The sequence below is a fragment of the Balaenoptera ricei genome, chromosome 8, assembly GCF_028023285.1.
Source record: "Balaenoptera ricei isolate mBalRic1 chromosome 8, mBalRic1.hap2, whole genome shotgun sequence".
Taxonomy (NCBI): domain Eukaryota; kingdom Metazoa; phylum Chordata; class Mammalia; order Artiodactyla; family Balaenopteridae; genus Balaenoptera; species Balaenoptera ricei.
This window is the reverse complement of record NC_082646.1, coordinates 86,977,387-87,121,565: the sequence shown is the minus strand read 5'-3', so window position 1 is coordinate 87,121,565 and position 144,179 is coordinate 86,977,387. Positions and strand designations below refer to the sequence as shown.

The following is a 144,179-nucleotide window of genomic DNA, read 5'->3' as shown; positions in this document are numbered from 1 at the left end:
GAGTAAGAAGTATGTTGTGAGCTAAAAGAAATAAGAGTTTTTGAATACTGGAAGGATATTTCTTCAATTTTTGCATGATTCACACTACAGACATGATGCACTTTAAAATTTAATCTGTATTATTAACATGGTCTCAAGTCTTTAGTCTAGCCCAGGGATCAACAGATCATGGCCCTTGGGCTAAATCTGGCTTGCTACCTATTTTTATAAATCAAGTTTATAGGAACATTGCCATGCACCTTCATTTAGGTATTGTCCATGGCTACTTCCATGATGCAAGAGTGGAGTTGAGTGGTTGTAACAGGGGCCAAGAGGCCCACAAAGCCTAAAAGATCTACCACCCAGCCCTTCACAGAAAATGTTTGCTGACTTACCTTCCCTGTCTTGACAATCAATAAAACGATAAATTAATGAATAAATCAAAACAATAAATTTGTAGTGTTTGCTGATTTCTGTGGTGTAAATACTCCCACCATGGCCAATAAGTTCAAGTACTAACTTAACTTTATTGAAGACAGAGCTGGGAAGAGATGTCCAGCATCCCATTATATAGCATCCTCGCTATACAGGGACCGTAGATGTAAATAACCTCAAGGGCATACATAATAGTGAAATGTAGTAAAATAATTAAGCATGTTGAGTTTTGAATATTTATTACTCTGTTTTAGTAGCAAAGGAAGAGAGCAGGCCCCTTGAAAGAGAATTCTCCCTGAGGAGCAAGTGTCAGACTCAGTCCCAGAGCCTGAGAAGCAAAGGAGAGAAGTGGGAGGGGTCTTCAGGCAGCTGTTACTTTAATCCACTCCAGTCAATGCAGCTACTCTGGCAGAAGATGCATTTCCAGACTGCACCAACCTCAACCTGGGAGAAAGCCCCCAGGAGGAGAGTTTCAGTGGGATGCCCCTGGCACATTAGGAAACAGTGAGTGCTGAGCACATATGGGCAGGGCACTGAGGGCGTTTGCCACAGTCCCTTAAATGCAGGTTTTGTCCTCTGCTGCCTTCTCTCCTTATACTCAGTGCTCTCCACGTGCAATCTTATATCCTTCATGACTTCAGCACCCAGTGTTATACCAGGAATTCCCAAATTTCTATCCCCAACCACATACACCCTCGTTCTTGGGCTCCAGAACTCTATCTCCCATTGTCTACTGAGCTTCTCCACCTGGGTGTTCCACAGGCATCTTGAAGGAAACACTTCCGAAGCTAAACTCATCACCTTATTCTTCTCGGCCCACCCCAAACCAGACATTCCTTTTATAGTCTCATTCATGGTGGATGACATCACCATATTTTCATTCTCCCAAGCTAGAAATTTCAAAGTCATCTTTTTGCAATAGCCCTATGATTAGTCCTCCTGCAGTCAGATTCTCCTGCTCCCACCCATCCTACATTTAGCTGCCAGAACTGTTTTCATACAATCTGTTCACATCAGATTCCTGTAAAAATTGTCTGTTATTTGTTGTGAAAGACACATTTTGAGGTATCTGTCTTGTGCCTACTGATCCTTGTAATTTACCCCTGTACTCACAGAACTGGGCCTGTAGCAGCCATATTATCCCTAAGACTATTTCCATTCCCACCATAACAGTTAATTAGACAAATTGCATTAGTCAGATGCTCCCAGGGATTTTGCATTGGAGCTAAAAGTTCTTGAATAAGGAAGGTGTAACTTGAGCTGAGGGTGGCAATATTTCTCTTGCCATACTGATTGAAAAGACAGAAAACTGCTCTGCAGAGAAGGAAGGAAGACGTTGTGATGGACATGTTTTGACTACCCAGTATCTGCTTGGGAAATCACCTTTCTTTCATTCTCAGTCCATGTGGTTCAAGAGGAACTGGCTTTTGCCAGAGGACTCTGCTTCCCAGGCTACAGTGATTGATTCAAGTTTGGACACATGACCCAGGCTTGGCCAATCATAGTACTCTACTCCCTGGCTATAGTGATTGATTCAAGGTTGGACACATGACCCAGGCTTGGCCAGTCAGAGTACTCTACTCCCTGGCTACAGTGATTGGTTCAGGAATGGTTCTATGACACAACACCAGGCCAATCAGTCAACCCCTGAAGTTCAGCTGGAACTGTCAGGCAAGAGGCTCTCTTTTGACTGCGGTCCTTAGCTCTATAGATAATTTAAGATAAGAGTGACCATCTTTACCTCCACTAAACTTTCATGAAAATGAAGACGACACAGAAGAAAGTGGAGCAAAATAGAGAATGACAGAATTTCGATGATGTCCCTTGATACATGAATCTAGCAGTTCCTGAAGTTGTATTTACTCCTAGGTTTCCCACTTTCTAAAAAATTGTTAACATATACGTAACAGGGACTTCCCTGGTGGCGCAGTGGTTAAGAATCCACCTGCCAATGCAGGAGACACGGGTTTGATCCCTGGTCTGGGAAGACCCCACATGCCGCGAAGAAACTAAGCCCGTGCGCCACAACAAGTGAGCCTGCGCTCTAGAGCCCATGAGCCACAACTACTGAGCCTGTGTGCCACAACTTCTGAAGCCCACGTGCCTAGAGCCCGTGCTCCGCAACAAGAGAAGCCACCGCAATGAGAAGCCCGTGCACTGCAACGAAGAGTAGCCCCTGCTCGCCGCAACTAAAGAGAGCCTGCACACAACAATGAAGACCCAACGCAGCCATAAATAAATAAATTTATTTTAAAAAAATATACATAACATAAAATTATCATTTAAACCACTTTTAAGTATACAGCCCTGTGGCATTAAGTGTATTTACATTGTTGTGCAGCCATCACCACCATACATCTCCAGAACTTTTTTTTTTTTTTTTTTTAAAGATTTATTGATTGATTGATTACTATGTTGGGTCTTCGTTTCTGTGCTAGGGCTTTCTCTAGTTGCGGCAAGCGGGGGCCACTCTTCATCACGGTGCGCGGGCCCCTCACTATGGTGGCCTCTCTTGTTGCGGAGCACAGGCTCCAGACGCGCAGGCTCAGTAGTTGTGGCTCATGGGCCTAGTTGCTCCGCGGCATGTGGGATCCTCCCAGACCAGGGCTCGAACCCGTGTCCCCTGCACTGGCAGGCAGACTCTCAACCACTGCGCCACCAGGGAAGCCCCAGAACTTTTTATCTTCCCAAACTGAAGCTATTAAGAAATAACTCCCCATTTTTCTTTCCCCTAGCCCCTGGAAACCACCATTCTACTTTCTGTCTCTATAAATTTGACAACTCTATGTATCTCATGTAAATGGAATCATACAATATTTTTCATTTGTGAGTAGCTTATTTGACATAGCAAAATGTCTTCAAACCAGTAAGAGCTAGTTCTGTGAATAAACAAAATTAATAAACCTTTAGCTAGACTTACCATTAAAAAAAGAGGACTCAAATAAAATCAGAAATGAAAGAGGAGCTATTACAACTGATACCACAGAAGTACAAAGGACTACTATGTAGGAGACGACAACGAACAGTTATACATCAACAAATTAGAAAACCTAGAAGAAATGGATAAATTTTGAGAAACATACAACCTACCAAGACTGAATCATGAAGAAATAGAAATAGAAAAGCAATCTACAGATTCAATGCAATCCCTATCAAAATTCCAATGGCATTTTTCACTGAAATATTACAAACAATACTAAAGTTTGTATGGAACCACAGAAGACTCCGAATAGCCAAAGCATCTTGAGAAAGAAGAACAATGCTAGAGGCATCATGCTTTTTGTTTTCAAACCCTATTATAAAGCTATAGTAATCAAAACAGTATGATTCTGGCATAAAAACAGACACATAGATCAATGGAACAGAACTGAGCCCCAAAATAAACCCATGCATATATGGTCAATTAATTTATGACAGAGGAGCCAAGAATATACAATGGGGAAAGGACAGTCTCTTCAATAAATTATGTAAGGAAAATTGGACAGCCACATTTGAAAGGATGAGGCTGGACAACTATCTTACACCAAACAAAAAAATCAACTCAAAATAAAGACTTGAATATAAGACCTGAAACCATAAAACTCCTAAAAGAAAACATAAGTGGTGGGACTTCCTTGGTGGCACAGTGGTTAAGAATCCGCCTGCCAATGTGGGGGACACGGGTTCGAGACCTGGTCGGGGAAGATCCCACATGCCGTGGAGCAACTAAGCCTGTGTGCCACAACTACTGAGCCTGCACTCTAGAGCCCGTGTGCCACAACTACAGAAGCCTGCGCACCTAGAGCCCATGCTTCCCAACAAGAGAAGCCACCACAATGAGATGCCCGTGCACCACAACGAAGAGTAGCCCCCACTCACCACAACTAGAGAAAGCCCTCGTGCAACAACGAAGACCCAACACAGCCAAAAATTAAAAAAAAAAAACATAAGTGGTAAGCTCCTTGACATAGGTCTTTGTCATGATTTTTTAAAACCTGCCATCAAAAGTAAAAGCAACAAAAGCAAAAATAAACAAGTGGGACCACATCAAAGTGAAAAGCTTCTGCACAGCAAAGGAAACCATGAACAAAATAAAAAATCAACCTACTGAATGGGAGAAAGTGTTTGCAAATCATATATCTGATAAGGGGTTAATATCCAAGATATATAAAGAACTCATACAACTCAATAGAAGAAAAAAAAAACACAAACACTCTGATTATAAAACGGACAGAAGATCTGAATTGACATTTTTCCAAAGAAGATATACAGATGGCCAACAGGTACATGAAAATGTGTTCAACATTATTATCAGGGAAATGCGAATCAAAACCACAATGAGATATCACCTCACGCCTTTTAGAACAGCCATTATCAAAAAGATAAGAAATAACAAGTGTTGGTGAGGATGTGGAGAAAAGGGAACCCTTGTGCATTGTTGGTGGGAAGGTAAATTGGTGCAGCCACTGTGGAAAACAGTATGGAGGTTCCTCAAAAAATTAAAAATAGAACTACCACATGACCCAGCAATTCCACTTCCAGGTATTTATCTGAAAACAAAAACACTAACTCGAAAAGATATGTGCGCCCCCATGTTCATTGCAGCACTATTTGCAGTAGCCAAGATATGGAAACAACCTAAGTATCCATCAATGGATGAGTAGATAAAGAAGCTGTGATATATATATAAAATTTAGCCATAAAAAATGAAGGAAATCTTGCCATTTGCGACAACATGGATGGACCTCGAGGGCATTATGCTAAGTTAAATGAGTCAGACAGAGTAATACAAATACCATACGATTTCTCCTATATGTGGAATGCAAACAAACAACAAAAAGCCCAAGCTTCTAGATACAGTGAACAGATTGGCGGTTGCCAGAGGCAGGAGGTGGGGGGTAGGAGAAATGGGTGAAGGGGATAAAAGCTTAAAAAAAAAGATTCATCTATGTTGTAGCATGTGCCTAGACTTCTCACTTTACAGAGTAAATAAATTCCCTTTTTGGCTTGAACTATTTGGGTTATTTTTGTCACTTATGACCAAAAAAATCCTGGCTAATATAAAATAGATGTGGAGAGAAAAAAAAAGACAAAAGGTAGAGGAGAGTACTCTAACTTTCCAGTTCCCAAGTCCAGCCCCTTCTAGGCCTGACTGCAGGAAGCCCTAGAGGGCTCTAAAGACAGAGACACAGTGCTTGCATGCTCTCTCTCTCTTTAACAAATTCATTTCTTCTAAAATGAAAGAGTTGTAACCAACACACCTCCTCATTTCCTCTAGATGGGGTAAAGGGCCTCCATCCTCAGGGCCTCCCCTCCAAGTGAATCCTACTCTTAATCCTCACTGAAGCTCTCACCATTTACCAAACAGTCCAGCTTTCTCAGGCCTCTCTGTCTCATGCTATCCTCTGCCAAGGAAGTCCCTCTCTTCCTAAGCAGAGAACTCCTACATAGCCTTCAAAACCCTCCTCAAGTGTTACCTCCTCTCTGTAAGCTTCTCTAACTTTTTCACTCTCCCAAGCCATGGACACTTTGTATTGCAACTGTTTACAGATTTCTTAGTCCCTGGATTAAGAGCTCTAAGAGTGCATGGGTTGTTTTTGTTTCTTTATAACCTAAGACCTAGCACGGTTGCTGACAGTGACTTTTGTTGAATAAATGAACATAAAAAATTGCTTAATAAGCAGTCCTTGATATTCAAAGAATTAATGCACTGAGGGCTTTAAAAAATTATTTATCATCTAAGTAGGTTAGACATGTTCCCTGAAAGCTTTTAAAATTATTATTTTCACTATTAATAAAAATTCAGAGTGAATCCTTAGCCCAGTACAGACAGATTTAGCAAACATTTCCAAGAGTGGAAACCCAGATTAATGATTCTTTACCGTATTTGGTCAGAAGTGGAATAGCATTTTCCATGGCCTAACTTGTCCTTTGCAGTATGTATTCTTTTTAAGGATATACAATTCAGGTTACTTGTTAATTATGTTGGATTGTTCCTTAATCCTTATACTCCTGAGTGAACTCAAGAAATGATGGGTCATGACATCATGTAAAAATTCACCTTTCCTTGCTGTCTGGCATTCTCTCTTCCTTTTCCTGGTTCCCTGCGTCTGCCTCCTACTGATGTATTTGAAAGACATTTGAGCTGGACAGTCCAGCTAAATGATGCATTTTGTTAATATAGTACCTTTTCCATAGGTGGCTTTGGACTTAGATATTTTTGTTCTTGTGGAACATATAAACCTTCTCATGGTCCCCTCTGGCCTACCATAGCTTCTGAAAGAGTAGAGGATCTTTTCTCATTTGAAAAGTGTCATGTCTTTGATTTTTTTTCACCCAATAGTCTTAAAGTTCATAAGTACAGACTGTTTTCTCCAAATTTCTCTGTACACCTAACTTTTTCTTTTTCTGCAAAAGTAGCTTTTTTTAAAAAAAATTTTTGGCTTTGTTGGGTCTTCGTTGCTGTGCACGGGCTTTCTCTACTTGCAACAAGCGGGGGCTATTCTTTGCACGGTGCACGGCCTCCTCATTGTGGTGGCTTCTCTTGTTGCGGAGCATGGGCTCTAGGCACGCGAGCTTCAGTAGTTGTGGCACACGGCCTCAGTAGTTGTGGCTCGCGGGCTCTAGAGTGCAGGCTCAGTAGTTGTGGTGCACGGGCTTAGTTGCTCCGCGGCATGTGGGATCTTCCCAGTCCAGGGATTGAACCCATGTCCCCCGCATTGGCAGGTGGATTCTTAACCACTGCGCCACCAGGGAAGTCCCCAAAGTAGCTTTTTTGATTTAAGTAGTATAACCTGCTCATTTTGGACAATTTGGAAAATTCTGAAAAGGATAAGAAGAAAAGGATCATTGTTAATAAGCCCACCATCCCATAATCAGAGACTGATTTTATTTAGATATTTGTATATTTGCTATTGGTAAGATATTGGCATATTTCTCTCCATTATATGATTTTTTTCAAACAGCTTTACTGAGGTATAACTGACATAAAATAAGCTGCACATATTTAAAATAAGCTGCACATACACTTGTAAGTGTACTTTATATATTCTAGATCCAAGTCCTTTTTTGGATAGGTTTGTCTAATATTTTCTCCCAGTCTGTTGCTTGCCTTTTCATTTTTGCAATAGTGGATTTTCAAGTGCAAAAGGTATTAATTTTGGTGAAGTACAGTTCATTGATTTTTTTTCTTGATAGCTTGTACTTTTTGTGTCCTATTTAAGAAAATCTGCTAAACTGCAAACCAGTAAGATTTTCTCCTATGTTTTCTTCTGTTATGGTTTTTAAGTTTTAGCTCTTAAGTTTTGATTTATAATTAGTTTTTAGTTAATTTTTGTATATGATGTATGGATATGGATATGATATGGATATGAGGTATGGATCCGAGTTCATTTTTTGCATATGGTTCTCCACTTCCAGCATTATGAATAATTTTGTATCATCCATTAGTACATGCGCTAGGATGAACTTGGTATCTCTGCTGTGTCATTGCATAGTTGTGTCATTTTGACTTTCTATATCTCAGTTTACTAATCTGTACAATGGGAATAATAGTGATTGGCCCTATCTCTCTGACAGGGTTGTTAAAGAGATCAACTTGAGATAAGTAATATCGTTCATAATTTTTCCTTCTCTGAAAAGTTGAAAACTTGGAAGTCAACCTGAATCCCTCCTTCATCATCATCATCACACTCAGGCAACCTCTTAGGTATTTCTCGAATCTGTTGTCTCCTCACAACTCCCGACTCCCACTGTCCTGGTCAGGCCAGACTCTTCCTTTCTCATCAGGCTCATTGCAGTGATCCTACCAACTGATCTGCTGCCTCCAGGCTTGCTGCCCTCAGACCCAGCCTCTCTGCTGCCTCCCGGGTGATCCATCGAACCTTGTCAGTCATGTTATCTTCTGCTGACACTGTCTCATCTGCAGGGTCAAGTCCAAGCTTTAGGTCAGGCCCTCCATGCTCTGGCCCTGCCTCCCCTCTAGTCCGCCCACCTGCGCACACGCACACACACACGCACATGCACGTGTACACACACATCCTTGCCGTTGTTCACCTCCATGACTCTTGACTCCGGCTGTGAGATTTGCTCCTTCCCTGCGTTTCCATTGTACTCTGGGCCACCTTCATGCCCAGGGTGTCACGTTGCTTTTCCACATCGCATTGTAAGTACCATTTGCGTCTCCCCCACCTAAATGTAAGCAGTTCAAGAAAAGGCACTGTTGCTTTATCCATTTTTATGTCTTGACATCCAGCATAGAGCCTGGCCCAGAGCAGAACCAAGAGTTGTTTGAAGAACTAAACATGATACTAAGAAAGGGATGACTATTTTTGTAAAGAATTATAGCAGTTCAATGCAGAAATGGCTCTTGGAAATCATCCAGGTCAGCATTTCCCGATCCAGATCCAGAGCCAGTGACTATGAACACTTTGTACCTTTTTCTCTGGAATGAGGGGCAGGCAAAGGGGAAAGGGCTGGAGTTGATATAAGGTCTTAATCTTTTGTCTTAGCATGAATCATCAGCAAGTCCTAGATCGAGAAGTAGGAGGTGGGAGGAAAGGTTATTAAGGACAGTATCTGAAGATGAGACTAAGATCTTCTTAGTGTCTCTCCACAAATTACTTGTTAAAAGGAAAAATAAACACTATAGGGCAGATGCACAAGAATATGAATGTACTTACTGCCACTGAACTATACACTTTTAAAAATGGCTAAAATGGTAAATTTTGTGCTGTGTGTATTTTACCACAATTTAAAAAGTAGACAAAGGGGTAAACTATATAATAGAAAAACTAGGCAATAAATACTTTAATGAAGTGATCAAAATTAACATCACCAATAAGGACAAATGGACATCTTGTGCCTCTGGATGTGACGCCTGAAAAGCATTTATGCAGCATTCTAGCAAAAATGCACAACATCAATCCAACCATGAAGAGTCGTCAGACAGACCCAAATTAAGGGTCTTGATATACAATAACTGGCCTGTATTCATCAGAAAAATATCAATGTCATAAAAGATAAAAACAGACTGACGGACTGTTCCAGATTAGAAGGTGACTGAAAAGCTATGACAACTAAGTGTAATACATGATCCTGAATTAGATCCTGCACCAGGAAAAAGAAGTTTCTTCTTTTTTTTAAGTAAAGCACCTTATTAGAACAACTGGTAAAGTTGGAATATAAACCGTAGATTGCTAAGACTGTTGTTAAATTTCCTGAATTTGATAACTGTCCTGTGGTTATGGACGAGACTATCCTTGTTTTTAGGAAACACACACTGAAATATTTAGGGAAAAGTGGCATGATATGTACAACCTACCCTCAAATAGTTCAGAAGTAATAAACATTAATGGTAAAGCCCATGTGGCAAAATGTTAAGAATGGATGACTGTATGAAAGACATGAGGAGTCCTATGTACTGTTCTTGCAAACTCTTCTGTAAGTTTGAAAGTGTTTCAAAACAAAAAAAGTTTTTAAATTGCCTTGGGGTTGATTCAATAAATGTTGTTACATCCATACAAGGGTATATTTGACAGTCATTAAAAATATATATATTGGCATAGAAACAAATTCATAATATATAAGTGATTGAATATAAGTGATTGAATAAGTGATATATAAGTGATTGAAGCAAGCAAATTGCAGTATGATCTGTTTTATTCAGAACAAAACAAAAATCTCCTTTTCTGAAAAACAGTTTGAAAAGATGTACACCAAAATGTTAATTCTGGTTATCTCTGAGTTATGGAATAAGGGGAAATTAAAATTTTTAAATTTTTGTTTATCTATATTTTCTACTTTTTCTACAATGTGCATGCATTAATTATGTAATAAAAATTATTTAAAAATCATGAAGCCACCCAAGTGCGTGGACTGGTTGGGAACCCTCTGAGCTGGGTACCTGCATTCTTTTTTTTTTTTTTGATACATTTATCTTATTTATTTATTTATTTATTTATTTATTTATTTATTTATGGCTGTGTTGGGTCTTCGTTTCTGTGCGAGGGCTTTCTCTAGCTGTGGCAAGTGGGGGCCACTTTCATCGCGGTGCGCGGGCCTCTCACTATCGCGGCCTCACTTGTTGCAGAGCACAGGCTCCAGACGCACAGGCTCAGTAATTGTGGCTCACGGGCCTAGTTGCTCTGTGGCATGTGGGATCTTCCCAGACCAGGGCTCGAACCCGTGTCCCCTGCATTGGCAGGCAGACTCTCAACCACTGCGCCACCAGGGAAGCCCCCGGTACCTGCATTCTTTAGTAGCCTCTTCCTGCGGCAGAAGCTCCAAGTTATTTCAGCTTCCAAAATCACACTGTGGTGAATTAAAGAAAAAGAAAAACTCTTTATCTTCCATCCTCTGTCTTCTCCAACTTTGCTTTCTCTAGATGGAAAGCCCTCAGAGAGTTGTTGCTGGTGTATTTGGTATTCTAAACTGATCTCCACGTGTTTAAGTGTTTTCTGCTCCCTGGTCAATTTAAAATGGGTTTTTAACTGCTGCTCCTCACAGGCTCCTGGACTTTTCCATAACTAATTGGAAGATGTTGGATTTTAAGGACCTTATGGAATGAATAAGCGCCTTCCTTAACTTCCGTTCTCCCTTTTCCTCAGCAGGCCCAGGAACAATCACCGCATTCCTGGAGAGGAATTTCAGGCGAGGGCCTGAAAGATCTAATAGTCACTTTTCAAAAATGCTTTCTTTGAACTTTCTCACTCAGAGAGCAACTACAACAAAGACAAAAAGCACAGCAGTTGTGATATCATTAATGTGTCCCTCTAATCCACTCTCTCAGGGCCGTCGCTCATGGTTGACTCTACTTCTGGATGTCCAAAAAAATCAGATCATCATCTACCACATTTACCCTTTAAGATGGTGTTTTCCTGTGAATTGAGCATCATGTCATGGTCTTCTTAGTTTTATTCAAAATGTTTTAATGAATTTGTTTCATATCCTTCATTTCTGGGCCTTGAGTTCTTCATCAGACCCTTTAATATTCAGTCTCTGAGCACGGATTTAAAGATTTTTGCTTGTTATATATTGTGCCTCTTGAGATATGTTGGACTTTCTTGTCATCTTGACACTGATTTACCAGAATGAACTTCCTGGGAGAACAGTGTTATGAAGAAATTGTTGCACTCTGACAGCAGATGATTTTCATTAGTTTTGCTGAGTTTAGAGACCCAATGCGGGCACTTTGAAAATTGCAGTAGCGATGATCTGCAGGCAGCTGGGTCTGGGCATTTTCCTAATGTGACCTATTGCCAGCTCATTATATTAACTTCTTATGTTTGGAGATAGGCAACCGAGTTTATATATAGATTTCATTTTTTAAAAAAATATTGCCAAGTGGCAAGTAAACATAGCATGAGGTAAAGCCTTGTTTATTTATTCAATCTCATATCTTACTCAACTTTAGTTCTAAGAAATCTTTCTTGTTACTTATGACATCATTTGTCCTTTAAAATAAAGCCAAAACGTGCTTAAAAGCAACATGAAACTAACCAAAGGAAAAATTCAGTATTCTTCGGGTCATGGCTGTTCAAAATGTGAAGTGGTCAGAAAATATTTCTTCCTATTTTTATCTTAACTACCTCCGATCCCTTTCAGGAGCAAAACAGCTTAAAAGTTTGCAAATAAATTCATTTGTCTATGTAGTCATTTCCCTTGGGTTTGGAATAATCTTCCTTAACTACGTGAAAAACCTAGACCTAAGGTTATACTCAGAGAGAAAGTGAGACAAGACCACAGGTATAGCCATGCCAAGTGATAGATAACTGAGGATGCAGAGGTACCAGTTAGGAAACTACTGAGAACTGGGTTTGATGGCAGTAGTGGGATGAAAGCTCGTGGCTCCAGAGGTGTTTAAGGAGGGGCTCAAAGGACTGATACCTGTGCCTTTACTGGCTGACTGGCTCGGAATCTGGATAGGGAGATACTGACCTGGATGATTTCCAAGAGCCATTTCTGCACTGAACTGCTATAATTCTTTACAAAAATAGTCATCCCTTTCCTAGTATCATGTTTAGTTCTTCAAACAACTCTTGGTTCTACTCTGGGCCAGGCTCTATGCTGGATATCAAAAAATAAAAATGGATAAAGCAACAGTGCCTTTTCTTGAGCTGCTTACATTTAGGTGGGGGAGACGCAAATGGTACTTACAATAGCTAACTGATGTAGAAATCAACCTGGAGAGTGTGGTGTTACAGTGAGGAACCCATTTCATCATAGCCTCAAAGACTAGAAGGATGGTGGAGGCCCCTGTTTTTGCTATAGGTACTGTTACTGTCAAACACTGACCTTTGTGAGAGGTGGAAGCCAGTCAGCCAGTGAAGGCCCAGGTATCAGTCCTTTGAGCCCCTCCTTAAACATCTCTGGAGCCACAAGCTTTCATCCCACTACTGCCACCAAACCCAGTTCTCAGTAGTTTCCTAACTGGTACCTCTGCATCCACTCTTGCCTTCACCAGTCCATTCCCTACAGGGCTAATCTTGAAATGCAAACATGATCATGATGACTCTCTCTCCTCTTTAAACCTCCACAGCAGCTTCCCATTCTGTTAGGCTAGAATCCAATTTGTACAGGACTGGGTCCAGTCTTTCTATCCTGTCTCATCCACTACCATTCTCCCCTCCTGTTCTGTGGTCCAGCCATGGGGCCTCACTGGCCTCCCTTCAGTTCCTCAGAAGCTCTGTACTCGCACCTGCCTCCATCTGGGTCAGGCTCCTTTGTTATAGCGTCTCACACAACCATGTCCCTCTCCTGCAGAGCACTTCCCCTAAGTTTGTATTGATGTATTCCCCATGGTCTCTCTTTGATTAAGTGTAAGCTCTGCCAAGGAAGAGAATCCATCACTGCTGTATCACCGGCACCAAACCCAGTGATTGGCTAAGTCAGTAAAACTTAGGGTGAAGGCTAGGTTGATTTACCATTTTCTGTTGAGAAGGATTAGCTCCACAAATTGGTATGATTGCATCATTGCCACAAAGGGACCAAGCAACTTCCATTGTACCTCTTGAGTAAATTCCTGTCTGTTATGACAATGTGGCAATCATTAAATTCTGTAATAATTTACTGTGCAAATTACATTGGCTCAAACTTACTCTGGCTCAATTGCTGCACCCGTCCTCTCTCCCCTCCAAAGCAGCTCTCAGCTCTTCCTGGAAGTTCCTAGAGTGTAACAGTTGCCATGCCTCATCCATCCTGTCCCTTCCCTCTTGCTCTACTCACCTGATTCTCATGTCCCAGTGGACATGTTCTCGAAACCACTTGAAGGAACAACAGAGTGGCCTTGTCAGTAGTTCCCCTGTGAGATCACCATGTCCACACCCCGGTTAGCTACCAGGGTTTTGACACAGGGGTCTTCCCCAAATAATGGAAATGTTTGGCCCAAAGACAAATGTAAGTTTCTACCACTAGAGACCAACACTGTTCAAAAAGCTTAAAAAACAAAAATAACAACAATAATCTTTAAGTTGCCCTAATCAGCCAAGACGTATGAGATATGCATTGCCTTATTTAATTGTCACAAAAATCCTATCATGTCTGTGCTACTGTCTTCATTTTAGAGATGAGAAAAACTGAGGCTCTAGGATGTTGAGTGACTCACTGAAGTCCAACAGCATCAGGGCCATGATTCAAACCCAGGTCTAATGACTTTACTCTTAACCAGTATTTTATACTGCAGGCCAAGGTCAATAGAAATGGCTGACATGGGGACTTGCATACAATTAATTTCAATTAGCCCTTGTAGACCAAAATCATTCTGTAAAGGCAATATCCAAAGAGGCTTGACTGAAGATGAATTGTTTATATAAAGATACACAGAGTATATTCCTAAGTGTTAGTTTCATCTTAATCTTTTAACTTTATACATGCTCACATTTAAGGCATTTTCTCCCCAGGTCTGTATTTCTAAAGTTTATGTATTTCTCCTTGTAACCACATAACCTCCTAACAACACCCAGGCAGGGGCCTCCTGTGCAGACTCTCAAGGCCTGAGTTTCCCTTCAGCTGCTCATGTGATGCTCCTTGAGGACTCAGCACAGCCATGGGGGGTCATGCTGCCCAGCTTGTGCTTATTCTTAGTTTCAGGGAGTGTGGGGATGGATTTCCTGCCAGAATCCTGCCTTGGCATGCCATGTAACTGACCACAAGCCATGGCCCATCGTGTGCTATTTATAGCAAGTGACAAAAATAGCCTCACCCCTCTGAAAGGTGTATTTGTGCCATATGCCCCCTGGCCTCCTACCATCTGACAGGCACTTCTCTCCAGACCTCAGGATGCAACAGGATTGTTTCCTCACACTGACCCAGAGGCACCGTGTCCCTCTTGTGTGCACGCCTCCTGCTCCAGAGGCAGCCAGCGGGGGGAGGCACCAAGGCAGGGCCTCAGCCCTGGAGTCAAGGCAGAACATAGTAACAGACCCAAGGAAGGAGCTTGGGGAGGGAGAGTAAGATAAGACCAAACCCAATTGTTGGAGTTGGGTGCAAAATCAGGGTGAGATCATGAACACTGCAGATCTGATTCTGAGTTGTGAATGCCCCAGAGACCCACTGATCTCCAAGCCTGGGCTGGGCCTGAGTTTGGGGATGGGGAGGTTAATGGAAAGGGCTGGAGTGACTGGCAGAGTGTGGACAGACCCTGCCCTTCTCTAGCCGCATGCAGGTGAGCAACTTACTTCATCTCTCTGGGCTGTTTCCTTATCTGACAGGGTAGACCTAGAGGAACAACCCCTATGCTAGGTGTGTGCATCAGAATCACCTGGGACCTTGTTAAAATCAGGGTGCCTGGGGCCCTCCTTGTACATTGATTCAGAAGGTCTGGGAGGATCCTGGGGGTCTGGACATTTTGCAGGTTCCCCAGGAGATTCTGATCCGCACACCAGTGTTGGAGAGCCCCTGTACGAAGTGAGCCCCAAGGGGTCTTCCAGCTCAAACGTCCCTTTATGCTACAGTTGACTAAACCAGGTGTAAGAAAGCATAGAAGATAGGCATTCACCTCACTTAATTATTAGGCAGCATTAGAATCAGACACTTTATCAGTCGCTTGTTGCATCCTAAGAAATATCAGTTGGGAGCTTATTCAAAGCCAGCTTTTTGCGTGTTAGGCTGAAACTCTGGGCTTGATATCACCCTCTTCTATATCCTCTTTTAGGCCATCCCTCCCTGTCTCCTGGTTTAATTACCAGGGGTCACAAACTGGGGACCAGAAAGACAAATCCAGGCAGGCCACACATGAGTTTTACTTAGTCTGCCCAGTGTTAAAAAAACAAAATTCAACTGAGTAAATTTGAAGATCTAATTGGCTTTATTCATCCCATCTAGTTAAGTAGAAGGGTGCTCTGAGGAGTTGTACAAAGTGAAAGGTTTTTATAGGTGAAAGGAGGGTGGGTCAGGAAGGTATTAGCAGGAGAAAAGAAAGGATTGTTTCAGGCCAGACTGTCTTCTTTTGCGGGAGGGGAATGGCAGGGGTCTTTATCAGGCAGATAACCTTGTTCCCATAGATGGGGCTTTTCAGATTGACTGTTTCAAAGGTCCCATTTCTAGGAGGGATTGAAACTGCAATTAAGTCTTGGTTTGCTGTCTGAGGGGGCAAATGACTCCATTTGGGGCTTGAGCTTTCTTTTTCATGCCAGTATTTTTTTAAAAGTCTGAATTTGTGTGGGGTCAGACTGGGCATTTGCTTTCCAGCTCACCCTGGGCCTGCCACACTGAGTGTGTTACACCAGTGGCTTCAGCTCTTCGCCCTCCCTGCCTCGACCCTGACGTTAGATCTGAGCTCAACTCCTGTGTCTAGCCCGAACCTCTTTCTGAGCATTAGCCCCATAGATCCAGATGCCTCTTGATAGATAATCCAGTTTGTGTACTTAACAGAAGGCCTCGCATGTAGTACAGGGCTAAATAAATCTTAACTAGGGGTGTTATTATCCCTACTGTGTACCTCTTCTTAGAGTCTCACAGGCACCTCAGCTCAACCTGTTCAAAGCAGCACTCATCACTTTCCTCACCTTCACCCCAAGCCTCTTCTCCCTGTTTCCTCTTTCCACAAATGATCTCATCATTAAGTCATCTAGACTGGGAGTGGCCCTGGGCTCTTTTGTTTCCTTCATTCTGATTCATCATCACACCTTATGAAAAATCTCTCTTGATTTCATCTAGTTTTCTCCATCTCTGCTGTCACCATTCTAGTCCCAGACACCATCATTTTTGCCAGAACTTTGTAGTTACCTAACTATTCTCCTGAACGCATTATTGTTTCCATCTAATCCATTGTTCAATTCGAAGCCACAGTTCTGTTAGGGGAACCACTGACTGAAACTGCCTGCCCTGGCCAGGCACTATAGTAACCAGTTGCATGAGTTATCTTACAACAGGAGGTCAACAGCTACCACCAAATGGAAGAATTTGGGAAAGGTCAAAAGGAGAGAGGAGACTCCAGTCCATATGTCCTGCCAACCTCCCAGAATCCTGCTCGCTGGAATCCATCTTGGCTGAGTGATGTGCACGCCACCAGGAAGCACCCTGAGTCAGAGTGCTTGGCCGAGACAACCTGGAAACTAACCCCATCACCATAGAACCTGAGACTGCAAGCCACGTGGCAGAGCAGTTCTCCTGGGTTCCCTTATACTACTGCTCTCCACCTTGGGGGCCCCTTTCCAATAAAGTCTCTTGCTTTGTCAGCATGTGTGTCTCCTCGGACAATTCATTTGCAAGTGTTAGACAAGAGACCACTCTTGGGGCCTGGAAGGGGTCCCCTTTCCTGCAACAGTTTTACTAAATAAATTTGATCTTGCCTCTCCCCTGCCTGCAGTGGCTTCCCAGGGCCCCAGGATAAAACCCAAATTCCTTACCAAGACCCTCCCCAGTCTGGCTCCTGCTTCCTCCCCAGCCTCCCCGCAGTCTGCATTCCAGCCATCTGGGATTTGTGTTGTCTCTTGGATTGTCACAGGGAAGAGCTAAATCAGACTCCACCTTGGATCTGTTTCTTTGACTTTAACCTTTGCTTTTAAAAAAAAAAAATTATTTATTTATTTATTTATTGGCTGCGTTGGGTCTATGTTGCTGTGCACGGGCTTTCTCTGGTTGTGGCAAGCGGGGGCTAATCTTTGTTGCGGTGCGCAGGCTTCTCATTGTGGTGGCTTCTCTTGTGGCGGAGCACAGGCTCTAGGCACGCGGGTTCTAGGCGCACGGGCTTCAGTAATTGTGGCTCGCGGGCTCTAGAGCGCAGGCTCAGTAGCTGTGGCGCACTGGCTTAGTTGCTCCACGGCATGTGGGATCTTCCCGGGCCAGGGCTCGAACCCGTGTCCCCTGCATTGGCAGGTGGATTCTCAACCACTGCACCTCCAGGGAAGTCCAAGAAAATGTAATTCTTAAAGTCACAGGAACACTTAAAGAAAATGCAGTTCCTTCACTGGACTAAAATGTAGATTTTGGCTTTACCTAGTAAGCCAGAATGAAGGAGAAAATGTGAACTTTGTCTGTAGAGAGCCTGAGGTTTGGGCCTAGACCACCACTTACTGCGTGCATGCTTTTGGAAAATTTATTCACCCTCCCTGGTTTACTTTCTTTCTTGTAAAATGGGGAAAATGAGACCTACCTTGCAGGATGGTTTAGAAGACTGAATACAAAATGTAAAGGACCCAGCACAGCCCTGGTGACCAGGTGCTCATCGATGGCATTGTTTAAAAATCCTCCTGCATTTTAATTATTTAAAGGTCTCGTGGCCTGGCTCAGAGTTACAGGGAGCTCAGGACATACTGTACTCCCGGTGGGAAGAGGTGCTATGTTTTTACTGTCAGTGCCTTAAGAGAATGAGGAAAAGCTGACAGAGCACTAGGAAAGCAATTGCAGCAAAGAAGCATGGGAAATGAAAATGGGAGAATTTGGTTCTCACTGGATCTCGGAGTCACACTGAAGAGCAGGGATTTCTTTTCCTGTTCCCTTTTCCTTCTCACTTGCTCAGGAGGGAGGCTTCTCAGGGAGGGCAGCCAGAGGCAGAATCCCAATGGGCAGAAGAAGGAGCCTTGCTTCTCCAGTCTGCTTCTCTCTCCAGTGCTTTAATGAAATTCATATTCAGACATTTTTTTAAAAATAGCACTTTGTTTTTTTTAATTTCAAAGGTAAATCATGTTCATTCTGGAAAATTCATAGAGGCAAAAAGAAGAAAAAATTTATCCAAAATTCTACTGCTAGATAACTACTGAAACCATTTGGGAGGCTATCCTTTCAAAGTTTTTTCTAAGCAATAAGGACGTAAACCAGTATATTCTTATAATAACAAACGAGATCAAATGGTACATACTGTTCCGTAATGTGATCTTTTTCACTGAATAGATTTCCATGTCAGTAAATGAATGTATCTAATGTCATGATGGGTGACATCAGTGGATGCTCAGGTAGCCAGCCACAGGCACCCATGGTGCCCTCCCTGGACGGAGACTTGTAGCTTGTTTCTGTGAACCATGATTCAGTGAGCAGCTTTGTAGTCGAACTTAATACAACCCACAATTGTTTCCTTACAGTGAATTCTCACATTCAGTCTTAATTTTCTCAAAAAAAAAGAAGACAATGTGATTACAATTTTGAAATCATAAGGAGCCCTCTTTGGAGAGGAGGGAAGAAACTGTAACTCAGCATGATGCTTTTTATTTCCGATTCGGCTCAACCTCCACACTTATCTCAAGCACAGCCTTATTTCTCGTCAACAAACTTCAGAAACAAGACAAAGTCCTTGTCCTTAAAGAGATTACAATCTAGTAGCAGATGTAAGAGACACAATAATTCTCTTTCATTTACACAAAAGTACCTGATTTTTTACCATGAGAAGCGAGGACAAGATAGATGCAATAATAATAATAGCTAATGTTTAATGAGAACTTACCATATCTGTGAACTGTTAGTATGTTAAATGTTATACAGTGTATATACAATTGTATAACAAATGTTACACAATGTTATACAATGTATGACAACTGTTAGTATATTAAATGTATACAATATATACAATGTTATATACAGAATAAGCATTGTGATGTAACTTTCCAGGTATTGCGGCCTGAAAACGGGCTTGCTGATGTCCCCCATGGTGGGGTTCATAGTAACCAATCAGTGCACCTTCCACTCACTGGTCGGCTTTCCTCAGATCCCAGTGGCTGTGTTGGTCATGGAGAAAGTTGGTCATTCCAGCGTGCATTTCCGCCTTGCTCTGTTTCCCCCCAAGCCCACCAAGGAGCCGCCTTCCGTCGATCTCCGGGACCTCAGTGATGTCTTTTTCTTTGGCCACCCCAAGCTGGCGCAGTTTGCCGCTTTGGCCTGTACCCCTGGGTCTTCAGTCCATGTCTTTGTGAATCCAGCCATCAGCAAGCCGGTGGGCCTTCCTGAAGACTTCCGGCGGGGCCTCCTGTGGCTGATGAGCCCGGCTCCAGTGTGAAGGTTTGTATGGGAATCGCACCTGCCGGAAAATAAAGTGTAGATGATCCTCTAAACAATTTCTTTTTTTTTTAATTTAAGTATAGCTGATTTACAATGTTGTGTTAGTTTTAGGTGTACAGCAAAGTGATTCAGTTATACATATACATATTTTTTCAGATTATTTTCCATTTAGGTTAGTACAAGATATTGAATATAATTCCTGGTGCTATACAGTAAATCCTTGTTGCTTATCTATTTTACGTAGAGTAGTTTGTATCTGTTAATCCTATACTCCTAATTTATCCCTACCCGCTCCCTTTCCCCTTTGGTAACCGAAAGTTTGTCTTCTATGTCTGTGAGTCTGTTTCTGTTTTGTATACAGATTCATTTGTATTATTTTTTAGATTCCACTATTAAGTGATACCAAATAATATTTGTCTTTCTCTGTCTGCCTTACTTCGCTAAGTATAATATTCTCTAGGTCCAGCCATGTTGCTGCAAATGGCAATATTTCATTCTCCAGATGGTTTCTTTTTATTCCTTAGCATGTTTTTTCACCCTTAGGAGAGGGTATTCTTTACCCATTGTGGGAGTCACCCAGCTTCACCGATCAAGCACCTCCTTGCGTCAGGCGCGGGCAAAGTGCTTCACACTCAGGGCCTCACTGAGCCCCCCAACAATCACCCAGCCGGGCTGGTGCTACTCTTGCCTCCTTTTACAGAAGAGGAAAAGGAGGCTTGCAGAGTGGAGTAATTGGCCTAAAGTCGTTCAGCTAGTGAGTGGGTCTGACTCTCAAGTCACCTGGGCGTGCTCTCTACGGGCATCTTTCTTTATCTCAAGTATCTTAGCAGCAAGGCCACATACTTGCTGCGGTTTAGGACCACTAATCTGATGTGAGTCATTAAATGTCCTCAGCGTCTTATACTTAATAACCACGTGAACTCTTTTATTTTTAAGTTGTGAACTTTAAAAAAAAAACGAAAACTTTCATATATTTAAAACAACAAACACCTTTGACAATTTTCTGGTAAATCCACAACCTCCATCAGTCACTAATGCCACACGTGGAAATCTAAAATTAACCACAAATAAATAAAATCTTTGATGCTGAAATACGTAAGGACCTTATTTTGGTGTAATAATAAAAATGGTTACAATTTCCTGAGCACTGACCACACGAAATGCTTTATGGTCGTTACCTTAATTCATCCTATTTCTCTTCTACAAGGTAAGAGTTATTGTCGCCGTTTTTCAGATGAGAACGTTAAAGCTTTAAAGGGAACATCTGGAGTCGGGGAAGGTGTTCCAGTCCAACCTCTGCCTCGGTCCTGAGAAAGGGAGAAGCACAGGCTTAATTTCTCTGGGCCTCAGTTTCCTCCTCTGAAAATATAACCTTTCCCAGCTGGGTCTCTGAATGTTTTTGAATGTGCAGAGAGTCTTTGATCTGCTTTTGAATTACATTCCAAATCCCTACCACATATAACTAGCTTTGGAATACCCCGACCGTGACAAAAACAACATTAAAAGCTATTCCTGGGCTTCCCTGGTGGCGCAGTGGTTAAGAATCTGCCTGCCAATGCAGGGGACACGGGTTCGAGCCCTGGTCCAGGAAGATCCCACATGCCGCGGAGCAACTAAGCCAGTGTGCCACAACTACTGAGCCTGCGCTCTAGAGCCCGCGAGCCACAACTACTGAAGCCCGTGCGCCTAGAGCCTGTGCTCCACAACAAGAGAAGCCACCACAATGAGAAGCCTGCACACCACAACGAAGAGTAATCCCGTTCTCCGCAACTAGAGAAAAGCCCACACGTAGCAACGAAGACCCAACACAGCCAACAAATAAATAAATAAAATAAATTTATAAAAAATAAAAAGCTATTCCTTTGTCATTTAATCCATTCCATTTTACCCAGTAATAGATCAGTTTTCAGGTTTTAAAACACTTCACACAAGAATTCTAAATCTTGGCAAGACCACTAACCAGCAGCCTGCTGTTTGCAGGCATTGATCTATCTGACCTCTGGCATTTGACCACCTGATGAAGGTCATCAGGGAAAACTCAGTCCTTGGAGTTCTTGCATGTGCATTACTTACCTCATCTTTATAACTACCTCAAATCCAGTTTGAGTGTTTCCCCAGACCCAGACCCTGGAACTGACCAGAATTGAGAGTGCAGATGGATTCTTGGAAATAGCTCCAAGTTCATGTAAATCTCATGAGTTTCAGTGCTGATGACACAATCTTTCCACTGCTCAAAATTTTAAAACTTGAATGTGAGCCAAAGTGGTGGATGTTGACACTCATTGGTTTTTAGTGGGAAGTTCTAGCACTATGAACTTGTTTAAAGAATACAGAAAGAGGGACTTCCCTGACCGTCCAGCGGTTGAGACTTTGCCTTCCAATGTGGGAGGTGCGGGTTTGATCCCCGGTCCGGGAGCTAAGATCCCACATGCCTCGGGGCCCAAAAACCAAAACATAAAACAGAAGCAATATTGTAACAAATTCAATAAAGACTTTAAAAATTGTCTTCATCAAAAAAAATCTTAAAAAAAAGAATACAGAAAGAATAATAATAAAAAAAAATACAGAGAGAGCCAAATCTTTAGTTGCATGTACTTGGAGGAAGCTAGATTTTACTACAAAGGTGGCAAAATAAATCTAGACTTTTTAAAAATCCAGTCAGCCATTCACCACTTTACGCCACACGATGTTTTTGCTGAGCTGCTAACAAGTGGGCACGTAGCTATTGTTTGCTGGGCACTTCTGAGCAGATAGGACTCCTGCATTTGCTAACAAGTAACAAGTACAGTAGTAATCCAAGCGGGTAAAGAAAACCTTCAGGTGTGCAGATTTTCTAACTACATCTTTGTTACAGTCGAATTCATTCAAAAATCTACAGTAAGAGACAAGAGGTACAAAATATGTGTTCATGTTTTGCTTGGACAGATTTTGGCTCCTAGCAATTAATGCTTTCAGTCACATTAAGCATATAAATAATGCTTTGTGACATAACAGTATTTCCCATTACAGATCAATTTTGTAGCATTTGTTCATAATCAGACTTGAAATGTTACCTAGAAACAAAATATGTTTTCCTTGAAACAGTCAGACCCTATTAGAAATCTAAGGCTTTACAAATCACCATGTTAACAGCTATGTCCCCTAGCTAAGGTTTTCTTTCCTTAAATAGTGTTAAATTCAGCCCCAGAAGCACTAGTCTCTTTGAGGGTTCTCTTCTTATGTGCACTGACTTGAAAGGAAAAACTTAGTGCTCAAAATATATTTAATGTCTTACTATGTATAACTTAATAAACCAGTATTCCCTTTTGGGGGAAAAATAACGTTAGCATCTTTTAAAAGTGTTATGCTTATAATTGGGTTACACTATATTATTTTCTCATTTTTCAAAAGACAGGTTCTCATTGCTTGAAAAAAATGTGTCAGCCTATTTCTAGGTAAGAGGAGTTATTCTCATTTCCTGACCACATGTACTGTGGGTGAGCAAAGAAATAAAGGGTACATAGATTCAGAGATTTGGAGCAGTAAAATTTAGTGTTAAACTACAGAGATTTTGGAGCAAGGAACACCTGGATTTGAGTTCTGGTCCTGCCATATAATCACTCTGGAATCTTGGGCAAATTACTTTTCATTCAGCAAATGTTAGCCATTTTGTAAAATTTTTTTGTAGTATCCCCCCAATCCCCACCCCAGGAGTATTCTCTCTGATTAAAGCTACAACCTCTCATCCATTCAGCAAATAATTACAGAGTAGTTATTGTAGGCTAGGCTCTATAGTTCTACGTCCTGGGAAGCAGCAGTAAATTAGACAAATCAGGCTATTGTTGTCATAGAGCTTATGTTCTAGCTCAGGCAAGGTGGACAACATACAAACAAGATAATGTCAAATGGTACATTTGGTTGAATGGTGGCCCCCCCCCAAAAGATATGTCTACCTCCTAACTCCTGGAACCTGTGAATGTGAGCTTACTTGGAAAAATGGCTTTTTGCAGATGTAATTGAGGATCTAGGATTAGATCACCCTTGATTATCCAGGTGGGCCCTAAAGCCAATGACAAGTGTCCTTATAAGAGACACACAGAGGACAGACACAGAGAGAGGAAGAAAAGGCCATAAGATGGAGGCAGAGTGGAGTAATGCAGCCACAGCCAAGGAACGCCTGGAGCCAGCAGAAGCAGGAAGAAGCGAGGAAGGATTCTCCCCTAGAGCATTCAGGAGGCCAGTCCTGCCAGCACCTTGATTTCAGACTCCAGCCTGCACTGTGAGTTTCTGTTGTTGAAAGCCACCCTCTTTTGTGGTACTTTGTATGGCAGCCCTGGGAAACAAATATAAATGGCAATAGGTACATACCAAGGAGAAAATAAAACAGGGAAATGAGACGGGGACTCAAATGGGACTGCTACAAATAATGGAGTCGGGAAGGTCCTGCTGAGGAAGTATGTTTTGAGTTACCCCAGTATGTGTGAGATGGGGGTTCCAAATCAGGATAGCAAGTGCAAAGGGCCCAACCTGGAAATGAACTTGGTGTGTTTGAGGACCAGAAAGTCAGTGGGGCTGCTATGGGAGGTGAAAGGGAGTGGGGCTGATGAGTTGGGAAGGGACCAGTTGCTATAGGGCCTCCTAGGCCTTGATAAGAAGTCCAGATTTTCCTCCAACTGAAACCTGTCTCTGAACGGTCTTACCATTAAAATGACCTGCAGGTTCTCTAATTAGCATAGAGAAGTATATATGTATTAAATAAGTAAATATGAATGTTCTGAACATTCTAATAGTTGGATTTTTAAAATGCAAAACTTTTATAATCTTACTCATGTCATCTCATCCCACTGTTAAATTCTATATCAACAGTGAATAATGTCACGAATGGTTTAAATTCTATATCAACAGTGAATAATGTCACAAATAGTACATGTGAAGTCAAACACCACAGGACACAGTAGAAAATCCTCACAGGGATCCTTTATTTCATTCACTTTCTCCTTATAAGGTGGAAGTTCAACCTGTAAAAGTTATTTCTTCCAGTTCAGCCAGTGGCTTGGAACACTGCTTTGTCAATTACATGGTGTAAGTGGTCCCGGGGCAGGTCCAAGGGTTGTGGATTCACCGGGACTGGATAAGATGGGTTCCAGAGCTCCACTAAGCAGGCTTTCCTAGGACCCTACTCCCTATTCCTATCAGAGATCAGCAAGGAAATGGATTGGATTTCTATTCACTTTTTCAAAGATCAGATCTGCTTCATTTACATGTCAAGAAAAATTTCTCAAGTATGGTAAAGTGTCTACCATTTTCCTATAGTTCTTCAAATGCCTGACATTCATCTTTTCTCCCTACCTTTCAAATTCCTTTCTTTTTCACATAACCCTTCTTAACTGCTTCTTATTGTAAAAAAACAAAGACAAAAAACAAAAAACAAAGATGGGTGGATCTGTTGTGCACATTAGCAGGTCCATATAGAAGAATGCGCAGAGATTTGTATGCCATTTATAGTAACAGCTCAGAGTACAAAGTCAAGAAGAAGAATCTGAAATATCAGCCTTGCTCTGAAAGAAGCCTGTGTAGGATGAGATACCACTGAGGCTTAATCAGAATTTTCCCTCACCAATTATGTAACAGTGGCAAATGTAAAAACTCTGCAGTTAAAATACATAGCAGTCACTCCATATACTGCCCTCTCCCCGCTCACCCAACTTCTGAATAATAGGGCTTTTTCAAATTTTATTCCCCTTCAGTTCAAATTTCATGGAAAAAGCTAAAAAGTCATGTTTTAGCAATGTGCCCCCATAGAGCATTGCAATTTACCAAGATTTTAATGTGTTTGGACAGAAACCTTACTCAAAGATCAGTGATGACTATTTTCCAGCAAATATTGAGTAAAAAATAATTTTAACCCCAATCTGAGGTGATAAACTTGCTTTTTTGGGGGACACAACTGCTGTAAATGAGACAATTGTAGCAATTATCCAGGACAATAAAAGAAAGCCTATGACAGTCTGTCATATTCTGGGGAATGTGCATCAAAGCTCATCATGGTTTTTGGTGAGATCTTCCCCATAATTAGTAGCCTGACTTCCAACAAACATGTTCCAGTTGTCCAAGATCTCCTCTTTAGTAAGCTTTTCATCCTGTAGGAGAGAGAAAAGAGCTCTGTCACAGAAACTCTGGTCACTCTGAGTCATCACAGCATGAAGCTCATGTTATTTCATTGATCTGCAACATTTAAAATATTACATTTCATAATAAGCTACTAGGTACCACCTTCATCTACCATCACTGCCCTGCAAAACCCCAAACTGGAACAGCCTCCTGCTACAAAAGCTGTGCTAAAATACATAGAAAAGTCCTCAAGGAATTGAGAAGCCAGAGTCTAGTTATGTCTACACACAATGCTGGCATTCCCAAGACAGGCCCCGAAGAATTCTCCTTCCCTTTTATGGCTTGACTGCAAAACTTGACTGTCTCCCGAGAATTTGCAGCTGTGATCAAAATGGGAAGAGGCAGGACTTCTTTCTAAATCTTACTTATTTATTTATTTGGATACTGACCAATAGATATTGGCTCGGAGCCAGCACGGTGAGCTGGCCTGAGGATGCCTAGACTTTAATGTGATGGGCTTCCTTCTGCCTCACATGCTGCAGATGTCTGACGAGTGTCTGCTGACTGAATGAATGGATGAACAAGCTTGTCCTAGGGCAACACAGGGCACACCTCTTAAATCCATGCCTGCCCACAGCCAACAAAGTGACCGGTTCTGCGATCCTAGGAGATGGCAGTGAACGTAAGTGTGACCCACGGCAGACTCTCCAGGAACAGGAACATCTGGGCCTAATGAGCTCACTGTGGGTTATCACAGTGTTGGCTCAAGTTCATAGGTCTCTGATGTAGGGCAGGAATGAGAGAAGTCAATAAGGACACGGCCACATGAGCCAAGGCAAACATCAAAGAAGCAAACAGAACCAATCTTGTGTAAACTGTCTCCCTTCAAGGAATGATTCCAGAGGATGGTGAAATACCTTGTTTTTGTCCGACTCATACACCAGGTGCCTGGCCTCAGCCTGTGCGTGGTCATAGTCTTGTGGGAGGATCCAGTGGCGAATCTCATCTTTGTCCAGCTTCCCGTCCTTGTTCAGATCTCGGAATTCACTAAACTGCTCCCGTTCTGACAGCACCCAGTCTGGCTCAGGGCCATTCTCCTCGTGGGAAAACATATCAGCTGGAAGGAAAGGCTGTTCTTGGTTATAAAGACAAGTGGGAAGGTAAGTCCAAGAAAACCTGACCTCTAGCAATCAAGAGACCTAACCAGACACCTGGGGGCAGTCTCTTGGGTAAATAATGCAATGATTTATCCACTATGAAGGCCGCTTCGTGGGCGAGAAAGAACTGTGCTTGGGAGCCAGAAGATGAATCCTGGCTTTTGACTTAGTTCAGTGCCTCGTCTGTAAAGTGGAGACAATAACTTATTACTCAGAAGGTTATTATGAAGGTCAAATGTGAAAGCCCGCTACAACCCAGCCTGGAACTATACAGGTGAAAACTAATAACAATGACCAATATCAGCACTTTCTATGGTCCAGATGCTGTGTAAAGCACATACTTTTTTAAATTTGATTTTTCATTACAATCCTATGAAGTTAGGTGTCGTGATTCCCACTTTATAGATGAAAACACCAAGGCACAGCCTTAACCCAAGGACCCACAGCTAGTATGAGAATGTAGTAGGCTACACCGGAACATGGGCACTCTGCTTCCAACCCATAGTCTTAACCACTGTGTTTACTACTATTGTCGTTTATATCATTTCCAGGGGGCTTTCACATATATTTTATTTCATCCTTATAGCAATTTTATAAGATAGATAAATTTTAGAAAATGGCAGGGAAAGGAAAAAGAAGGCAAAGTTTATCCATTGTTTGCTAAGCCACTAGATCTTCCCGGAAAAGAGAGATACCCTGAGGGCAATTTCTCTTTTGATGGAAACGGCTTGGAAATGTCAGGTGGTAGAGACAGTAAGTAGCGAATGAAGGAAAAAGAGAGGCAAGACCCGGCGTTCAGCTACAAGTAGACCCACACTATCCTGGAAACATGGGCGCTGTGTCTTCCCGTTTTACAGATAAGGAAACTGAGGCTTATACTGAGTGATTACACGACTCCCACAGGGTCACACAGCTAGTAAGCGGAGAAGCCAGGACTCTTAATTCCAGTGTTCTTCCCACTACGCTACATCACCAGCGGTTTCCACTCGTCTCTGCCTGCCGAGAAGTCTCCTCCATAAATGAAGTCACTTGCTAGACAAGTCTGGACATCCGGTCTCTCTGACTGCAAGTCACCCAGAATTCAGTTTTCAAGAACAATGCGCCCACCTCCCTCTCTGCCAGTGTAAAGAATGGAATGTTTCTTTTAGGCAAAGCCACTCAAAGAGTTTGCCCCCGACTTTGCACCCTTTCAATGCAGATCAGGAGGAGGGTGGGGAGAGCACATATTTTTAATCAAAAGCGCTACATCGTTTTAATCAGTCAGCCTTCCCTGTCAGTCTAATTCCGCCACCACTGTCAAGGTGTCCGGGGCTCTGAACCTTCCCGCACACGCACGTGTACCAGGCCTGAGGCAGGCTCTGCTGCCTGCACTGATGACGGGGCTGTCAGCATTGGTTATTCTACAAAGAAAGGTAGTGCCACCGAGATGGCTTTAATTACTGTGGCGAGAGCTGCCCGTCTGTTACCACAGACAGAGGGGGACAGTGTTTGCTTCTTTGGACCAAATATAATTCCAAATGATTAGAAGAAACTTTGCTCTTCATTACAGAAGGCGCTTATTCTTCTGTATGGGGTGGCGAAGTAATACAACCACACACCAGAGACTGATGGCAACATGGGCTCTTCTTTTACATTGAAAGGTAATTAACTGCCTCTGTTAAATATCTGCACAAAAATTATATCCATCCCACCCTTCAAATGATTTTCCAGCATTTACTTTACTGAGACTTGGGAAAAGAAGAGCTATCACGAGAAGGTGGCCCGCAGCTGGGGCCACGTGCCAAAGCGCTGAAGTAGCCGCAGCTGAGGATCAAATGGAAATACCCATGCTGCCTGCTCTAGTCCTTCATGCTGGGAGCGCTCCTGGGCGGTGTCTGACCCGGGGCACTAACTGGAGCCTCATTCAGCCAGGGTTCAGTTACCTGCAAACACACTTCTTGATGTTGCTTAAGTGGAGCCCTTCAGAACAAAAAACTAGGAACAGTACTCCCAATGAAACACCAAAACCCAGAGGCGTAAGACGGCTATATCATGGGGCCATCGTGCACTTTGTAAAAGGATTTACCTAAGACGGGATGCCTTTCTGCAGAGAACTCGGGCACGTCAACAGTTCTGCTGACCACAGCTCCATCCACCCAGTTTCTAGGCCCCGCTGGCTAACAGCCTGTTGTAAAGTCTGTCCCCTGAGACTGTCCGCTCTAGCTTCACTGTACATCTCTGGGATCTCCAGTCCCATTTCGCAAAGGTAGAACGACACGGTGTGATGAAGGGCACCTCTCAGAGCCGTGGGATCAACTGCTGGCCAGCCCTGGGGTGCGGCCAGCCTTTTGGGCTCTTCTCCACTAGGAATGCCTCCCTGAATCTGCACCGCTAGGGCTGGTGTGACAAGCCCCTCTCGCTGGGAAGTCACAGGAGTGACACCTACAGACCTGCAGCTGCTGCTGAAAGAGTCATCTGAGGAAAGCAGCCAGCCATGTGGGCGGAGGGTGCTGCCCAGCTGGGACAGTGGAGCAGGCCTCCAGGCCAGCACTTACCAATATACTCATCCTGATCCACAAGGCCATCCCCGTTCTTGTCGATGTCCTCCAGCGTTTCCTAGGAAGCAAAGGGGGGAATCGTAAAAGCAGCACCCTCTCTGCAACTGAAAATGTACCGACAAGCCCAGAGGTACTCTAATTATATCAGGAAGCCCTGCCAGGTCAACCGTCTCCACCCTTCAGCCAGATCATCTCTGTGTACTGTGAGGAACCCAGCTTGAGAACCACTGGACTAAAATGATCACAAAGACAGATTCCAGTGCTAACTGGACCATGAACACCGAGTTGGTGTCAGAAAAATATGGAACTGTGGGCAATTAGAAAATAAAAGTATACCTGACTTTCGAATGTATTATGTTGTGTATTTAGTATCAATACATTTGACTTCTTAACTAGGATTTTTGCTAAGGTGAGTAATTAAATGAGTCTACTGTCCATTGTCACAGAAACTCAAAGGCATCCTGAAGAAAACGGCCAACCTGAGAACAGAGCCAATCCAGAAGCCCATAATCCACTTTCCCATCTTCTTTGTCTTCTGGCAGATTAGCTATCACTAAGTGGATGTTGGGTGGTAAAAAGGAATGATTCTTAGAGCCACTGCCCAGTCCTGGGGGGTCACTGTGGTCATAAGGATGAAGCATGAGGCAAGAGTGAACCCATCCACGACTGGGTAACTAAAATAGTCCAGAGCTGGTTGTCTCCCAGCATCAAAACAATTGGAACTGCCTTGGGATATCTGCCCTGAAAACAGGTGATGGCATTTATTTTACTGTCGTGGAAAATGAAGGCAGGTGGGACCCAACAAGACACTGGAAAGCAAATACACTCCAAGGGGAGCATCCTTTCCAAGCATGGTCCGACTTTAAGTTTCCATATGATTTAACAGTACAATGCATTCCATTTCTGAGTCTTTTTGTTGTTCCCTCAGAGCTGACAAATAGGACAGAGGCTAGCTAGTTGCTCACTAAACGCATTTGTTCTTTCTGGGCACACATCTAGACTGCATTCCCCTGCCTTGTCATATGTAGGAGGAGCCCTCGGAACAGTAAAGGCAGGCCATGCCTCCTCCTCAGTCCTTCTCTTCTTCTATCTACCAGCTGGTAGTGGCCAGGGTGACCTCAAAGCCACAGGATGGTGGAGGACAAGATGGAAGTAGACTGGGAGCCTGACAACACTTGGAGAAGAACTGCCCAGGAGATCCACCTGACCGGGACCGTCTGCCCGGGACTGGATATAACCTTCGATTGTGTTAAATGGCTGGGATTGGGGGCTACTTGCTACGGCAGCTACCCTGCCCTGACTAATCTCCTGGGTACACAGGTATTCCGGTGTATTCCACTTCAGGGTCCTTGTCCCATTCCCTTCAGGCTGAAGAACGTTCTCACTTTGCAAGAAGGGACAAGGTTTCCGTGCAGCTTTCGTCCTGGTCTTTTGCCAGCGCAGGCTCTTTCTATATCTTACCAAAACCACAATTTCCTTCATATGCTCAAACTCCTCAGGGTGCAGAAAGGCGGTGAACTCCTCCCGGGTGGCTGTCTGGTCACCATCGAGGTCTGCAGCCTTGAACCTTCTCTCATCACGTGGCAGCATTTTTTTAAAGGTGTGATGATCTGAAGTATCATGAAACTCTGTGGGGTTTCCTGCAGGATGTACACAGAAACATGAAAACCGGGCTCCTAAGGCGTTTTCTTCCAGATCACTCCTCCTTCACACCAAATGGTACATAGAAAACAAAAGGTCCTGACCTATCGAGTTCTTTGAAACATTTGATTTCAGAATGCCTCTAGTGTCCGTCCCTCCATACCACCATACAGTTCATGCCCTAAAGACTTGTTAGGGGCATTACAGCAAGCGGTGAAACGCATAGGCTTGAGACCATATTAATGCCATACTTCTCTCTGCAGAGCCCTACTTTCATCATATTATTTGATCCGGAACATACAGAGGCTCCCTAGTACCCAGGACATCTATTCTAAATGTTCCTTCCACTCTTTTCAAGACCTCTCTTAATCTGGTTGGGAGTGTATGTGTCTTTGGTTCTCCTCAGGCCTGTCCTCTCAGCTCTGCCAGGTACCCAGCGGGTCTGCACCCAGTGCTGGGCACACACCCCCTCCACCATTCCCCCCAAAAGAGCATGACATGTCCAAACCCTGCCCACTGCTGAATGCATTGCTGCACCTTTGCCCCTCCAGCTGACCCACCTTCCCCACCCGTCTCTATCTCTCCAGATACAAATCCATTCTTTAAGGCCCAGTTCCCAAACCACCCTCCACCAGGAAGCCTTCCTGGACTGTTCCAGCTTACTCGGTCCTTGCTACCTGAAACTCGGCAGCATTCTGAAACTGTAACACAAAACATGCTTCCTCTCTGCTTTGTTCTCTGGGTGTACCTCTGAGATTGTAAGCTCAGGTTAGGCAGCAGTTTATTATTTATTAGACCCTTGCCCCCTTCCACCTACAAGTTCACTCACAGTAAGCAACTTGGTGTATTCTTAGTAAGCAGAGCAGGATGTTACACAAGCAGTTTTTACTTAGGAGGTTGAGACGTCTCCCCAAAGCGAGTAGATATGATGAGACAGTAGAGTTTCCCACAAGAAGCTTGTTACACAGGCCCCAGCTGTGTAATCGCTCTTGCAGCGCCTCTTACCTAGGTAGTAACCGTAGGTGGCTTGTTTGTATTCTTCCCAGGAAATTTTATCGTCTTTGTCCCGATCATAATCTTTCCAGACTTTGGCGACATTATCGTAGATGTACCTTTTCTGCACCCGTTTGATCCAGGTTTTCAGCTCCTCGGTGGTGACAAAGCCATCCCCATCACTGTCAATTCGATCGACAATCTTCCTGTAGTTAAAAAAAACCCCACAAGGCTATTATCAAGGCTTGTGTGATCCTGTTCCAGAAAGAGATCAAACACCTGCAGAATCTAAGATGCATAAATGCTAAAATAAAATCAATGATTCGATGGTGCTGGAAAGGATCTTGAAGTTTACCTTTTCCAAGGATGATATGCCTTCCCCACAACCACCCAATGCCAATGGCAGACACTACTAGTGGATCAGGCCCTTCTGTCCTGATAAAAAACCTTGATGTGGCCTCAGAATCCTTCTCAACACAGCGCTCTGCAGAAACTGAGTGAGTTGATTTGTAAGATGAAACCTAGCAGTCTTCCCTGATATAGTCTAACTCCCTCATTTTAGAGTAATGAGGGAGTATTTGGTACCACTGGTGTAAGAATCCATGTCCTCTGGCTCTAAGCCCAATGAAAAAGATGGAAGATTCTAACTAAACCAACCACAAAATAAGTGGTTTTTTTTTTTTTTTTTTAAATCTCACCACTTTGGATTCAAAGACTTGAAACTTAAAGCAGGAGGAGACCAGATCTTGGACAAAGCAGAAAATGTCAGGGATGAGGGGCTTCCCTGATGGTGCAGTGGTTAAGAATTCACCTGCTAGGGCTTCCCTGGTGGCGCAGTGGTTGAGAATCTGCCTGCCAATGCAGGGCACACGGATTCAAGCCCTGGTCCGGGAAGATCCCACATGCCGTGGAGCAACTAAGCCCGTGAGCCACAACTACTAAGCCTGCGCTCTAGAGCCCGTGAGCCACAACTACTGAGCCCTCGCGCCTAGAGCCCGTGCTCTGCAACAAGAGAAGCCACTGCAATGAGAAGCCTATGCACCGCAATGAAGAGTAGCCCCCGCTCACCACAACTAGGGAAAGCCCGCGCGCAGCGATGAAGACCCAACACAGCCAAAAAAAAAAAAAAGAAGGGATGAAAGAGCCTTGACATTTTAGAACCTATTCAAGAAACTTAACCAGCTAAGCAGCTGCAGGAGCCTCAACCCCTTGCTCTTAGGGTGAAGACCCCTATGCCCACTGGGAACTCCTGCTCCACAGCTGGCCCAGGTTCCAGCAATTCCCCACTGGACTTCACTAAGGCACCCCAAACCCCTGTCCGGAGCAAACTTCAGGCTGGGAACTCAACAGTGTCCATCTCTAGGCCAAAAGGCCCCAAGCTAGGGATGCCATCCCTGAAGGGAACTTCAAAGACACCTGCAAGCTATTTCCAATGTTTAAGAAAGTTTTACCCTAGTAGTCCATTTACCTGGGATGATGTCATACAGGCTAATTAGGGATTTGTTTCTTTGCTTTGGGCTAGAATTTTATCTTTCTTACTGTGAACAGAAGTTCAAATCGGCAGTTACTCTTTGATCAATTAGAAATGGAAATGAATTCATTAGCACTTAAATCTCCATCTCCTACCTGAACCTGGGTAGCCCAAGCTCCTCTTTCTCAGGAAGGTGTAAACTTTACTAACAGCTTTGACTTGTCCCTTCATTTGCAATTTTAACAGGTCTCAAGACCAAAAGACTAAACCTCAAGTATCTTCGTTCCAGGAAATCACAGCTAGACACAGCAGAATTCTTTCAACACAGTGCAGTGTTCAGCCTACCTACTGTGCGCCAGACACTGCTCCAGTCCTGGGGACACAGTGGTGACATGCCCATCGGTTATCCAAAGCCAACTGAGAAGCAGAATCTCAAAGCAGCAAAGACCAAATGACGTCAGACAGTATACAACCTGTTTTTGTGGAAAGGACAGCATCTAATCTATGCCAAAGAAACACGTAGTGGGACCTCAATAAATATTTGTTGGAAGCATATATAATCTTAACCTCTCTCTTTAAAAATCTCAAACATGAGCTATAGAGAAAGGAGGCTATGACGTAAATAAAGCAAACGCTATAATCAGAACACCTGGACCCTAGTCCTGTGTGATCTTGGGCAAATGACTTGACTCTCTGAGTCTCAGTTTCCCCATCTGTAAACGGAACACCTACTTTACAAGGAATGTTGTGAGGAATAGAGGAGAGAATGTGTGCCTTTCCTCACTAAGGATGACAATCCCCACCACAGGCGGATGGAGAACTCAGCAAACAGGTAACAGGTAATGGAAGTAAGCAAAGCGTCCAGGGAGCCCGGGGATCCCCTGACAGCTGCCAACAAGGCCGCCCAGCTCTGCTCCAGACAATGACTGCCTCATGGAAAAATGGGCCATGGGTGTCAAGAGAAGCCGGAAATCGGGGGCTGAATGTGAAATCGCTTTGATGTTAAATCTTGGCAAGTAATTTACATTTTCTTCTTAGACTGTGCAGCACATTTGTGACTGCATGAAGCCTCTGGGTCCCCACGTTTTTTTTTTTGTCTTCAGGGGCCTTAGAGCTGTCATGTTTTCAGAATCTATGGGCAGATGGTGGTGACAAAGCTGCCTGGATCCAGTCGTGCTCCTGCCTCTGCAGTCCGGACTTGGAGGGGACTGTTGCACCAGGAGCTGTGGACAGACAAATGGCTTCTCACGCTCTGCCAGTCCCATACTGCACCCATCATTTCCAACGCTCCAGCCTCCTCTGCATTTAGCCCAGATTTACCTTACAGGTGAGCGGTGTGTCCACTACCCACCCAGCGGCTCAAGGCCAGAGAACGGATGCCACCCTCGATTGCCCCCTCCTCTCCCCCACCCCGACGTTGAGCCAAAAGCAAGCGCTGCCAGTTCCACCTCCACCGTGGCTCTGGGTTTACCCTCTCCCGCTGTGCCTGATTGAGGCGCTCACGGCCACCCTGTGTCCCTGGTCTTGCCATCCGTGCCTCAGTTATGTTCTCTGCCCTACTGCCAGTCCAACTTTCCTAATAAATTTTTGGGATGATGACATTTCTACCATGTACAGAATAACGTCTAATCTCCACCTCACAGAGGTCCTCCCTGCTCTGCCCTTGGCCTCCTCGCCACTCCCACCTCCCACTTTTCCTGCCCTGTCCCTTTACTGTCCCAACACCCCGAATCCACAAGAACAGATTTCAAAACCTGTATAAGCAGGCTGTTCTCTCTTCAGTATGCCTTCCCCTGCTCATACGCCAGGTAACCTTTGAGTCATACCACAAGCTCTGGTCAGGTGACATCCCAAACCCCCAAGTTACTTTCTCCAACCCAAAGCCTTAGGGAGCTCCTTCTCCTAGATGGGGTCATTGTGGCTTTTACATGCCACCATCACAGCAATTATGCGTAGCATCTGCTTGAATCTCTATCCTCCGCATATGATTATAAGTACTTTATGGCCTAGAACATAAGGTTTTATCTTTGTAGTTGTCAGGTATCTAACACGGTGCCTGGAACACAGTAGCCATTCAAATGTTTGTTGCATGAATAAATGAATGCAGGTTGACATATATACACTATTATGTATAAAATATATAACTTATAAGAACCTGCTGTATAAAAAAATAAATAAAATAAAATTCAAAAAAAAATGAATGAATGCAGCTAAGGTGTTCATACAAGGGTCAAATGCAGACCAACTCCATTACCACTTGCTCATCACCACTTGCTCTCTTACTCATCATGATGAAGGCATTAAACTGGAAGCCTTACGACTGAAAACTGGAGTTCCCTACTCCAATCCCTCAAACCTCTCCTCCTCCTTCTCCCTGGTGACAAATGGCTGCCACCCGGGGCCCCAGAATAAATCAGCTTCCAAGTGCCTCAAAGCAATACAATGGACTGAACTCATCAATGGCTCCCTTTGTTAAAGCCCAAACTAGAAGAGAAAGTACTTCTCTGCAAAAAAAAAAAGGTGATTGTTGGGAGGTGACTTTGAAGTTCAAAGCTCTTTTTATCAGAGCAGGCAGATGGTGCACCTACACAATAGGTATAATTTAGCCTCATATTCTAACCAACCACATTGGCCTTTGGTAGCCCCCATCAGCACAAGGATGGCTGTGTTCCTTTTTTGGGGAGCAGGCCAGAAAGACCCTCCACCCCCAGGAACCAGATTCCCGGAGGCCTGGTGCCCAGTAGGCAGGGCTCTTGGGACCCTCCCTAGATGGGTCTCCATCTGGGATCAGGCTGACTGCTGATTCCTCTGTGAAAGGGTTCCCAGATACCTTTGCACAAAGCTCAAGTGTCTCCCCAGGGGCTGCGGAGAGGGTGCACTGAGATGTACTCAGGTTTTGTTTCCCAGGTTTGGTTCCTGACTCAACTGCCTTCAACAGTAAAATTCACAACCTGTCACCACACCACCCTCCAGCTTTTTGCCCTCAGCTGCCAAAAGACTGGGTGCCTCTGCTGCCATCAGAAACTGCTGGAAACGGAAAGGAGGGGACCAGTTTCCATTTCCACCCCCCATCCCCAAATGCCCCTCCCTTCTTAACAACAGGATTTTTATACCCCTGACTTCGGATATTGGGGCGATTAAGCAGAAGGCAAGAACACCCCAGTCCGGGCCCAGGGACATAGGCCAGGAATCAACCCTCTCCTTCGGCTGCCCCTTCATCTTTTACCCTTTAATGATAATCCTTGAGACCTTAGCAGTGTCTCATGCCCTCCTCTCTTGGAATGCGGGGGTAAGAGAGGAACCGGGAGAGTGGGGAAGAACTCATGTCACTAAAAGGCCACCGTGGACAAATTTTTCTTTTGTACGCTCTCTCCCCTCCCTTCTGATGCAACCCAGGGGAGGGGGCGGGCCCTGGCCGTCCTGGCTCCCGCGACCGCTGCCACGTTCTCGCCTCCCCGCGGGAAGCCACCCCGGGCCCCGGCGGCGATCAGCACGCAGGGTCCCGGCGCCCGCGGGCAACTTTGCCCCAGCTCAGCCGCCGGGCCCGCCGGGCCCCGCCCTTGGGTCCCGGCGCCCGATTTCTCTTTCGCTTTGCAGCTGGCGGTCCGCGCGGTTCCCGCGCGAGTGGCCCCGCGGGCACCTGCGGAGCCCCCGAGCGCGGCCTCACCCCAGCCTCTCCTTGCTCTCCTCCGAGGTGAGCTGGTCGAAGGTCTTGGAGTCCTCCTTGCCCAGGAAGGCCTCGTGGTCGTACTGGAAGCTCTGGTTGTCCTCGGGAGGCCGCTCGCCCAGCTCCGAGTCGGGCCGCACCACGCGCTCCTTGCGCACCGTGGGCTTGGCCCGCAGCGCCGGGGGCGCCAGCAGCAGCGCCAGCAGCAGCCCCATGGCCAGCCCCAGGTGGCGACCGCGGCCGCCGCGCGCCATCGTCGGGAGCGGAGAGCGGCCCGCGGGGAGGGACCGAGCGAGCGATGAGAGCGGCGGCTCGGGAATGCTTGCGCGGAGCGAGCGCGGCGGCGGCGGCAGCGGCGGGGCTGGGGCCAGCGCGAGGAGGGAGGGGACGGGCCGGCCCCTCGGCCAGCGCCCGCCCCGTGCCAGAGCGGAGGGGCGCGCCCCAGGCGGCGGGCAGGGGAGCGCCGGGCGGCCCTGCTCACGCGCCCATTGGCCGCCGGGCTGCGGGGGGAAGCCGGGGCCGCGGAGCCACGTCGCCCGCCCGGGTGGTGGGCGCAGGGCTCGGGTTTCGCCTCGGCCCCTCCCCGCGATCTCGTCGCGAGGGGCGGGCCCAGGCGGACTGGGCTGGGGACTGGCGGGCTGGTAAGAAGACCGAGAAGTTCTTTGTCGAGCAACAGATGTTCGGGGTAAAATTCCCTCTCCCCTTTCGGTTCCAGAGAACTGAACGGAGGGAGGCGCTGGCTCTCCCCAACTTCCAGCTGGGAGCCCGAATCTCAGCCCCAGACGCCGCCCCAAGAAGTGCTCTTAAAACAAATTCAACCCCACTTACCCAAACTTGGAGTGTGGTTAGAAACGCAAAGAGACTGGAAGGAGACCCGGGTGGGCGAGGTCTCCTAGAAACAAGGGTCGCAAACTCAAATGTGGAGGAGGGCCAAGCAGATGACGTCAACATGACGAGGGACCATCTAAACAGAGCAGCCCTGTGCACTCCGGCTGCCAGGAGGAGTGCAGGCCCCGAGTTGGCAGATGGTCTCAAAAGAAGTCAGGATCTCGGCTGTCTGCTTTCACTTCTAAAGGATGGCAGCTCACTGTACAAAAGGACTACATGTCTTAAACAAATCTTGTCTGTACGTTGAATCCGGAGTAATGCTACCGCTATAGAGAAGCTCTGTAGAACTTTATGCAGGGATGAAAACGTTCTATATCTGGGCTGTCCAATAGGGAGTGGCTACTGAGCACACTTGACAGGTAGCTAGTGTAACTGAGGCATTGAAAATTTAACTTAGATTTAAACTTAAATAGCCACATGTGGCCAGTGGCTGTCATATTGGACAGTTCAGGTAGAGCAATGATTCTTTGTGTGTTACAGCCTTTTGAGGCTCACTGAAAGCCATGGACCCTCTTACGGAAAAATGTACATACAGCTACAGGCTTGGATGTTTGATTAAAGTGTCAGAGGATGCACGGATCTTCTGAAGCCCCACCGTGTGCCCCAGGTTATGAACCTCTAGTAATCTAAAATTGTGGTTGAAGAGGAGCCCACCCCTATAGCCCTGGGCAGCTGAACTCCCAGAGCTTTTCCTTCATCTTGCTCCATCCCCCATCCCTGATCATCTAGAAAAGGTCACTGGGCTGTGCTTCTTGCTCTTGCAATAAGGATATCAGGACACTATCAACAGCAGTATAGGTCCAAGTACCCGTCTTTTGAAGACTTCTTTCAGTCAATTAGTGAATAATGATTGTGTGCCTTCCATGGCCTAAGCACTGGGCTGGGTGTTGAGGGTACACTGGGGAACATGACAGTCATGGTTTTTAGAGAACTATAGTGTATGTGAACAAATATTCATTCATTCATTGACTCACTAATTCATTCATTCAATATACTGAGCACCTGCTAAATGTCAGAGCTACGCTGGGCACTGGTTTACTGAGTAGCCACAGATGGCAAATCAGCATGACAAGTTATTGGGGAGGTAGGCATTCAGTGTCATGGGTTATGTCAGAGGGGATCGATCTGGGAAGGCTTCCTGGAGGAAGGGACATCTAAACTGAGATGGAAGGTGAGAGGGATAAGCCAGACAGCAGGAGTTTGAATATATGAGAGGAGGATAAGTTCTGTGTGAATGGGCAGAGAGCATTAGAGTTTGAGGTAAAGTCCTTGTGATCCTGTACATCCCCACTGGTTGGCAGCGAGACCTGGATGTATTCCTTGGTGCCTCACCCCACCCATACTGCCTTTGCATGAGACAGGAAGTGCTATGCTTGAATGGCTTGTCCCCCAATGTCTGTCCAGAGGCTTGGATTTCAAGCAATATGAAGCATTTCTTTGGGTGTGTAAGAGCTCCCAATTGAAATGCAAGGGCCCCGAGGCAGGTGGCTTAGTACCTTCTGTGCTCTTCTGGCAAGCAGGATGTGATTTGTCGAGTGGGGGGGTGAGGGGGAGGAGTGGGAGGAGGTACAGAGAGAAGAAGATCAAAGCTAGAAAAAGAGGAGGAGGATAAGGAAGGGAATGAGAAAGTGGGTGGAGTTTGGAGACAGTCTTTGCTTATTTGCAATGTTGCTAGCGGCAGGCCTGGGCCCCCGGATTGATGCAGACTCTCAGGAATGAGAATGGCACATCCTTTGACCCTGTTCTAGTTGGTTTCCTGCCAGACACTAGTGGTTTCCAACAGTTAGATTGTTCCAGAGGTAGTCTTGGCTCCCATGGGAATTACCAGAGAATTCCAGCACTGCTGTGAATGTAGAAGTTTATATCATTTCCCCTGGGCTTGCCTACATTCTATTCTTTTATATTTTCATTCCTCTACTGTCCTATGAGAGTTAAACAAGTCCTCTCAACCAAAGGATCAGGAATAAGTGACGATATTAAATAGTCAAGGTATTTCACTGTGTAATTGCTTTCTTTCATTTTAAAAATTGCCTTTTATTTCTTCCTATGTGCATGTATGGCTAAGTATATTGTCATTTTTAATCTTTATTCTTGATGAGGCAAAGGAATCAGAGGCAAGAGGAGTGACATTTAGCAGCAGTTGGTACCAGTGGAAAAGAAAAGCAAATTTCAAAAAGGTGGGCTGGTCGGTTGGGGTATGTTGATCTACATTTCTGGCTGCAAGTAACATCATCAAAGACAACAATATCCAACCAGAAGTTACTAAAACAATAAGAAAACTTTGTCCTCTCAGGGAACAAGTCTCATGTTCGATCAATTTCAGAGTGGTTAATTCAAGTGGCGCTTTTTTTTTTTTCCAAGTGGGTTGATGACATCATCAAGAAACCAGGTTTTGTGTTTTGTGTTTTTTCTCTCAGAAGCACGGGGGAAAAAAGGAGTGTTTCCTCTCTTTATTAAGAAGAAAATTCTCCCAGCAGACATTCCTTCACATCTCACTGGCCAGAATTGTGTCACAGGCCTATGCCTGATCCAGGCAAGGGGAATGGAATTTCCAGTGCTGATTTAGGCAAATCAAGATTCACTTCCTGGAGCTGGAAGATATCTAGCTTCCTCTGAAGCACGTGATTAGTGTTCTGTTGGCAAGGAAGAGCAAGCCAGTGACTGTGTCTGCTAGGAGCAATCATGATTAACTGCTTTCAGGTTTAAAAGCACCTTGAGCATTCTACCTTTTTCTACTTCTCCATTCAAAATTGCACACAGTCTTCAAGGCTCAACTCAAATGTCACCTTCCCCATGAGGTTTTCCCTTATACCTCCAGTCAGAACTTATTACTTCTCCCTAAATATGCCCGGAGCTTTGTATCTCACACATAACACCTTTCACAGTTTGCTTTGGATTAACAAATCTTTCTCTGTCTCCCTTAATTCTGAATTCATTGAAAGGAAGGACCACATATGATTTGTGTTTATGTGCATAAGTCCAGGGACCAACACATTTATTGCCTTTCCACACAAGTTGATCCCCATAAGACAGATTCGCCTTGAGGCCAGGGACCATTATTGTTGATTCATCACTGTATACCCAGCACCAAGTGCAGTGCCTCATGCAAGCAGGTGCCCAACAGATATTCTGAATAAATAGTAGAATAATAATAACTACCAATTTCTGCTTCTGGTCAAGGTGGGTGAAGGAAGGGGTTGGATTTACCTTTCCATTTGAAACAAATAAACAAACAACAACAAAAAAACAGACAAAATATATAAAACAACAATTTTCAATGTGCTGGACACCAGCAATGAAGGACATTGGAAATAAGTAAGGTGAATTCTACAATTACCCCAGTTTACTTGCCTTCACGTATTTTCCAGGGCATGGTTCAGAGAGGGGAAACTAAGATGAAGCCTGGCAGATTCCCTGAGTTGAAAAGAGAAAGGTGAGGGTCCAGGGACCAAATCAGCCACATTTCTTAGGAGAGAGAACCAGAGAACACATAGCTGCACAAAGAGAGAACCCCAAAGTTCAGCAGAGGGTCCCCCTGAGTATTCAGTAGAGTGCTGATCAGTGCATCCACGAGCCTGAGGAATGAACCATCGGAAAGGGGGGTTAGAAGGAACACTGAGTACCAGGAACAACGCCTGTTCCCAGCAGCCAGACTGGAAATTTAGTTCATGGGGCACTGGGTAAAGTGTGTACTCAGTAGGGTCTTGCCTCAGTGATGGGGAATAATTAGCCCTAAACTGAGCACTACTCCAGAAAATGTCTAACGAGCACAAAAGCAAGACTTGAAAACAATCAAACCATTTCCAAGTAACTGAACTTCATCCCAGTAAAAAAGTTCAAGAAAAACTTACGGGAATGCAAAAACTATCCAGCACCCAACAAGGTAAAACTCACAATTACTAGCATCCAATCAGATACAACAAGACATGAAAGCATGACCCATAATGAAGAGAATAATCAGTCAATAAAAACTGGCCCAGAACTGACACAGATTGAAACCAAGTGGGGCCCTGTGGGGCTCCCAGGCATAGATGCCTTTTGTTCCCCATTTCTTGTAAGCAAGACTCCAGCCTCCATGACCTCTCCTGAGTTCCAAAGGGCAGATTGGAACAATTGCTAACCAAGGGAGGAGCAGCCAGAAACCACCTGAGGCAAGATTAAAGGGACGAGAGAAACTCATCAACCACCTGAGACACTGCACACACCTTAATATTGTCAGCAACCCCACCCTTGGAGATGACCAGACCCAGTGTTGTGTTGAAACTTTGCAGAAGAAAGAAGAATGCCAAGACTGTTACTGCCTTGATCCTTATCACATACTCCTGACCATGAGCCCTGACTATAAGACCTCTCCCTATTCCCCAGGGAGGGGGCCACAGTTCTTGGGGTGCTAGCCTACTGTGTTCCCTCTTTGCCTGGCAAAGAATAAAGCTATTCTTTGTCTTCCTCCAAAACTCTGTCTCTGTATTTTGGTTCGACATCGGTGCACAGAGATCCAAGATGTTGGCATCAAGATGTTAGAATGAACAGAGAAGAAGATGAAACAGTTATAACTGTATTCAGTATATCTAAAAGGTTCAGAGGGGACAAGGAAGACACAAAAAAGCCTCAAATTGAAAGTCCAGAGATTAAAAAATGTTACCTGAGATGAAAAATACACTGCATGGATATAAAGAAAAACTATTTTTTTCATTTACATCACATACAATATTCTCTGAATACCACTACAGTATTTCACTTTTGACACTTCTGACCACCAAATGTGTCTGGGATTTTCCCCACACCACCAAGCAATTCTGCAGCACCACCTGAGTCCTACAATTCAGCTCAATTCTGACATATCTACCTGGAGATCGTGTCAGATCCCACAGATTAAGGGTTCAGTCCCACAAGACTGTCTCACCCCCAACTTCAGATGACAATTACAAGTCCAGGTTGTTTCCTGTGCTTCTGACTGACCATCTATAGGTTGAGCAGTTCACAGAACTCAGGAGAACATTTTATTTACTGGATTATAAAAGGATGTAGCTCAGGGACAGCCAGATGGAAGAGACGCATAGAGCAAGGTATGTGGGAAGGGACTTGGAGTTTCCATGCTTTCCCTGGGCTTGTCATTCTCCCAGGACCTCCACGTCTTTACCAACGCAGAAGCTCACCAAACCCTGTCCTTTTGGGACTTATGGAGGCTTCACTACATAGGCATGCTTGATTAAATCATTGGCCATGAGTGATTAATTCAAGCTCCAGCCCCTCTCTCCTCCTTGGAGGCTAGAAGTTGGAGGATAGGCTGAAAGTTCCAATCCTATAATCGCATGGTTAGTTGCCCTGGCAATCAGCCCTCATCCTTAGGTGCTTTCCAAAGGTCACTTTATTAACATAAACTCAGAGGTAGTTGAAAGGGGCTTGTTATGAATAATAAAGGACACCTTTATCATTCTTATCATTTAGCTCTGTGTCAAGAAGGAGACAAAGGCCAAATATATATTTCATAAAATAAATCACAGTATCACAATGGCATTAGAAAATATTAATGAACTTGAAGGCATAGCAATAGAAACTATCCTAAAGGAAACATACAGAGAAAAATGAATTTAAGAAATAAAAAGAAGTGGATTTCCCTGGTGGTGCAGTGGTTAAGAATTTGCCTGCCAATGCAGAGGACACAGGTTTGAGCCCTCTGGGAAGATCCCACATGCTGCGGAGCAACTAAGCCTGTGCGCCACAACTACTGAGGCTGCTCTCTAGAACCCACGTGCCACAACTACTGTAGCCCGCGTGCCTAAAGCCTGGTGCTCCGCAACAAAAGAAGCCACCACAATGAGAAGTCCACACACCACAACAAAGAGTAACCTCCGCTCGCCACAACTAGAGAAAGCCGGTGCGCAGCAACGAAGACCCAACTCAGCCAAAAAATAAATTAATTAATTTTAAAAAATTAAAAAAATAAAAAGAGAATCAGTGATATTTGGGGCAACTTTAAGTGGCCTATGATATGAGTAATTTGAGTCTGTGAAGGGGAAACAGAAAAAAAAATTGGAAGAAATAATGGCCAAAATTTTCAAACTTGATGAAAACTATAACCTGCAGATCCAAGAAGCTCAACAAACCCCAAGTACAAGAAGCATGAAGAAAACTCCATCGAGGCACATCATAATCAAGTTGTTTAAAACCAGTGATGAAGAGAAAAATCTTAAAAGCAGCCAGAGAAAAAAAGTCATCTTAAACTTTTAAACTTAAACTTAAAAGTATGTGGTAAGGATCAAGGTAAAAACAGGGAGAGTCTGTAGCGTGTGAACCATGAACCACCCCCTCTCGCTCCTCTTCCAGCTCAGTATGGCAGAAACTCCACTCCAGGTAGGCACAGCCAAGAACACAGGCTCTCCCACAGCTCCCAGTTGAAGGGTATGGTATGTTTCAGGAGGAACAGGCCATCAGCATTTCTCATCTCTCCTAACTATACATTATGGAAGCTAAATCCAGGCAAGGGCAGCTGAAAGGTTGGGTCTCTTCTTTCGTGCACCCCTACTCATAAGGTAGAGCCTCTACTCAGCCGTAACATAGTATACCTTTATATCTTTAGTTAGTATATCTAAAGTAGATCCTGATGAATTAAAATGTATAATGTAAGCCCTAGGGCAAGGACTAAAGAAAAAACTAAAAAATGAATAGTGGAAAAAAATCATTAAAGGAATGAAAATGTTACACTAGAAAACATTCACTTAATGCAAAAGAAAGCTGTAAAGGAGGACTAGAGAAACAAAAAAGGCAGAAGGAAAACATTACCAGATAGAATTTGGCCTTAATGTAAAAATGAAAGTCACCAGAAATGGTAACTGAAAGGATGAATATATAAGATACTTTTCTTATATAATATTTTCTTTCTATTTAAAACCTTAGAAAATATAATTGACTGCTCAAACAAAATGAATAACAATATATTGTGGGGTTTATAACATATGCATAAGTAAAATGCATACTAACAATAGTATAAAGGCCATGGGGACAGAAATGGAAGACTGCTGTTTTAAGGTTCTTATATTATATATGAAGGGTGTAATATCACTTGACGACAAACTGGGATATATTAAAGATTGTGTGGTAAGGGTTAATTCCAGCAGGCTAGGCTGAGTGGTTTTGCTAAAGTTTCTGCATAGCACTGACTCCTAATGAAACCATGAAACATACCCATTCATTGTGTTGTCTTGAAACCAAGGGTCTGAGGAATCTGGGCAGGGGGTGTGGGTGGGAGGGGTGGATTTTTACCAGTTGTCAGCATTGTTTTTTGAGATTCCTGGAGGACTCTGCTGTTATGTAGCAAGAATATGCTTATAGGACCAGGCAGCATGCCCTTTGGGGCTCCTTAGTTCTGAGGTGTTCTGTATACACAACAATGGCTCCTGACCCAAAAGATTAAGTGCATTTGGCTATGGCTTTTACAGAAAGGGGGACAGCAGGAGATTCCTTCTGACTTTTCCAGACCCAGGACTGTGAGATAGCCTTAGTTTTGATACATGTCTTTACTTTAATGTTGTATATTGTATCCTTTTCCTGTAGGTTTGTAAACATTGTTATTTTGGGTCCTGTGAGTCTTTAGCAATCAACTCTTTAACTTCCATTAGTAGTGTGAAAAAGTGTGCTTTAAACCCTAAACCCGAAAGCAACACAAAAATATCAAAGCAAAGAGTTAGAGTTAATGAGCCAACAATGGTCACAGAATGGAATCATAAAAAGTATTCAATTAATCCCAAAGCAGGCAGACAAAAGAGAAACAGGGGAACCCAGAACAGATGAGACAAATAGAAAACAAATAGCAAGATGATAGACTCAAACCTAACCATGTTAATGATCACATTAAAGGTAATCATATAAACACCCCAGTTTAAAAGGCAGAGATTGTCAAGTTTTGTAAAAAAGCAATATACAGCTATATGCTGCCTACAGAAAATGTACCTTAAATATAAAGACACAAATGAGCTAAATAGTAAAAGGATGGCAAAAAATAACATGCCGACATTAATCAAAGGAAAGTTGCAATGACTATATTTGTATCAGACAAAGTACATTTCAGAACAAAGAATATTGCCAAGAAAAAGAAAGTCATTTCATAACCACATAAGGGTCAATTAATCAAGAGAGCACAACAGTCCTAAATGTTGATACACCTAATGGCAGAGCTGCAAAATAAATGAAGCAAAAAAAGCATTGCAAAGAAAAATAGACAAATACATAGAGTCAGAGATTTTTTTAAATGGTCCCTTAATAACTGATGGAACAAGTAGGCAGAAAATCAGCATATAGTAGACTTGAATAGCACTAACTATGCTTGAGCTGATTGACATTTTAGAAAATTCTACACAGTGACAGCAGAATACACATTATTCTCAAGTACACAAAATTTGCCAAGATAGAACATCTTCTGGCCTATAAAATGTGTCAATAAATTTAAATGGATTCAAGTAATATAAAGTATTGTTCTTGGAATGGATGGGCCTGTTACTACCGACTGTTGGATTTCACTGTCAAAGCAAAACTAGCCAGTCAAAAGACTAACTTCAGGCAATCAAAAACTAGCCTGCCTTGGGACTCCCAGTTTCAGCTCCAACAAGAGAAGAGCTTAGAGGTTGTCACTCCTGACCTCACAACGAGAAAAAAGCTGAAAAGCAGGGACTTTTCTTGGACCCACCAGAAAACTGAGGTTGCAGGGCAAACCACCACCATGAAATCTGGAGAGACAAGTAAATGCAGAGAATCAAGGGTCAAGATCAGCTGACCTGGAGGAGAAGCTGCTGGAACCAAAACCTTGATGAATTGCTGAGAATGTGTATGGACTAAAGGGAGACGGGGACTCCCCTGGGGGCTGTAGTCTTGAGAGCAGGGGGTCAGACGTTTTATGGTTTTTACCTCCAAGAATCCCACCAGGTTCTCATGGGAAGTGCCAAGAAAAAAATCACCTTATGTCTCTGGCAGGTAAACAAGGAAAGTAACCATTTTGAAATATGCCCAGAATGTTCTCATTACACAGGACTACTCTCTAGTGAAAAAGACTTTTCAGAGCCTTATCTCACCTGGGAGAAGAGCAGTTTCCTGTCTCCAGCCCCCTCTAACTTTCTTGTAACAACTAAGGGAGAAGGGGTAGCAAAGAAACATTTGTAAAGGGATGCAAACCCACAAGAAGACTGAAATTTAATCATAAATTTATACAACACTTCCCTTCCCCTACTCTTTACCACCATATTAACAGGGCTCCTGTATAATAAGTGGATTGTAGCTGAAAGAACTGTAAGACTCAGACTCTATTTAAGAAGGAGTTCTTAGGGAAACCCAAAGACAACAGAGGAGATAAAAACAAGGACCCTAGAGAAATTTGAGGCCCTTGGCACCTACAGTTACAGCAAACATGAGACACAACTCAACTGCTGGCCAGATTTACATAAAAGTTCACTAAATGTTTATTTACCTTAGTTATTATTACCTAATAGGTCATGTCTGCCTTTCAGCGAAAAAATTACAAGACATGACAAAAGGGAAGAACAAACACAGTCTGAAGAGGCAAAGCAAGGATGAGAACAGGGTTTAGATATGATGCAGGGCATTTAAAATAACTATGACTAATATGTTAAAGGCTCTAGTTGAAAAAGTAGACAACATGCAGGAAGAGTGGGTAATAATGGTAGAGAGATGGAAACCTCCAGAAGGAATCAAAAGGAAATGCTAAAATACTAGGGAGTTCCTATAAGACTCTGGGCACACAGGATCAGAGAAAAAAGGATACTCTATGTGGGCAGCTCATTCCCAAGAAGCAGGGGAGAGGAAGGTACTGGACCACTGATGTGGGGCTCCTTGGGCTGCAGTAGATAATGAGAGGCCCGGAGTGCTACCTAGTGGCTGCTTCTCCACATAGCAGAACACATCAGACTGAAGAAGTTTCTCCTAACATCGTGATTTTGAAAGGTATGATTGGCTACAGCGTGAAGGGTATTTTAAAAGGCAGGAAGATGAGTTAGGAAACTCTTGCCAGTGTAACAAAGATCACAACTTTGACATCTTAAATCAAATTATTTTATCCTTGGTGCTATGGACTGAACTGTGTGCCACCTCCTCAACATCCCTGAAATTCATATGTTGAAGTCCTAACTTCCAATGTGACTATATTTGAAGATAGGGTCTTTAGGAGGTCATTAAGATTAAATAAGGTTTTAAGGGTGGGGCCCTAATTCAATAGGATTGGTGGCATCATAATAAGAAGAGACCTCCTCCACCCCCACCCCTGCATGCACCTGCCCTGGAAAGGCCATACTAGGGTATAGTGAGAAAGTGGAGATCTGCAAGCCAAGAAGAGAGTTCTCACCAAAAACCAACCATCCTGGCCCTCTGATCCTGGACCTTCCTGTATCCAGAACCATGAGAAAATTAATTTCTGTTATTGAAGGCACCAAGCCTGTGGTAGTCTGCCATGGCAGCCAGAGCAGACTAATACATCTGGTAATTATATTTCATGGTACACCTAGGTTGTGTGTAGATGAAGAGGATACCAGTCGAAAAACAGAGAGCCTAAAAATGCAGGGAAGAGCAGGTAATTGATGAAGCAAAGTCTTAGATTGGCAGGGCCCTTTGGAAATTAGATGAAATCTAGAGACTCTCACTTAGAAACTGACAAAAAGACCAAATTTTGCATTAATTTCAAAAGATTCATGGATCACGTGGAGTGCCTCGTGGACTCCACATGATCCCCTGGACCCTCATTTACAGAACCTCTGTGCTGGGGAAGTCCTAGGGTGGGCTGAGACCAAGAGCTTTGAAGGGAGCTGCTATTGCTGGGCGGGGGTGGGGTGGGGGTGTGATAACAGGAAACCAGGAGGCTGGAGACATTTGGAGGAGGAGGAAGGGCAGTTGTTGGACCTCACATGTTAGGAGTCAGGGTCTCCATGGAGTGTGAGGTGCTGCGGAATGAAAAGGATGGAAAAGGTTAAGATCGAACTCACATTAGGGAAAAGGATGAGGACATAAGTAGGAATGAGGAAAGGAAATCCTGTGTCTTAAGCACAGCCAGCTGGGATCAGATTATATACGATTGCTGTAGAGTCCATCAGCCTGGTGTATAATTTTCACCAGCTTTATCTGGAGGATTTTAGCAACAGCAGTGGTAGTGGCAGAAAAAAAATGGATTTGTGGTTTACTGCAAATTGAGGATTGGCCGGGAAAGTACAGGGATAGATTTGCTATAAACTAGGAATTATTTAAAACGAAGGCCTACCTGCCAAATGTTAGATAAGGAAGGAAACAAAGAAAGAAAGAAGGAAAGAGAGAGAGAGAGGGCACTCTATGAGTGATCGGGAGGAAAAGGAGAGGGGGCGGGGGAGGGAGGAAGGAAGGAAAGAAGGAAGGAAGGAAGGAATGAAGGAAGGAAGGAAAGATGGAAGGAAGAAAAATAAAGAAACAAAGAAAGTCCTTTTAGCCTTTGGAAGAATTAGAACATTAGGTATCCTTGGCCTGCCCTGGGGCATTGAATTTCTTATTCTGAATGTATGAAATTTGACACCCTGTTAGTAGGAACTTAGAAAAAGATCTCTCTTCTTTGCCCACGGCATGTAATTAAGCCCCGTAGGCAGGAAGTTTCTGAAGGTGCTCTACTCTGCTCCCAGTTTCCCCAACTGGGAGGGACCTCTAAGGCTTCCCTGGCTCTAATGATGGTGGGCTGGGAAGACTGGGCTGGTGTGAAGCCACCTCCACCCACAGAGCTTTTCTTTTCAGGTTTGCTGGTAGGATTAGACAGGTGTGTTCTGCTACCTGCAGTCCTTCGTGAGTCTTGGAAGATGTGATGTTTCCATGTTGCCTGCACAGGATGCTGCAAGAATAACTACCGGTGCCCTTCTCTGCAAAGGGTACTTGAAAAACATTCAGGTGGTTACCGATAAGCCAAAGGATAATCAAACAAAATGTACTCTATGGCAAAGATTTTTTCTCCCTTTTGAACAATTATACTAGTGACATAAAATGAAAATTACCCCAAGTCCTATCACCCAGAGATAACCATGTCAGCATCTTGTTGTATATTAGAGCTGACACTTTCATATGCAAATGTAGAAATGTATGTTTTATGAAAATGGAGTCATATTATACACATTGTTTTTCAATCTTCTCTCCCTTTGCAATTTATCAGTTTATTGTGAACATTTCAGGTCAGTTTACAGTCAGCCCTTCGTATCTGTGTCTACGGATTCAACCAACTGGGGACTGAAAAATACTTAAAAACATTTTTTTCAGAAAATTCCAAAAAGCAAAACTTGAATTTGCCATGTGCCAGCAACTATTTACATAGCATTTACATTGTATAGTTATTATAAGTAACCTAGAGATGATTTAAAGTATACAGGAGGGCGTGTGTAGGTTATATGCAAATACTACTCTATACTATATAAAGGACTTGAGCATTATCGATTTTGATATCTCCGGGCGGGTTTGGGAACCAATCCCCTCACTGATACTGAGGGATGACTGTATATCTACACAGCGTTCTTAAAGGCTGCATGGCATTGCACCATTCTTCAATTGTTGAGTGTTTAAACTGCAGCATATCGGATATCCATTGACAAAATAATGCTATGTAGTGAGAAAACCACAAAATCTCAGTGGCATACAAAAATAAACATTTGTTTAGTTTACAAGTTTACAGGGGTTCAGCTGATCTGGGCCGGCTTGGCTGTTCTCTGCTGGGCTCGCTTCTGCCTCTGCAGTCAGCTGTGGTTGGCTGAGCCCATTCTGACTTGCTCATATGTCTGGGACTGACTGGTTATCAGCTCCTTTAAGACGGTCACAACTGGGAAAACTAGGGCAATTCCACTAAGTGCCAAGTGAGTTATCCTCCAGGAAGTTGGAGAATTCTGTAAGAGGCCCCAGTTGGGGGCGGGGGTCCATTTCGAGTTCAGATTAGACATGCTAAATTGGATAACTTTGGGATATTGAAGGGGAGGTTTTGAGAAGTTGGGGTATGCCGTTCAGAGGACAAGTTTGGGCTGGAGTTATTAATAGTTTAGTCTTATGCATTTTAGGTATTAATTGAAATTATAGATCTGAATGAAATGTCTGTGGGAGAGAAGAGATCTAGGAGAGAGGAGACTTAGAGCCAGGCCTGGAGGACTGGGGCAGAGGAAGAGGAGGCCTGCAGATACCACCGAGACACTCTTGTCAGAGAGGTAGAAAGAGAACAGAAAAATGACGTGTTATGGGAGCAAAAAAGTGGATAGTTGACAAGGCTCTGATAATTGTTGAAAAGTCAAAGAAGTATGACAGTTAGTCTCCAAAATGGCCCCCCAATGAATTATGCCTCCTGAAATTCACACTTTGTATAGTACCCTCCCACACTGAATGAGGGCCGGGCTTGTTCAACCAATAGAATTTGGTAGAAGGGACACTATGTGACTTTTGAGGCTAGGTCTTTTGAAGCTTGCAGTGTCAACCTTGGTCTCTTGAAATGCTTGCTCAGACGGATGGCAGCCACCATGTAAAAAGTCTATTTACCCTTAAACCATCATGCTGTGAAGAAGGCCAAACAGACCATGTGGATGCCATGTGGAGAGAAGGGGAGAGAGAGACAGAGAGAGAGAGAATGTTGATGATGATAATAATGATGATGATGTCTAGCCACCTCCAAGTTGTTGCAGCTATTCCAGCCTGGGTACCAGGCATGTAAGGAAAGAGTCATCATGGTGTCAAGATGATTCCAGCCCTTTGAGACACCCCAGTGAGAACTGCCCAGCTGATCCCAGTCAATCAACAGAACCACGAGAAAGAAAAATGAATTCTTGTTTCAAGCTCCTAAATTTTATACTGGAAGCAGATGAAATTGAGAAAAAAACGTCCATTTGATTTGGTGGTATGGAGGTCATTACTGTTTCTAGGAGCAACAGAGGCAGAAGCCAGACCAGATCTGAGTGGGTTGAACAGTGGGTAGAAGCTATTAAGAAGGCATAGACAGCTGGTTTCTGGAGAAGTTTGGTTATGGATGGGAGGAGGTAGAAAGCTTAGTAGTTGGAAGAGGATGTGAAGCAAGGGTGAGTTTTTCTAAAAGTAGTCTTTACCATTTTAGCATGTTTAAAAAGTACTGCCTGATATTTCACAGAACTAGAGGAAATAATTCTAAAATTTGTATGGAACCACAAAAGGTCCTGAATAGCCAAAACAATCTTGAGAAAGAAGAACAAATCTGGAGATATCATGCTTTCTTATTTCAAACTATACTACAAAGCTGTAGTAATCACAACAGTATGGTAACCTGCTGTATTAAAAAAAAATTTTTGCCTTTTTGATGAAATGTTTAAAATAAGTCATTAAAAAAACCACTTAATTCAAAAAGAAACACACACCCCCATGTTCATAGCAGCACTATTTGCAATAGCCAAGACATGGAAACAACCTAAATGTCCAATGACAGATGAATGGATAAAGAAGATGTGGTACATATATACAATGAAATACTACTCAGACATAAAGAAGAATGAAATAATGCCATTTGCAGCAACATGGTTGAACTTGGAGATTATCAGACTAAATGAAGTAAGTCAGAAAGAGAAAAACAAATACCATATGATGGCACTTACATGTGGAATCTAAAATATGACACAAATGAACTTATCTACGAAACAGAAACAGACTCACAGACATAGAGAACAGACTTGTGGTTGCCACAGGGTAGGGCTGGTAGGGGGAGGGATGCATTGGGAGTTCGGTATTAGCAGATGCAAACTATTACATAAAGAATGGATAAACAACAAGGTCCTACTGTATAGCACAGGGAACTATGTTCAATATCCTGTTATAAGCCATAATGGAAAAGAATATGAAAAAGAATATATATATGTATAACTGAATCATTTTGCTGCACACCAGAAACTAACACAAATTGTAAATCAATTATACTTCAATAAAAAAGAAATTTAAAAAGCAACATGTTCTTAAAAAAACAACAACAACAAACAGTATGGTACTAGCACAAAAACAGGCACATATATCAATGGAAGAGAATTGAGAGCCCAGAAATATACCTGCCTATATATGAACAATTAATTTACAACAAAGGAAAAACATACAATGGAGAAAGGATAGTCTCTTCAATAAATGGTGTTGGGAAAACTGGACAGCCACGTGGAAAAGAGTAAACTAGACCACTATCTTACACCATATAGAACAATTAACTCTAAATAGATTAAAAATTTGAATGTAAGACCTGAAACCATAAAATTCCTAAAAGAAAACATAGGTGGTGACCTCATTGACATTGGTCTTAGTGATGTTTTTGTGGATCTGACTCCAAAGTCAAGGGAAACAGAAGCAAAAGTAAACAAATGGGACTACGTCAAACTAAAAAGTTGCTGTACAGAGAAGGAAACCATCATCAAAATGAAAAGAGAAGCTACTTAAAGGGAGGAGATATTTGCAAATCATATATTTGATAAGGGGTTAATATCCAAAATATATTAAGAACTCAGGCAACTCAATAACAAAAACCCAAACAAACCAATTATAAAATGGGCAGAGGATTTGAATATACGTTTTTCCAAAGAAGACATATAGATGACCAACCAGCACATGAAAAGATATTCAGCATTATAATGATTAGGGAAATGCAAATCAAAACCATGAGATACCACCTGGAATGGCTATTACCGAAAAGGCAAGAAATAACAAATATTGGAGAGGATGTGGACAAAAGGGAACCTTCGTACACTGTTGGTGGGACTATAAATTGGTGCAGTCACTATGGAAAACAGTATGGGGATTCTTCAGAAAATTAAAAATATAACTACCACATGATTCAGCTATTCTGCTTCTGGGTATTTATCCAAAGAACATGAAAAACACTAATTCAAAAAGATATATGCACCCTTATGTTCATTGCAGCATTATTTATAATAGCCAAGATACGGAAACAATCTAAGTGTCCATTGATGGATGAATGGATAAAGAAGATGTGATATATATATATCAGCATGGATAGACCTCAAAGGCATTATGCTAAGTGAAATAAATCAGACAAAGACAAATACTGTATGTTTTCACTCAGATGTGTAAGCTAAAAAAAAAAAGAATAAACAAAATAAAAACAAACTCAGCCACAGAGAACAGATTAGTGGATACCAGAGGGGAAGGGGGTTGGGGGGGGGGTGAAATGGGTGAGGGGGGCCAATTGTATGGTGATAGATGGCAGCTAGACTTGCGGTGGTGATCACTTTGCAGTGTATACATGTCACACTTCCTGTGTATAGATGTCAAATTATAATGCTGTACACCTGAAACATATATATATATAAAGTACTGCCTATCAAGTACTCTTACTAAAAAAGAAGACTGAACCCATATCTAATCAAGCCTCGATGTAATTACCAGTTTACCAGAAATGCGGGGGATAGAGACACAAGTTATCAACCCTGTAACGATGTGATCAGCCAAATCAAGAATCTGGGATAGTGTCTGTAACAAATGCCCCAAGAAATAAATGACTTTAAAAAAAATGGCAAGGAGACTGTTATAGGATAAAAACAACTTAAGAGACATAACAGTGTGATACAATATGAGGATCTTATTTAAATCCTGATTTGAACAACACAACTATAAAAAGACCTCCTTGAGACAACTGGGGAAATGGAATGACTGGGTATTGGATGATATTAAGGAATCTCTATGAATTATTTAGCTATAATAATGGCATGGGGATTATGCTCTTTGAAAATATGTCTGGGGACTTTCCTGGTGGCACAGTGGTTAAGAATCCACCTGCTAATGTAGGGGACACGGGTTCAAGCCCTGGTCCGGGAAGATCCCACATGCCGCGGAGCAACTAAGCCCGCGAGCCACAACTACTGAAGCCCGCATACCTGGAGCTGGTGCCCCGCAACAAGAGAAGCCACCGCAATGAGAAGCCCGCGCACCGCAATGAAGAGTAGCCCCCGCTCTCCGCAACTAGAGAAAGCCCGCGTGCAGCCACGAAGACCCAATGCAGGCCCCCCCCCACCAAAAAAAAGTCTATATTGGTTAGAGATGCATATTGTGGTATATGAGATTTTCTTTAAAAAATACATCGGTAAAATGGTAATAATTGTTGAGACTGGGTGATGGGTAAGAGGGGTTCATTATACCAGTTTCTCTATTTTTGAATATATTTGAAATTTTCTATAATCAAAAAGTTTAAAAACTGTTCTGAAACATATTCTTCAATCTAGTAAGTATTTATAGATAACAATCAGGTTAACACTCAGTTGTGGTAGCTGAGTTTAGAATATGTCCTATTGATGTATGCTTCTCCTTCTAGGGCATTGGAGAGAATCCCCATTCTAATTTGTTACTCCAGTGATATCTACAATGGGAAAAATAAAAAAAAGAGCCAGAGGGAAGGATTGAGTTGAAAGGACAAGACTGAACACACAGGAGGGAGGAGGTATATTGATAGTGGAAAGTTCTGAGAAGGAGGGTGAGGTGGGATCCAGGTTGCGGGTCAAGGCGAGGGATGGGTCCGGTGGAGACAGATGTGTGTGGGTGGGCGGAGGGGGGTTGGAACCTAGACGAGCAGGGAATTCTCATTGGGCAGCCTCTAAATCTTCAGAGATTAGGAGCAAGGTCAAATGCTACAAGATGATGGGATTGTTAATCAGGAAATTGTAGTTGGAAGCGAACGGAAGAGGTTTGACAAAGTTATTCAGGTGGGTGGGGAGTGAATTTAGTGGGGGAACAGAGTGGAATTGCAAGGAAGTTTAGAATAAAACAATAGACCAGGGACCTTTAGCTGGATAAGGAGAACAATGGAAGGAAAATTCTAATGGGTTGGGAGGAAAGAGAAGTCTTGCTAATCTGGCTGTACTGGTGGTGCTGATGAATGAACCTACCTCCAAGGATGTGGTCTCAGGAAGTGCAGAATAGGGAGCCAGCACCTGCATGTTTAAAGAGTCCAGGTGATTCTGATGCAGGTGCAGGTGGGTCTAGGGCCACTGTTTGAGAAACGCTGCCCTGGGGGCTGGAAAGGGAGCGAAGCTGGCTTGGGGCAGGAAGCCTGTCATGTTCCAATGGGGAAGGCTGCTGGACTGGAGTGTCTTTGTTGTTCCAGGTGGCTCTGTAGCTTCCTTGGCCTGAGGGATTACAATTTGACGACCCAGTTTGTCCAGTGGGACACCCTACCCAGAGTCCTGGGAGGGGCTCAAACCCAAAGGTGGGTGGCCTTCGAAGTAACCCTGTCTGTGCTTGCCCCAGGGGCTTCTCATTCAGGGACTGTCAAGACTGGAGGTTTTGTTGTTTGTTTGTTTTTGCAACTTTTGATTCCAGAAATAAAAATGGGCTTTCAAAATCAACCGACCAACCAATCAACACTGTTGAAGTTGGCACATTTGGTCTAATTGTTTTCCTTTTCATTTAGACTTATTTCCTACCAAGTGTGAGATAGCGTTTTCAAGTAAATCTTTGGTAATTCCTAGGCATCAAGCAATTGCCTTCATTTCCCAGTGGGACATACTAAAGTGGGCTCATTTGGAGAGAGAACGGGAATAGCAGTTTTTATAGCTTAAGGCCTTGAAAGAAAATTGCTTTTTTTCCTGACAATCATAATCCACTTATGCTTTCAAAATGCATTTCAAAATCAAAAGGACTCTGAGAGTCTGGAATGTGCTAGAAGGATGTAATAAGACATATTTTATTAGCTGGTTTATCTATAATCTAGATAACCTTACCTCTTGTTTCTCTTCTCTCGAAACTTCCTCAGCCGCAGACTCTTATGTGTTGCCTGGATGTCAAAGAATTAAGCCTGTCTTGAATGAACAGAACAGGAGTACAGAGAGAAGTGCTTTCTTTTTTCCTGGTCTCCACTGTAACTCTCTGATTTGAATTTGCAGTGGCAGAACGAAGGAAAGGTGAATGCTCCCAGAGGGGAGCGTGGCATGAATAAAGGCCTGGAGGCCGGCAGATCACGGGTCGCAATCTGGACAGCGGATTGAAGCAGAGTGGAAAGAGGGCTGGCTTGGTATGGGGAGCTGGATTAGGGAAGCTGAGCAGGGTGGGGTTTGAGTGGTGCCTGGGGAAATCTTGAGCTATTTAAATGAGCCATTTAAATCTGACAGACAAATTGGTGTTTTAAGATTTACCAGGCAGTGATGTGCAGGACAAGGTAGAGTGGGTGGGGACAGAGTGTGTGTGCATTGGAGGTGGGTGGGGTGATGGAAGAGAGGGGAGAATGAAGCTAGGAGATGAAAGTTTCTGCTTTGAGTCAACACTTACTGAGCATCTACTGTGTACCTTGCCTGGTGCCAGGCATCTCCTTCAAGTGTGCTCTCTCTCTCGGTTCATAGAACTAACATCTGCCCTTTTGTCCAAGTAGGAACCTGGACAAAATGTGCCCTTGACACCTTCCTTGCCTTTTCTCCCCAGTCTGTCAAGTTGCCCCATCAACTCCACGCCTCTCACATCCTCCTCTTCTCCCTCATCCCCACTCCCTCTATCTCAATTCAGCTTCTGCCCTCTCTCCCTGATTAACGGCCTCCCTGTCTCCAGTCTCCCCTCTGACTCCTTCTCCACCTGGCCACTGCGGGCAGTGAGGATGGCCTTCCTGAAACACATTGAATCAGGCCATGTCCCCCAGCAGAAACCCTGCAGTGGGCTCCCCCATTACCTTCAAGGGAAAAGTCCAAACTCCTCAGTAGTGCCAGGAGGCCCTTGGTATGTTGGTCTTGCTTAGTTCACCCTCCTTCCCAGGGCTCTTGCCTCTCCCACCTTGAGGCTCGGGGTATGGCCAAGCAAAAATGCTGTCAGTAATCCTAAGAGGTCATGTTCTCTCTTCTCCCTTGTGGTGATAATATCCTCCATTCTACCCCTCCCCTCTGACTCACTCTTCAGAATACATTTAGTGATCCCTTTCTTCCAGCTCTTTCTGGCCCACAGGTACCTCCTGGGTGCTTTCAATGAACTGTTTCTATTGCTGTCCTAGAGCGTATCATAACACATTGTCACTGGCAGCTCTCTCCTTGGCATATGAGCTTCAAGAGGCGTCTTTCAGGGGCTGCATCTTCCTCTTCACCCAGCACCCTCTTGACACATAAAAGGTGCTTAGTAAGTATTCAACAAATGGGAATGGATGAATTTACGAGAACCTGGGTGGCAGGGGTGGGGAGGGAGTGTTGGTTACATTTTACAGATAAAGAAATTGAGGATCAGGGAGTGATTTAAGAATTTGGGGACTTCCCTGGTGGCACAGTGGTTAAGACTTCATACTCCCAATGCAGGGGGCCGGGTTTCGATCCCCAGTCAGGGAACTAGATCCCCTGCATGCTGCAACCAAGAGTTCGCAGGCCACAAGTAAGGACCCGGCAAGCTGCAACTAAGGAGCCTGCCTGCTGCAACTAAGACCCGGTGCAACCAAATAAATAAATAAATAAATAAATAAAAAAGAATTTGTCCAAGTCTTCTCAGCTTCGCAGCCCAGAATCCACTTCAGGGTTGCTGATTTATTGTTTAGAGGTTTTTCTTCTTCCTTGCAGTCACAAAATGGAAATCGTCAAGGAAAAGAGTTCTGTAGAGCGCCTACAGTTCTGGCTGATGGTTCAGAAAGCTACCAGTAGGGCCACTTCAGGAATGAGTGTAACAATAGATGAAAAGGCTTTGCTATATTAGTAAGGGATTTCATAAACTGCAGTATTATTAGGTTTGGAGATTACAAAAGGCTAGGAGTCCAAATGAACCATTTTCCAACATAATTTGAACATTTATTTCACTGGAAATTATTCAAAACACAAATCCTTCCTGTTTCTGAAAGCTGAAGGATCTGGTTGCATGTGTTCATTGCTGGTTTTTTTTTTTTTTTTCCCTCTCTTCACTCCAATAAATGTTCTTTGCCTACCGTTTTTGTTGTTGTTGTTGTTTTTGGTTTTTTTTGGATTGACTGGGAAAACCACATTGCAGAATGATAGATATTGTTCATTTAACTCCAGCATTTACTTTTCCCCTAAACCAGAGTTCTGTTCACGATTGATCAGACTTCTCCCCCATTTAGCACCCATGTAAAACATTGCAAAAGATTGGGTCTGCAGCTCGGATAACATGTTTGCAGCAATCTGTTCAAGCCGCAGCAGGCGTGCCGAGTGGCATGGAAGCTCTTAATGAAACGTCGGCGGATATTAGGGTTTTATGGACTGGAAAACAGTACAAATGAAAGTACTTTGCTTACTGTTTATCTGTTTAGAACATTTTTATTTTCTAAACCTAGCAATGTTCATCTTTTTCATCTGGCACTTTGGTTTGGTTCTTTACATATTGATTTTCCTGTTCACTGGCATTCTCTGATGAAGTTGGAGCACCCAGGTGTGCTGTCTGAATGAGTGCTGGCTGGGGGTGCAGTGTTGGGGGCATTCTCTGCCCTGAGACTTCTCAACTCAAGGGCTGGGAGAGAGCAAGTCTCACTGTATAAAAAGATTACTACACCTCTCTTTCCCCTGTGTGGTTTCCCCTTGAACCAGATGGGTTGACCTTTTATATTAATTTCCTCTCAAAATTTATGAACAAATCTTACAGCAAAAGTAGCATTCTCTTCTTAAATTTTATGAGGAAGTATAATAGACAGGGTCCCAGCAGGAAACAAAATCCATCAGAGATGGCTTGTCCAGGAGTCAGCAATTTTTTTTTGTGAAGGGCTGGAAAGTAAATATTTTTGGTTTTCAGGTCACATACTGTCTCTGTCACAACTGGCCACAGACAGCACCTAAATGATGGGCCATGGGTGGGGCTGTGGTCCAGTAAAACTGTCTTTACAAAAAGAGACTGGGAGGGGGTTTGGGAGGGGTTATTTGGCTTGTGGGCCAAAGTTTGTTGACTCCTGGTTTAGATAAAAAGACTTTAAGGTGGGCTTCCCTGGTGGCGCAGTGGTTAAGAATCCGCCTGCCAATGCAGCGGACACGGGTTCGAGCCCTGGCCCGGGAAGATCCCACATACCACGGAACAACTGGGTCGGTGCGCCACAACTACTGAGCCTGCGCTCTAGAGCCGGCGCTCCGCAACAAGGGAGGCCACCGCAATGAGAGGCCAGTGCACCGCAGCATAGAATAGCCCCGGCTCGCCTCAACTAGAGAAAAGTCCGGGTGCAGCAACAGAGACCCAGTGCAGCCAAAAATAAAAAGTAAATAAATTAAAAAACAAAAAAACAAAAAAGCCCAGAGCCTTTAAAAAAAAAAAAAAAAGACTTTAAGGGACAATGTGCAGATACGTGGGCAGGGTCAGGGGAACAAACAAGGGGCACTGAGGTATGAGACTATAGCAGCAGGAAGCTGTTACTCCCTCAAAGGCTGGAGGGGCAGGGGGAGGAGATGGTGTGAGTGCTGAGAATGGGGCTTTGGGAGGTACTAGAGCAGCGAGGGGGCAGAGAAGAAACACCCACCACTTTCTCCTCCCTCCCTCAGATCTGCTTATGCCTCCCCTTGTCTGATCCAATCAGTGGCCAGTGGCAAGGGGCCTGGTGAGGAAGCCCCCGGGGGACAGCATCTCAGAGCACAGAGCACAGAGCAGGTAGAGCAAGGGTATCGGGGAGAATAGATGGGCGGGCGGGGTTGGGAGAGGCAAAAGGAGAACAAGCAGCACAGGTGCTGTCTCTCTGGGGACTAACTTCTTAGAACTCACTCCTTCAGGGAGAGAAAATAAGCTTGGTTAGCTGCATGCCTTGACCCTGACTTTATTCTAGACAACTAACCCTTCCCCACAGCTCTGCTCCAGGTTTGGGCATGTCCCTGGTCACAGCGATAGGTCCAGGGATAGGCTCATGATCTACTTCAGGCTGAGACCCAGGTGCCGAACTTTTGTTTGTTTGAACAATTGGGAAGATAAGCTCTCTTTTTTTTTTTTGGTGGATCCAAGGCTAGAACTTTGGCAGCCATCTGACTGTGTGGTGAGGCCTTCATGGGGGAGTATACAGGGGAAAGCAGACTGCCTGGCGCTGGGGAGAAAGGCAAGTCCTGATACTGTCACTGAGACCCTGGATCAAGCTGTACCTGACACAGACACTCATTTCTCAGTGAGGTGAGCCAATACACTCTACTTTAACTGAGACCAGTTTTCTGTTTGGAGCAACTGAGAGAATCCTGGCTAAGAGAGAAAGTCCAGATTTATCACTGGAGCCAAGGCCTGCCTTCCTATAGCTGTGTGGACCTCATGTGAGGTCCAAAATCACCAAAGCATGCAAGAGACAATGATTCTGCCGTGTGCATGAGTATTTTTACATGTGCGTGCAGCTGCATTCAAGCAATGCTGTTTATTGACAACATGTACATTTCTCAGACACAAAATTCTTTCTTTTTTGAATACCTGCCTGGCATGGACCTCATATGTCACAAAGATAGCAACTTCCAAGGTAATTACATAGATATCGTGATAACCATAGCAACCCAGCGATTCTGAGATGTAATGTCATGCAGATCACTGCAGCTCAGGACACTGATGGCGGTATAGTACCTGCCCAGCTCTGTGTTTTTTACAGGGGCTTTTCTTTTGCTTGAACAGAGGGCTTCTTACCACACAACACCTCCCATCAGTAGGTGATTCCCAAAGTTTTTAATTTTATGGGCCAGAAAAATGTCCAAAGCAGAGTACTGACATAAAGCTGCCAACTTTATTTTGCTAAGAACAGTTCACAAAAGAGAGAAGACAAGCAACTGCCATCTACTATTACCAACATTTCATACAGGAAAGGACATTTTCACATGTCTGAAAGGAGAGAAGAAAAGAGAAGCCCTTGAACAGAGCACATTTATCTTTAAGAAAAATGCATGGCTGCGGGGACAGTGTGCTTGGTGGGACACTTGTGCGTGGTGAGGCTGCCTGGATGAGGGGCTCAAAGGGCCTAAGCCCAGTCTTCACTCTGCCTGCCAAGGCATGCGCCCTGCACGGGCTGTGCCCACTCTGATGAAGGGGCACTTTTTTCTTTACACAAAGGGGCTTCCTGCTTGCCAAGCTGTGTACTGATGGGGCTGTGTCTGCCCAGAAAGGGCAACCTTTTGTAATCTGCACAAAGCACTTTTGGAGCTGGCAGCAGCCCTGCACTACACTGTTCTACTGTAACACATTTCACTGGGGGCTGTGCTTTTACCGGTGCCTGGCACGTAGTAGGTGCTCAATAAATATGTATTCACTGACTATTGAAGGGCTGACAGGAGCTCTATCAAGGGCCGTTCCCGGACTGCAGGTTGACATGGGGGACCGTGAGGGCAGGCAGTCCTCCGCAGCAGAGCCACAGGAATCACGGTTCATGTCTTTTCTCCTCTCACTAGTGTCCAAGTGGATGCGAGCGGGGAGGAAGATCGGAACAGCCCCTCCTGCTTCTCGGTTCTCAGAGGGACCAGAAAGAAACCAGCTTTTAGTGCCTGCTCCGTGCCAGGTAGGGCTTTGTACTGTTACCTCTTCAGCATGTTTTAAGGCTCAGGTAATGGAGCCTTTGAAGGGTTAAATAATATGCTCCAGGTCACCCAGTGGCGGAGTGAGATTTTGACTGAAGAGTCCATATCGCTAGGATTTGTGGAGAGAGTTACACTGGGGTCTTGCCCTCAAAAAGTGCTAGATGAATACGTGGACCTCTGTCCTGTATCCTTGGGAAACTGCCCGGTCATGGAGTTCGTGGGCAGCCTCCCCATCTCACTTTTCGGCATATCTGTCACTGCCACCCCTCCTCCACATCAGCTCCCTGCCCCCGTCCATCCTGTGTCTGGTGGTCACAAATACCATGACTCCGAGAGGATGTATGTACCATATATGTATGTACCATGACTCCTAAGGCTGCTGTAACAAATTGCCATAAACTTGGTGTCTCAGAACAACAGAAATGTATTCTCTCACTCTTCTGGAGGCCAGAAGTCCAACATCAGTTTCAATGGGCTGAAATCATGGCGTAGGCAGGGCTGTGCTCTCTCCAGAGGCTGTCGAGGAAAATCCGTTTCTTCCCTCAACCAGCTTCTGGAACTACATTCTTTTTTTTTTTTTAATTTATTTTATTTAATTAATTTATTTATTTATGGCTGTGTTGGGTCTTCATTTCTGTGCGAGGGCTTTCTCCAGTTGCAGCGAGCGGGGGCCACTCTTCATCGTGGTGCGTGGGCCTCTCACTGTCGTGGCCTCTCTTGTTGCGGAGCACAGGCTCCAGACGCGCAGGCTCAGTAATTGTGGCTCACGGGCCCAGCCGCTCCGCGGCATGTGGGATCCTCTCAGAACAGGGCTCGAACCCGTGTCCCCTGCACTGGCAGGCAGACTCTCAACCACTGCGCCACCAGGGAAGCCCCCGGAACTACATTCTTTTGGCTCATGGCCCTTTCCTCCATCTTCAAAGCCATCTTCTCATCTCTCTCTTCTTCCATCATTGCTTCACCTTCCGTCTTCTACGTGAGGGCATAATCTCTGTTTCTCTCTTACAAGGATACTGGTGATGGCATTCAGGGCCCAAGGAGATAATCTAGGAAAACCTCCTCATCTCAAAACCTTTAATTTAATCATATCTGCAAAACTTTTACCATATGAGGTAACATTCACAAGTTCCAGGGATTCAGACCTGATATCACTGAGTGGTCACTATTCAGCCTATGACAGAGGGTCAGTGACTTGCCCAAGGTCAAGCAGCAAGTGCAGGGTTCAAATCCAGGCAGACTCTCTCCAGACCTCATCTGACCACCCAGCTCTCCTGCTGAAGGGCCAACAGCCCAAACCAGTGTTTCCATCAGAAAAAGGCCTTGACTTGGAAATCCCTGGTAGCGCAGTGGTTAAGAATCTGCTTACCAATGCAGTGCACACGGGTTCGAGTCGTGGTCTAGGAAGATCCCACATGCCATGGAGCAACTAAGCCCGTGCGCCACAACTACTGAGCCTGAGCTCTAGAGCCCGCAAGCCACAACTACTGGACCCATGTGCCACAACTACTGAACCCACGCACCTAGACCACGTGCTCCGCCATAAGAGAAGCTACCGCAGTGAGAAGGCCACGCAATGCAATGAAGAGTAGCCCCTGCTTGGTTCTGAAGAACCAAGGACACGAATAAAGACACAGACATAGAGAATGGACTTGAGGACATGGGGATGGGGAAGAGTAAGCTGGGACTAAGTGAGAGAGTAGCATGGACATATATACACTAGCAAATGTAAAATAGATAGCTAGTGAGAAGCAGCTGCATAGCACAGGGAGATCAGCTTGGTGCTTTGTGACCACCTAGAGGGGTGGGATAGGGAGGGTGGGAGGGAGACGCAAGAGGGAGGGGATATGGGGATATATGTATACGTATAGCTGATTCACTTTGTGATACAGCAGAAACTAACACACCATTGTAAAGCAATTATACTCCAATAAAGATGTTAAAAAAAAAAAAGAGTAGCCCCTGCTCACCACAACTAGAGAAAGCCCAAGCACAATGAAGACACAACGCAGCTAAAAATAAATTAATTCATTCATTAAAAAAAGAAAAAGAAAGAAAGAAAAAGCCATGACTTGAGATCCAGACATGGCTTTTCGCATGAAGCTATTAAATTGCCTTCAGTATTGTTGGAGGTGACACCAGAGGGAAGAGAGTCCCTCTTTTTGTAAAAACTAATTTAACCAGCTCAGCCCTCTGCAGCTAAGCCACGGTCTCTGCCATTTTATGAAGTAACCATGAGGAAATATCGGTTTGTTTTGCTATTTGTAGCTCATCGTTGGAGTTGGGACCTGTTAATAAATTTGAAATATCTGATTAAGCACTAGAGGGGGGGAAGGGAAGGAAGGCTCTTACGGAGGAATAACAATAAATACCCAAGGAACTGTGTTTTCTTCTCAGCCACGTCTTTACTCCCAGCTGAAGTCAGTGGAGTCTGGTCTCACGGGGGCCTTAGGGCTGCTGAGTGCAGATGCTACACAGAGGTACCTGGTGGTCTCTTCACTGCTTGGCCAGCCTGGAAACTGTCCTTTATCGGACACTTTTCTTACCTTGCTCTGTGTTTGCAAGCCAGAGAACAGAGTGGAGAGTGAAGAGATGGGGTGCAGTCTGAATGATATAAAGATTCTGGTTTTAGAAGAAGAGAAAATAGGAGAACAATTCACACCTAACACTTATCGCCAGTCTACAGTTGCCAGACACGTTATATATTAATCTCCCTTAACTTCATTTCACAGCTGAAGGAACTAGGCCTAGAAGGGTGAAGTAACTTGTCTAAAATAAAACCTCTAGTAGGCAGTAAAGCAAGAACTTGAACCCAGGTCTGTCTGGCTCAAGGCCATGCCCTCTGTGGTTGATTGCAGAAGGCCCTAGTTCTCCCCTTCTTGTCCCACCTGCTCTTTAGTGTAGAGGTCAAGCTCCTAGCCTCGGGAGGCAGAGTACAGAAGTTTACACCCTGGTTCTACCACCTCCAGGCTCTGTTACCTTAGCCAAGTAAGCCAACTTCTCTGTGACTGGGTTTTCTGATATCTAAGTTTCTGATCAGATGTGACTCTATTGACATTCATAGCACCTACCTCTTAGAGTTCTTGTAAAAACTTAATAGATTAATGCAAGTAATGTGCTTGGAACAGTAACTGGCTCAGAATAAGTCATTATTTGTACATCAAATAACTTCGGCAAGACAGTCAATTTACCATCAAGACTTCACCAAAAGGCCGGAATTCGGTGTAACTACTAGGTAATAGACAGTGTAAAATCCACCTCTTTACCTGTTAAAAAGGGTCCTGTAAAAGAACAAAAACAAAGCCCAGAAGACTGGAAGAACTGAATAATATAATAATTATAATAAGATGTGTATTTGCTTTCCTTTATCTCCTTACTGATTTCAGCTCCCTGTTAGAAGCTCTGACATGTTTTCCAGAAAGCAGGATCTCATCTCACCCCATAGCCCATGGACCTGCATGGGAACAGTGTCCTGGGTGGTCACCACGGCCAAGGTCCATGCTTCGAAGGCTGCTGCCCCTTCGCTCCATCACCCACTGCAGTGGAGCAGACCCTGCCAACCACACTGCAGAACGTGTGCATCAAGTTGTTTCAGGAACTATTTGTCACGAGGCTGCTCTGTGCCTTGCGTCAGGCTGGGTGTGGTCAGGGACGCAGGGGGCATAGAAGGCATTGCCCCCACCCTCCAAGAGCTTCAAGGTAACTCGTAGAACCAGGTCATCATACACGGAAGTCAGATGACAACTTGAGCTCCAAGTGGCAGCACAGGGATGTAGGCAGAGTATCGCTATGGGTCACCACTGGTTGTCAAGGTGGGAATGTGCCCAGGGGAGGTGGGACCTGAGCTTGACATTGGAAGAATTGTTGGAATTTGGATAAGGAAAGAGCTCAAAGGAAAGAGCATGCCATGAGGGGGGACTGGAATCGCAAAAGTGCTGAAGATGGGAAACTCACATTGAAGGAGCACCTACTATACCGGGCACTGGACGGTGTCTCTTCATTCATCCACTTGCTCAGTGTTTCCATAGGAAGCCTCTGGTGGCGAGTCATGGACAAACCTTTCTCAGACTGATCTAAACATCAAGTTTTTCTGTTCGTAACTCAGGCGTTGGATTATTGGTTCAGGTAGCTGGGCATCCAGCAGTAGAGTGGGATTCATGCTTCTTACTGGAGGAAGATGATGCAGGCTAGAACGATGGGAAAGCAAACAAAGAATAAAGTGGAGAACTTGAAGAAGAAAGAGCTCAAGAGTGAACTGAGAACTTGAAACTGAAAGACAATGAGTAAGTGGAAAACCCATTTTGCAGAAGTCGTATTGTGATTTGACTGTTTTTGCTTGGTCATCATCTGCCCTCTCACCTGACTGGGCAGTTAAGGAGTTTACCCCCATCATCCACTCTCTTCGGGATCTGCCTGTCTGCAGAGAGCATATGCGTGGCTTTGCTCTTTGCCGAAGGTTAAACCTGACAGTGGGATGAAAGCCTGTGGCTTTTCCAGTGATGCTTGTTCTTGGGGAACACGTCTGACTTGCTCTGGGGCTCAGGCTTAGGGGGCCTGTGGTAATGGAGCTCACATGTGGCCAATGAAACGTGAGCAGAAGTGATGTGGTCACCTCTGGGTGGAAGCTCTGAGAGTCGGTGTGAGGCTTGCCGTTCTCGCATTTTCCTCTCGGCCACCAGGATTGGCAATGGTCCAACTGCTGGGTTCCTGAGTGAAGACCACAGTGGGCATGTAACGGGGACCAGAAATAAACCTTTGTTTTTATCAGCCAGCAACATTCCTGAGCTGTTACTGCAGTATAAGCTGCCTGTCCTGACACAAAGCCTATTGTTACTGCACATCTAAGCCACTTTCTCCAACAGCCCTATCCGGAAGAGGCTGACAATGACACCTCCATCTGCCCTACTCTTTTTCCCTTTTCTAAAACTCTGATGGGATAGAGATGATTCTTTGGTCTCCCTTACACCCTGATAAGGATCCAGCCTGCAGAACTCCAGGTAATAATGAATCTTGCACCTCAGTCTACAAAAAGGAAGGTTGGAAGTATCTGCAGAAAATGTATTGGTGAGTTCTGATGTTGTGAAGTGAGTGGAAAATTATTTAGATAAACGGATTAATCTGATTGAAATGGTTCCCAGATGTAAATGTCAATGAACCAGACGTGGTAATTCCTTGCTCATGAAGTAGTGTTAGTATGCATGTGATGTGAAGTTTATGTTAAAACACAAGCACAAGATTGCCTCTTGGGCTGCGGATGGTGTAAATGGGATGGGGCCACCATGAATGGGAACTGTTTGTGTCAGATATGGTTAGCTCAAGCAGGATGATGGGCGAGATTGGAGGTTCCTAGAATGTGGTTGTGAATCATGAACAATAAGCCAAGCCCAGAAATATATCTTTTGTATAGAAATTAATATCAAGCTACCTGTAAACATCTGCTAAACAAATTCCAAGTGTGCTGGAGGTTTCGCTTCCGTGCTTCAGAATAACAAGTGTTGCCTTCAGAGGGAACAATTGTCCTCTTACAATGTGTGTGTGTGATCTTAGGAGAGAGATAGTCATGCAGTCACGTGTACGTTTCCAAAATTGGGTTGCTGTTAAAAATGTGTGCTCAAAGAAGGGTTCTGTGATTGAAAAACAAACAAACAAAAAATCAAGGAAATACTGAGTTAAAGGAGGTTCTTCTCTATAGAACTTCTCAAAGGCTCTAATACGTTAATGTTGATTGTGATTCTCCAGAAGTATGCAGTAATCACAGCTTCCCAGACTTTTCCGATCATGGAACTCATAGATAGACAGACAGATTAAGAGATGGACAGAGGGATGGAGGGATGGAAGGATGAAGGGTGAATATGGGTGCAGATATATAAATATATTTCTCATTTCACTGGGCTATTTGTAAATAAAGAAGCATACTAAATGAACCTATAAGTATACCTTTGACTGGATAAACAGACCTCCTTTGATGTGAGCTCTTACAGGAAAAATAAAATCAGCTAATTAGATTAGGATGCTTTTGGGTGCAGGAAACAGACTTCCCTTTAAAGAGGACTTAAACAATAAGAATGTCTATTATTTCACATAAGAAATCTGGAGGCAGGGTGATTTCTGGATGGTTAATTCAGCAGCTCTACGGTATTCTTATGAATTCTGACGTTTTGTTTCTTTCTGCTCTGTTTTGCTCAGCACAAAGGCAATGTCTCCCTCCTGATGGCAGGATGTTACTGCAGTTTCTGGCACTGGGCATATGCAACTCTCCACAGAGTTGGAGGAAAACATTTCCTCCTGGGTGGCTCCTTTTTCAGGAAAGAAATTCTTTCCCCGTAGCCACTGGCAAACTCTCCTTTAGGTTCACATGGCAGGGTTTGGGTTGCACACCTGTGCCTGAATATAATGGGAGCTGGGAAGGGGAGTGTTTGCCATTTTGAGTCTCCATTGTGATAGGTGGGTCCTACTAGCAAGGGGAAGTGGGGGGTCTCAGGAAACTTGGTAGGCAGGCAACCAGGGGTGTATATCATACAATTGTGTGATCTAAGTGCATAGTCTGGGTTCTTCAGAGAAACAGAATATGATAATATTGTACTCACACATAGGCACACATGCACATACACTCACAAATAAATATACATACACACGTTAAAAAATGTAGGAAATACTGAGTTAAAGTTACAGATGTGTGTGTATGTGTATATACGTGAGCCAATTTCTTATAATAAATCTCTATGTTTTATATATACGTTTTATATATATATGGAATTGGCTCACATGATTACAGAGGCTGAGAAGTCTCAAGCCCTGCAGTTGGCAATGTCACTGACTTTTTCTCTCATATGCTGCCAGAGCCTCCGTCCCCTACAAATGCCAAGGGTATGTCTCTACTGATCCCAGGTTGGCATCCTCAAGGAATCAAGAGCTGAGTTTTAAGCAGAGGTGGGCAAAAATCCCTCCAAATTGCATAGAATCTTCCATGAAAACCACTCCTTCAGCTTCTTCTGCAGCCTTTCTCTCCACAGCTCATTCATTTATTTAACAAATATTTAATGAGCATCTACTATGTTCCAGCAGTGTGCTAGACAGTGGCTCACAGATAATTGGCATTTGGGCTGAACCAAAGGTGTCTATTGCTTTGGTGTTGGAAAATTGAACAGTCGGGCAAATTCTGCCTCTTCCTCAGACCCAGGTGCCAAGAGGCCTCAGTGCTTGCTCTCCTGAAGCCTTGGCGGCTAAAGGGATGAGGACAGGAGGGATACATAAGGATTATGCAATGATGACCTTTGAGAGCAAGAACCATTGCTTCCATGTGTACTGCTCTCTTCACTGGAGCTTCTGCTGGCTTCTGGCTAGTGTGCTATTTTGGAACAGAGGTGGATTAAAACAGATAGAGCCTCTCCCTCTTTTCTTCTTTTATCTGCCTTCTTCTGAGACTGTCCTATCCATGCCTGGGCCTGAAAACACCAGAGGATGGGGAGCTGAATTTTCTTCCTCCTTCTACCCCAACAAGACTGTTAAAGGAAAAACAAGGTTCTAATATTGGTCAACATTGCCAGTGATGTCACAGCTTAAGTTGGTTGATTTCTAAATTCAGTGAGCATACTAAAGATTACCTGCCATTAAACTAACCCTTGAGAGTTCAAAACCCCATTGGTATGGTTTTGTGGATCCCAAACTATAACATAATATGTCCAACACAGCAGTTTTTATGTGAACATGGGAATAGGTTGCTATTTCTGTACGTGAGCACCAGACGAAATATTCGGCTTGTGTTTAGGACTCATAATAAATGCAAACTAGCTGTGTTTTCTGTTCTTTGTTTTATTTTAGCTAAGTGTGAACAGTTTGCTTGTATTTAAATACGTGTGTGAATAATGTGAACTCACTGTAGAGGACATTGCTGATGAATAATATGCCAGCCGTTTATACATCGTGGAACATTTAAAAAATAATTTGAAATCATTTCTATTTTCCCCCCAACTTTTTATTTTGGAAAATTTCAAACCTAGAGAAAAGGTAAAAAACAATATAATGAATAATGAATATTCATAGATCCTTCACCTAGATTCATCAGTTGGTGGTATTTTGCCACATTAATGTTATCTCTCTCCCTAATACACACACACACACACACACACACACACACACACACACACGCAGAGTGTACTCACTACAACAGGTTTTCACAAAGTGAATAAACGCCTGTAACAGGCACTGCGATAAGAAACAGAATATCATCAGCACCATGGAATTCTCTCTTGGGTGCCCTTCCTCACATCACGCCCCCGAGGGAAACCACTATCCTGACTCCCAATACCTAAATGGGTTTTGTCTGTCTTCCAACTGTATGTGATTAGAATCATGTTTTACATGCACATTTTGAACCTATAGCTTGTTTTGCACAACATTGTGAGATTCATCCAAGTTGCGTGCAGTGCTCTTTTCTGTTTAGCCCTGTGTTTCATGGTTGTTCAGGGCGTTGACTGTTTTTAAAGAGTGCCCTGTGATCTGGACTTATCTGGTCATTTCCTCTGCATTAGACTCAGCTTAAACATTTTGGCAAGAACACGACGAAGGTGAGGTTGTGCGTTTCCCGTTGCATCTCACGAGAAGGCACATAGTGTCATTGCGTCCCTTGGTTGCTGAGTGATGCTAAGCTTGATGGCTTCGTTAAGCAGCTCTCTGGCAGGTCTGTCCATTGTGAAGGTACCTTCCCTTTTGTAATTAACAAGGACTCTTTGGGAGGACACTCTGAGATCTTGTAAACCTCCTGACGGCCGACCAAAGTTTTACTCAATGATTTTAGCATGTGTGGATGATCACTGCTTGACTCAATTATTTCATTGAAGTTGAAATTCTTAGGAAATTCTCTTAAAACTAAAACACTCTTAAGTATGTTCACTTTTCCAATCCTCCAACTCCTGCAAAGGTACAAGATGAACATGCAAGTTATTCTCTCTTTGTCCCCTGAATTCCACTTTCTGCCTTAACTGTTCTATTTTGTCACCCTGGGAGGCTGACCCTGAGCCCTGCACCACCTGAATTCCCTTGCAGTTGGGTTTCTGGTTGGGTGCAGCCCATGGGAGCATGTTACTGGCAAGGCATTCAAGGGCAGGAGAAGAGAGAGGTCAGGGTGCCCCAACCCCCCTGCTTCAGCCGTCATTGCTGTCAGTAGCTGCATCCCTGATCACTTGAGTCCCCACCTGGTGACTCTCCATGGTGCAGCTCTCCTTGGCCCCAGCACCATGGTAATAGCTTCCTCCTCTTCCAGTCTGGGTGCTTCAATATTTCTTTTCTTTTCTTTTTTAACATCTTTATTAGGGTGTAATTGCTTTACAATGGTGTGTTAGTTTCTAATATTTCTTGTTTGTATACTGAATGCTGTCCACACCACTACAAAGAGTCCCTTTATTAAAAATCTCCTTAATTAAACCATCTGAGAAATTCTGCTTCCTGCCGGGACTCTGACTGATTCAGTGAATTTCACTCCAAATCACCAGTTCTGATCTGAATGGTAGGGTTTTAATTTTGTTTCTGTCAATCGCCATCACTGACAAGGCTGCATTTGTCAGAGGAGTAAAGACAGTGTTCAGGGAGATAAAAAAAAAGGAAGGGCGGATCCTCCTGGCGTTGGAGCTCCTGGATCCCGGCTTCCCTGAGCCCAGATCCACTCTATTTTTTCCTCAGTTTCAATCCATGAACCAGTAAGTTCACTTTTTTGGTTTAAGCCAATTTATTTATTTACTTATTGATTTATTTTAAATTTTTGGCTGTGTTGTGTCTTCGTTGCTGTGTGGCTTTCTCTAGTTGCAGCTAGCGGGGGCTACTCTTCGTTGCAGAGCACAGGCTCTAGCTGCGTGGTCTTCAGTGGTTGTGGCATGCGGGCTCAGTGGTTGTGGCTCGCGGGCTCTAGAGCTCAGGCTCAGTAGTTGTGGCACACGGGCTTAGTTGCTCCGCGGCATGTGGGATCTTCCCGGACCAGGGATTGAACTCACGTCCCCTGCATTTGCAGGTGGATTCTTAACCACTGTGCCACCAGGGAAGTCCTTAAGTCAATTTAAATTGAGTTTGTGTCATTGCATCCAAAGAGCCCTGATATTCGGGGATGGCACAAGGAGTCAGCAGTTTGCATGAGCAAAGAGATGAGAGGATCTAGAGACACGCCACCTACGCTTCTATTTGCTTGCAAGGTGTAACACGCCTATGGCTCTCTACTCCTGTCTTGACTTTCTCTGGGTGCTTAAATAAAATACTGAATGACTTCCTATCTTCCACCTCTCCTGTGTCCAGTTCCTTGAAAACAACCTCTGCCTGGTTGTACTGGGAGCAGGTCTTCTCTGCGTCGTTCATTGGTCACAGGGAGGGCAGGCTGCAGGGAAACTTCAAGAAAGGACAGGCAGTGCCCCGAGGCTGGTAAGAGTGGGCCATGACCACCTTGGGCCTGAAGGGGCAAGGAGAGGGGGCATTATTAAGCCTGGACACAAAGAGGGCGGTGTAGCCACTTGATGGGAGCCGTGACCTCTGGGTGAGGGACACAGCCAGCTCATGGAATCTCTGTACTGAGGAAACCAGAAGAATAAACACTCCGGCCCCATGCACCTCTCTCCCTCCTATCTCCTGCCATTGCTCCCACTGGCCAAACTCAGCAGATCCCCCCAGTTTCTTCTTCCTGGCACAGAGCAGGCTGGAGAAGGGGGAATAGGTGTGAAGCAGAGGGGCTCTGCTTCGTTTCTGCTCCAAAATGTGCCTTCACAACCAAACACACCAAAGCCCCGATGGTCTACAAGATCAAGACACATTAACCTGGCATTTAAGAGTCATCTTTGAGAGGAGCTATGTATTAGGGTAAAGAGCGAGGTGTTTTTTTTTTAATTTTGTTTATTTATTTATTATTTGAATTTTTGAATTTTATTTAATTTATTTTTTTTATACAGCAGGTTCTTATTAGATACTTATTTTATACACATTAGTGTATACATGTCAATCCCAATCGCCCAATTCATCACACCACCACCACCACCCCCCTGACACTTCCCCCCTTGGTGTCCATATGTTCATTCTCTACATCTGTGTCTCTATTTCAGTCCTGCGAACCAGTTCATCTGTACCATTTTTCTAGGTTCCATATGTATGCGTTAATATACGATATTTGTTTTTCTCTTTCTGACTTACTTCACTCTGTATGACAGTCTCTAGATCCATCCACGTCTCTACAAATGACCCAATTTCGTTCCTTTTTATGGCTGAGTAATATTCCATTGTATAGATGTACCACGACTTCTTTATCCATTCATCTGTTGATGGGTATTTAGGTTGCTTCCATGACCTGGCTATTGTAAATAGTGCTGCAATGAACATTGGGGTGCATGTGTCTTTTTGAATTATGGTTTTTCTCTGGGTATATGCCCAGTAGCGGGATTGCTAAGTCATATGGTAATTCTATTTTTAGTTTTTTAAGGAACCTCCATACTGTTCTCCATAGTGGTTGTATGAATTTACATTCCCACCGACAGCACAAGAGGGTTCCCTTTTCTCCACACCCTCTCCAGCAATTGTTGTTTGTAGATTTTCTGATGACGCCCATTCTAACTGGTGTGAGGTGATACCTCATTGTAGTTTTGATTTGCATTTCTCTCATTATTAGTGATGTTGAGCAGCTTTTCATGTGTTTCTTGGCCATCTGTATGTCTTCTTTGGAGAAATGTCTATTTAGGTCTTCTGCCCATTTTTTGATTGGGTTGTTTGTTTTTTTAATATTGAGCTACATGAGTTGTTTATATATTTTGGAAATTAATCCTTTGTCCGTTGAGTTGTTTGCAAATATTTTCTCCCATTCTGAGGGCTTTTTGTCCTGTTTGTAGCTTCCTTTGCTTTACAAAAGCTTTTAAGTTTCATTAGGTCCCATTTGTTTATTTTTGTTTTTATTTCCATTACTCTAGGAGGTGGATCAAAAAAGTTCTTGCTGTGATTTATGTCAAAGAGTGTTCTTCCTATGTTTTCCTCTAAGAGTTTTGTAGTGTCTGGTCTTACATCTAGGTCTCTAATCCATTTTGAGTTTATCTTTGTGTATGGTGTTAGGGAGTGTTCTAATTTCATTCTTTTACATGTAGCTGTCCAGTTTTCCCAGCACCACTTATTGAAGAGACTGTCTTTTCTCCATTGTATATCCTTGCCTCCTTTGTCATAGATTAGTTGACCATAGGTGCATGGGTTTATCTCTGGGCTTTCTATCCTGTTCCATTGATCTATATTTCTGTTTTTGTGCCAGTACCATATTGTCTTGATGACTGTAGCTTTGTAGTATAGTCTGAAGTCAGGGAGTCTGATTCCTCCAACTCAGTGAGGAAACAGTTTTTTTCCCTCAAGACTGCTTTGACTATTTGGGGTCTTTTGCGTCTCCATAAAAATTTTAAGATTTTTTTGTCCTAGTTCTGTAAGAAATGCCATTGGTAATTTGATAGGGATTGCATTCAAGCTGTAGATTGCTTTGGGTACTATAGTCATTTTCACAATTCCAGTCCAAGAACATGGTATATCTCTGCATCTGTTTGTGTCATCTTTGATTTCTTTCATCAGCATCTTATAGTTTTCTGAGTACAGGTCTTTTACCTCCTTAAGTAGGTTTATTCCTAGATATTTTATTCTTTTTGTTGCAGTGGTGAATGGAATGGGATTGTTTCCTTAATTTCTCTTTCTGATCTTTCATTGTTAGTGTATAGGAATGCAAGGGATTTCTGTGCATTAATTTTGTATCCTGCAACTTTACCAAATTCACTGATTAGCTCTAGTAGTTTTCTGGTGGAATCTTATCTATGTAATCCCAACTGCATCCCTGGACAAGAAACCTAACCCATCTGAGCCTCATCTGTAGATGGGGATATTAATGGTACCTCCCTTGAAGGTGTGTTTGAAGATTAACTGAGCTAATACCCATAAAGTGCTTAGCACAGAGCTGGATACACAATGAGAGTTTCGTCAAGGTTCACTTTTTAAAAAAAATAAATTTATTTATTTTATTTATTTATTTTTGGCTGCACTGGGTCTTCGTTGCTGCGCACGGGCTTTCTCTAGTTGCGGTGAGCGGGGGCTACTCTTCGTTGCGGTGCTCAGGCTTCTCATTGAGGTGGCTTCTCTTGTTGCGGAGCACGGGCTCTAGGCGTGTGGGCTTCAGTAGTTGTGGCACACAGGCTTAGGTGCTCCGCGGCATGTGGGATCCTCCCGGACCAGGGCCCGAACCCATGTCTTCTGCATTGGCAGGCAGATTCCCAACCACTGTGCCATCAGGGAAGCCCAAGGTTCACTTTTATTTAATACTGTTATTACCTTTGCACTTCCCTCTGGAGAATCTCGAGGTAGAGCAAATTTCCCCAGAAACTACTTTGCGGTAGAAAGAATATTGGCTTTGAAACTGGAGCACTTGGGTTCAATTCCTGCCACAATATATGTTCTTCCTCACTGTGACCTTAATTCTTCTGAGCCTCAGTTTCCTCACTGTACAATGGAGCACAAATACCCACTTCACAGACTTATGAAGACCAAAGCAAATGAGATAAATGTACAAGAAAATGCTTTCTAAAATGCAACCGCATTCTGCTAATGTATGAATTATAATTATTAACCCAGCAAATAGTGTTCTGTGGCAAGCACTTTTCTGGTGATTTTCCTTCCTGCTCTCTTGTTGACTCAGTACATGTCAACAGATGACTCCATTTTAACCTAAATGTCCCTTGCCCAAGCTAATTGCTAATTTAGACTTAAACTGTGCCCAACTCACCATTAGAATTCAAACCTTGGAACTCCATTAGGGATGCATAATGCTACATTTTCCTTCACTGAAATTAATCAGCTGCAAATGATTAAATTACTATATATAGTGTGAAACACAACAAAGCTGTAATTTTTATATAAATTCCAGAATGTTACATTATTTCCCTTCAGCACTGACATCGGAATAATTCCTCCACAATCATTGCTTTGTCTTCTGTAAAATAAAATTTAAAAAACCCATTGCTCTTCAAGCGTACCAGGGTCTGCGTTCAATATTTAATATGATTAATGTTTACTGTATTTGTTGTGGGGTTGTCTGCTAACTGTGGCGTTAAGCCGCACCCCCTTCATCATCTTTGGGGGCTGAGGGATGTTGGTTCAGAACCACTGTTTGAGAAAGTATCAATTAAAATTCAGCTCCGTTGAGCACATGAATCTTTCTTGTTGTTTGTTTGTGGTGCCCGGCATATCTGGTGGCAACACCTCTCCTCCTCTCCCCCTCTCCTCGCTGCAGGAACAGATTGAGATTCTAGGCAACTTCTCAGTGAGCATGTAGCCTGTGGGGAAGCCCCAGGCTTGCTCAGCAAGCGTGCGGGGCCAGGGAATCTAACTTGCAATCCGAACAGTGCGCTTCTCTGGCAAAACCCTCCACCGCTGGAACGAGACAGGTGGTTAAAGGAAGGTCTGGATGTACGTGAGATAAAGGCATCCCAGGGCTAAAGCTAAGAAGGCAGCCAGTGCGCGTACATGACCCGGGGAGCCGCTTCAGACTCCTTAAGTTTTGTGTCCCAGCCACCTCCCTCTTAAGGACCACGCCTCCTTACATATTGCACCCCAGGCACCTCACTCGCATCCCACTCCGATTGAGAGGACCTAGTTGAGAGTCAGGGAACCCGAATGGCGACGCAGTGTGCCCTGGCATCACCGTGACGGACCTCGGATCCGCCTCTTAACCTCTCTGGGGCTTTGCTTTCTTATCTGTAAAATAGGGATGATCATCTCTGCTGGGCAGATTTAGGATTGAGACAGCGCTTTGTCAACTGGAGGATGCCCTCCAAACGTCATGAGTAGCGGGCATTTCTCTGACTAGCCTCTCCACCGCCGCAGGTCCTCTGGTTTCCGCCTCAAATCCCCTACAGCTTTTGTGGGGGAAGCCCTAGGCAAAATCTTGAAAATGCTGCCAGCCAAGGACTCTCAGTCCCCAGATGGCTTCCAAAGCCCAGAGAAGGCGTCTCCACGGTTTCTGCTGCCCACAGCTCCCTCCGGATGGTGAGGTTCCATTCTCCTGCTGGCTCTGAGGCCCAGTTGTGTCACCTCTTCCCGGGCCACCGCAGTGGTGGAGTGATCTCTTCTCTTGCCCTCCCCCATCCTTGTCAATTCTGGAGGACAACTGCCTTGCTCTCCCAGGGTCTCTCAAAGAATATGTGGACAAACTTCTCTTGGTAGCCTTGTTCCCTCTGGAGACCATACACATGACCAGGAAGGCTGGTTTCAAAGTCTTCTCTCTCAGAGCTCTCGTTCCTTCCCCTCATCTCCCTCATCTCTGTTGAAACTTGCCCCCAGATACATGATCACTGCTTTCTACCCAAAGCCTGAGTTCCACGCTTACACTTGGCCTCACTGAGTACTGACTGGGTACCCTCTGTTTTGGGGGTACACAGAGCCTGTCATGCTCCTCACCCCAAGAGCTCACAACCCATGGGATATTCCCTCACCAAGACCACTTCAGAAATTCCTCTCCGCATTAACGGATTCTCCTTTCATCCTTACTGGGAATAGGCTTCCTCCCAGACTGCCAGCAGCTAGAAGGTGGGGATCCCAAATATTTTAGCCTCCATCAGCTATAGAAGAATAAGAACCAACCCTGTGCCATTTTGACATCGATTTGTCCTTTCAGAATTGGGAAGAGATTTCTTCTTAATTGGTTCATACATTCTCCACTGATTTCTTTTGCCAAAGGAGGCATATTTATAAACAGGCTGCCCAGTTTGGCCAATGGGCAAAGGGATGCTCAGATGAGGGTGGGATTGAACATTACACCTTGACCTAGAATTGATGCTCAGCCAGGGTGCACCAGCAGGTCCACACAGGTTATTAGCATGCTGAAATACTTCTGTAGCAGTTGGTCCATAGCCACCTCCACATGCCCCTCTGCATCCCTGCTGCCCAGGTCCTCTGGGTCCCCTGGATTTCCCTACAATCCAACAGAAGGGGCCTGGCCCCCCAGGGGTTCTTTAGACCTCTGCTCCAGCACTGGGGCCAGGGTTCTTTTCCATTGGCTGGTGCTCCTGACATGCTGGTTGTTAATTGGTCTGAAGATCATCGCAACCCTCGCAGCTAACTAATCACGTGGCTGTCCCCCAGATAGCCACTTCAAAACCTGTGACAAGAAAAGCATTGGGTTGTTTAGGACCTGTGCAGAAGAGGAGAGGCAGCACTTGTGGAGTGTGGAGTTCCGGAGTTTGGGGGTACCTTGAAGCCTAGGCCTGCTGTCTCAATCTTACTGCCCTCTTGCAGTTCCTCTGGCATCCTGGCTAAGACCAGAACATCCCACCAATGACAGCTGTTCTGAGACATGACTCAGTATTTGTGGGGCAACACTCAAGGAAATAGCCACTTCAAATCTATCTGATTTTACCATGCAGACTACTTGTGGGAAGAGAGAACATTTTTTGCCTCCTGCCAAAACAAAGTCCTTTGTGTGGGTCAAGAGGCCTTACCCTGACCCTGTAGCTTCAAGATAATACTGGCCTCTCTAAGCAATATATTTTCATTTTCGGCATTTGAGAAATCCATGCACAACACTAGCGGGAAAGAAGGTATCGTACGTATATACCATGGAATATTACCCAGCCATAAAAAAGAATGAAATAATGCCATTTGCAGCAACGTGGATGGACCTAGAGATTGTCATACTGAGTGAAGTTCTAATTAAAGTCCAAACATGTGGTATAAACCCAGTGGACACATATATTCGCTCTGGTACTTACAGTAGAAAACCACTTCTACCTTATACTCCTGGCTTAGATGTGGCTGGGATAATAAAATCTGTTGGAGAGAGTGTATCTGCTTTCAAGAAAAGCGACAGAGTTTTCACTACCGGCACGATCTCTGGGGGGCCACGCAGAGTATGCTCTGGCAGCCGATCACACTGTTTACACACTGCCAGAAAAACTGGACTTGAAACAAGGAGCTGCCGTCGGGATCCTGTATGTTACTGCTTATCGAGCTCTGCTCCCCAGTGCCCATGTGAAAGCTGGAGAAAGTGTTCTGGTTCATGGGGCTAGTAGAGGGATTGGAATAGCAGCATGCCAGATTGCTAGAGCTTATGGCTTAAAGGTTTGGGCACAGCTGGTACTGAGGAAGGACAAAAGATTGTTTTGCAAAATGGAGCCCACGAAGTGTTTAATCACAAAGGAGCTAATTCCATTGATAAAATTAAGAAATCTGTTGGTGAAAAAGGAGTTGATATGATTACTGAAATGTTAGCTAATGTAAATCTTAGCAATGATTGAATCTTTTGTCACATGGAGGACGAGTAATAGCTGTTGTCAGCAGAGGTCCTATTGAAATAAACCCACGGGACGCCATGGCAAAGGAATCTAGCATAGTAGGAGTTGCTCTCTATTCATCCACCAAGGAGGAATTTCAGCAGTTTGCAGCAGTCCTTCGAGCTGGAATGGAAGTTGGTTGGTTGAGACCAGTAATTGGTCCCCAGGATCCGTTGGAGAAGGTGGCCCAGGCTCATGAAGATATCATTCATAGCAGTGGGGCTGTTGGAAAAATGATTCTTCTCTTAAAATGGTTAATCCTTCCACAGATCTCCTGCGTAATTAAAGTTTCTTACCTCAGTTTTACGTATACTAAAAAAAAAAAGAAAAGAAGAAAGCATTGGGTTATACTTTGAAGCATACTAAACATCTTTAAAAAATTATTTCAGTGACAAAAGTCTTGTTACTGGACAAGATGAAATTTCTGCTGAGTGGACAAACTCTAGTTTAGCAATTTCAAACTGCCCCTTTATCCTCATGCTTTCAGAAAATAATCACAGCCAACAAGTACTGAGTACCACTCAATGCCAGGCACTGTTCTAAGTGCTCTACGTGTAGGATCTCACTGAATCCCCTCTGCAACACTGTGACTTGTAGGCATTTTTATTATCATTTAACAAGTGGACACTAAGATTCAAAGAGTTTAAGTAATTCGTTCAAAGTATCACACTAGAAAGTGGCAGGGCTGGGACCCAAACCCAGGCTGAGTGACTCCAAAGCTCTTAAACCTGAAGCTAAATTATTTGGTATATACTCTCATACGTGTTAGTTATCTTCTTCTTGCTGTTGTTACATAATCTTCACTATTCTAGCGCCCTTAGGAATGCCTCTGTGTGTGTGTGTGTGTGTGTGTGTGTGTGTGTGTGTGTGTGTGTGAGAGAGAGAGAGAGAGAGAGAGAGGACGAGAGAGAACAGGAATGGATATCTGTGTGGTGATGTTGCATATACACATACAGTTGTTGCCAGGTCCCTGCTCCCCATCATTTTATGTGGTTCCTTCTGACTGCCTGGGTTGTCTAAGATTGAAAGCTACTCTATGTCAAGGGCTTTGATTCACTTACTCAGAACCCATATGGGTGCCACATGAAAGCCAGTCCTCTGTTAAGGCCACAGTAGTAATAAGTCCTCTGTTAAGTACCACAATAGAGGAATAAGAATCAGTAAGTGAAAACTTCTGGGACCAGGCAGGAGGAGACTGCTAGCTCCGTCCCTAACTCTGTTCCTCCTTCCCTCCCTCCCTTCCTTCTTTTTCTCCAAGTCAACACCAAGAAGGGCACTGGAGGCTTATTGAAGAGCCTGTGAGAAAGAGCAGTGAGGACCCAGAACATTCCATGTCTCCAGACCTGTGTGCATCTTTGTGGGTCTGGGTGGAATGGGGACCATTCTGGTGGACTCTGATGGCTTTTTTAAACCCTGAATTCCATTCAGAGTAGTTTTCTTGGGGATAGACAATTTAAGATGTGAAACAAAAGTCAAAAAGATGAAGTGGATCTGTTTCCTCTAAGGACGGTTCCCCTTCCAGATCAGGCAAAGGCCGTGCCCCGGCTGTAACCCATTCATTCCCCTGGGGGTGTCCAGGCCTGGAGAGACTCTGTCCCCTTTAACCTCTGGAGGCTGGTTAGTCAGGGTGCCAGGCTCCCTGCCCTCCCACCCCCATGACGGACAGTGGTCCAAAATGTCCATCATCTTTTTGCACAAGGTTTGCTGTTCATTAAAAAGATCACCTTTCTTGTGGACAAGAAAATTACCTTTTTTTTTTTTCACCTTTGAGCTCAAAATCTCACTTATATTAGGGCTTGGACGAGCTGCAAATCCAGTCCAATCCGGAATGACCAATAAAAAGACTAATTTGAATTTTGCCCCAGACCAAATTATGGGGAGGAAGTAAGTGGAGGGAGGAACCTAGAGTCTGTCATTGCGTTTCTAATTACGTTGTTTCTCCTAGTGTGGGAATAATGGAACCCTGGCCCAGGGATCTGAGTGCAGGCAGCCCCTGTGTCTGGGTGGTTTCTTCCAAGTGCCCCTCCCCACCAGGCAATAATGCCCTCTGCTTCATGGACACCTGGGGCCAGGATCTAGCAGCAAAGCATCTGAGACTGTGTTAAACTGGAGAGAAACTCAGCCAGAGGTTGACATCGCCATTGCGCCACCTGCTGGAAGTTTGGGAAAAGACTCTGAAATTCATGGTTTGGCTGTAACTAGTAACTTCACAATCCTAATGATTATTTGTAATACTTCTCATTTCGTCTTATTACACAAGTTACACAGGTTTTTGGAGACAATTTAAGAGGTTCATAAAATTAAAACAAAACATAAAAATCACTCACAATCCTGTCACCCAGAGATTACCATCGTTTATATTTTGTTGGCTTTCCTTCCATCCTTCCAGTCTTTTTTCTACTTAGATATATGTAAATTCATACAAACTATTAGTCTCATTCAGTACACATTATTCTATAGCCTAATTTTTAGGATTAACAATATGTCTCCAAAATTTTTGCATGTCATTAATTATAATCTGCAACATAACTTTTGCTTAGCAGTTTTTTATATCCTTATATCATAATTCTAGGTCCTCTTCCTGTGTATTAATTACAATGTGGTCTATGCTTTGAGTTTTTACTAAATCTAATTTTCCCCCTCCCTTTTCTCCCCTTCTTTCTTTCTCCTTCATTCCTCCTTTCTTTCCTTCCAGGTTTTTGTCTTTACTTATTTCTTTATTTTCCCTGCAATAGAAGAGGTCCACAGCAGATGTTGTTTGGGGCAATTCTTTGCAGTATCTCTGGCGTCCCTCACCCCTTCATATAAGGGGATCTAGAGACTTCCTATTGAGCCCTGGATCTCTCCTCTGGGTGGGCTCTGCTGTCCCTGCCTTGGAAGACAGGACATTTTAAACTCTGAACTGAGGTGGGCAAGAAAGATGGGATCCCAACCTAGTGCCTCCTGCGGTGTCTAGAAAAAAGAACCCCAAAACTAACAATTACTGATCACTTACTCTGTGCCAGCCAGGCTCCATCATAAGAACATTACGTGAATTATCACAGGCAATCATCATAAAACCCTTCTGAGATAGAGTACCTCTCCTTCCTTCTTTCCATTCACTGGACAGCTGAGGACACCAAGCTTGAGAAAAGCAAATGAACTTGCCCAAGCTCACCAGCTATTAGTCCCAAACCTCAGTGTGCTGTGATTGTCTATTAAAAGGAAGCAAAACAAAAAAGATTTCCAAATTCTCTTTGAAAAATTGGAACATCAGGTAATGTGGGTTTTGTTTCCACACAGCAATAATCAGCTCAAGCAGAGTCATGGTGTCCAGACCAGATTAGCATGGACTGTTCAGTTGGACCATCTCCACCTTTTGTGTATTCTCCCTACAACAGAGGAGGGATGTCTACTGCTAAGAATACTGTGGGGTGGGCTGGCTTCATCTAACAGAACAAGGGAACTTACAAAAAGACAACCATAGGCTCAGGGTTTGTAATTCCTGGCTCTCTCTGTCTGAGAAGCAGGCTGTACCTCTGCCTTCCCTGAAACAACCTCTTATCTCTCCTATCCATGAGTATGCGGATGGATTTTGAGGGTGCTAGACCAGGAAAGGAGGAACCTAATTATAGACCAGAGTGAAATAGTTGCTATGGGTCCACTGGAATAAGTGCACCACATGGACACATGTGGGTGGTTGCATTAGATTGGTTGGTTGACTGAAACCAGAAATCAATAGTGACTTGTACTAAATGAAGTTGATATAATATAGAGCAGGCACTGGCAAACTTTTTCTGTAAAGGAACAGGCAAGTAAAAGTTTTAGACTTTGCAGGCCATACGGTCTCTGTTGTAATCACTCAACTCTGCTGTTGCAGTGCTATAGCAGCCATAGACTGCTGCACTGTGTAAATGAACAGGTGTTGGCTGTGTTCCAATACAACTTTATTTACCAAAAAAATGGTAGTTTTCTTTACAAAAGCAAACCATAGTTTTCTGACCCCAATAAAGAAGGGATACAAAGACTTAGGAACAGGAGCGTTAGAGTGGGTTTCTCCTTTGCAAGCCATGCACTGGTTAAACTAGGTGGATTCTATTTTCCAGAGAAGATTCACCTGTACATCATTTGTCTACTTTCAGTGACTTTTGAAAGTGGTCAACATAAGACTTCTCCCTGGAAATGACTTGGGATTGGGGATGCGAATGCAGATTTGGATTCTCTGACCTGGGTTATTTTCTAAGCTGTGTTAGTGATTGGATTCCCAGAGGATTAGAATCCTCGCTGGGTCTCCACATTTATTAGGCTCATTGAGCCAGTGGAAGCAGAATCACCCCCAGAAGGGTTGTGCCTGTTGGGTACCACTGTCCTCCAAATGCTTCCTACAAGGGCCTGGCTGAACAATTTCATTTTAACACAGCAATTTCCAGGCATTAAGTCAGGTGAGAGAGAGGTTAAAAAAAAAAAAAAAATGGGGGCTTCCCTGGTGGTGCAGTGGTTAAGAATCCACCTGCCAATGCAGGGGACACGGGTTTGAGCCCTGGTCTGGGAGGATCCTACATCCCGCAGAGCAACTAAGCCCGTGCACCACAACTACTGAGCCTGCGCTCTGGAACCCGCAAGCCACAACTATTGAAGCCTGTGCACCTAGAGCCTGTGCTCCGCAACAAGAGAAGCCACCGCAATGAGAAGCCCACGCACCGCAACGAAGAGTAGCCCGGGCTCACCGCCGCTGGAGAGAGCCCGCATGCAGCAACAAAGACCCAACGCAGCCAAAAATAAAATAAATAAATTTTTAAAAAATGGTTCAAGTGGAAAATTAAAAAAAAAAAAGACTTAAAAATGCAGAAGCCTGAGAAGCCGAGGCATCTCTCATAAGTCTGGAGACTCCAGATTCAGGGGTTAGGCTCAGAAGATGAGAGACTGGGTGAGAAGAAGGCCAGCCAGAGAGAGAAAGACATCAGGAGGGGACCCTGTGTTTGTGTTTTACTTGATATATACGGTGGTGTGTGTGGTGTAGAGAAGAGAGGGGAAAAGACTCTTACATGCTAGCTTAGTATAGGTAGACAAAATTCTGTGAAGTTAGAGAAGAAGAGGACTTAGGAATCCAGGAATCCCCTCCGTTACAGGGAACTCCTCCTCCTCTGCCTGTGGAAGACACAGCTAGATGATTATGGCGTTCATTTCCAGTGAGCACTGAAGTGGTCTCATATCCTTGTCAACACAGGACTCCAGGAAGCCTTCCGCAATCTGTCAGGGTCAGAACTTAATAATAATAACAATAATTATAGCTAATAGTTATAGAGCATCTGTTATGTCTCAGGCACTGGGCTAAGTGTAGTTTATGCATTATCTCTTCTAATCCTCACAACTCTACAAAGTAGCTGCTGTTATTCTCCCTCTTTTGCTCAAGATGAATTCCATTTTCATGTCTCAGATTCAGTCCAAATGCCTTATTTTATACAAGAGGAAATTGAAACTTAAGATCACATTGTAGCAAGTTGTAGAACTAATGAGAACCTAGGTCTGTAAATACCCAGTCCATTGTCCCACATGGATTCCTCGGTGGATATGGTACGTTAGCAAACAGGGTAAGCTGCTATAACAAAGAAACCCAAGAACACAATGGTTTAAATAAAAGAGCATTTTATTCATCTCTCAATACATGGTCCTAAGGTGAGAAGTTCAAGACTGATGGGGTATCACTGCTCCATCAGATAATTCAGGGACCCAGAATCTTTCCATGTTTTGGTCCACCATCTCCTCAGGTGTTGTCTTAGGAGGATTGAGGCTGGTTCAGTTCCACATCTGCCTTGCAGTCTAGGAGAAGACAGAAAAGTCCAGGGCATGTAGTTTCAACTTTAAGGAGATAACCAAAAAGTTGCACACACACTCCCCACATTCCACTAACCTGATATTAACGTGTGACTTCCAACCCCACACCCCTCCCAGCTGCAAGACAAGCTGAGAAATAGAATCTCTTGCTAGGAGGGCATGGGTCCAGCTAAAACTCAGGAGTTCTAATTACTAAGAAAAAGAGTCAAACAGGTAGTGAGTAGCCTAAAATTGTAGCCTGTCTATTGACCTTGGTAGAAGTCAGAGTGTCAGAGCTTTTGACTAGCTTTCTTTCCCAGAGTCTAAAGCTGCAGTGTCCAAGATAGTAGCCATGGGGACATGCAGCTGTTAAAATGAAAATTAAAGTTAAATAAAATGAACAATTTAGTTCCTCAGTCACAATAGCCACATTTCAGGTGCTCATTAGCCGTGTGCAGCTAATGGCTACACATTAGCCAGTGCAGATAAAGAATACTTATATCACTGCAGAAAGTTCTATTGCATAGCACTGGTCTACAGACCGTGGATCCAAACGTAAAACACCTTGAAGCTTCTAAGCCTCTCTTTGTAAGGAAACTGGAGTTTTACTTACCGGAGAGCATTTTAAAAGGAGATGGAAATTGTTGAGGGATAAGGCTTAAAGATTCTACTCTGGATAAATTCCTGAGACTGGAGAAGTTGAGTCAAACTTGAAATTGTGAGATATGGTCAGGCCTGATTTTTTTAGCTGCTGTGTCCCAGGTGCTACCCCTCCCTTTTTGGGATCAGTCAGTGTTGTCACAGATAATTCCGCAGGACACGGAGAGAAGGTGGAAACCTTGGCAGGAGTTTGTGGCTAATATAATCCTAGTCTTCCCAGAGGTAGCAAATTAAGGTCTCTTGTAAACATCTGTTGTTTTCACCTGCCCAGTGTCAACCCACCCTTCTTTTGGTAACAGCAGCCTTATTTTCTCATAGAAAATCATGCTCTCCTTTTCAGTGCATGTGGGTATGTTGGATTCCAGGGTTGGCCATGTAACCTAGGCCTGGCCGATCAGAGTCGTGCTAATCAGCCCGAGGGTGGGCATGTGCCCCAAGAAGGATCCAGGAGCCTTGGGTTTCTGTTGGAACCATGGGGAACCAGGCACTCTCCTTACACTGGAGTTGCTAAGCAGATAAAATATGGGCCTAGAGCGATTCCATGCATTTATACCACCACACAAGGAGACCCTGAGAGTAATGAAAACAACAGGGAAAACTAGAGCCAAGAAAACGAGAGAAACAGAATCCCAGTGACAAGGTTTGAGCCCAAGAATCTAGGTTGTGAATGAAACCAATCTACTCCTGGACTTTTAAATTTTGTAAGACAATGAATTTGCATTTTTGTTTAAAACTGTTTATGATGGCTTTCTCTTACTTGCAACTGAAAGAGTCCTAATAAATATTGAGTTATTTCCTCAAGACTCACATTTCCTGCTCTTCTTCCATTGGCATAGCTCAGCTGTGGATCACAGCGCTGGTTCTGGAAGAAGAAAGAAATTCCACTGAACTAAAAAAGTCCTGAAGCTCCTAACCATGTCTTCATCCTACCCTTCCCTCCCAAGCATACCCTTAGCACTGCTGATACCTCTTTTCCCAAACGCTATCTTCAGGCTGCTATTGTATGACTTCTTTTCTATTTAATATTTATTTTAACTTAATTTCATCAGGATATGAGTGTGAGTATGTGTGTGTGTGTGTGTGAGTGTGTGTACATACATATGATGGTGGATCTCAACCTTGAGTGTCCATCAGAATCACCTAGAAGCCTTGGTAAACACTGTTTTCTAGGCCCCACCCCTAGATTTTCTAATTCAGCAGGTCTGGGTGTGGCCTGAGTATTTGAATTTCTAACAAGTTCCCAGTGATGTTGGTGCTGCTGTCCAGAGATTATACTTTGTGAACTACTGGCATACGGGATGGGGGTAGAGTGGGGAGTAACACCTGCCATTTCTAGAGTGTTTTACAGTTTGTAAAGACCTTTGCAGTTTATTTTGGTCATCAACTAAGATAGATAAGGCAACTATTATTGACATAACTATTATTCTGACAAAGAAACTGGGGCTCAGAGGGATAAGATGATTTACCAAGTTTATGCAGCTAGGACTTGCAAAAGCTGAAACCGTAACTCAGATCTCCTGACTGAAGTATTTATTGCATTATAACATGCCATCTTGCATGAAAATGGAATCAATATTAAGAAAGGGAGGAAAGAGGGAGAGGAAGAAGGGGGGGGCGGATCAAGGGCAGATGGGACAGGAAAGGAGAGAGAAGGAGAGAAGAATCTGCAACTGAAACCCTAGGGGCATGAGGCGTACCAAAACCATCATGCATTTGTTAGACCTGAATTTGTTCCATTTCTATCACTTTCTAGTCTTTGAACCTTAAGAACATTTCTTAATCTCTTTGATCTCCAATTATAAAATGGAGATGAAGAAAACTACCTTGAAAGATTATTTTGATTATTTAATGAAATCATGTATGTAAGTGTTTAGCATGGAGCCCGGTGTACAGCAAGCTCTGCATAAATGTTAGCCATTGGAATTGTTCTTAATCCTCATAACCCTTCTGAGTTACATGCTGTATTAGTGAAGGGTAGGCTGGGTCATCCTAACAAATTAACTCTTTAGATGGCTTACAGAGTAAAAAGTTTATTTCTTTCTCACATGACAATTTGAGGTAAGTGTTCTAAGTTGATGGGCAACTCTGCTGCACACAGTCATTCAGGGACTCAGGCTGATGGCAGCTCTACTTCCTTCAGTACTTGGTTTCTGGGATCTCTATTAACATTGCCATTCCAACCACCCAGCCAACAGGAAGGGGAAAGAAGGAGTAGTAGATGCGGCATGGCCTGGTCTTAAGGTGTCACCCCAGAAGGCACACACCTCTTCCCCTCTTATACTCTATTGCAGAGAACTAAGTCACATGGTCACACCTAATCTCAAAAGAGCTGATAGGAGAATACAGCTTGGGTCTCTTGCATTCTTACATGTCTTGCTGGGTGCACCAAGACTGTAAGGCTCTGACTGCTCTTTTATCCAGGTCATTTCTCAGGGTTGTTTATGCAGACAATAACCTTAAGAAATGAAAGAACATCTACCCATTCCACACATACACTGCGAAGGACAATGAGAACGCTTGCTTATTCCTTACTATAAAAATGGTGGTTTCCCCAAGCTCAGTGTTCCTCAGTTGTAACACAAACCCACTGGGTGCATAACATCCATCTGGGTCAGTCGCATCATACTGATGAGACCTGGGAGCAAGAGGAACTGATGCAAATATGCTCATGCACTTGCTGTATAGTGAGTAATAAAATCCTTTGTCTCTGACCTAGGAGCCTAATGTCTTCTATCAGCATCAATTAAACAGTATCAAGTTAATGTATTGATATTAGTTTGTAAGAGGGTAAAATCAAATTCCACAGGAAGCTGGGAAATGTGGCCCCTAGTTGGGTAGCAGTGTCCCAGCTACAATTCCAGAACTATAGAGGAAAGGCAAAGGGGACTTTGGTGATTAGCTAGCAGTCCCTTCCATAGATGGTCTTATCTCCAATAGGAAATAGAAACTCAAAGAGGTGAAGTAACTTGCCCAATGTCTGGCAAGCTGCAGAGCTGGGATTTGAACACATGTCTGATAAATTCCTTCTACTAAAAACGAGAAGACACACACAGGGATTCTATTACTGCAGCCATGCAAACATGTACAGAGGCCTGTTTGCTGTGAAGCTAATGATAACCCTATGTCCACATTAATCCTTACCCCAACACTTCCAAAGCTCTGGGAGGGACCCTAGCAATATGGTCACATGACACTGGATGCCGTGCTAAGGAGGCTGGACTTTATCATATAGGCAATAAGAATCCACTTGAAGTTCTTAAGCAGGAATACAACACTGTGACTGCAATGTGGGAGATTAAATGGTTGGAGGGAGACATTGGAGGCAAGGATACCGTTGTTATGGTGCCTGGCACCATAGTAGGTACTCAGGGTGTGCTGAATGAATGCTTTGGTTAAAAATGATAATGGCCTGATCAAGTAGAAGGACAGGATATGTGGGATTGGTGGCAGATTATACATTCATGTGATAACCCATGCTTGAGAATGATACACATTATATTCAATATGGTAGTTACTTCTAGGGGCCAGGAATAGGTTGTGATTGGGGAAAGGGTCAAAGGGGCCTCAGCTCCATTGGTAATATTTTATATATTAAGCTGGGTGATGGGTGATTCTTTACCTTTTGTAAATCTTAAATATTTTATAATAAATTTTATTTTTTTGGCTGTGGTGTGTCTTCATTGCTGCGCACGGGCTTTTCTCTAGTTGCGGCAAGCCAGGGCTACTCTTCGTTGTGGTGCGTGGGCTTCTCACTGCGGTGGCTTCTCTTGTTTCAGAGCACCGGCTCTAGGTGCACTGGCTTCAGTAGTTTGGGCATGTGAGCCCTAGAGCACGCGGGCTTCAGTAGCTGTGGTGCGTGGGCTCAGTAGTGGCAGCACACGGGTTTAGTTGCTCCGCGGCATGTAGGATCTTCCCAGACTAGGGATTGAACCCGTGTCCTCTGCACTGGCAGGCGGATTCTTAACCCCTGAGCCACCAGGGAAGTTCCTATAATAAAATTTGCAAAAGACATTTTAGAGGCAGAATAGAAAGGGAAATATTTTGGAACAACATGCGTGTGCAATTCCTCCCAGAGATCTTTGCATATTCAGGAGATAATGAATTAATATAAAGAAGAGAATGTCTGCTGGAGGAATGTCTATTTCCAGCAACCTGTAGGTGGGAAAGAGATCTCAGGGCAAAGAAGAGTCTTTGGGGCCTGCCTGCAGTCACATAGGCATGACTGGCCCTGACAATTCTACCCAATGGCATACAGGGCTGGACCTGGGGGACCCCTAAGAGGGAAAGCTGTGCCTGCCCTCTGGAGGAAATCTCCTTGGCAAGCTGGCTGGTGTTTGCTCTGAGCACCCCCCGCTCCAAGGATCATGTCATCAGTGACCATTTTCATAGCACACCCATCACCCCAAAATGCCTGAGTTCTCTCTGTGAATTTTTCTTAATTTTTTAAAAAAGCCAAGATGAACATGCTAATCTTTCTCCTCTCTGTGCTTCACATCAAGCCCTGGTGCACAGCCTTGCATTATTCATGATGGTTTACATTAATCAAATGCTTCAAAGTTTCATAAAGTTTCTATTTTGGAGCACACATTCTTTGTAGAGTTGGCACTTAGTGGACAATGGGATCATATTTTGGAGACTCTCCAGCATTCTTAATTCCCATCTGCTTTATTTGCTGCAGCTGTTTTATTTCTTCCCCGGAGACCGTATCTCGGAATTCTGCAGCATGTAGACTATTTTCAAATAAACGCAAGCACCAGGGAATGCTTTCTGGGTTGAATGAATGTAAAAGATGTTGAAAGAGTTACACTTGATTTGTGTTCTCTGCTTAGTGATATCCTGTGATGTCCACACGTATGGCTTTTTTGGAGAGGCTACTACTCCTCCAGGATCCATTTTCTCTTTTTTTCCTTAAAAAATTAACCTCTAACTTTTAGTTGAGCCAGGTAGAATGAAGACTGCATTTCTCAGATTCCTATAACACTCCCTTGCAGTGGCTGTGTGACCAAATTCTGCCAATGGGGTGTAACAGGAGTCTTGACTGTGACTTTTAGAGTCTGGGCGTGCCCCTCCTCAATTCCTCTTCTGCCTGCCTACCCACTGGAATGTTCAGTCATGGCTGGAGCTTAGACTATGAGGAGGAATCAATGTGCTGAGGATAGAAAGCCACAAGATAGAAGTCACTGAAATCCCTAACCCTCAGAATGCCTTAACAGCCCCGGACTTCCTAAAAGTGAGGAAATGACCATTGTGTTTTCTGGGGGAGGGTGGAGGTGGGGATGTAGAGGAGGGTTGTGAGACACAGGCTGAGCTAATCCTTAATAATTCACTCTTTAAAAAGATAAGGTCTTCTAAAAGTTTTGTAAGAGGCACTTTAACAATTACTATTTATCTGGTTTAATATTGGAGGTCACAGGTGGGAAGGGCTATACCAAGGAGCTGAGTCCTGGAAGCATAAAGAACTTCCTGTACCGATATCTGACCAACTCCCTCCATGTCTCCTTTAGCCAATACCCACAGCACTAGCATTAATGCACTGAATCACCCAGGGATGTTCCTTATTGTACTCGAAGAAAACAGGACCTGATCCAGCTAAGCAAGAATAATGATGCCTCCAACACGACTAAGTTGCAAATGGTTGAATAATACTGGATTACTCGTATTTTTCTCATTATAAAAGCACAAGAAAGAAAATCACCAATAATCCCACTATCAAGTTATTGTTTTGATCTATTTCTTTTCAGTTTTTTTCATTGCAAATATAGATGTTTATCTTTTCATAAATGGTATCATAGGATATATATTCTTTTTTTTTTTTGGCTGCATTGAGTCTTTGTTGCTGCACGCGGGCTTTCTCTAGTTGCGGTGAGCAGGGGCTACTCTTCGTTGTGGTGTGTGGTCTTCTCATTGCGGTGGCTTCTCTTGTTGCAGAGCATGGCGCTAGGCATGCAGACTTCAGTAGCTGCAGCATGCGGGCTCAGTAGTTGTGGCTTGTGGGTTCTAGAGCGCAGGCTCAGTAGCTGTGGGGCACCGGCTTAGTTGCTCCGTGGCATGTGGGAATCTTTCCAGACCAGGGATCGAACCCGTGTCCCCTGCAGTGGCAGGCGGATTCTTAACCACTGCACCACCAGGGTAGTCCAGGATATATATTCTTTGTAGTTTCCCTTTACATCTTTTTATATAGTGAACATTTTCACATGTCATTATGAATTATTCTTACAATAACATTTTTAATCATTTTTGCTCCAGACCATCATATGACTGTACTCTAATATATAGTCTTGGATACACTTTCCTTCCTTCCTTTCTTTCCAACTATATATAACACTGGGATGAACATCCCTGTAGATAAATATTTGCACACATCCTGATTTTTTATTTGGGTGAATTCCTAGAACTGAAATTCAGGAGGATATAACCACAGTTTCTACTACCCCCTTTTTTAAGACCCATTTTGATGTCACTGTCTCATCTGGTTTCCAGAACAATAACCCATTGTCTGATTCATGTTAAATAGTAAGAGAATTTGAACAGTTCTTGTTCTGAAATATTCATAGGTTTTTGTTTTCATCTTCCACCATTGCAAGCAGTTAAAAACACAGCCTGGAGAAGTGGCATTTTTCTTTCAGAAAATGAATTGGTAATTTATTCAAATGCGTATGGGTAGTTGTTTTAAATTATTACCTTATACAAAGCTCTAATGAAATGAAGTCAGTTTACATCTTTAAATAACCTTTAATATTTATACAAGTAAATATCTCCACTTGATGATAATGGAAATTGTCAGAAATGTTCATTTTCTCACAGTTTAGCTCACTCACAAAGGCTGTCAGACAGCCAACTGATGGGACTCAGAGCATCGCTAGTTATTTCAGCAGAAGACAGTATTTCAAAGGTAAGGGAAAGGAGGTGCAGACACTAATGAAGTTTTATTATCAGAACATAGAATTAAGATTGTGACAAGAGACAATGGTGCCAATGACATGTAGTTAGAATGTTCAAGCTTGTGAAGTCTCTAGCAGAATCTCAGGGACAGAAATGTTGCAAAGGGTAGACTGATAAATTCCACTAAATGGAAATAGACCAGGTCTCAGTGTATGTGGCTGAGAAAAAAGCAAAAAACAAAGCAAAACCAAAAAATCCAGGGAACAAAACACAGATCCAAACCAATCTATGATCTGTAAAATAAACAGGGTGCAGAGTTGTATAATATCCAAAGGATGAAGGGTATTCATATCCCAAAGATGAAGTTAGTGTGTTTGGGTGTGTTTGTTCTCATGAAAAATGAGGTAGTGAAAGCTGGCTCCAATGGATCACAATTCTACTAAGGACTCCAGGTTGGAAATACTGTATTAGCAGGGATTTGTAACTGTTTTTGTAGGGGAAGAGGGAGGGAGGTGAAGAGAAAAGAGTAGAAAAAGGAAGAAGAAGAGGGTCCATCTTCATTCAAAATGGAACCCAGAAATATCAATCTTGATGAGATGTCTACTTCAGAATAGTCCTTATCATTGATCTTTCATTCATTCATTTAATACGTATTTATTGTCTACGAAGTGCCAGGCACTGCTCTACTCAACACAGGGGATACAGTGGTGAATAAGACACATGAGGCCGCTATTCTCAAAATTTGCATTCTTCTGGGGGTTAGAGAAATAACAAACCAATTGGAAAAGATATCAGCTGGCACTACATACTATGCAAAGACTTATAGGTGGGGTGATGGAGGGCTTGGGAGGCTATTGCATCTGTGGTATGAGGCAGTTTTTAAACAAGTCCATACATTCTTTGACACTCCTCCTGTTAAGAGGGGGAGTCTAGGTCCCTTCTCCTTACACCTGGGTGGTCTCTGTGACTGCCTGGATGGGTAAAGGGCAGAGGAGGGGCACTCCATGTAGAGGGGCTTCTGATGGGTTTTCTTAGAACACCTACTCTGGGCATTTTCAGTTAAATGTAAGAAGTCCAGCTTCCACGAGGCCACAATGTGGAGAGGCCCCTCGGGGGGACCACACAGAGAAAGAGGGAGATGCCTGAGCAGCCAGATGTGCCAGCTCCTGGCTAGTGGAGTCTTCTCAGCCCAGACCCCAGAAGAAGGAGGAGAATGCTTTAGAGACGCCCGCTGGACGGCACCCACCTGAGAGACCAGAGTGAGAACTGCCAAGCCGAGCCCCCAGCCCCTCAGATCCTGAGCCAACCTGTTTAGGCAGGTGAGAGAGGTTGGGCAGATAAAAATCTTAACGTCGTCCTCCCAAAGAGAAAGCATTAGGCGTTGTCTGAGATCACAGGTCTGGCAGCTCCACCGTACCTGTCTCTGCTGTCCTAGATAGAAGAGTTAGGGCTTACCTGCTGGTGACATGGAAAAGGCACAGTTTCTACCGTTCAGCTCATTCAGGGTATGGATTTCCCCTTCTAAAGAGCTTACATGTCAAGAACACGGATTTCATAGAATCATTGGCTTCTCAGATGGAAGAGCTGGCTTAGCCCAACACCATTATTTTAGGATTCAAGACATTCACTTATAAGAATTCAGAGATTTGTGGGAAGGTGCAGAGGAAGCATACAGGGAGCAGCTGACATGCTGAGTCGGTTCTGCTGAGAAAGATGAGTGGAGAGAATCATTTGCACCCTGGCTGGAGGTCATGCTATGCAGGTCTCCCCCTTGGTAGTCCTTGCATTGTATTTTTTCAAGGTATTTTTTCAGAATTGGATTTGTGTTTAGATACATCCCAATGTTAACAGTGACTGGAAACAGCCTAATTATAGTATCTGCAGTGCTTTTGGCTCACTTGCCATCCCCCACCTCTCTCTGCCCCCCAGAAGCAGCACCCCTCCCCCCCAACACATGCACATCCACATGTGTGCATTGTTGAGCAACCACCAGCCCCAGCTTTGTGCTATGTTAATGCAGATAAAGGAAAGTGGTAGGAAAAACGTAGAAGCCAGCAAGGCAGCAATATTTAAATTGGAAAGACAGAGGACTACAGGCCAGAGGAAGAGAACAGATAAGGAAAAGTGACTAGAATAGATAAGATAACGTGAAGGGGAATAAAGAGTCTCTTCGAGCTGTGAGTTTTAGGCAGAGTTTTCCGGGATGCTTAGCGTGAGGGAAGGGGAAACCTTTGCCGGTAAGTAGGAGGTAGAAAGAAAGAGGGAGGGAGCTACAGAAAAATGATTTCAAGACATTTTCTTGTGTATTTTTAATGTAATCCCTTTCATTCCTAGGTATATACTCAAGAGAATTGAAAACATATGTTCATATAAAATCTTGCACACGAATGTTCCCAGCAGTACTATTTATAATAGCCGAAAAGTAGAAACAACCCAAATGTCCACTGACTGATGAATGGATAAATAAAGTGTGGTATGTTCATACAGTGGGATACTATTCAGCCATAAAAAGAAATGAAGAGCTGATACATGCTACAACAGGGATGTAGCTTGAGAGCCTTATGCGGTGTGAAGCCCGTCATAAAAGAGCACATATTATATGATTACACTTGTATGAAATGTCCAGCACAGGCAAATCTTTAGAGACAGAAAGTAAATTTGTGGTTGCCTAGGATTAGGGGAGCTGGAAGATTACTGCTAAGGGGTGCAAGGCTACTTTTCAGGGGGTGAAAATGTTCTAAAATGGATTGTGCTGTTGGTTGCATAATTCCGTGAATATACTAAAAGTGATTGAATTTTAAGTGGGTGAATTTGTCTGTGAATAATATCTCAATAAAGTTACAACAACAGCAACAGCAACAACACACACACACACACACACACACACACAAACCAGACTGACATGTGGGGGGAAAACGTCCAGAATCAGAATAGTTGTCTAAGTGCAGCAGGTTTGACTGAGCAGACAATCTTGCAATTGCAGGATCTACACAGAAATGACCTCCATGTGTGAGGCTTGGTTTGTGGCTTGCAGTGGTTGTGGTTCCTGCTATAAAGCCATAATGTGATGGCCCAAAGGTACCTATGAAAAACAAAAACCAAAAAAAAACAGTAGCTCCCACGTCCAGGAATTGTCTTCCCTCGCTTCTTTGTATATCGCATAGTCCGTCGTGGATGATGTTTTATAATAAGCAGTCATTTCGTAAAATGTAGGACAGTGTTTCTTCAACATCGCCTGCCTCATTTCTGGTGCTGGTGGTGATGGTGGGAAGGGGGTTTGAGTCTGTTCCTCTGCCCAGAGTCAAAGTAAGTCATCTGGGGCACTTTTGGATTCCATCCACGATAGAACCAGATTTTCAGACCAAAATACAAGGCTGCCACATAAAGCAATCACGGCAAGAATGAAATGAGCTCTGCCTCTGTTGTGCATTTTGTGTGTTAAAAAATGTAGTGTTCCACTTCCAAATGAAAATCTTGAATGTGTATTAGTCATTGTTACTTCCCCCACCAACTTTCTGAATAAGTGATATTAATAGTCAATAGATTGGCTAATAAGGTACAAAGGAGAGCTTTAGTTGTTTAAAAGAAATAATTATTTCCTCACTTTAAAAAGACAGAATTTCTCCTTTAACTAGAAGATTTGTACTCTTGACAACTGTTGGGGGAAAATGTTAGTGTTAATTGCTAAAATGAAACATAACAAATAAAAAACCCCCTATATTTGTATATATATATATATATATGCATGATAGTAATCTGTTATTTAAATGAGTTCACTAGTTTTAGCCCCTGGAAGAGGCACTGACGGGGAGAGAATACAGATGTGACTGTCGCCTAAATGCTGTGTGAAACTTGGCAGGTTGCTTAACCTCTCTGAGGTTTAGTTTCCTTAGCTCTCAAATAAAGATAATAATTTTTGAGCTTCTATTCTATATATATGTATCATTGCTTTTCCTATCCAAAGGCCCAGCTAGCCAGTGAGTCATGATTTGCCGTATTTTAAATGGGTCAACATTCAGACAAGCAGGTTATCTCTTCCAGAAATTTGAACTGAGAGAGGCAGATATTGGCAATTGGTGGTAAGTAGCAGAGCTGAGGAGTCATGATGGTTGCCGTGTTGGATCACGTATGAAACGAGGAAGGAGGGGAACTGGTCGAGGGAGAAAAGTTGGAGCAGAAACCCATAGAGAAACAGAGAAAAATGGAGATCACGTGGGCTCTAGAGGCAAAGTAGCCTTGGATCTCAGCTTTCCCAGACCAGTTCATTTGAAACCTGCTTATACTTTGATTGCTCTGTCCTTGGATTCCTTGAGGTTTCTAAATGTCTGTGCTGAGCTTCACTTTTACTCACTTTGATCAAGTTTGAGTGCGTTCCTGTTTCTTGCAAAAAAAAAGTATGTGGTGGGGGGAGGTGCGGTGTAGCCTTGTTTAAAGCACCTTCCTGGCTACGTTACAAAATTAGATTAAAAAAAAAAAAAGGTCATGAAGAACCTAGTGGCAAGACGGGAATAAAGACATAGACCTACTAGAGAATGGACTTGAGGATATGGGGAGGGGGAGGGGTAAGATGTGACAGGGTGAGAGAGTGGCATGGACATATATACACTACCGAACGTAAAATAGATAGCTAGTGGGAAGCAGCCGCATAGCACAGGGAGATCAGCTCGGTGCTTTGTGACCACCTAGAGGGGTGGGATAGGGAGGGTGGGAGGGAGGGAGACGCAAGAGGGAAGAGATATGGGAACATATGTATATGTATAACTGATTCACTTTGTTATAAAGCAGAAACTAATACATGATTGTAAAGCAATTATACTCCAATAAAGATGTTTAAAAAAAAAAAAATTAGATTAAGGATCAAATGACTTCCCCCAACTGAATGTGGGCAGGAGCCATGCCTTTAAAATATAGGTGTTACTAAAATATTTGCTTAATTGAACTGAAATTGGTAAAGTGTATGAAGATACTTTGAAAACTGCAAAGCACAATGCTGATGGAGAACATAAGGGATTATTAATAATCTGATTAAGATTTTATGAAATCCTCATTAGTCAGTTTTGTGTATCTGCCACAATGAATAAAGCCAAAAGAAGCAGCTAAAATATATAGAAATGGGATGAAATTTTACTACTTTGTCAGAGCAATTTTAACTTTAACCCTCTTCTAAAGTGAAAGTAAAATTTAAGGGAATTCTCAGCCGATAAACAAGACATTCAGGTCCCTTTGTGCAGAAAGCATGTTTGTTTTGTAAACTTTCTAGCATGGAGCTGTCAGAGTCGAGGGAAAAAACCAGATTTGCCATCTCAGCTAAATTCCTGGTACCTCTGCTGGGGATGAACCACAATAGGAAGTGAAGGGTTGAGTTTATCGGCTTCACAAGTCTCCATTTATTGTACATGAGCATTAAGACGATAACTAAATCCCCTGTTCTTGAAGAAGTGCTTTGGGGATGCGCAATTGTCCAGGTTACCTGGGTTGGCCAACTTCACCTGTCACTCCTCTTTACCTGCGTAACCCCGAGGCTACACATTAAAACGTGGAGTAAAAGAGAAGACGCGACCATTAAGATGAAGGAAAACGTGGACTCTTCTCTTCATTGCGTGGCTGGCTACCTACCACATCTAAACTTTTGGTTCTCATTCTGCAGCGGCAGCAGTCCTAGCTGCTGGGATGCTACAGAGAGCATGTACACATTCAGATCAGCGCCTAGTAGCTGCCTGATCCCCAGTGCTGTCTTTGGTCCCCTTGAGGCTCCCACTGTGCCTTGCTGTCCTCGGCACGGTCCAGCCCACCTCCCTACCACCGCCACTTTCATGAGGCAAAGACACGCATCAGCTAGGATGGAAGGGAGGGACCACCTTTCAAATGTCCACAAACAACCTCGCCTCATTTCTGATACAACCTTCTAGGTTTTAATTACTCTCTGAAAGTGAGAGCCATCCCAGGATCCTTCGGTGACATTTTCCAGTATCCTGTCGGCTCCACTTATGAGAAACAAATGGGCTGGCTGGCCTCCCTCTAGATTGAGTTTTTCATGAAGTCATTACTTCTGTCATGGGGAGTATTTTCAAATTGAAAAATCTGAAACAATAAATGATGGTGAAGCAGTTAATAACTGTTAAGAAATCACATTTGGAAAATTGCATTTAAGCAATAACCTTTCTCCCTGTAATTAAATGACAGAAAGGTCCTGGTTTTAATTAAGTCAGCAATTTATAGTTATGAAGCTATACTTCACTATGCAGATTAGCAAATGATAGGTCACAGAACACCCTGAGTGCATTTTGAGTGGGCCTGATATGGTAATTACTCCACTGTTCAGTGGTGACCACATTGAACCGTATCTCTAGATGAAACAATTTTCTTTTCCTTGCTCCATGATGTATAACTAGGATGACTAAATGTACCACGAGCACTGCCTTGCGCATCTTTAAATTAAAATGGATTTTAAATGAGGGGGCAGGAGCGCAGGGAGCATGTTTGAAGAACGGCACCAGCAGTGAATGGCCCACTAGTCGATGCCTGCAAGCCGAGAATATATCATTGTTTTACAGGGCTTTCTATCTTGTGCCTGAGTGTTTGCTGCAGATTTATGAGCAAGTAAAATGCTAATGTTAGTGTATTTATAAACATATGATGGGGGTTTCATCTATAATTTATTTGCCGGCCCTACTCTCTGCCTCCTTGGAAGGGAAAATGAAATGCTATGTTGGACGACCACAAGGGTCATTAATACGGCTTTCACATTTTATTTAACTAACCCCCAGCTCATATTACACATTGATGATCACATTGTGAGATGGTTTTTGAAATGCTTATTGTGTCTCGTCTCTAGTCTGCCCCAACCTCAGCCATGCAGAGTTCCAGCAGTCACCAAAGGGCTTCAAATAGCCTAGTGGGAATCTGCTAGTGGACGATTGTGTGTGTGTGTGTGTGTGTGTGTGTGTGTGTTCAGGGGCCTTGGAGGGAAAGGAAGGCCCAGCTCCTGAAAATCATGTATTTTTTCATTTATCTTAAAGTTTCACAAACAACTGAACTCTAAGAAATGACTTCAGGTGTTTGCTTTCTTCTTCAAACCCCATATTTCCTGGCCTCTCTTCATTAAAGCTCATCTCCACCCAAAAACATGGAGAACATAGCTGCAGAAGAAGAAACTAGAGCATCAAAACAAGCATCAAAAGACAAGCACATCCCACATGGCAGAGGGGGCTGAGGACGGAAAGACCCCTCACCCAGAACACTTATGTGGTGGCAGTATTTCTCCTGGATAGGAACACTGGCTGCTCTGTTTATCAACACTGGTTTTATGCCCTCTGTTCCCCCCACTGCACACACAAGTAAAGAGGTGAAATGAATCAGAATTGATTTAAGCTGACTGGTAAATCACTGAATGCGTCATAGCTTACAGTGATTCACTAATAGTGAATCCCTGTTCCAAATAATTGGAACCAAACCAAGATTTTCCTAAGAGTTTCTTATATAAAAATATTGAATCTTCTTTTAGAGGAAAAAAAAAAAAAGGTACAAATGCACTTCCCACCCATCCTCCCTTGGGCTTTTTGGAATTCTAAAGAAGGGTCAAAATTATTGTATTCCCAGAAAAATTATATGATATTTAAAAGGAAAAATATTACCATAGCATTTTAAAGAATCATAACATGCATGTTGAATTCAAATGTCAGCTACACGGATATTCCCAAATCATCCAGCCAGGCAGGGACATGCTGGCCTTTGAGATTTTTTTGTCTTGATCCCTCCTTCAACTTATGGAGGGAAACACGAGGCGGGGAGTGATGCTTGGGATGACTCAGATTTTCCAGTCACCTCTGATCTGAATTCCTGATTTTGCTAAATTCTACAGTCCCTCTCTGTTTTGCTTTTCACATAAACCACCTTTTTTCTGCTCTGGGTCACCACATTGGGTATCATCCCCATTTCTTTCTTCCCCAGAGAGCTTCTGGTCCAAGGTTTGAGAGGTAGCAAGTGCCTCCTGAAGGTCTGAGGCACTGAAGGGAATGACTTCACACTCCGCAAATAATTTAGGATGGAATTTTGGGCAATGTTCTTAAAAGCACTTTGCGTGTTCCCGCTATAGGGAAGTTCTAGAAGGAGAACCCATTTCTATTGCTGTGTTGATCTCCATCTCCCTCCCCTCATCCGACTTGCTCCTCCCTCCCAACTTCCTGTTTATCACTTAGACCACACTCTGTGGTTCTCTCTTTAGCCCTGCTTCCCAATGCAATCCCTATGCACTCCCACCCTGCCCAGAGGACCTCATCCTTGAGACCTAACCACCCCTCTCTTCCTGAGCGAAGTCCTGCTCTGATCTTTGAAATGATCACATAGTTTCCTGCTAACTATATAGAAACAAAAAAGCCCCCACTGCAGGAGTGACACGTCTGCAAGGAAATTGCCTGGGCATCCTGGAGAGAGGCAGGGGGGTCGAGACTCTGCCCAGCTCCCTTGGGTCTGACTGCACTTCTGAGACGCTCAGTGTCATTAGCCGTCTTCTTTTTTTTTTAAAGGAATTCCTTTATTTTTATTATTTATTTATTTTTAGCTGTGTTGGGTCTTCGTTTCTGTGTGAGGGTTTTCTCTAGTTGTGGCAAGCGGGGGCCACTCTTCATTGCGGTGCGCGGGTCTCTCACTGTCGCGGCCTCTCTTGTTGCAGAGCACAGACTCCAGACGCGCAGGCTCAGTAGTTGTGGTTCACGGGCCCAGTTGCTCCGCGGCATGTGGGATCTTCCCAGACCAGGGCTCGAACCCGTGTCCCCTGCATTGGCAGGCAGATTCTCAACCACTGCGCCACCAGGGAAGCCCCTAGCCGTCTTCTTTAGAAGACAATTTGTTCTGCAGTTGTTGTCTTTCCTGTATCTCAGATCCAAGAAGCCAGTTGCCTTCTGAACTCAGATGTTTCCTTAAAGCCTCAGCCTGTGTCAAAGCCTCAATACATGTGTCAAAATTATGTCTGGTCCCTGGCACCAGCTTAGGGTGCAACTGATGAGAATCTCCAGGCAAAACAGGAAGAAAGTGCTGGCCAGAGTTTCCTTTGGATTCATGCATGTGAGTGGGCCTGATCCCAAGCCCGTGCCCCTGCTGGCTGGGTGGAGAGCCGTGCAGGGCAATGGAGGAGGAGAAAAGGAGTCATCCTTGCTTGTGTAGACTTGAACACATGGTTTCAGAAATGGGTCCCCTTTATTTACAAAATAAAGTAAAACTGTACATGTCCAATCTGACTGCAGATATGTTTCTTTGGGAGAAAGCTTAGAGAAATATTCCTTTTTCAACTTCTCTTTGCAATCTTCTCTTGGAAATTGTCCCACAGTTGGGTCAGCTGATGTATGTCAGTGATGTCTGTGGCTGAATCTCTGAGTTAATAGAGATACATACAAGGGACTCCTCTTCTTCCTCCCTTGAAGATGTAATGTGTCTTCAACCAGAATTAAAATATAGATTTTATGCAAACCGGTGAGTCTGGCAGGAAGAGTTACCCCAAGGAGTTACTTTTCATTGGTTGAGCACATGCCATTTGCTATATGCTGTGCTACATGCTGGACAATAGGGGTATGAGAGTGGATAAAACCAACTCACGCCGGGGAACGCATCCCCCCACCCACCAGGAGTGGGGTCAGGGGGGAAAGAGAAGGGCAGCAGACACAGAAACAGATCATGATAACATTCTATCAAAGAACGTAAGAGCAAGGCTTGGAGTCAGACCATCTGAGGTCAAACTCTACTTCCAGTACTTACTGGCTGTATGATCTTGGCCAAGTCACTTAACCATGCTTTGCTTAATCTTCCTCATCATTAAAGTGGGGATAATAATAGTATGTACCTCATAGGGTCATTAGGAAGACTGAATAAGATAAAATATCTAAAATTCGTGATGCACAATAAGTCCTCAAATGCTTCATACGGCGTGTGAGCCGTATGGCAAGGAGAAGCACAAGCTGTTATATGAGAGCACAGAGGAAGGGCAGGCCTCTAACTCAACCTGCAGGAATCAGAGAAGGCTTTTTAGAGGCTCTTATCTAACTTTAAATCTGATGGCTGTTCAAGTAGTGCATTCAGTTAAGGAGTAGCAGGCTAAGTATTCATGGAAAAAGTGGGAAAACTTGAGCTTTACCCTATGATTCTAATTCTGAGTGATGGATCAACAAATTTCAATTCACTTATTCCTTATTGGAAATTGAAGTTAAGGTTAACGTTTTGGGGAAGGGAAAGCAATATTTTTGGTTCTGATTGCTGTAAAGAAACGCTTATCAGTGCTTCTTCCTTCACTATATCCCAACAAATGGTCACTAAAGCCTCCTCTAATGCTGAATTCCATGGTTCCATTAGGTGGATAAATTCTGAGACTTCAAGGACATAAAGCATGTCTCTTGCTTCTGGAAAGGCAGTGTGAGACATCTTCCTGTCCTGTGCACCGATATAGGAACTCTCCCCAAAGAGGTGCCAAGGCAAACAGAAGTGTAACTTCCCGATCTTCTTGAATACTCCAGTGAATTATTATCAAGTGGAAATGCATGTAATTAAGGTGGGCGGAAGGCAGGAATTGAATTATGATAAAACTCATGCCTGCTGATGTGTTTGATGACAAAGGAGAAAATCATAAAGGGAAAGATGATGAATTTCTGTTTTTCTCTGGGAATAACTGACTTAGAATCGATGTAATGAAAAATTGTCAAGTGAACACAGAATGGCACTGGGGAAGGATAAGTTTCTGATGGAAATATACTAGCTCACAGCAGACCCACACTTTCAATTTTGATCTCTGGGGGAAAAATATGACCAAAAATGTATTACTTGGAGAACAACTATGATCATGTCACTTTCCTTTTGTACTAAAACTCTCAGTGACTTTTCCTCATTTCCTACAGAATAAAGTTCAAAGTCCTGAGCACAGTATTCAAGGACTGTTAGGACTGACCATAATCTCCCTCTCCAACTTTATCTACTGCTCTACCTAGTGGACACATATGGACATGTGTGTGCACGTGTGCGCAAACACACACACACGAACGCATGCATCCTAGTACACTCTAAACCAAGTACATTACTTATCTTTTCTTAAATATGATGTATTCAGGTGCCTCACTCATGCCATAATGCCCTTCCACCAATCTCTGATGATCAGATCCCAACCCCACCTAAAGTCCAGTTTAAATATCCTTTCTTCCATCAGTTCTTTTCCCAGAGCTAGACTTAATCTCTCTGCTTTCACTGTTATCATGAATTTTCTCTAGATGGTAATTAATAATGCTTGTATTATTTAATAACACCTCATATTACTACTATTATTGATGGATTTTCCCCCCTTATTATCTTGTAAAATCTTTGAGGGCAGGAGCCATGTGTCATTCATGTTTGTAGCTTTCACAGTGCCTGGTATAATGCGTTGTATGATATTGGTTTTAAAAACAAGTTCCACTTTTTGCTTTGGCTCTCAGGAAGCTCAGAACTAAATTTTGGGGCTCAGTTACAGTAGCTCTTTGTTCAGATTTTCTCCACCTTCCTTACTTGACTCTTATCCTTGCACTCTTATTTAATTGTTCTAGTGTATTTGGCCTTTTATTATAAGCTACCCCAAATCCATTTGGAAGTAGACTGGTAGAAATAATAGATATAACATTTAAATTGGAGTCAATACTGTATGATGAAGTTAGATGTAGACTTAAGTTATCAGATATTAATGTTGTCCAGGGGACAGACTAGAGAGATAAGAAATAAAAAACTGATCAGATAAAGATAATAATAACATCTCTATTGAGATTTGCAGCCCTTCAAAATTACTTTACATTTGATCTTCCCACAAGTTCTGTGAAAAAATTGTATGAGATAGGAATCTTCATTTAATCCATTTGGCATGGATTGAGGCAGATTGAGGCTCAGAGAGGTTAAGTGTCTTGCTCAAGGTCACACAGTCAATTAGAAGCCATGCCAAGTATAGCTCTTGGAAGAACTTCTTTTTTTCAAGTCTCTTGATGTGAGTAGCAATCACAAAAGGTGAAGTTTGGCCAGTGAAAATCCATCACAGGGCCTGGTGTGCTTGCAGCGGTGGGCTTGGGGTGGGAGAGGCTGTTCACTGCTAACACGGTTGTAATTTCCAGCTTCCTCCATTTCTTCCCTTCCTGACTTCAAGCCTGCATTAGAGAAGAGATTGCTCCTTGGCTTGCTTCAAAGAGCAATCATCATTAAGGGCAAATGAATTAGGATACTTTTGGCTGCAGGTAACCAAAAATGCAGCTCAAAGTGGTCAGAAAGACAAGGTTGTTGACTGACTCTCAAACTTGAAGTCTAGGAATCAGATGGGCTTCAAGGGATGTTTCACCCAGTGGCATCTACCTCAGGTTACTCTCTTGATCACACTATCTCCCATGTGTTGGCCTCATCCTCAGGCCAGTAGCAGCATAGTAGCAATCTTTCTGGGCCTCAAAAGAAGAAAGAAAATCACTTTGGAGAGCTCTCCCAGGACAGGAAAACTCCCAGAAATCCCTGGCAAACTTTCTTTGCACCCCACTGACCCCAATGACTCATACGATCATTCCTGAACCAATCACTTGCAAGAGGATGGAATTACCCTCAGCCAACCAGACCCACCTGGGGGTGGAGTCAGTTTCTCCTGAGTAAGGGACGGGGGCGGGGGGGGGGGGCGACTGTGGGAGGTGGGAGAGGAGTAGGGGATGGGAAGAAGAATGACTTGGATTAAAATAGGAGTCCTGAGCTTCTGTTAGTGCTGTCTTCTAAACAAACACATCCGATCCTTTCCGCTCTCTCATTGGGCTATGCCTGTGACACTTTGTCTAGCTATAGCCCTTCTTAGTCGATTTATTTTCTTTCCTTCCTTCTCTCTGTCCCTTCTTCCCACTCTTCCTTCCTTCCTTTCATTCATTCTTCAAATATCCTTTGCACCAGGCCCTGTGCCAGACGCTGGAGGCACCTAGATGGTCAAGACACCTCTATCCTTCACGCGGAGAGTTCCCTCCTGTCACATGTGGCCCGTGTCCTGCAGCTCCAGTGAGCAGCCCCCCTCAGGTGTCCCACAGAGGTTAGCAGCAGCTAGGAGGACACGGGCAGTCCTGAGAGTTATGACGCTAATCAGGAAGTTTGTTTCATTTAAAGGAGAGAGCAGCGAGGCAAGGAAGACAGATTTTTGTCCACCCAGAACCGAAATACCACATTAAACTGCCTCTTAGCATGGAGAGGTTTGTCCATTAAATTTAATTAAGCTTTCTTTAGAATCACATGTCTCGGGAGATCTATTACGCCCAGGGGACAAAGCATTTGCTTTTGCCAGCCTTTGCCTTGCTCTTTGCATTATTCTTTCTGACCAGAAAACCCTTGCGCCTCTATTGTGTAGCAGAGTGTTCATATTTAGTGGCCAAATTCAGGCGTGTGAGCTGTGGAAATTCTTCCCGCACAATCCACCTGCCGTTTCTGGCTTCAACAGCCTCTTCAGTGAGAGCCCTGAGGTTCAGGAGCTTTATTTTCTCTCTTAAAATGGAGTGCCTTCAACAGAGATTTGCATTGTTTCAAAGACAGCTTCTCTGGGTCTCTGAGATTCTTGTATCTCTCAAGCAGCTCAGACACTCTGGAAGCTGAGATTCCTTCATAGGGACCAGCTGGGAGAGGCATGTACCGGAGCCAGCCTCAGAGTGGCAGTGAATTCCTCAGTTCCCAAAAGGAGCAATTCTATCCGCTGGACTGTCCGTGCCAACGCTTACCCTGGCAACATTCTTGGTAGTGGAAGCCCGGCATGTTACAGGGGAAATATCTGTGTTTCCTGCCCTTCTCCACTTGGAGGAATAAGCCACTCAGAGCTGCCACATTAATGCTGCTACTGAAAGCAGCCACTGACACCCCAAGTGACAGCATAACACACGCTGGTACACACACCCCTCTCTCTCATCCCCAAAGTCCTATTATAGAAAGTTGAAGGGGGTGAGGGCTCCAGCTTTCAACTGCCACTTTCCCAAGGGTGTTCCCAGAACGACAATGGGTATTGCAGGGGCTTGGAGTGGGGAGGAGGCTCTCGGATCAAATGTGCCTGAGACATAGTGGATTAAACAAAAACAAACAGGTTTATTGTAGGGCTTATGGAAACTTTAATGTGCTAATGTGCTAAAGGGCTAGTAGGTGTGGGAGAGGAGGAATTACAGTATTTGTGTTTTCCAAAGTAATTTGACCACAGAACTTTTTTCTTGGAACTTCACCTGGGAGGGGTATTCGAGGGAACATCCTTTTTTATTATGCAAACCCTCCTTGATTCTTGCTCGTTCTTCCTTATACAAGGAAATCACTCTATCTTCCGTGTTTCTTTGTTGCTTTAGAGGCAGGGGTTCTGGGTATGCCTAGTAAACTGGGCTGGGCCCTGCTGAAGATTTCTGTGCAAAAGAAATGAGTGGCCTTCTGGGGAGAGAATGCATCTTAGGGAAGAAGGAATGCGCTGGACAAGCTTGACCCAGTGGCAAAGCCTGAGTCAGCATAGGGAAGGTGCAAAGTAGAGCTTGGAGGGAATGTCTCAGCTGGCTTTGTCCTCTGTGCACCATTGAATATAAGACTTAGAACCAAGGAGGACAGCTAGGCTGGAAGTAAGCATTCTGGTGTGCGTTGGGGCTCGAGCAGCACTGCTGTGGGGCCGCCCCATAGAATTTAACACATAGGAGGGAAGGGGGCTTTCTCTCCTATTTTGCAAAAGAACCCTGTATAACTCTGGTCTGTGCCTCCGCTGGGCTGGAGGGAGCCGTATCCAGTGGAAGGAGCCGGGAGCAGGGGGACCAGTAAGAAATAGCAGATGACATGTGGTTACTGACAGATGACAGATGACATAGGTTACTGACCTATCTTGTTTGTACACATGTGATCCTTCTGGGGAATCTCGGGTATCACTGTTGGCCACAATCCTGTGGCAGCAAATGGGGGCAAAAGCTATTTGTACATTATTCGCAGTGAAATTCCATTTGTGCTCCTAGGTTGGTGAGGCTTGGAGAATGATTAGTTAGAATATTCATCTTTCAAGTTTAATAGAGACCCAAGTAACAATGGCTTTTAAACATAGAAAATATTTTGGAAATTTTTGTCTCTTCTGCAGAATTTCAAGCCAATTGTTGATCCAGGAAGTGGCTCTGCCCTCAAGATGTCCTAAGGGCCCTGGTCCCTTCTTTCCGGTTGTTTCACCATCCCCTAGGGTCTCTCCCTGGGCCGAATGATCAAAGCTAGCTCAGTACCACCTCTCCATCCCAGTTGACAGGACGGAGAAAGAAGTGGAATATAAGCAATTTCTTTTTAAAGAATTAATTTTGAAAAATTTCAAATGTACATAAAGTAGAAAAAATTAACTGTATATAACTTCACTCAGATGGAACAGTTATGAAGATTTTAGCAGCATCCTTTTAAAGATGTGATCTGGGGACTTCTCTGGTGGTGCAAAGGTTAAGAATCCGCCTGCCAATGCAGGAGACACGAGTTCAAGCCCTGATCCGGGAAGATCCCACATGCTGCGGAGCAACTAAGACTGTGCACCACAACTACTGAGCCCACATGCCACAACTACTGAAGCCCGCGTGCCTAGAGCCCATGCTCCACAACAAGAGAAGCCACTGCAATGAGAAGCCTGCACACCGCAACAAAGAGTTGCCTCCGCTCACCGCAACTAGAGAAAGCCTGCGCGCAGCAACAAAGACCCAATGCAACCAAAAATAAATATAAAATAATAAATAAATTTATTTTTTAAAAAATAAATAAAGATGTGATCTGAAAGTTGCACCTATAAACAAAATTGAGAAACATTTAGCCAGACTCATCAAGAAAAAGAAGGAGAGGACTCAATCAATAAAAGTAGAAATGAAAAAGGAGATGTTACAACGGACACCACAGAAATACAAAGCATCATAAGAGACTACTACAAGCAACTCTATGCCATTAAAATGGACAACCTGGAAGAAATGGGCAAATTCTTAGAAAGGTATAACCTTCCAAGACTGAACCACGAAGAAATAGAAAATATGAACAGACCAATCATAAGTAATGAAACTGAAACTGTGATTAAAAATCTTCCAACAAACAAAGTCCAGGACCAGATGGCTTCACAGGTGAATTCTATCAAACATTTAGAGAATAACTTACACCCATCCTTCTCAAACTCTTCCAAAAATCGCAGAGGAAGGAACACTCCCAAACTCATTCTACAAGGCCACCATCACCCTGATACCAAAACCAGAGAAAGATACTACAAAAAAAGAAAATTACAGACCAATATCACTGATGAATATAGATGCAAAAATCCTCAACAAAATACTAGCAAACAGAATCCAACAACACATTAAAAAGATCATACACCATGATCAAGTGAGATATATCCCAGAGTTGCAAGGATTCTTCAATATACACAAATCAATCAATGTGATACACCATATTAACAAACTGAAGAATAAAAACCATATGATCATCTCAGTAGATGCAGAAAAAGCTTTTGACAAAATTCAACACCCATTTAGGATAAAGACTCTCCAGAAAGTGGGCATAGAGGGAAACTACCTCAACATAATGAAGGCCATATACAACAAACCCACAGCAAACATCATTCTCAATGGTGAAAAACTGAAAGCATTTCCTCTAAGATCCAGAACAAGACAAGGATGTTCACTCTCGCCACTATTATTCAACATAGTTTTGGGAGTCCTAGCCACAGCAATCAGAGAAGAAAAAGAAACAAAAGGAATGCAAATTGGAAAAGAAGAAGTAAAACTGTCACTGTTTGCAGATGACATGATACTATACATAGAGAATCCTAAAGATGCCACCAGAAAACTACTAGGGCTAATCAATGAATCTGGTAAAGTTGCAGGATACAAAATTAATGCACAGAAATCTCTTGCATTCCTACACACTAACAACAAAAGATCAGAAAGAGAAATTGAGGAAACAATCTCATTCAATGAGATTGCAATGTTCCATTGCAATGAGATTGCAATGTTCTCATTGCAATGTTCCATTGCAACAAAAAGAATAAAATACCAAGGAATAAACCTACCTAAGGAGCTAAAAGACCTGTACTCAGAAAACTATAAGACACTGATGAAAGAAATCAAAGATGGCACAAACAGATGGAGAGATATACCATGTTCTTGGATTGGAAGAATCAATATTGTGAAAATGACTATTCTACCCAAAGCCATCTACAGATTCAATGTAATCCCTATAAAATAACCAATGACATTTTTTACAGAACTAGAACAAAAAATCTTAAAATGTGTATGGAGACACAGAAGACCCCGAATAGCCAAAGCAATCTTGAGGGAAAAAAATGGAGCTGGATGAATCAGACTCCCTGACTTCAGATTATACTACAAAGCTACAGTCATCAAGACAATATGGTACTGGCACAAAAACAGAAATATAGATCAATGGAACAGGATAGAAAGCCCAGAGATAAACCCATGCACCTATGGTCTACTAATCTATGACAAAGGAGGCAAGGATATACAATGGAGAAAAGACAGTCTCTTCAATAAGTGGTGCTGGGACAGCTGCATGGAAAAGAATGAAATTAGAACACTCCCTAACACCATACACAAAAATAAACTCACAATGGATTAAAGACCTTAAATGTAAGACTGGACAAAAAAAAAAAAAAAAGACCACACACTATAAAACTCTTAGAGGAGAACATAGGAAGAACAGTCTTTGACATAAATCACAGCAAGATCTTTTTTGACCCACCTTCTAGAGTAATGGAAATAAAAACAAAAATAAACAAATGGGACCTAATGAAACTTAAAAGCTTTTGACAGCAAAGGAACCTATAAACAAGACGAAAAGACAACCTTCAGAATGGGAGAAAATATTTGCAAACGAATCAGCAGACAAAGGATTAATCTTCAAAATACATAAACAGCTCATGCAGCTCAATATTAAAAAAACAAACAACCCAATCAAAAAATGGGCAGAAGACCTAAACAGACATTCTTCCAAAGTAGACATACAGATGGCCAAGAGGCACATGAAATCTGCTCAATATCACTAATTATTAGAGAAATGAAAATCAAAACTACAATGAAGTATCACCTTACACTGGTTAGAATGGGCACCATCAGAAAATCTACAAATAACAAATGCAGGAGAGGGTGTGGAGAAAAGGGAACCCTCTTGCACTGTTGGTAGGAATGTAAATTGATTCAGCCACTATGGAGAACAGTATGAAGGTTCCTTAAGAACTAAAAATAGAACTACCATACGACCCAGCAATCCCACTACTGGGCATATACCCTGAGAAAACCATAATTCAAAAAGAGTCATGTACCAAAATGTTCATTGCAGCTCTATTTACAATAGCCAGGACATGGAAGCAACCTAAGTGTCCATCATCAGATGAATGGATAAAGAAGATGTGGCACATATATACAATGGAATATTACTCAGCCATAAAAAGAAACGAAATGGGGCTTCCCTGGTGGCGCAGTGGTTGAGAGTCTGCCTGACAATGCAGGGGACACGGGTTCAAGCCCTGGTCTGGGAGGATCCCACATGCCGCGGAGCAACTAGGCCCGTGAGCCACAATTACTGAGCCTGCGCGTCTGGAGCCTGTGCTCCGCAACAAGAGAGGCCGCGATAGTGAGAGGCCCGCGCACCGTGATGAAGAGTGGCCCCCACTTGCCACAACTAGAGAAAGTCCTCGCACAGAAACGAAGACCCAACACAGCCATAAAATAATTAATTAATTAATTAAAAAATGGTACACATCAAAAAAAAAAAAAAAAAAAGAAACGAAATGGAGTTATTTGTAGTGAGGTGGATGGAGTTAGAGTCTGTCATACAGAGTGAAGTAAGTCAGAAAGAGAAAAACAAATACAGTATGCTAACACATATATATGGAATCTAAGGGAAAAAAAAGTCATGAAGAACCTAGTGGCAAGACGGGAATAAAGACACAGATCTACTAGAGAATGGACTTGAGGACACGGGGAGGGGGAAGGGTAAGATGTGACAAAGAGAGAGAGTGGCATGGACATATATACACTACCAAATGTAAAATAGATAGCCAGTAGGAAGCAACCGCATAGCACAGGGAAATCAGCTCTGTGCTTTGTGACCACCTAGAGGGGTGGGATAGGGAGGGAGGGAGGGAGGGAGATGCAAGGGGGAAGAGATATGGGAACATATGTATATGTATAACTGATTCACTTTGTTATAAAGCAGAAACTAACACACCATTGTAAAGCAATTATACTCCAATAAAGATGTTAAAAAAAAAAAAGAACTGAAAATAGAATTACCCTATGACCTAGCAATCCCACTACTGGGCATATACCCAGAGAAAACCATAATTCTAAAAGACACATGCACCCCAATGTTCACTGCAGCACTATTTACAATAGCCAGGTCATGGAAGCAACCTAAATGCTCATCGACAGACATATGGATAAAGAAGATGTGGTACATATATACAATGGAATATTATTCAGCCTCGAAAAGGAATGAAATTGGGTCATTTGTAGAGACATTGATGGACCTAGAGACTATCATACAGAGTGAAGTAAGTCAGAAAGAGAAAAACAAATATCATATATGAATGCATATATGTGGAATCTAGAAAAATGGTACAGATGAACCAGTTTGCAAAGTAAAAATAGAGAGACAGATGTAGAGAACAAATGTATGGACACCAAGGGGGGAAAGCGGGTGAGGGGGTGGTGCTGGGATGAATTGGGAGATTGGGGTTGACATGTATACACTAATATGTATAAAATAGATAACTAATAAGAACCTGCTGTATAAAAAAAAATTAATTAAATAAAATTTAAATAAAAAAAGAAAATGTGTTGGTTGGTGTGTCGAGGTGGCTGCAGTCATTCCAGGCCTTGCATTCCAGGCGGGGCGGCATCCACAGACAGAGACTGGCTTTCCTGTGGTTCTCTCCTAAGCACAAGGCCACTTTTCCCAGAAGCCCCCATCACCTTCCCTACATAACGTATTGGCCCAAAAGAGACCACATTTATCGGCGTACCAATTCAGGGCTAGGGGAATGCCATGATCTGACTGGGTTAGAGGAGAGTTCCTAAACCAGAGGGCAAAGTCCTCCCCTGGCAGTTGGCTTGGACTGTTCAGAATCCAACCCTGGAGATAGAATCAGCTCCCCAGCCACTAGACTGCACACAGTGGGGAGGGGAATAATGGGTGTTCAAGAAATAACTGAAGTGCTTACTTCATAATCCTTTAATTTTACTTTATTAAAAGGATTTAGGGGGCTTCCCTGGTGGTGCAGTGGTTGAGAATCCGCCTGCCAATGCAGGGGACATGGGTTCGAGCCCTGGTCTGGGAAGATCCCACATGCCGCGGAGCAACTAGGCCCGTGAGCCACAACTACTGAGCCTGCGCGTCTGGAGCCTGTGCTCCGCAACAAGAGAGGCCGCGATAGTGAGAGGCCCGCGCACCGCGATGAAGAGTGGCCCCCGCTTGCCGCAACTAGAGAAAGCCCTCGCACAGAAACGAAGACCCAACACAGCCAAAAATAAATAAATTAATTAATTTTTTTAAAAAAAGAAAAAGGATCTAAGAATCTAACCCAGAAAAAACTTAAGCCAATATCCTATAAGCACCATCATTAAAATTCTCATCCCCAGATCTCTAAATTATTCTTTATTGTGAAGAGGATATTATATCATAATGATATTGCTAGTGAGCCACCAAAATGAATGTTACAAAAAGCTTTATGCTCATCTATTGGTTGACAAGGGGAAGCATGAATTTAGCAAAAAATAATATGCATGCCTTTGACAAGTTATGGTTTGTTCCTTGCCAACAAATTTTTCCCCCTGAAATGAACTCATTTGTGCAAGGATTTTGCTGCCTTGGTTAAAAACTATCCAAAGTTTGTAATATCTAAATGTCAGAGAACAATGGGATGCATGCATCTTGATTGCTACAGTAATTTGTACAAACCAAGGGGAAAAATTACTGATGGGCCAGATACTGCAGGTGAATAAGTAAGTCTTTGGGTACACTGAAGACTTTCAGAGGGATATTAGCTTTCCACGGTCATTAAGTAGATAGTATTTCACTTCCTGCATCAAATAACTTAGAAATTAGAAAATGGAGACAGGCAGGTAGAAATAGAGGTACAGGCTTTGCCATTTGCTAGCCCGTGACTTTAGGCAAGTTACTTAAGCACCATGGGTCTCAGTCTCTTCCTCTGTAAAATGGGAATGATAATCTCTACCTCTGAAGGTTTTGTGAAGATAATAGGTGATGCACATAGCTTAGCACACTATTTTGGACTTAGTGTTAACAAGTGACAGCTCTTATTAAAATGCCCAGGGCATTCCAGAGGCCTCTAGATGCCCCAGGAAGTGAGCTTTTAGGCGAACCTTGGCTTGCTTGGATCAATTAGCTCTTCGTGGACTCCATCAAGCCAGAGACCGAGTTAATGGTCTCTCTGCTGCCACCCACAGTGACCGTAAATTAGGAAGTGTTTCGAGCCTGAGTTTCTCATGTAGATTCATGAGATGGACCGAAGTTTTATGTTAAACAAAGCAGCACTTGATAGATAGGGAGAACTAAGGCTAAAACAGAAAAGTCTCTGGTCTGATATGATCTTGCTGGGTTTGTTTTTTTCAGTCTCCTTCATGGTTCTCCAGTTGATGGAATGGAAGACAGCACATGAAAAATTCCTTTTCATTTTGTTCTTTTTAAAAAAATTCAGCTATCTAAAAATTATTTTTGAAAAGGCACAGTACTCTGTAAAAAAAATTAAGCAATATGAAGAAAATGAAATTCCCTCCATGATCCAAATTCCTTTCAAGATTGGTTCATATCATTCTTCTAGAACTTTTAAGGATATGTGGATATACTGAAACTATATATATTTCAGTATAAATGGGAAAATATTCTATATATTAAGTTAGAGAGAGAGAGAGAACTACACTATTCTGTGAAGTATTCCTTTTCTATTTGAGGAACACCTTTCTTTTTGAAAATTAATTAATTAATTAATTAATTTTTGGCTGCGTTGGGTCTTCGTTGCTGTGCACGGGCTTTCTCTAGTTGTGGCGAGCAGGGGCTACTCTTTGTTGCGGTGCACAGGCTTCTCATGGCGGTGGCTTCTCTTGTTGCCGAGCATGGGCTCTAGAGCGCAGGCTCAGTAGCTATGGCACACGGGCTTAGTTGCTCCGCGTTATGTGGGATTTTCCCTGACCAGGGATTGAACCTGTGTCCCCTGCGTTGGCAGGCAGATTCTTAGCCACTGTGCCACCAGGAAGTCCCAGGAACACCTTTCAATATTAATGCATAAAGACCCATCTTTTTTAACAGCAATCTCAGATTTTGGTTGTTTCCAACACTTCATTATTAAGAAAAAGAAAGGAATGAACATCTCTTGCATACAACTTTGCTTTTACGTAGTTTGTCAAGGTTTTAAAAATACAAAATAAATCTTTGAAGAAAGTCTCCATTTGTCTATATCACATAGCTAATGTGTCCAACAGATTGTGGACAAATGACCAAACTGATGTGAGAAAAGCAAGCCAAACTGCTTGAGCTTAGCAGAAATCTCATCAGCCTCTGGCCTTGCTGGTCAAGAAGTCGTCTTTATGGACAAGAAAGATCCTGTCCAGTGTACTGGGGTTCCCATAGGTTCTAGAAATAACTGTCACCTGGATCATTTCCAGAACCACCTGGTCAATTCTTCTTCATTGGGCTCAGTCCAGCAGGTGCATCCAAGTGGACTTGAACAGGCCAAACTTTCTTCTGTCTCCCAGAGGTTTTATACAGCTATACAACAGAAGGCTGCTATGGTGAGTTTTGGAGCAATTTATTCTGTCTGATGTCAACACATTAATTAATTAATTTTTGATATGGATATCTGTTTATCAATTTTATCTATCTATCTATCTCTATCTATCTATCATCTGTCTATCTCTATCATCTCTCTCTCTACACACACACACACACACACACACACACATACAGGGACATATAGTATCGCCCCAATTTTCTTTTTGCTTTCTGCCATTTCAGAAATATCATTGATCAAAGAAAAACCTATTACCCCAAGTCAAAAAATACTCCCAAATGCACTATTCCTCTATATTGATAAAGGAATTTCCATGGTATTTCCTCTAAGAGCAAAGCCTCAGCTGTCACAATGTACTATACAAACATATTATTTCCTTCTGGTACATTAATTTTTGGATTACTTTGGGGGACAAAACACCACGAAAGTAGTGGTTTGGCTATAAACTCCCTTGACATCTGGCCAAACCTCTAAATAACAAGGATGTAATTGCTTTCAAGCTCTCACCACAGAGATTTTCTGGCTACTTCTTGCATAAATGAAAAAGTTAGCACTGATATTTTTGTGGTAATGAAACCACAACTTTCATAATATTTACCAAGTTGTGATCAGATAACAGCTCACTTTGGGGGCATCAGGAATAATATTTAGCATAGTCAATTAGGGAGCCGTGAGCATTGCCAGAAGTGACTGTTTTTAGAGAACTCATGGGATTTCAGCTTCTCTTGTGTTGCTAGGAAAGGCACGGAGACAGCTTCTAGGTCCTTCCACTTGCAGCTTTCATAAGTTAGTGCCTGAGACATTGCTTAAGGTGTGCAGAAAGTTCAGGGTGAGTTTGTGGTGACTAATTTGGGTTTCTCTTGGCTCTTCCTTTCTGTGTCTTCAGAAACGCGACCACTGTCCCATGGAGTGTTCTTCTCAAAGACTGTGTTTTTTCAGACACACACCTCTAGTGGCAGTAACTGTAACAGTCATGGTTACTATTGGCTGAATCCCTACAATATGTCAGGCACCATGCAAAGCACTTTACCAAAATTTTCTTATTTAAGCATTCTCAAGCCCAATCAAGTATCATTATCCCCACTGACAGATGAAGAAACAGGCTCATAAAGATTAAATGCCTTGTCCAGAGTGACATGTTAGTCTGTGAAAGAGCTGAGAGTTACCTGCAACTGTCTGAGGTAAAGGCAATGACCTTGACCCCTACACCCCTCTCTCATCTTCCCATCCTGTTTGCGATTGCTTTGTAGCAGTCCAGGAAGGTATATTCCACAGTACAGGTTCTCAGCACTAGCTGTGGAGTGGAATCAACTGGGGAACTTTAAATAAAATATGGTTGCTGGGGCCCCATGTCCAGATCTTCCCACTGGGGCTGAATCACTGGTGTTTTCAAGGCTTCTCAAGTGACCATATGTGTAGCCAGGGCTGAAATGCAGTACTTCTTAGTTGACCTGATCCGTGATTTCTCTCCTGTTGGAAGTGCAGTGCTTGAAAACTGCACTGACGTTCCAACCCATCTGCTAATATTCAAAACAAAGCAGCGCCTGGCCCTTGTGCAAAGGACGATTTCCACATTCATAAACTTTTCACTGGCACTCAACTGACAGCAAACATCAATCCCTTTACATATGACCTCTGGTGAGGGTAAGGTGGGCCAGTAGATGCGTGGAAGCTGGTATTCAGGGTCCCAAATGTGAGCACCCCAAACCTTGCCCGTGCACAGAATATTTCAGGTCACTGGTCCGTGTGTGCCTGAGTGAGTACTTAATTTCCTTTTTCAGACCTCAGTAATTTCTAGCAGAGTGTATAGAGTTCATGACACAAGCACATCTGGATTTGGGGGTGTGGATCTGAAATATTCTCAGGCCAATATGTTGGGAGCAGATGTTGCATTGACAGCCGGGGATGCTGGGGGTGATCTCATTGGAGGCCCCATCTGGGGCTCCACTTGGTGCAACACAACTCTTTCCCTGCTGAGTTCAGCTGTGCTTCAAAGCTGGGTGCTTCCTTCCCTGCCCAAAGGCATCTTGTAGCCTTCTCCCTTGTGATGACGGGTACCCAGAACCTTGGCACTGCTGCATCTCATGCAGAAAATGGCAAGAGGGTGGAAAACCGTCGCTTCTTAAAGAAGACAAGTGTCACCAATCAAGGCAGGTCTGAGCCAGACTCTGTGTCAGCCTGGAAGGGAGGTCCTGAAGGCCAGAAGTGGGAGGCAGGTCCTACCTCCTCAGCGTGGCGCGCAGGGTGAACAGAGAGCTGTGAAGCCAGGCAGAGCTGGGCCTGAACACAGATTCTACCACTTTCTAGCCTTTTGACCCTCCTTAGACAAGCCACTTCTCTGAAGCTCTGTTTTCTTGCCTATAAAGTAGAGACGGGAAAGCTACTTCACTGGATTGTTCAGAAAATTAGATGAGTGACTGGCACGTATAGCAGGGGCTTTTGCCCCTTCCTTCCCCTCATGTAACTGCTTCTATATTGCATACTGTCATCCGAGCCCCACTTGCTGAGGTCAAACTAGCAATTCAACAAGCATTTCTAGGACCTCCTATATGCCAGGCACTGTTGTACTCACTGCTGTATGTACTTTTCTGTCTCTGAGCCATCTCTCATGCTGTTCCCTCTGCCTAGGAAGTTTTTCTCCCATATTTCTCTCTCTTCTCCTCCAACCAGTTCATTTCTCACCTTCTCACTTTGATTCTCCCGGCTGCATGTCATCTCTCCCCTTCTAGATCAACAAAGTGCTTTAGGCCAGAGGTTCTCAAACATTAATGCATACAGGGGCAGCCAGAATGGTTAATGCTCTGAGTTTTCTGTCCACATCCACAAAATAGAGATAACCATACTATTACCCTTCTCCAAATTGTTTGTGACGCTTAAATAAGATGTAGTGTGTAAAATATTTAGAACAGTGTTGGGCACATAATAGATGCACAATAAACGTTAGCTAACAGAAATATAATGGCAATATGTTACAATAAATAATCATAGTATTACATAATGCAGCAAATTTTGACAGTAAGAAGAGGAAGAGGAAACATTCTGGCAATTGAAAGAGCAAGATTGTAAAAATCCAAATGGATTCCCCATACCCAGCTTTTTCCGGAAATGTGACTACACTGCTCAGAGTTAATGAGTTTCTAGAATAAGTTCTATGTGGAGGGAAGAGGTTTCAAGTGCCAAGTTCTATCCACTCCAATTCTCATGCCTTGTAACCCTTGGCAAATCTTCTTCACCCAAGAGTTCTAATTCTGGCTCAGCTTTCTAGCATGGTACCAGTTAATTATAGTAATCGGATAAGGCATTCTTGGGCAGCAGAGAGATGCTGGACAAATGTGGGACAGCAAGGTTTGCGGCAAGGGGTTTATTATAAGCCAAATAAATGCCATCAGAGGATCTATGAGGAAGCTCGTGTCCACTGCAGGGAAGCTAAGGCCTGGCAGGGTGGGTGGGGTGGGAGCAGCTCCTGAGGAAGATTGGGGAGGATACTGGAACCATTGTGTCATGGAGATCAAGGACTATCCCAACATGTGAACATGGGGAAGAGAATTGGGTGGGTTTGGAGAGTGCCCTGGCTGAAGACAGAACCAGTGCTGACAAATGAGGTGATGTGGGTTTCTGTCTCGGCCACAAGTCCCCCACAGGCCTGGAGCAGTCCGCCAGGTGCCAACACCAGGTGCCAGCACAGCTGCCTTGAACTGCAGCCGAATGCAGTGGCCCACCTGCCCTGGGAAGGGCACTCCCCACCCCCTCCACCAAAACTGCGCAGTCACAGCCCATCCTGAGGCCTCTCTCTGGTGACCCTGGAGCATGCATGCATAAGGGTCCTGGGATCTGGAGTTCCCTGATTCTGAGATGTCAAACATTAGTAATTCTTTCGTCTTTGACATCAGCCCGGTTTACTCACATTCCTGCAGTCAGCACATGATTTGGGATAGGCAGACTTGAGCAGAAACCTTAGCCTTGCTGCTCCCTTGTTCTCTCACTGTGGACAAATGACCTCATCTCTCCGACTTCCAGGTTCCTCGACTGTCATGTGGGGATCATTACACTTACCTTACACTGTTGTTTTTCAGAGTGAATGAGAGAATGGGGAAGCTGTATGATAGAACGGGGCTGGGGAGGCTACGTTGGAGACATAAAGTCTGTATTAGCAATTAACAAGCTGAGAGCTGCTTAGTTCATTTCATTTAATCCTCCCAACCATGCGGTACCTCTATCCCCATTTTACAGATGAAGAAACAATGGCCCAGAGAGGCTAAGTAACTCATCCCAGGTCACAGGACAAGAAAGTGGCCGAGCTGAGATTTGAACCCAGGGGTCTCAGACTCCACTGCGCCTCTCACATCAAGCACATAACGCATCTGTGGCTTATCTTGTTTCTGAGCACAGCCAGTGTTGGCTGCTCTGCTGGGCACAGAGCAACCTTCCTGACTTGCTCAAACTCACTCTAAGAGCCCTGCTTCTTGCCCTTTCTTCTCATTTATCCACAGACCCCCAGATAGCCATGGAGGCCAAGAATGGCCAGGTGGCCAAGAATTTCAGTTAGAGGAAACTCCATTTGCTTTCCATCCAAGATGACCATGCATTTTCCAGGTAAAGTCAGGAATCCCTAATGCACAAGAGCAGTTGAGTGTGGCCTGGGCGGCCCCTTCATTTCTGAGTCAGTCCCAGCAGAGAGCTCGCTCGTGTTGTTACGTGTCCTTATTCGTTAAGGATTCTCTGTATTGAGATGCAACCTAATTAGGGTTGAGCTCAAAGCCTGTTCGTTTGGGGGCTTAGCTCATAAAAGATTAATGTTCATTTTCCTTGGGTTTTGTTGCAGAATTCAGCTGGAAAAAATCCAGGGTGCACTTCTTCCAAGAGAAGTAGCACTTTGGTGGTTTGTGAAAATCCCTTTTCCCTCATGTTAAAACCTTGTTTTTTTATGGCCCACTCCCCACTGCCTGAGCATTTTAGTTTCTGAGGATGTATAAGAGAAAAAAATGAATTCTGTAAACAGAGAAATCTACTGGAGATATTATTCAAAAGGAACATATTTACTTATAGATAATTTAAAAAAACAGGTGGCAAATAAGTGCACAATGGAAAAAAGCTCTGCATTCATTCACTTATTTATTTCATCATTCAGCAAACATTTATTGAGCACCAGTTTGTTATATGTCAGACAGTGAGCATTTACATTATGTATTTCATCTGATGTTTCTTTTTGTGATTTGCTTGAGCAATTTAATTCCATCATTAGAGAGTTAATAGGAAGTGCTTCCTACATATGAATGGGTAGCTTCTGACAGTATTCTGCTGAAAGGAAAACAAACCTATCTAGTTTTAAAAACGGACTGTATTTTCTGATAACAAAAGTAACATATGTCAAGGGTAGAAATGCACAACCATATGGGTTAAATTTAAGAAGTAACAACCGTTTATAATCCCAACCCCTAGAGATTTTTTTTTTTTGGCTGCGTTGGGTCTTCATTGTTGCGCCCAGGCTTTCTCTAGTTGTGGCGAGTGGGGGCTACTCTTCATTGTGGTGCGCGGGCTTCTCATTGCGGTGGCTTCTCTAGGCACGCGGGCTTCAATAGTTGTGGCTTGCGGGCTCTAGAGCGCAGGCTCAGTAGTTGTGGTGCACGGGCTTAGTTGCTCCGCGGCATGTGGTATCCTCCCGGACCAGGGCTTGAACTCGTGTCCCCTGCATTGGCAGGCACATTCTTAACCACTGTGCCACCAGGGAAGTCCCCAACCCCTAGAGATTTTCATTGTTAATGGGCTGGTGTACATTCTTCCAGGTTTATTTTTAAGAGTAAACTATAATAACAATATAATTTTATTTACAGAAATGGAAAACAGGCAGTAGTTCTGTTCTTCAACTTGTGTTATTCACAAGGTTAAGTTAATAACTTACCCTATCATGGTGAGCTTTCCACATCAGCCCAGAGAGAACTTCCTTGCTGTTTTAGTGGCTGCATAGTATTCCACTGTGTAAATTCCATGTAATCTACCAGCTCTCTGTTCAAGATATTTTGGTGTTTCTCATTTGCTTTCATCACAAGCAATGCTTCAGTGGACCTCCTTGTAGCTAAGTTCAGGCATTTCTGTGAGTCTTTCTGTGGGTAGATTCTTAGAATTGGAAGGTACTGAGTCAGAGTGATGAATTACCTTTTTTTTTTTTGCTCAGTTTCCAATTTTATGAAATGTCAAGATCCTTCACACACTGAAAAATTTCTTTTCTGTAATCCTTCCCCTCACCCACCCTTTTTAATATAATTCCATTTCTCTCAAAATATTTTTAAAGCAAGACCCCAACGGTAACAAGTGTTTGGGGAAATGGTGCTCTAATTTTGAAAAGAAGGAAAAGTAGAACATAGCTGAATCTGTATTGCTCTGAGCAGCTCTGGCTGCCTGTGAGTGAACAAAAATAGCCTCTTCTCTTCCCTTGAGTCAAAATATCAAAAATTCTCAATGAGCTGATTGTTCCTTCAGGAGAGACAAAGCCCAGGTTTGCTTTTCTTTATGTTCCATAGGTGACCTGGACAGTAGAAAACAATAATAGCCGTGGATATTTGTAGGGGAGAGCATCATTTAAGTGTAGTAAGTGGCCATATTGCTGAAGGAGATAGTGGCAATATGACTGATTCTCTAAAACTCTGCAAAGTAATATCATCACAGGACACAGCATCTTAGTGAGGTCAGTTGAGTCATTTCTGTGTTGGGTACGCTTAGGAAAAAAATAGTTCTATTCCCAGTTCTCCAATTTAACATATTTATTAACTCACATCTTTCCCCCAAACCTGCATTTTACAATTTCTGACATTTTTCTCTTTGTCAAAACTGAAAACTGGAAACCCTGAAACTGGATAGAGTGTAGAAATGCAAATCTTTTTTTGTGAGCGTGTCTAACGTTTTAACTTCTGCTTTTCTTGGACTACACTTAAATGGGAGACCTGTGTCACCTCAGTTAAAAGACCCCTGAAGGAGTCTTTCTCCTGAAGGCTCCTGGCTGACTTTGCTAACTCCGTCCAACAGAGGGCAGTACATTTCTCTCATTGGCCTGCTCGAGTTTGAAAAATATTTGGTTAAAACGGAGAATTCTCAGTATCTTAGAATCCAAGCACTTTTCTCTTTATTAAAATCACTCCCAGCGCACTTCTGAGAACAATACACTTGTGAATATTCCAAACATAGGATGGACACGAGAGATTTAAGTATTGCGCATGTGAGAAATAGAGGAATCACTTAGGTTCAAATCTATGAATGGAATAAAAGTATTTCCTAAATGTCCTGAAGTTGTTCCTTTTCACTGTTTTGATTTTTTTTTTTTTTTGCTTTAGTTTTTTTAAATTTTTTTTTTTTTAAGTCTCACTATCCTGGAAGATCAGCAGAGTTGGTTTTGAAGAATTTGTAATTATAAACAGTCAATCTCTTCCCAACACTATTCATTATCAAGTTTTTTTTCTATTGTCAATTTGGATATTTTTTATGGAGGGAAAAAAAAAAGCTTAGAGACCTATGAGCCCTGGAGAGAAAGGGGGGCCAGGAGCAAGCACACCTTGTGCTGATGGAAGGGTCTGCCACTCTTGGCAAAAAGAATTTGCCATCAATTACAAACAATCCCGCATAGTTTCCCTTAGATTGGCACAATGATTTTCAACATAATGAAGAGCTGGGTCCCATGCCAATCACTGTCTGATTGCCAGTTAGAGTTGCCATCATTCAAACTCCACCACAAGGGAGAGAAGAAGTACATCCCAGAGAAGTCTGAGAGGAGAGGAGGAGAAAAGCCAGAGGAAGGAAACAGTCATTGCTTGGGCTTGAGCTTTGTCCCCTCTGGATCACTCTCCAGAGATGGAAGCCAGCATCCTGAAGGGCCTGGGTTGGGTGGCCTGCTCCCCGGTAGAGCAACTGAGACCCGGGCTGAATTTCCGTTGTTTTCATTCTGGTGGTACCTTGTCTCCCAAGCTGGCCCCCGTGACCAGGAGACTTGGTGTTCATACCCTCGTGAGATCCTCTCCCACGCTCCCAGGAACCTGGATTGTACCTGTGACTTGCTTTCACCAATAGGATGTGATGGGAATGGCACTGTGCCAATTTCTGACCTTAAGAAAGCCTCGCAGCTCCCACTTGTGTGGTCTTACCATGTGAGAAGTCCAGCTACCCTGCTGGGGAGGGTCCACCTGGAGAGGTCCTAGAGGATGACTCCTCATGGAGAGAGAACACACATGAGGGGGCATCAAGGTGCCAGACATATGAGTGAGGAAGCCATTTGCACATTCCAACCCAGCTGAATCTCCACAGAACTCCAGCCCCACTTGCCATCTGATGGCAACTGTGTGAGCGATCCTCAAGCCAGAGGAGCAGAGGAACCGCCAGGCTGAGTTCAGTCAGCTCACAGAATCAGGACAATAATGAATGATTTTAAGCCATTACGTTTGGGGTTCTTTGTTACACAGCATGAGATAACTGAAGCACTCCCCCTATTACTTTAGTACTTTCTGGGTGAATGGTGTTGCTACCCTACAAGGCATGGAGTCTGGTTGTCATGGGAAACAGGCTTCCTGCTTTGCAGGCACAAAGGAAGAGTGTGAAGGTGGTACTTGTGAGACAGAGAACGGGTTCCCTGCTCTAACTAGGAGACCTGAGGTCTAGGCCTAGCTCTGGTACCAACTAACTGTTGTAACCTTGTGCAGATCAGTTTCCTCATTTGAAAAAATGATGGTTGTGCTATTAGGGAGGCAAATAAGAAGACACCACTTCTCCTTTCTTTGTCAATGGCACACATCATGAATCAATCATGGCTTTACTGAGCCTGGACTTGGCCTCAGAATCCTTTTCAACACAGACAGCTGCTACCTTCTGATCAGAATTAACTCATCAGATGAATCCTGTTTGCTAACCTCTGATGCGATGGTTTCTAAGTCCCCTTCTAGTGCTTTTGAAAAGTAATTCACTGGCTACAGAAGGACGATGAATTTGGAGTTGATGAGTCATTTCCTATTCAGACCCTTCAGTGGTGTCTCTCTGCCTCAGGAGAAAGTTGTATTCCTTAGTAGGGTCAATGAGACCTCGTGTGGTCTGAATCTTGTCTATCTCTTTAGCCTCATCTCCTGTAGTTCTCCATCTGCGCCCTATACCCAGACTCTGTTTTACATTATGTTGCAGTGATATCTTACCAGCTTGCATCTCTGCTCAACCATGAACTCTTTGAGGTCAGGGACAAAGTTTGATCCATCAAAACACATTCCCAGCACCTTGCATGTGCCTAGAATCTATCACAGTTAGATAAATGTTAGACAGGTGACTTATGAATAAATTAATGAAATAGCTAATGACAACCAGTTCATTTATTAGTCTTTTGGGACAACCTTGGGTTTGTTCTTTTGGGGTCTAGGCATCCTCAGCAAAGAATAAATATAAACTTTGTTGGTTTTGAGCTTTGCAACTAAAACCTCTCCAAAAATCAGGCCCAACCAGGGGTAACCCAACAGTGTCTGCAGAGTCATTGAAAATTCTTGATTGATGTCACCTTAGATGAGAGTCATAAACTCAAATGCTGGTAGGAAGTAGACAGGTAAAGGGAAGAGCAAAGCAGACCTGCCTCATCCAAAGGTGGCAGCACCTGGGGCCTTCTCACTGGTGGTTTCCATGTGGGGCTGTGAGTCTCTAGGAGGGCCTGTGTTGGTTGTGCCAAACTCTGTCCCTTTCATCCAGAAGAATGCTTGGCACTGAGAAGTTTGTTGAAGAAATGAATGAGCCTTCTTCTCTGTTCAAAACCATCAGCAGAATCAGCAAAGAAGAATGAGAGGTGAGGAGAAAGAGGTAAAAGAAAAGGAGACCAAAAAGAGCTACAACTCATTGAGCATCTACTAAGTGCTCAGTGTGATACTAGAATTTTACTCGCATTATCCCATCAAACTATTACAGCAATTATGTGAGCCAGATTTTACAATCCTTCTATAACAAATGAGAGCTTTGAAGCTCAGAGAGGTTAAGTTTATTGCCCAAGGTCACAGAGCTAGGAAGTGGCTGAGCTGAGGTTTGAACTCAGCTCTGTTCGCCTTTTTGCCTGTTTCACATTTAGACACCTCAAAGCTCCTGTTCCATCTTCTCAGGACTGGCTGTGTAACCTTGTTATTCAGTTTCTTCATCTGTAAAATGGGGATAATAATAGTGCCTACATCATAGGATTGTGGTAAAGATGAAAAGAGTTGAAACATGTAAAGTGTTTAGAATAGTGCATAGCATATAGTGGGCGTTCAATAAAAAATTAGCTTTTTGTTCATTTTTGTTGTTTTCTTTTTTACTCTACCACCAAACGTTGTCCAACATTGATTGCACAAGAAGTTGGGTGCCACTCAAAGTAAGTTGCCCGAAATCAGAATCTGCAGTCTGTTTTTATATTTTATTTAATTTTTCCAGGCAATTTGTCTCTCTTTTTTTGTTTTTGGTGTTATTGTTTCTGTTTGTTTGTTTGCAGTCTGTTTTTAAAGATCCATCTTAATGTAGGCTAGCTGGTCAGAATCATATCTTCTAAAAATGGACCAGTGGAGGGAAGTTTTGGCACATGAGATGTTTTCAGATATCAGAAATGGCAATGGTCTTGGAGTGAGAATACCTAGGTACAGCTTTTCCTGACTGGCTGTGTGACCCTGGCAAGGGACACCATCCATCAGAGACTCGGTTTCCTCATCTGTAAAATGAAAACAATAGTTAACTGCTTATAACCTCTCTTTGCTGTTATAAGGATCTACTGCGGTGGTGCCTGGGGCTGCACTGTGTCGTGGACAGGCGAGAGGCTAGCGCAGGAGGCTGCAGAGTCCCCAGAAGCTGGGGCAACCCCAGGGCAGGCCAACAGCTGCTGTAAGAAGGCTGAGCATCTGAATAATGAACATGTTATTTAAATGGAGCTGTGGCCCCGTGGAGCACTGAGAAATCATTTTCCACAGTTCACTATTCTCCTAGTCAATGGGGCTTGACTTGATTATTCTCCCTCCAGGCTTCAGGAAATGTGGGGAATGTTTGAGGTTTGTTAAAAATTAGCTAAATAAAATTGTCCCTTCTTCCCCAGCAGTAGTTTCTGTGACTGATGGAGCTTTCATTGGGTAATGTCTTAGGTGGATGTAAATCTGAGCACAGAAAATACACTTCATATGTCTATATATGTAGGGCTGTGTATGTATGTGAATAGAATTCTTCATATTTAGAGAGGGGAAAAAACAAAACAAAGATCCTGAGTAGGAGCTTCTAAACAAGAGTCAACCTTATCGCACTGATTTCATGGAAGCTGCCAACCATGAATTCCTCCGATCACACCCCCATTTGGCAACTGTCTGTCAGGCAGACAGCTGTGCTGGTGTTTTTATTATTATATGTATTCATATAACAACTTGAAATGTTTTAAACAAAGAAATAGCATTTTAAAATAAATTCATTAAAATGTTATTTAAAAATAAAATTTTAAATAAAGAAATAACCCTTTTTTTAGGTTCTAAAAGTTCACTGCGGAAAATTTGAAAAATGCAAGAAATAAAATTCACCAGAAACATCCCACTCAGAAATAACATTTCAAGCATTTTCTCGCCATCTCTTTAATGCACACTCATAAATCTACATAGAAATTCTTGGGCAAAATTAGATCAGGCTGGACATATGATTTTCTGCATTGCTTTTTTTCACCTAACATTACGATATATGCTTTTTCCCCCTGTATTGTTGAATAGCTTTCAAAATCATGATTCTTAATGGTTGTGTAATTTCATCAAATGGATGGAGGATGATTTATTTAAACACTTTCTGGTTGCTGGAAATTTAGGTTAAATTGCAGTAACTTTTCAATGAGAGAAAAAAACGATGCTAGCTATTTATGAGGCAACAATGATTTCTCATCCTGCGTGGGAAGTCAGCAATAAAAGTCAGCCACACAATTTGGTATGTGATGAAAGGTCCTGAAATGGCCAGGAAATGGTTGGGGAAATTGTGAGGGATGAAGTGAGTTATTAGTGTTTATTATTTATATGGTACAGTAAATATATACAGCTCAGGACCAAGCATTCACTTGTCAGCAACTTGCAACTAGTCAACGGTCCTTCGGAGCCTGGACATGCTTAAATCCACAAATCAAGGCAGCACCATTAGGGGACATGGCGAGTCAGCTATCCCTGATGGAGGGGCTTCTACTGGACCATCTCAGTGCAAGTATCTTCCCTTTGCCTTGGGGTGCCTTTCATTTCTGAGGAAGACACCTACAGTTTCCTGACTACTTTAGAGAGTAAGAGAGACAGAGTGTGTGTACGGGAAGAAGGAGGGGTGGACTATTTCCTTTATATTTTCTATAGTTTTGCCTCCTGGGATAGCAGCTTTCCATGGCCACACCTTGACCCTTGCTTATTAATCTGAGAGTCCAGCAGATGAGAAAGCCTCTCTGGCTCACAAACATGAGGCAGAGATTATTATCTCCAATATACAGGTAAAGAAAGTCAAAGGAAGGTGCAGTGACCCAATCAAGATTTCTCTTTGCAAATGTCACACTAGGACTAAAACTCAAGACCACAAGTCCCACGTCATGGCAACATCCCAGATATCTCTGTAGGACAGCATTTGTGAATGAATGTCTTCCAGGCTCTGCTTCCTCTTCCTGTTTGTACTTATTTGGAAGTAAAATCTCTTTGGTGAAGTAGGAAGAGGGAGTTTGAGAAAGAAACTCTTTCTGATTCTTACGACTACAAATGGGGCTTCCCTTCAAATCTCCCCCACTAGCACTCTTGATCCCTCTTTCCTGCTTTCTTTTCCTTAAAGCACATATCCCATCTAACACAGTGTAGATTTTACTTAAAAACCAAAATGTCTCCACACTAGAAGTAAGCTTCACTAGAAGTAAGTCCTTTCAAAGCAGGGTGGAGACAGTAGAATAGAATGATAATAGCTTTGATTTATTGAGTACCTACTACGTGTTGAAAACTTTCCAGATCTCAGCTCCAATTTTTGGAATAACTCAGTGAAAGGTAAGCATTTTCACCACATTTTTACAGGTGAAGAAAACCACCAGTGCAGAAGGGTGACCGGAGAACCTCAGGGTCACAGAGCTCATGCAGAGATGGGATATGATTTAAGACAGCATGTGTCCAAAGCTGTTTCCTCTCATATTACTCTGGCCTTAGAGCATTGTGGAGGGACAGTTGGGTCACTCTGGCATCCAGCTAGGTCTTTCCTGCCTGGGTCTAGGTGATGAGTTGAGGATGGGGAGCAGGTCCTGGTTCCCAGGCTTTCAGGAAGAGTTCCCCATCCTCCAGGCTTCTCAGTCACCATTTTATCCCAACTGGCAAACCCCTTGGCTTCCTTCTTTCTCTGAAACCACTATTTGTCCCTTTAAGCACAGACTTGTGCTCTCTTGAAATTACTTATGAATGGACTTATTTGATTCTGCTCTGGGGGCCAAGAGCCAAAGAGCCCTTGGCAGTCCTGAAAGGGGGACATTGAATACACTGGGCAACATAGAAGTCAAATTTCCCCCACTTCTACACGGCCCTCTGAGCTGAAAACAAGCCCATGATGTAAACATATTCCAAGGTAGAGAGTTTTTGCAAAATGGCTTAGAGGATCTGAAGCCATATGGTTTCTACAGAGGCACCAGATGAACACACGCATAATTAACTCAGAGTCAGGCAGTTCCTTGGGGAGTTCTATCCTAATCCCTCGACTCACCTTTTACCAGCTCCTTTGGCTTTGTAGATAAATGTCTTAAACTTCCCCCCTCCTTTTTATTAAATTGCACCTGAAGACTTTCAGCAAACAAAATCTTACTTTGCAATCTAGTATGCAAATCAAAGCAAGCCGGGGTTGCTAGGGCAGGAGGTGGAAGTCTCTCCAATAGGCAGTCCAGCCTTGCTTTCTCCCCCCTGCCCTGTCCTGTCTTCTTCTCACCACACCCCCAGGAAACCCTGGGAAACCACTGCCGTAAATCATCTGAGCCTGGAGAAGATGCCTTCTAACAGCCCAGAAGTGGCTCAAGGGCACCTCACAGATCTCCATCTCCATCATGGGTAGTAAAGAAACCCCTGAAAAAGTACAAACAGGTAAATTCAGATGGACAGCAGTTGTGACTCTGCAAAGTCCCACACAGTCCCCGTGTCTCAGGCTATCAGAAATGCCAGGAACAATTTTACTGGGTAAACCACATGGGGCAGATGGGCACCAGAAGGGGGCATATTATCTGAATATGGAATTGGTAGTTTCTCTATGGCATGGCTCTCATTTTTTATTCTACCTTGCCATGAACTTCATAATGTTTATATTGGCTCGGAGAACATAAAATCCCAGATTAAATTTTATAATTTAATAGCTGATTTTATTCGTTCATTTATACTGCAAATATTGTTGAGTGCTACAATGTGCCAAGTCTGTTCTAGACACAGGAGAAATAATAGCAAACAAGACAGATGAAAATCATGTAAGTTTCATAGCTCAATCGTATTTCTGACAATTACAAACAATATTTTTCCTCTGGGTAGTTGAGATGCATGTCCCCTAGTACCTTCCCCCATGTGAATGCCCCAAATTTGACTTTTTTCCTCCTAAGGGGATACATTTTTGCTCTGCACTTCTTTATGCCAACGATTGGTTATTTTAAACTGCTCTTTTTAAAAAAAGGCATATGTTCAGATTTGATGCGCTACTTGTAACGCAAATTTAAAACAGTTTATGATCAGATGGCATCTTTAAAATTTGTCTTGATTCATGTGAAAGTAATTTGGATTCACATTAGTATTCTGGAAACTGATCATTAACACTTTTTAACTGATTTTGTAAACACATTTTGCTTCCAAAATAAACATAAACACGCCAGGAGAATACTCAGCATAGCTGAGGCATGAAGATACACACACATTAAGGGGAAGGGCAAGATCCCCAGCGTAAAATGGTGAAGGCATTTGAGAGTCATTTCATCACCAACTTGCTTCCTGAAAAATCTGCAAGAAAAATGTGAATAATTTCATATTTGCCTGATGGGGGGATTTCAAGCTGCAGAGTGGTTTGTGTGTCTCTCACGGATCATTGCAAATAATTAAGATGGGGTGGGAGGTGAGGACTGATTAACGTTTGATAAGGCAGGAGAGGAACAACATGTGGCAGGAAGGAGCAAAATGGTGGGGCTGCCTCCACGCTCAGCCAGGGTGGGAGATTCAGAGATAAAGTTAGAAAGGTGTGGTGGTCCAGCCCTCCTCCGTCAAGGTCGGGATCTCCTCACCAACATCCCCAGCCTCTGCCTCGAGTACTCTAGGTCAGCTCAGCTCACCTTCCTACGACACCCCATTAACGCGTGTGCTTTAATCCAGAGCAATGTGGCATTTAAAGATACATCTTCCAGGGCTTCCCTGGTGGCGCAGTGGTTGGGAGTCTGTCTGCCAATGTAGGGGGCACGGGATCGAGCCCTGGTCTGGGAGGATCCCACGTGCTGCGGAGCAACTGGGCCCGTGAGCCACAACTACTGAGCCTGCGCGTCTGGAACCTGTGCTCCGCAGCGGGAAAGGCCGCGATGGTGAGAGGCCCGCGCACCGCGACGAAGAGTGGCCCCCGCTTGCCGTAACTAGAGAAAGCCCTCGCACAGAAACGAAGACCCAACACAGCCATAAATAAAATTAAAAAAAAAAAAAAAGATACATCTTCCAAATGAGCTAAAAATAATTGTAATGCCTACTGATTCAATGGGAATCTAATTCATAAACACCCCCAGAAAGACTCTTGTACCCCCTTTTCCTTATCCTAGTCACCTCACATCTCATGCTCTCTTAGACACCCTTCTTCCAAACATTCCCAAAATGCCTCCAACATGCTCTAACTCCAGAACTTCTGGCACTTCTCTTCCTCCCATTTTGCTGTAGATTTTGTATGCAAACGTGTGAAATAACCCTGAGACCTCCTGGAGGGCAGGAGGGGAAAAGAAACTCCTTAAGTAAGACCAGAGCAATCTATCGAGCCTGTTACATTGAACTGCAGTATGACTTAGTGTAGCTTCTGAGTTGACAGAGCACATGTGGTTTAGGAACATGGGTTGGGAATCGGGCAGACTTGGGTTTCCATTCCAACCCTGCCACAGGGTGAGATCTTTCATCTTTCTGAACCTCACCTTCCTGGTCTATAAAACAGGGAGAACAACGTTTATTTCCTGTGGTTGCTGAACAGATGATGTGTATATCAAGCATATGGCACGGTATATGTTCAATAAATGGACGGTGTGACTGTTCTTACCATTCTAGTCTTGCCTCTAAATGTTCCAGTATCTTCTAGTGATGCAAATTTTCTGAGCTGTTCCTTCCTCAGTATTGATCCAATTCAACAAACATGGACAAAGTACCTGCCAGGAACTGTGCTGGAGCTGTGGATGTGCAGGTGACAAAGACAAGGTCCCTGTTACTGAGAAGCACCAACGATCACTTGTTACTCCTTGCAGAATTCATGGAACTGTACCAATAAAGTTTGCATTAATTTAAGAAAAGGAAAATACTCTGCTTTAAGATTGGCCCAGTTGTTCTGGGTCTCTGTTGGTGTGAGTCTGGTGAGGCAAAAGACAAAGTGCTCTGCTACCACTAAGCTATGAATGGGCCACTGGCCTCTTGAAGCCTCAGTTTACTCATCTGTGAAATGGGAATCCTATAACTTAGCTTGCCGGCACCTCTAAGACTTTGTGAGGGAAAAAAAATAGGAGTGAACATGATTTGGAACTATAAAGTACCATGCAAATCTTGGGTTGTTGCTATCCTTAGTCCTGATTGGTGTGAGTGACCTTGGAGCCCCCCAGTTTTTCCCCAGCCTCCCCCAACAAGTTGAAGAGGTAGAGCCCAGAAGATGCTCCAAGCATAGCAACCCTCCACTGGCCCCCCAATCCCTTTTTTGCACCAGCCCCCACAAGCTGGGAGACCCACAAGGTTCTCAGCCATCCACCTGCAGGAGTCAGGACTCTGGTTTTAGGTGACAAAGATGCAACTTAAACCTTCTTGAGAAAAATTAGGAATGTACCGGCCCATGACATCCAAGAGAGGGCTATGGAGGGTGTTCATGAGTCACAGGGCAGCTCAGAATACAATTTTGGGCAATACTTCTTCAAACCATATAGTTTTTGGAAAGGACTGCCAATCATACGTCTCTGGCCACAGTGATTGGTCCAAGATGGACATTGTAGCTGATGCTGATGGTGCCTGTCTAATCTGCACACGGGACAGGCTGGGAGTGCCACAGACTTAGTTAATGCTCCCTGAGCAGCCTTCAACCAATGAGGCGCAAGAGTTGGTGCATAAATACCCCAGCTTCCTCACCCCTCAGTGATTTGGCACCTAAACCTAAGTCCCTTAGGAGTGACACAAAACTCAGGTTTTTTTTTTTTTCTTAAAGAAATACATTTATTTATTTATTTATTTTTGGCTACATTGGGTCTTCGTTACTGTGCACGGGCTTTCTTTTTTTGCGGCGATTGAGGGCTACTGTTTGTTGCGGTGCACGGGCTTCTCATTGCGGTGGTTTCTCTTGTTGTGGAGCATGGGCTCTAGGCGCACGGGCCTCAGTAGTTGTGGCATGCGGGCTCAGTAGTTGTGGCTCGTGGGCTCTAGAGCACAGGCTCAGTAGTTGTGTCACACAGGCTTAGTTGCTCCTCAGCATGTGGAATCTTCCCGGACCAGGGCTCGAACCCATGTCCCCTGCGTTGGCAGGCAGATTCTTAACCACTGCACCACCAGGGAAGTCCAAAACTCAGGTTTTAATGCAATATTTTTGAAAAATCAAAAATAATGCAAATATTTCATGGTGTACAAAATATCAACATTTTAAATAAGGACAGCACTGGTATTACTGGTTTTTCCCTTTGCTTCTTGTTCTAATATGGCTCAGCTGGGCATTGGTGTGTATATTTCAACAGCTTCTTTGCAAGTTCAGTAGGAAACAGAAGTGAAAGTAGCTTCAGTCTGAGTTGTCCTCCTCACCAGGCTTCTAATTGGACCAACCTGTGGTCTGCCCTAGCTCGGGTGCCATCCCCAGGAGTGCTGTCCAGAACTCCCTGGGAGGGACAAGGCAGGGACACATGGGAGCAGTAGACTGAGGACATATGGGCAGTTTATTCTTTGATGTCCTTGGAAGAGCGGTCAGCGTGCATGATGTAAGCCAACAACCAGGACAGATAACCCTCAGGAGAATGAAGATCATTTCAACTAACAAATCATTTGTTCCATAATAGAGAAAGCAAACAACAGATCAATATACAACCATGGTAAGTTCCTATGAGAGGGCTTTAAGTCTGCTCTCTCTCTCTCTCACCTTTTCTTTACATCTGTGGGTACCCTTTGCCGGGCAACTGAATGACACAAAGCAAGCAGCATAGAGGAGAATGGCTTCTTCTTAAGCACACTCCAGAGGACAGAACTACCTAGAGATTAGTGCCTTTTTTGTAGGAAGAATCTGATCCTTGCACGATTATAAACCAAGCTTGGGGGAAGCCAAACCCACAATCAGAATGTAATTGAAGTATGTTACCTATAATAGGTTCAGATGTTTGTGATCTTCAGCACTTTATGAATTCTGCAGCAGATGGGCGAGGGCCAGGTAGCAGGCAAGAACAGACTGCGTAAGGCAGGCTGGCACTCTGACAAGGGCAGCCCCAGCTGTGGTTCGGGTGTTATTCAGCACGCCCACCCACTGCACCAGCAGCCTGCCTTCCTGAGCTCCCGGCCACGGCTGCCTTAATGAAGAGTGGAGGTAAGCATGAATCCCAGCTTTCCAGGGATCACAACATTTGAGAAACCCAGAAGAATCGACATGATGGAAATGGTGCCAAGTTCTTTTGCCTCTTGCTTTTCAACAGAAAGAGAGAGAAAGAAGGAGAGAGAAGAGGGAGGGAATAAAATGTGTGTCTAAACACCTTCCAATTTTCCTGGGCTTTTATTTTTTTCCTCAAAAATTCTGTGCTGGAGGGGGAAAGCAGAGAGTAACAGCTAACAAAAGGAATCATGAATGGATACAAGAATTTAGGTGAGCTGGTGTAATGCACAGGATACTGTAGTTGAAGTTTCAAATCCTTGCCCTGTCCGTTTCCCATTGTGTAACTTTGGGCCAGGTTCTTAACCTGCCCAGCTTTCTGTTTCTTTGTCTGTCATATGACCCAAATAATATATGTCTCACAAAGTGTTTGTTTGCATCATGAAATGAGGTAATATGTTAATAGCTAGTATTTATTGAGCACTTACTGTGGGTCAGATATGTATGTATTAACTCTTTTAAATCTTCATGACAACTCTGTGTGAAAGTCTGTGTTATCACTCTCACTTATAGATAAGAAAACTGAAGACAAACAATGTAAATGATTTGTCCAAGATTATAGCTAATAAGTGGTGGGCGCAGATGAAGCAATGCCAGCTCTAAAGCCCACACTTTTAAGCACTGAGTTGTATAGGTCCCCAGGTCCCTACTTGCAATGCCAAACTCCTAAGAACAAAACGTTCTTCTAACTCATTTGACAGCAGAACTGGACATGACCTGATTTATTTAGCACCAAAAAATTACCTAAACTGACTTGAAATTGTGTATAGTTTTTATTTGTCCCACTTAATGCGTATATTCATACATTTTCACGGCAAAATAGAGCCATTTGCTCTTTAATCATGGGGTGCTGACTCAGTCATTGCTGGGGGTTTAGATAAGATATACTTTATAAAATATGGAAATCCTGAATTCTGAAACATGTCTGGCTCCAAGGGTTTCACTATGGCGTGGTGGATCTATGCTGCCTTTCCAGTGTAGGCACTCAACATGAGTTTGATGACATCAAGATTGCCTTATCATATACAAATGCAACTACAGGCATACCTTGTTTTATTGTGCTTCAGTTTACTGTGCTTTGCAGATATTTCAGTTTTTATAAATTGAAAGTTTGTGGCAATCCTGCATTGTCAGGTGAAGGTTAGCATTTTTTAGCAATAAAGTATTTTTAAGTAAGATATGTACATATTTTTTAGGCATAATGTTATTGCACACTTAATAGACTACAGTATAGGGTAAACATAACTTTTATATGCATTGGGAAACCAAAAAATTTTTGTGACTAGCTTTACTGCGGTGGTCTGGAACTGAACCTGCAATATCTCTGAGGTGTGTGCCTGCAGTATAATCGCTTCAAGATATATTCGTTCAGGTATTCATTCAACAAATACTTATCGCATGCCTACTATGTGCTAAGTTCCATTTTAGGCACTGGAAGTTGAGTGAAACGAAACATGTTTTCCTTGCCCACATAAAACTTACAGTCTGAGAGAAATAATACTGGGAGAAAATAAAAGAGGACCACATTTTAACAATAGGGTACTACGGACTCGAGTATATAAGGATGCCCTGAATTCTCCTATGTCTCTAAGCATACACAACAGAAATGAACATGACCTGTAATAATGGAGAAATAAAAGAATTTGGGAGAAAAAACAACAACCCATAATTATTCTAAGAGAGTAAAATTGTGTGCCTTGAAATATTGAAGTAATTATCAGGTTAAATTTCTATGATCCCTGCAATTTCCATGAAACCTAGAAATGTTGGGAGCGTAGGCCTGGCATATCTCTTAAAGTAAAATTATACTTCTTTTCCACTCAGACTAAAAGGTCATAATTAAAGATATAATGAAGCTAAGTGAGTAATGGGATCTGTAATTCACTGGGGAAGCAGATGTTGCCTGAGCCCCCTCCGGCCCCTGGGAAGGGGGGTCACCAAGTCAGATGGCCTTGGGAGCCTCCGCTGGGCCCAGCACCCTCAGGGAGAAGAGTGTTGTCACCAGTGCCAACAGGAAGTGTCCCATGAAAATACTGGGCCAAAGGAGAGAGTGTCCCGATTTATTTTCTCCCAGGATTCCAGGATTTTTTTTTCTGAATGTGAAAGCAATATATACTCATGGTAAAGTATTTGGAACGCTTTTATAAACATCTAAAGAAGTATGAAAAATGTCACCTATAATCATCTCACTATTCTGCGGCAACCACTATTAGTGTTCTAATATGTTTCCTTCTAGATTTTTCTATGAGCTTTTCCTTGTAGTTGAGATTTGCCTACATTTTTCATTTAAAATTATGATCAGTAAGAACAGTAACAATCCACTGACCACTTTTTATGCCACTCATTTAGATAAACAAACTCATAACATTTGTTCCACAGTTGCCAATTACTTGACACCTCTGTGGCTCAGCTTCCTGTCTGTAAAGTGGGGAATTAATAGTGCCTATGTCATAGAATTGTTGTGAGGATCTTGGGTTAATAAATCTAAAGCACTTGGAATAGTGCCTGGAATATGGTAAGCACTTGATAGTGTTGACTGTTATTATTACCCCATTTTGCAAATCAGGTAACTAAGGCATGAAATGTTAAGTAGCTTGACCGAGGTCATAACTAGAGAGGAGCAGGCAGTATGGCTCCAGAATCCATGACTTTAAGTCAAGTATAGTGAGAGTCAAGGTGCTTTTGAGAGAAAGGACTGGAATTTTGTCCCCAGTTGGGATTAGGACATACATAGATATATCTGATGGATTTCCCAGGGCTCTGATGAAAGCCAAATTACCAGAAAAGAGTGGGGGTCTTGAAAAAAGATCCTTCCTAAGGAAAGCTGGTGTCTCCAGGCTCCTTGTCTGAGAAACTCTATGTTCTTTACTACTGCATCCCTCATTCCTGGAATAGAGGAATAGCGCCTGACAGATAGTAGGCATTTGATAAATAGTTGTTGGCTGACTAAATCTTGCTAGATGGAGTCATACTCAGCAAATGGCTTAGAGATCAGAGGGACTGATGGTTTCAAGGTAGCTGATGACATCAGAACTCATCCTGATTTACCCACCTTGGCAGAATGTCTGTTCCTTGAGAGAAGAGTGATGAGAAGCATACTATGAAAAGGATCTCCCTAAACTCTATAGTGCTTGAGACCCCTTGTTGGGGGATTCTCATCCTAACTTAGCCATACCATCTCCAGCTCATCTCTTGAAAACGTCATTGGCCAGAGAAAGACCCGAACTCCCCGATGGCTTTCAGGGAAGGGTTTTTAAAGGCAACATTAGTGGTGTGTGTTGCAGGGTGCCTGATCAGCTCATGGACATTCTGATTGGTTGCTGGTGAGGTAACAGTGTGATGTTTTGGAAGTCAACATCATCAACCTTCTGTTCCCAAGCCATCTGAGGTCTACATATGTGCCTGTGGTCAGCAGTTTCCATCTGGTGGGAGTCTGGTTTCTGTACAAATAATTTAGGAATATGCATCAGACATTATTATCTATGTCCTTCGGGGAGGAACTAAAGGTTCTGTGACTCTGCTGTATGGCTGATCTATTGTTTAAATTGTTACCACTTTCCTAGCCCAATAGCTATTCTTTTTTTTTTTTTTTTTTTTTTAATAAATTTATTTATTTATTTTTGGGTGTGTTGGGTCTTCGTTTCTGTGCGAGGGCTTTCTCTAGCTGCGGCAAGTGGGGGCCACTCTTCATCGCGGTGCGCGGGCCTCTTCACTGTCGCGGCCTCTCTCTGTTGCGGAGCACAGGCTCCAGACGCGCAGGCTAAGTAGTTGTGGCTCACGGGCCTAGTTGCTCCGCGGCATGTGGGATCTTCCCGGACCAGGGCTCGAACCCGTGTCCCCTGCATTGGCAGGCAGATTCTCAACCACTGCGCCACCAGGGAAGCCCCCAATAGCTCTTCTTTGTTACTGCATGTTCACATTTTTCTAATCATTAATTCTTGAGCCAGCCTTTTGAGACACGGGGAGGCCTGAAGCAAAGCCTTTTACTTCAAGAGATGGGGGACATGGTGTGGGGATGCCTCATACACCCAAGAAGTTCCTGCACAGTCCTGCTCGGTTTCAAGGCAAAGCTTGAGTCACAATAAAGGAGTTGTGTTACTAAGCTGTGGGACATTTAGGGTCCTACCTACTGTGTATCTCCACCTTCCCCAAATGAACGTATACCAAGTGAAGGACAATCTTGCTCATTTTACAAGTAAGGGAACTGGCGAGAAATCTACAGTATGGGGGTTGGGCAACAGCGGGATTCCTGCTCCTTGACGTCAAGACATTGCCAGAGAGGAATACAATGTTCTCACCACCACCACCAACAACAACAAAAAGGGTAACTGTGTGAGGTAATAAATGTGTTAATTAACTTGGCGGGGGCAGTCATTTCACAGTATATACATATATCATATCATCATATTGTACTTTTAAAATACCTTACAATTTTGTCAATTATACCTCAATAAAGCCGGAAAAAAAAAAAAAAAAAAGACATTGCCAGAGATCTGTTGCCACAAGATGGCATTGGGACATTCCAGCTCATGGTGGGCCTCTTGTGGACAGAAGTTCTAGAAAACCAGCTTAGCTAGACATGACAGCAAGCATCAATCTGGACAAATTCATTTCAGTCCTTGGTAGAGGTCCAGGAATATCAGGGGAGGAGGATCCTTCAAGGGGCTTGGACTTCCAACCTGAGTTAGTAGAAGTTTGGGGTTGTGGGGATTTGGGCACTAAAATGCTAATGGAATATCTGGGTTGAAATGGTTACCCAAGTTACATACAGCTGGGGAGGCAGAATGGAGTGTTTTTTGCTTTTGTTTTAAGGCACAGGCTTTGAATTCCAATGGACCTGGGGGCGAATACCAGTTCTATTTCTTGAACAGATGAGTTAGCCACTCTAGCCTTGATTTCCAAATCTATAAAATGGGAATGATGATATCTACCCACCGAGCTCTCTTGAGGATTAAATATGCAAAATGCTTAGAGAAAGTCCTGGCATTTACCATCTATTGTTAATAAAGCATCCTCCTGCTCTGGCATAGGCAGGTTCATGCACATTGCATTTACTCCTTTCAATAACCCTTTAAGACAGGTATTATCATCACCAGTTCCTGAAGGAGGACCTTGAGCAATTGCTCCAGATCACACTAACTGTAAGTGGTAGACCTTCTGGGTCCTTTAAACTGTATTAGATAAGCAACAATAAAGACAATGAGCTACTTGACACATAAAAATGATTGGCTCTTCCCAGTGCAAAGCAATCCTGGGTGCTAGACTTAAACTGCAAGCAGCCCCCAAATTTAAGGCAGTGGGCTCCTTGTTTTTCAGGGAGTTGCCTTCCTCCCCCCCACCGCCTCCCCTGCCCAATGACACCACCTCCCTGTCAGAAACACCATCTTATTTCTCTGCTCCTCTGTTGCCGGAGAGAATTCCAAAGTCCCCAGGAAGATAATGGCCCAGTGAACATGAAATTAATTAAGGATGTGAGTAAATATTTAGAAGTTCTTTGTGGCATTGTTTAAACTAGTGAGAAATGGGATACCACCCACTTAAGTGCTCAATCATAAATCAATTGATTAAATTATGATACACAGATACAATGATGTTGCTGAAACATGTCTAACAGTAAGGAAAGGTTTTCATGGGATATTATTACAACACACTATGATCCCTTTCAAACAAAATATATAGTATATGCATAGCAAAGACTTCGGAAGTATATAGTCTATTAACATGTTGCGTTTGTTGAATCTGAATAAGATTAAGGGTATTTTTAAATGTTCATTTTGCCTATAAAATCTAAGATAAGATCATTTCAGTAAAGTTGGGGTGAATTGAACATATTACTTAGAGTTAGCTATTAATGATTTGCTTCCCTCCAAAAGAACAGTTAGATTCAGACCAAAGGTTCTCTGAATATCAGGATTAATGTGCTCAGATGCCATGTATTTCAGCACTCACCGTCCCTCCTTGGCCCTTTATTCTTCTGTCTTCTTCAGGTCACTTACCACCAACCATACTGTTTAGTTACCTGATTGCACTCTGCACTCCCACTAAGTTCCTGAGAGCAGGGGCTTAGGTCTGTTCACTGTCTGGCACAGAGCATTCGCTTAATGGACGTTTGTTAAATCACACATTTGTTAAAAGCAATCAGATGATTGAGGGGGCCTTGTATGACCCAACTCTTCCATGAGCCGAAAATCCCTCTCTTCCACTACCACGTCTCCCCCTCCCCTTCACCTTCTCCCTGCCCCCATCCTCATCATCCATTCACAGCATTTAGCACCCAAAGCACCGTGGAGCATAGCGGGTGACCTTTGACATCGGTGTTCGTAACAACAACACACATCTCTGGTGTTTTCTGTATATTGTGTTTTCTCGTGTTTTCTTCCTATCAGTCTTCGAGGATTGTGGCAGCTGCTTAGATGCTGAAGGAGGGCAGAATGAGCTGTACTTTAGGGGTATGGGGTAAGAGGTTAGGTTCCAGTGGTGAAGAAAAGATTAGCTGCTACTAATTATAAGAGGGTATTTTTAGCCCCAAGGCTCAGGTTGGGAGAAATGAGGCCCAGTGAGGCTCAGTGACTTCCCCTAAACCCCTAGAATGTTGACAAGCCTCTCATTGGGGCCCTATAGCCCTCTCCACCAAGGCATCCACGTTTGTCTGATTCTCACTAGACTGTAAACTCCTGAGGACAGGGTCTAGGTTTTGTTTGCTTTTATCATCCCGCAGTCTAGCACAGTGCCTGGCAACATAGCTAGTAAGTGTCAGAATTTTGACTAAAACCCATGCCTTCTGATAACCTTTGCATTAGATAAGAATCTAGGAATGATCCACTTTTAATGTAATGAATGCAGCCCCTCAGGAATTGAGTTTCCTCATTTTCTGTTTCCCTGATGTCCGTCCATCTTTAGTTATCACTCGGCCGTCTTAACAGCCACTCTTTGGGATGGTCCTTTGGTGCACTTTATACAAAAGAGTGTTTCTGGGCAATCACGGAAAGACAGTTGCAAACGGAGTCTCATTCAAGGTCAGGAGACGTTAGGGAATCCAGGAATCGCCAATTCCCTGACAGATCACTGGTGGGAAATATTCCAAAGATCAGCGGCATCCTTCCGCCTCTTCATCCATGCTTGAAGAAGAGGGTGAGAGAGTAGAGATGCAGCAGCAAGCTGAAATTTTAAGAAGCTACAGAAATCCAGCAAGTAACCATAAAGCCCCAGAAAGGAAGGCTTTGAGTAAAATTAATAGTTAGCAGTTAAGTTTCACGTACGTGTAGAGCATTGCGCTGAACACTTTACTTGTAACTTCCTCTTTAACCCTTCTAGCAATCCTAGGGGATAGATGTTATTACACCCATTTTGCAGAAGACAAAACAGAGGCCGGGGGAGAGGTAAAGTGACTTGCCCAACAGCACACAGCTAGTTAACTTTAGGGTCAATATTAGAACCCAGGCTTATCTGGGTAATACCTCCCGAGCCAGGTATTACTGCTTTTCTGGTCTGCCCATGCAGGGCGTGTCCAAAAGACGAACCGGAAGCTCCAGCAAAGGCGAAATGTACCTGGACTGGCTGACAGGCTTTACCGGAGGCCCCTTTTCGGAGCGGCCCCGCGCCCGGCGCCCCGCAGTCCAGGGCTAGCGCTGTGCTCGGGGCGAGCGCTGTCCTAGGCGCGGCCGGGGCGTGGGTCCCGACGCGCAGAGCGGCCGAGGGTGGGCGCACAGCTGCCGCGGTTCGCGGGGCCGGGGCTAGCGCTGCAGAGCAGATGGCGCCGGCGGGGGGCGGGGGAGGGCAGCCTTTTGGCGTTCGTAGCACTTTCCTTCGCGCATATGTTGCGGGCCAGCGGCGGCGGAGGGGACGACCTCGAGCCCGCTGTGGCGGCCGGTTGCTAGCCCTGGATCGCAGCTCCGAACCCCAACTCCGGCCCGTGTCCGTAGGAGAGGGGGGTTGGCACCGACGCAGCTGCTCGGCCCATCGGGTGGCAACGACAGATTGACTGTACTTCTTATCCTCACCATCGGGCTACAAGAAGGGTCTCTGTCCCATTTTAGAGCTGGAAAACTGAGGTCCAAGAAAGAACTGACCATCACCGGGACCAGGACTAGAACTTGAGTTGGCTGACTCCTGCCCGAGTGCTTGGCTCTCCGTGGGGACCAGTGTGTCCCCAGCCTAAGCGTCCCACCAGATAGCAAGTGCACTTTCTTGATCTTGCTTGTCCGTGTTCCAAAAATGTTCTTCCATCTGTAGGGTCTTTGCACCTGACGTTCTTTTGAATCTTCTCTCCAATTCCTCTCCCCCCTCCCCCATTTCCTCCAATGGTTCCTTCAAATCTCAGATCAGGTGTCACCAGCAGCCTTCCCCGAATACACATCACAGCCCTAATCATGGCTATGGCCATGTGGTTAATGTGTGTGCTCCCATCCCATTCCCAAACTGTGAGCTCCATGAAGACAAGATATAGGTGTACTTTTATGCTCAGCATTCTATTCTCAGTACATAATAGGCACTCAAGAAATAGTTATGAATAAATGAGTAGTTGAATGGATGAATGAATGAATGAATGAATGAACAGGCTTCATGACCCAGCACCTGCTTCTTCACCATCCAATGATCAGCTGGTTGAAGGTCAGGGGAAGGCTGGTAATACAAGAAGGAAGGGCCGTTTGGAAATTCTAGGTCTTCACAATTGTGGCTTTTTATTGATTAAATGTATCCTGTGGCTGTTTCCCTTCCCTCTCCTCCCCATCCCACCCAGTTGCCCTGTAACTGGAGGCCCGGCCCTTCCTGTCCGGTTGACAGAATGGACTCTTCCTTATGCTGATGAATGAAGTGACCCTTAATAAGATGGCAACCAGGCCAGAAAGTTGGCAGCTTTGTAAGTGGTTTTTCAGGGGAAAAGTGGAAAAGTGGACATTAAAATGAATCTTTTAAGTTGCTTTTCTGACCCGCCTGGTCGGAAAGCTAGGGATTCCAGGACATTGGAGAGCTTCCCAGATGGAAAGAATTCAGATGCAAGAAATATTTACTTATGCCTACTAGGTGCCAAGGGCTCCTTAGGGCTTTTTGACAAACAGCTTGAAAGACGCTTGGCATGTTCAAGGCCTCATTTGAACCTCCCCCAAACTCTGGGAAGTGGGGTTCATTGCTTCCAATCTTCAGAAAAGGGCACAGAGGCTAGTGGGGTCAAATGGCCTGCCCAAGATCACTCTGCCACAATTTTATCCAGAAATGGGTTTAATTGCTTTTTGAATTACACCAAATGTAATTTCTTGGTGATTTTTAAGAGATCTTTTAAATTTGTTA

The 144,179-nt window shown here is 43.6% G+C and overlaps 1 protein-coding gene and 1 pseudogene across 1 annotated transcript; one reads left to right on the top strand and one right to left on the bottom strand.

Moving 5' to 3' along the window:
• Nucleotides 1–24,750: 24,750 nt before the first annotated feature.
• On the bottom strand, nucleotides 24,751–37,902 carry RCN1 (reticulocalbin 1). The gene is made up of 6 exons (XM_059931335.1): nucleotides 37,378–37,902; nucleotides 32,252–32,445; nucleotides 31,067–31,245; nucleotides 29,603–29,663; nucleotides 26,829–27,028; nucleotides 24,751–25,940 (listed from the first exon to the last, which is right to left on the bottom strand). Exons 1-6 carry the CDS (start codon nucleotides 37,629–37,631, stop codon nucleotides 25,833–25,835), a joined length of 996 nt encoding a protein of 331 aa, XP_059787318.1. The 5' UTR covers nucleotides 37,632–37,902; the 3' UTR covers nucleotides 24,751–25,832.
• On the top strand, nucleotides 37,676–142,517 carry LOC132370197 (zeta-crystallin-like; annotated as a pseudogene).
• Nucleotides 142,518–144,179: the final 1,662 nt, after the last annotated feature.

Bases quoted from the DNA above. Each gene is read 5' to 3' on its own strand.
- RCN1 (XM_059931335.1), bottom strand. From the start codon at position 37,631: ATGGCGCGCGGCGGCCGCGGTCGCCACCTGGGGCTGGCCATGGGGCTG. The intron at 32,446-37,377 runs GTGAGGCCGCGC...TTTTAACTACAG, and splicing joins GAGAGCAAGGAGAGGCTGGG to GAAGATTGTCGATCGAATTG. The intron at 25,941-26,828 runs GTATTTCACCAT...TCTCTCCTACAG, and splicing joins ATGAGTCGGACAAAAACAAG to GATGAAAAGCTTACTAAAGA.